Raw genomic sequence first — 144,179 nt, forward strand, 5'->3', positions numbered from 1 at the left:
TTCACCAGTGTGTACAACTAGATTTATATTATTTTAAGCCACAAAGTTTTTTTTTTTTTTTTTTTTTAATGTACTGGGGATTTGAACCCAGGAGCATCTAACCACTTGCCATATCCTTAGCCCTTTTTAAAATATTTTATTTAGAGACAGGATCTTGCTGAGTTGCTTAGGGCTTCCCTAAGTTTCTGAGGCTGGCTTTGAACTTGCAGTTCTCCTGCCTCAGCCTTCTGAGCAGCTGGGAATACAGGTGTGTCCCATTGCGATTGGCCAATCCTAAAGCTTTTGGCATTTGAAAACTAACTTTCTGGGCATTGAGGCAGCTCCTGGGATTTTGTGGGTTGTGAGTAGGCCCTGGGTGAGGTTTGTGAGCAGGAAGCCAGAGCAGGCTACCGTCAGCTGTGTCACTTTGCTTGCCAAAGCACTAATGGCACGGTGTCAGACGTCAGTGGCCATCAGTGTGATTCCAGGTGAACCATGCCGATGACGCTGTTGAGCCTGAGCACATCCCCTGAGCCACACGCTCTGCCAGCTTCCTTTCGCAGCTCATCGTCTCTGTGCCAAGGAATATTTGGCTCAGGAACCATGAAAACTGCTCTGTCCTCAAAGGCCAGAAGTGTGTGGCTGGTAGTTTTCCCTAGAAATAGCCTCAGTCTTGCACATCAGGGTTGGTGGATCCAGCCCCAGCTCCCTTGGCCCTCAGGCCGGATACTTCTGGGCATGTAATTTGTACCATTTCCCAGAATTTTCTGCAAGAGTTAAGCACCCACCTATGCCCACTCCGAGAGTTGCGAGTGGACTGGCTTCCCCCTGCCCTCAGCTGTGCTCCTCCATGAGCACCTCAGTGCACGATTTCTGCCCTCCTCTCCAGATAAGCACACCCCAAGTTCCACTAAAAGACCAGGATGGCAGGGCTGGGGTGTAGCCCAGAGGTAGAATGCTAGCCTAGCATGTGTGAGACCCTGGATTCAACCCTCATTATTGCAAAAAGCAAATTAAAAAAACACAAAAAATCATATTGTGGGGTGGGGATATAGTTCAGTGGTAGAGTGCTTGCCTAGCATGCTCAAGGTTCTGGGTTTGATCCCCCAAACAAAAAAACAACATAAAAAAATAATGGCAAAATATTTGTCTTGAGTTTACATGTCGAGTTTACATGTCATAGATCCAGCTACCCCAAAGCGCTTTCTTTTTGTTCCAATTAAAAATACCTAAGGGGGAAAAAAAAAAGAAAAAGAAAAACCTAATGCTACAATGAGTTAAAAAAAATATCCAAGAAAGGGTCCAACCAGCTGCAACTAGAGGGAAGAGGATGGCAACACAAATGTGACAGCTGTAAACCCTTGTGGGTGGGAGTGGCAGGAAGGAGAGACTTGTAGCAATTTGCAGAGAGCAGAGTGGGAGCCAGGCGGAAACGGCAATAGGCATTACCCCCCACTGAATGGGCATGAAAACGCAGCTTCAGGCAGCTCAGATTTATGCTGCTCAGGTTGTCTGACAGGAGGAGGGCTGCACTTTGTGGGTGATGCCCCGACATGCTTCCTTCGGGCAGCTCAGTGTTTTTCAGTGTGGGACACATGCTGAAGACATTGTATGAGATGATTTTAGGTGGTCATGCAAAAGGGCATTTTTATTTTATTTATTTATTTATTTACTTACTTTTTAGTGTTTAGCATTTTATTTTTATTTATTTTTTAATTTTTATTGTTGGTTGTTCAAAACATTACATAGTTCTTGATATATCATATTTCACACTTTGATTCAAGTGGGTTATGAACTTATTAGAAAGCTAATAAAAACCAAATGAAGTCCATAATGTAGATCCTCGAAGAAGGAGCAAAGGCAATACAATAGAGAGCAGGGGGTCCATTTAACAGATAGTGCTGGAACAGTGCATAGCCACATGTGAAAAATGACACACAACTTAGACCCCTCACAAAAGTGAATTGAAAATGAAATAGGTAAATGTGAAAATGCAAACTAAAAAATTCCTAGAAGAGAACATAGGATATGACCCAGATGACCTTGGGTTTGACCATAATTGTTTAGATACAACACCAAAGACAATCCAAGGAAGAAAGGATTGAAAAGCTAAGCTTCATTAAAATTAAAAATCAGCCCTAATGTAAACTATGGATTCTGTCTGAGGGGGACAGAAGCAGCTGGTGAAGATCTGACGTTCCAGTTCTTCCTCTCCTGGGGCTCACCTGCCCTCCTGGTCCCAGGGATAACTCCAGAGATCTACAGAGGCAGCTACAGACTTTTGGAGAAGTTTGTGAAATACCATAATAAAGTTATTGGCAAAAATAAGGGTATACATTTGCACCTCAGCCAGTGACTCAAACCAAACATGGAAGCATGATTTTCTGAGATTTTCTTGGGGTTCTTACCTATTGGGTGAAATTGGCTGGGATTCTCACTTCAACCCAATATATTTCTTCAAATTTTCATTTATTAAGTGATATATAACTTTGAGGATTTTTTCTCCAGAAATCTTTCTGGCTCTTTCTGTAAAATGGCCCCCAGAACTCTGCAAACTTCAAAATGTTTAAAAGGAAAATATGAACATTTTGATGATCTTAATTCTACTGATCCATTAACATGGTAGGCCTTTTCATATTTTAAGGTCTTTTCTAATTTCTTCAGGGTTTTATAATTTTCGTTATAGAGGTCTTTCACTTCTTTACTTAGATCTATTTCTAAAGATGTTTTTGAGGTTATTGTAAATGGAGTAATTTTCTTAATTTTTTTCTTGGAAGTATAGCAAAGATATTGATTTTTTATATTGATTTTGTATCCTGCTACTTTGCTGAATTTATTCAGTGCAATTCCCATCAAAATGCCAATGACATCTTTCACAGAACTAGAAAAAACAGTCTGAAAATTTTTATGAAATACTAAAAGTCTCAAGATGGTCAAAGCAACCCTAAGCAACAAGAGCAAGGCTAGGTGAATTACAATACCTGATCTCAAATTGTACCTCAGACCTGTAGTAAAAAAGACAGCATGATATTGTCATCAAAACAAACATGAAGGCCAATGGAACAGATGAGAAGACACAGAGACAAGTCCACATAAATATAGTCATCTGATCTTTAACAAAGTTGCTAAAAATATAGGATGGAGAAAGAGAGTCTTTTTTAAATAAAATTTTAAAATTTGTTTTAATTAGTTATACATGACAATAGAATACATTTATATACTTTGATATATCATTCATAGATTGGACATAATTTCTCATTTTTCTGAGTGTACATGTTGCAGAATCATATTGGTCATGCAGTCACATGTATACATACAGTAATCATGTCTGTTTCATTCTACTATCTCTCTTATCCCCACATCCCCTCCCCTCCCCTCCCCTCCCATCACTTCCCTCTACCTAATCTAAGGTAACGCTGTTCTTCCCTAATGCCCCCTGCCTTATTGTGAATTAGCCTCTGCATATTATAGAAAACATTGGCCTTTGGTTTTGTGGGATTGGCTTATTTCGCTTAGCATGATATTCTCCAACTCCAACCATTTACTGACAAATGCCATAATTTCACTCTTCTTTAAAGCTGAGTAATATTCCATTGAGTATGTATACTACATTTTCTTTATCCAATCATCTATTGAGGGACATCGAGGTTGGTTCCATAGTCTAGCTATTGTGAATTGAGGTGCTATAAACATTGATGTGGCTGCGTCACCGCAGTATGCTGATTTTAAGTCCTCTGGATATAAACCAAGGAGTGAGATAGCTGGCTCAAATCATGGTTCCATTCCCAATTTTCTTAGGGATCTCCATACTACTTTCCATAGTGTTGCACCACTTTGCAGTCCCACTAGCAATGTATGATTATACCCTTTTCACCACATCCTCGCCAATACTTATTGTTGCCTGTATTCTTGATGATTGCCATTCTGACAGGAGTGAGGTGAAATCTTAGAGTAGTTTTGATTTGCATTTCTCTAATTGCTAGAGATGGTGAACACTTTTTCATATATTTGTTGATCAATTGTAGTTCTTCTGTGAAGTGTCTGTTCAGGTTCTTCGCCTATTTACTGATTGGATTATTTGGTTTTTTGGTGTTAAGTTTTTTGAGTTCTTTATGTACCCTAGAGCTTAATGCTTTATCAGAGGTGCATGTGGTAAAGATTTTCTCCCAAACTGTAGGCTCCCTCTTTATGTTAGTAATTGTTTCTTTTGCTGAGAAGAAGCTTTTTAATTTAAATCCATCTCATTTATTGATTCTTGATTTTATTTCTTGTGCTTTAGGAGTCTAGTTAAGGAAGTCAGATCCTAGGCTGAAGCGGTGAAGATTTGGGCCTATTTTTTCTTCTATTAGGGGCAGTGTCTCTGTTCTAGTGCCTAAGCCTTTGATCCACTTTGAGTTGATTTTTGTGCAGGGTGAGAGAGAGAGATTTCATTTCATTTGCTACCTATGGATTTCCAGTTTTGCCAGCACCGTTTGTTGAAGAGGCTGTCTTTTCTCCAGTGAATGTTTTTAGCACCCTTGTCTAGTATGATAACCATATTTATGTGCGTTTGTCTCTGTGTCCTCTACTCTGTATCATTGTTCTACAAGTCTATTTTGATGACAATACCATGCCATTTTTATTACTATAGTAATAATAACTGTAGTATAGTTTAAGGTCTGGTGTTGTGATACCTCTTCTTCACTTTTCTTGCTAAGGATTGCTTTAGCTTTTCTGGATCTCTTATTTTTCCAAACAAATTTTATGATGGCTTTTTCTATTTCTACGAAGAATGTCATTGGTATTTTGATAGGAATTGCATTAAATCTGTATAACGCTTTTGGCTCTATGGCCATTTTGACAATAACAATTCAGCCTCTCCAGGAGCATGGGAGATCTTTCCATCTTCTGAGGTTCTCTTCAATTTATTTTTTTTAGTGTTCTGCAGTTTTCATTGTAGAGGTTTTTCAAATCTTTTTTTAGATTGATTCCCGGTGATTCTGGGAAAAATTGATATCCATATTTAGAAGAATGAAACTAGATCCCTATCCTTCATCCTACACAAAAATCAACTCAAAGTGGATCAAAGACTTAGGACTTAGACCAGAAACACTGAAACTGCTAGAAGAAAGTAAAGGGGGAAATTCCAGCACATTGGCATGGGCACCAATTTCCTTAATAAAAATCCTAAAGCTCAAGAAGTACAGTTAATAATCAGGAAGTGGGACAGCATCAAGTTAAAAAGTTTCTGCACAGCAAAGGAAAGAATTAAGAGCATGAAGGGAGAGCCTACAGAATGGGAGAAGATCTTTGCCCACTGTTCTCTGACAGGGAATCAATAACTAGAATTTATAAAGAGCTAAAAGAAACTTTAACATCAAAAACCTGATAATCTACTCAATAAATGGGTGAAAGATTTGAAGAGACACTTCTCAAGAAAAGAAATATAAATGGCCAATAAATATATGAAAAAAACTTCAACATCCTCAGCAATCATGAAAAAAATGCAAACCCTAATTATACTGAGAATTCATTCACTCCAGTTAGAATGGCAGTCATCAAGATTTCAGATAATGATGATTTTTGATGAGGATGTAGGGGAAAAGGTTCATTCATACTTCATTAGTGGGACTGCAAATTAGAGCAATCAATTTGGAAAACAGTATAGAGATTATTTAACAGACTAGAAATGGCCAGCCAGATGTTGTGGTGCACACCTGTAATCCCAGCCACTTGGGAGGCTGAGGCAGGAGGATCACAAGTTGCCTCAACAACTTAGTGATGGGGCTGGGGATGTGGCTCAAGTGGTAGTGCGCTCGCCTGGCATGCGTGCGGCCCGGGTTCGATCCTCAGCACCACATACAAACAAAGATGTTGTGTCTGCCGAAAAAAAAAAAACTAAAAAATAAATATTAAAATTAAAAAAAAAAAAACAACTTAGTGAGACTCATCTCAAATTTGAAATAAAAAATGTTGGAGTAGAATGCCCTTGGGTTCAATCCCCAGAAAATAATTCAATTTTTAAAAATAACTAGGAATGGAACCACCACATGGCCCAGCTATACCTATTCCTTGCTATTTATCTAAAAGAATCGAAATCAGCATATCATAGCAATGTATGCATTCCAATGCTTATAGCAGCCAAACTCACAATAGCCCAGTTATGAGACCAGCCGAGGTGCCCATCAATAGACGTATGGATAAAGAAAATGGTATGTATACATAATGTAGTTTATTCAGCCATAAAGAAGGATGAAATTATGTTGTTTTCAGGTAGATGGAACCGGAAAACATCATGCTAAGTAAAACCAGACTCAGAAAGTCAGGGTTGAATGTTTTCTCTCATATGTGGAAGCTAGAGAGAAAAAGGCATGAGAAAAGGAAATTTTTGTAAAAGTAGAAGGGAGAGCAGTAGCATAGAAGCAGGGGACCAAGTGGGAGGAGGAGAGGGAAAGAGAAAGAGCTGGGGAATGAAGTTGGCCAGATTCTAGTAGGTGCTAGTGTGAATCAGACGATGCTGGTGATATCACATATTGCACCAACTGAGAATACATAGAAGGAAGACAAATACCATAGGAGACGGGGCTCAGGGGGAGGGAGGAGGAGAGTGGGATAGTACTCAGGATTAAATGGAGAAATCTATCTTATATGCCTTTATGAATGTGCTAAAATGAAATATGTTATGTACAACTGTAATGCATTAAATTTTTTTTTAAAAAAATAGACACGGGCAAATTAACAAAAAGGCGGGGAATGTAGGTGGGCGGGGTGCAGGGACCTTGTTAAATTTGATGAAAATCCATCTACAGAAACTCCAGAGATGGCTGATCGATTTGCCAAAAGGCCTTTCTCAAGTCATCATTGTCCTGATGAGCCCAAGGCTGATTCTAGTGATTGGTCAGTTCACAGCAGGGGGTGATGGGGGCCCTTCGACAGCTTCTTTCTTGGAAACTTGGTCGGTCGGTTCCCATTTCTTCTCAGGCCTGTGTTCCCAACAGTCACCGTCCTAAGCTCTGTCGGACAGCGGTTCAGTCTGCTCGGGAGCTGTTCCTGCTTCTTATGGTGTTTGACATGTTGGCCCTTTTGACATCCAGCTTTAGCTTCTAAATAGATCTTTAACAACTTGATGAGTATAAATAAAAGGGGGTCCTGAACTAGATTGAGATTCACCAATCCAAGCTGCAATGACAACATGTGCCCCACATGGGTCTAACCCCAGCAGGGTCCTATTTTGGAGAGAGTATTGCTTTACTTAGAACTGGGTGACCATCAACTGTTTTTGTTTTTAATAAGAGTATCGCTTCAGTTAGGTCCATTCATTTTGTAAAAGTAGCTCAAGTATGTACTTGGCCTTCAGAAAAGAACATAACCAGATGGTTTGTCTTCTGTGTTGTAGCTAAGTGCACACTCCCTGGCCTTCAGACCCTTGACCCTGTGGAGGGGTGGGCCAATTTCCTGGAAAGCCCGAAGCCAGGTAGTCATGTAAAACATCTCCTCCTCTGCAGCCTGCTGCAGGCATTGCTCATCAGCTGCAGAGTCCTTCCCTGCTAGCTCCAGAGTGACCTATCAAACCTTGCTCAAGGCTTTGTTTCAGATGGTGAAGACCAAAGGAGAACTTCGGGATGGGCTAGAATCTTCCTGCTGTCTCAGCCTGGTTCTGCTGCCTTGTCTTTCACCAGCCTGCTTGTATTTTGTTGATCTTCTTCTAGACTGTTCCATACTCCATTTTTTTCCTTTGCTGTAAAGGGTGCTTTGGTGCATAAGAATATATATATATCTATGGCAGAGAATGATCCATCATCTTTCCAATCTTCACTCATGTTTCTCAATTTACCTGCAGAGCCTGACAGTTCCATTTTCCCTTCTTCCTAACTTGCTCCTGAAGAAGCAGAGACCAGTGTGGGAGCGGCCTCAGACAGCTTGCCTCCATTTGTTTTATGACACATGACATCACCCCTGTGTCTTAGCAACAACAAACACTGTGAGTCTCAGGACACTGCCAGGCATTTCCGTGGCCACAGCCTGCACCTGGGATTCCACGGTGCTCCAGGCTGTGTGGACCTTTGGTCTTTCCATTTACTGAGAAAGCTGATGCCGCAGAAATAATGTGACCCTCTGTCCAAAGAGCCCCTTGGGGATAAACAGTTTTAGGAGACAGGAATTTATTTGCCTGGTCCTGCAGAACTGCCCACCTGCTCCGGGCAGTCGTCCTTTTGAAAGTCATGAAAGTCTCTAGAGCTATAGGCAAGGTTATTTCTAAAATCCTAACGCTTTGTACATACTTCTGTTTGGTTCCTTTTGCATTCTATTTTAGTTAAATGTGTGAGTGTCTTATCTCCCTGTTCCCACACAGATTGGGAGGTCTTTTAGAGCAGGGACAGATCTTTTCATCTCTAGGTCCTGAGGTCCCCAGTGCCTACCACGCCAAAGCATACAGGAAAGAGCCCAGGCATAAGCCTAAAATGGTTCCAGGGTCAAATCCCATGCTTGCAAATTGAGTGGTAGTATGTGAATTGGCTATGCTTTCTACCAACTTGAACAGGTTGCATGGCTGTTAAAAACTAAATACAATGAAACATTTTTATGATGAGGACAGAAGCCACAGTCTGGGGCTCTGGACTCTGTGATTCTTTTCTTACTACTCAGAGAAGACCTGTGCACCTCTATTCTGGGAAATGTGCTTGCATTTTTTTTTTCCTGTAATAATGGCTCCTCCCCTCCCCTCCCCTCCTCCCTCCTGCCTCTCAGGTGCAGCCACCTTTAACTCTGAACTATTTCTTCTGGAGGTGCCTCTCTGCATCTAGATATGGCCCTGCTGCTGCTCTTCCCGGTCCACACATTTGGGTCATCTCTACTGACACACTGCTACAGTTAACAGGGCTTCATGTCTTTACCAACTGTTCCTTTTAAATGTCCCCACATTCTTCCAACAAATCTATATCTCAACCTTTAACTTTTTAAACAGCGTTCTTAGTATTGTGACTCAAGTTGGCTCTAGAGTTACTGTGATTTTATTTCCTTTCTTATATGGTTTTTTTAAAATCATGTTTCAATTTTCCTAAAGCTTCTGGTTACTATTACTTTTTTATTGCAGTATCTTCTTTATAGTTCTTTATAGTTTTCCTTCATTTTTTCCCTCCAGAGCTGCAGACAGTCAGATCTTCTGAGGAGCATCCATGTGAAAGTCCTCCCTCCAGGCTGACGGGATGCCACTGTGCTGCTTGCCCTCGCCTGGGTGGGACCTGGGTTTCCAGTTTTCCACAGGTGCTCTTTCTTGGGCCACTCCAGTGTTTTCGCAGAGCAGACCCTTCTTGGGTCCCTAAAAGGCAGGCCTATTTTTAGAGCCCCACAGGTCTGAACATGAGGCCATTTCCTAGTTGAGCTAGAAGGATCTGGGAATGGTTTGACTCTCGTGTATGGAACATACTGCCTGGTGCTCATGGCAAGACTTCTGCCATGTCCTTTTCCCTACTTCTTCCTTAGGGGACCTTTATGGGTTGAATCATGTTGCCCCAAAAGATATGATGGAGTTCTCCAGGCTAGTACCTCCAAATGGGACCTTATTTGGGAATGGAGTCATTGCAGATATAATTAGTTAAGAGGAAGTCATACTGGACTTGGTATATTAATCTAATATAATCGACATCTTTCTAAGAAGAGAGAAGTGTGGACACACACAGATTCACAGGGGGAAGAAGGTCACGTGAAGATGGTGGCAGAAGGTGACGGTCACAGCCAGGGAATGTCTGGGGCACCAGATGCCAGAAGAGAAAATCAAATAAACAAACCCATTAAAACCATAAAAATCAAAGCCCTCAAACTCCCCAATTTTACATACTGGTGTTTGAGGAAGCAGAGTCTTGTCAACACCCTGATTTTGGACTTAGAGCCTCCAGAAATCTGAGAGAATAAATTTCTGTTGTTTTAAGTCAGGAAGTTTGCAGTATTTTGTTATGGCTGCCCAAGGCAACTTAACTTTTTTTTTTTTTTCTTTTGGTCTTCTGGAAGCTTTTGTTATCTGAAAAAATGTACTGTTGGAAGTGAAGTATCGCAAATAGGCAGTTTTAAAAGTCAAATAGTCCTCAACTGAAGTCGTTTCCTAGAACTTTTTAGAAGCAGAGCCTAGAAATGGATTCTTATACTGAGAAAGGGACCTCAAGAAAAACCATGCAGGAGGGGAGGGAGGCTGGAGGGGCAGTGGCCAGAGCCAGCAGTGGTGTCTGCCGCTTGGTCTCCCCCATTTCATCCTATGCATAGCTGGACAGTGTGCTTTCCTAGGAGGCCAGCATCTTTGCACCCCACAGTCCTCGACTGGGGCCAGCCCCTCAATGTGGGGAGACAGGCATAAACCCCAGTATTCCTAGGTGAAGCTGCTCTGGCCATCCAAAGGCAATCTTCTCCAGGAGGATGCAGCTGAGCGGTCAGTAGTTGGGACAGGGATGTGCTGGCCAGGGCCGAGGGTCTGGGCAGAGCACTGCAGCACCTTCAGTAGCCCGCCCTTCCTTTGCCTGGATATCTTATTGACTCTTACTTCATCCACACATAGTCTTTCCCAAATTTGGATGCTCAGGCCATCTGGGGACATTTGATAAGGAGGAGCCATGGGATAAACAACTGTTTCCCCACAGGAACTGGACCCAGTCTAGATCTCGTACTCACTACATCTCCTCTCCCCCTTCCAGAATCTCCTTCAGGTGGCTCTTCTGCTGGGCTAAGTGACTTTGTGGGTGTGTTGACTCAGACCCTCATTGTCCAAGGCCCGAACCCCTGGTCAACAGAACTTATCAGACCATGATATTGCCCATTCACAGTTAAAGCTGGACCTAGGTCAGGTGAGTGGATCCTACAAGTGCCTTCACATTCACCCCTGCCCCATCCTCAGCCACTGGATACCTTCTCCTCTTGATGGTCAGGGCTGGTGACCCTGCTAGTATGTCAAAGCCACACTCTCCAGTGATCCGCTCCTATAAAATGTCCAAACTGACCAGGTGACAGCATAACTTTAGAGGGCACTAGTCTGTCCTCAGCTAGGTGCACCCCTCCTTCCCTTTAGGGTTAGTATCTTGAGCCCCACAGAGCCCAAGGTAGCAGGGACAGGAAGTTCACATTCCCCAAGGGGGTCATTGAGAGCCGTGCTGGGTGGGACCATTCTACTGTCTCCACTTGGCTTCCAGACTCACCCAGTTGAACTACTAGGGGAACATGGCATTTGATGGCTACTGGTTTAAGTGTGTCACCTCATCTTTCTCGAGTGTCCTCTCCAACTGAGATCCTTAGCTTGCTCTTTCAGCAGGCCATTCTTGGGCCATTCGGGCCTGCAGCTTCTGGACGGTGTGGTACATGGTGCCTTGTATGTCTAGTGGGTTCTGTGTCATGTGGGTCCTGTATCATGGGAGCGCCCTCCTTCCCTGCCATGTGGTGTGCCCGTTGCTCTGAAGCGGTGGTATGCAGGGGCCCCAGGTCAGCACGTTCTGGAGCTGAGACCCTGAAGCAGGAAAAGCAATCTCACATGGTCCAAACTGCCATTGGCCCAAATTAGACCAAGTCTGGTCTTCTCCTAGAGCCTCCTGGTGGCTCTGCCCACTGTGCACCAGCTGGCACCTTGGGCTCTCAGCACACCCTGCAGCAGGTCCTCTGCTGTGGGCTTTGCCTCCCTGTTTTGTGGGAATCCTCCCCCCTCTCCAGGAGCTTCCTGAGAAAGGGTGAAATGATGGGAAACTGTCTATTAGAGACTCTGTGTTAAAAGAAATGTTTGCTTTATGCTTACAGTTGATTTACGATCCGGGTGGCTATAGACACCTAAGGTGTACCTTATTTCCCCTTAGAGTGTTGAAGTGATTGTTCTGTTTTCTTTGCTTCCTGTTGAGAACACCAGCACCTTCCATATCCCCACGCCTTTTCACATCACTTGTCCCTACAGAAGTGGTTAGCATCCTTCTTCCTTCTGAAATCTCACAGTGGGGAACTTCAGTCTGGGGCTGTGGACTCTGTGACTCTTTTCTGACTACTCAGAGAAGACTGTGCACCTCTATTCTGGGAAATGTGCTTACATTTTTTTTTCCTGTAATAATATCCTCCCCTCTATTTTCTCTGATTTCTCAGGAAACTCTGATTAGTAGGATGTTCACCCTCTTGGCTTGATCTTCTAATTTCCTTGTCTTTCCTCTGCTATTGTTCATTGCTTATCATTTTATTCTGCTTTCAGGGAAAATTTTTTGACTTTATCGTTAAGCAGTCATTTTGAATTTCTTTTAAGTTTGAGTCATCATATTTTTTTTAATTTCCAAGAACACTCCCTTGTTCTCTGCGTGCATTTTTTACGAACGCATTTTTCTTGTTTTATGGGTTAGAGCACCTCCTTTTATTTCTCCGAGGATATTAATTACAATTTCTTTGAAGTTTTTCATGCCTCCTGCATTAGTTCTGTTGCCTCTGTATTCTTTGCTCTTTGTTCAGGTCTCTCTTAACAAGTAGAACAATTTCTCCAATTTCAATAATCCCCTGTGGTCTCTTCATACTAACGAGTCAGATGCATCAAGACAGATGTAAGCTCTTGAGTGTATTGGGTGGGTGGGTGGGCTTGTCTCTCAGCCGTGGGGGGACAGTAATACTTTAATTAGGGACTTGTGGGTCTTTTCCTGGTGTAGTTGTAGTGCTTTCTAGAAAGACCCTCAAATCCTGAGGCTGTAGACCCCTCCCCACTTACATGTACACACCTTTACTTTTACCCTGTTTTGGCAAGGTATGGACTTAATACTCAACTTGGCCCTGCAGAAGAATAAACCTGTGTTGCTCTGGGTCAAGATGGGGACCTGGTCATCTAAGCTGTGATCGTTCCAACTTCTCATCCACTCTTCTGGGCTCAGCTTCTCCTTGCTACTGTGCCCTCCATGGTACCCAGTATGCTCAGACTATTCTTGGTTCCTGGAGGGGCACATGGGGCTGAGTCCCCTCCTTACAGGCACTTGGGGTTGGGGCAATCTCTCTTTTAAGTCATTTAGGCAATCTCTCACTAATCTGTCTTCCATCTTCCCATGGGCTGTAAAGATGCCTCTTGGTTTTATTGAAGATAAAATGCATAGCCTTTTTTTCCTCCAAGTTCTTTTTGCTATTGGAGGGTGTTTTTGGAAGAGGAAGGTGGCAGAAATGTGTTTACTCTGGCATCTTAAAGTCTTCTCTGGAAGCTTTTAGGAAGTTTCTCCTTAGAAACTTTTCTTTATTATGGTGTCTCAAAATGTGAAGACTGGCTCACAAGATGTTTCTTTTTTCTTTTCCAGCTCTTCATGTTTTCAGCTTTTGTGCTTAAGGAATACTAAATTCCCAATGCAGGTCCTTTGGGAAGTACGTCAGTACCTGCAGTGAAGAGGCCCACTCCAGCTGCTGTACCTGCCTCGGGGGTGTGGGTTGGGAAGGCAGGTCTCACACCTGGCCCACTGTGCTCTGCTCACTGCGGGTGTAGACAGGGAAGAAAGACAACTGTTTGGGGACCAGTTTAACAGCCATTCTCCTGGTCCAGACCCCTGTATTTGGGTTTCTCTTGATTCCCTCCAACAATTCCAAGTCCTGGACTTTTCTGGTGCAAGACAAAACACCTTACTCTGCTAACACAGCACAGAGGCTCCGCTACCAGGTGACATCATTTACTCTTTTTTGCTCTGCTTTCTAGAACTTTGGTGAAGTCCTTCAGCAGCCAGTGGATTTTCTGTAGGTACTAGCTCCATTGTGAGTCTAAATAATTTTTATCCCTTCCCAATTACAGGAGTTGAAAGCACGGGTTCTGAAGATGCAGTGCCCAGGAAGTACCACTACTGACTAGCTGTAGATCTTTGGGCAAGATGCCTAGCATCTCTTGGCCTCAGTCTTTCGTCTATAGAATAGGAATAGTAGGAATAGTGGTAAGACTTCCCTTGTACTGGAATTACTGCATGCATCAAGCCAGATGTAGGGATTTTGAGAACATTAACTGAGGTCATTCAGGCAACAAAATGAAAATAGACATTAGCTGACCTTTCAGAGATGTCATTCATTGTTATTATTAGGATGGAGAGAAGAGAAAGCCTTGTTTCTGCTCTCTTGTGGTTAAGTGGGAGCTGCGTGCTTTCCTGGGATCTATGTATTTCATGCAGTTGCTTGAAGAATAAATGTGATAATGCCTGGAGAATGAGCAGCTCATGGCAGGCCCGGTTCGTTAGTGGTGAACACTGACTAGGTGGTTGCTGGACGACTGTAGAAGAATTTTATACACAAAAAGATCCCAGGCCTGGATGTTAGATGGCTGCATTTAGCTCTGATTGCCTTTCTCTCTTTCTGTGACCCAGACAAGTCAAGGAACCTCTCTGCCTCAGTTTCGTCACCTGGGAATAGGGACAATAATGACAGATTGAATGCTACAGTGTTGGTGCCAGTGATGAGCTTTATACAGACTGTAAAGTGCTTCATAGATAACAAGTCTGTGTATTCTATGTGCCTGCCCACAGTCTGCTAGGTAGGTAGCCCAAAAGATGAAAGAGAAGGGGGACACTCACCTGATGTCACCCAGAGATGCCAGGAAATTCCACTCGTTCCGAGACATGTTGCACACTCCAGATGGGGTCACCCAGAACCTCATGCCCAAGAGCACGAGCCAGAGCTAGGGTCTCCAGACTGGCTGTTAGGACCTTGGCTCTGCCAGGGGCACTTAGTGAGCCTAGTCTGCAGAGACTGGAGGGGCGGGCAGGAAGTGCTGTTGGTTGGGAGTACGCCCATCCCTCCTTACAGAGGGGGAACTGTCACTTCCCTCCCAGCAGCTTCTTCACTGAAATACTCTGAGTGGAACTTTGGTGAAAAGGAAAAGACGGCAGGCCACCTGTCTTTTCTGATCTTTGCATAGGGACCCAGAAGGACCAAAGTCATGCCTCTGAACCAAGAGAATTTCTGCATTTGGAGGGGCTCTCAAAAGTGAGTGTGACTTTGCAATTTTTTTCAATCAGCACTTACAATGTTCAGAAATGACCAGAGAAAGTTTAAGAGAATGAGCAGGAACCCTCTCTCATCCTTCCAAGCAGCTCCCACCTAACTCCCTTGAACTGCTGCTCCCTCCAGGTCCTCCCTGTGCCCGCACCAGCCAGCCCCCCTGCTCCCTGACAAACCGATGCATGACTTCCTCCTCCAGCCTGCTCACAGGAAAGCCAAACACTGTTTCTTGGGCAGACGTCCAGTGACAACTCTGCAGCTGTGTTCACCCTCCTGGATGAAAACAGATCTGCCTCTCAGTGTTCCTGACCATACATCACTGGCCTAAAAATACTCCCAAGTTGGTCTTCACTTTCTTGACCAGCCTGGGTCCCAGTAGAAAACAAACTCTTCTGAGACTTCTGACGGACAATTCCTTCTGGAGGATGGCATCATCTATAAATAGCAGCACCCTCCAGGTTGGGAGTGGCTGACTAGCAAAGCCCTGTGCTTGCTTATTCCAGCTGCTGGAGACTTCTGGAAGCCTGAAAGCTGGTCTGGGGTTCCAGGGCTTGAAGAAAGTGGCTCTGAGTGGAAGCCTACTGAGCTGGGCCCTGGGGAAACACATTTACATCAGAGGAGCTAGGGTGTCAAGGAGCCACGGGGAGAGCAGCACTGTCCAACAGAAAGATGGGGCAAGGAATTGGATGGAATTTTAAATTTTTTGGCAGGCACATTAAAAAGATTAAAAGAAATAGAAAAATAAATTTTAATCATGTATGTTATTAACTCACTAAATGCAAAATATTACTACTTCAACATGTAGTAAGTATAAAAATATGATAAATTTTACATTGCTTTTTTATGTTACATCTTTGAAATCTGGTATCTATTTTATGTGTTTCTCACATCTCTATTTAGGTTCTAACTTTTCATTGGAATTACTTGATTTTTTTTAACTTAAATGTCATAAAATTGATGGTGGAAAAAGATTCACAACAACTTAGGTTGCTTTGAATGTTATTTAAAATTTTCCAATAACTGAGTTGAGTATTGGTGTTACAGTTTATATTTAAAATAATTAAAATTTAAAATGTAACTCCTCAGCTATATCAGCCTCATTTTAAGTGCTCAGTAGCCCCATGTGACCAGTGGTTACTATACTGTACAATGAGAGTATGAAGTTAAGAGTTCAGGGGTGGCTCTATGCCTGGATAGGTCTCTGGTACACAACTTGCAGACTGATGGTCTTGGGATAAGTCTCTTAACTTCTCTGTGTATCAATCATATCATCTTTAATAGAGGGGACTCTAATAATGCCTATTTCTGAGGTTCCTGTGTCCATTAAACACATTCACAATATAGAAGTGTTTGGTACGTAGCAAGTATTGAAAACGTCAGCTATAATAACTATGTTGAGTATGGAAGATAGTAGCAAACACAATTTTGGTACATGATATGTGACATGGGACTATCTGACTCATGAAGAGGAGGTGGCTTCTCAGAGGAAGTGGCTGGATCTTGAGTGATTGCCAGAGTTTGCCAAACAGAGGGTGAGCAGCTGGAGTAGGGCAGCATCAAGGAAAGGGCATGAGGACAGGAGAGTGGGGTGCTCGGGCAGAGGAGAGGTGCTTGCTGTGACTCGGGGAGGGCCAAGAGTTCAGGGTGGGATGAGCCCAGGTGGGCTCCACTGTCACCCACCCACAGGGCTCGCAGTGTTGCTTGGTCTTTGAAGCTGGGCAGCATCCTTGTGTCCTCAGTGGGTCTGCCAGAGCTGTCTATTGGTCCCTTCATGGTCCACAGCATCAGAATCTCCAAGTGGGTCAGCAGTTGGCTGATTGGACCACTCACTTGGACAAGCTTCTGGCTGATTTGGACCACTCACTTGTTTGAGGATCTTTCCCAGGACAAGGGAGGTAAAGAGGGCTGGGAGCTGGGCAGTGCCCTTATTGGAGAGGTGCTGTAGAAAGGATGTGGGGGGTGCAGGGCCACTGGAGTGTTTGGAGTAGATAAATTTACTGTTGAGTAAATTGATTATATATCCCCACTAGCCTGTCAACTGCATAAAGGGTGTGTATGAACCTACCTCATTGGACGTTTTTATCCAGTCTTAGGGTTAGGTGAAATAATAATAATAATAATAATAATAATAGAATACCTGCTCAATATATAGAGCTGGTAGCGTTTAAACCCTGAAACACTCTCTGAGTGTGAGGAGCTGTGGCTGGCCCAGGTCTACAGAGATCCCCATGGCTGTGGGTCAGGTGACGGGGGCAGCTGCCTGCTGTGTGGCTGGGCTGGATATGCAGCCTCTGCATGGCAGGAAGGACCAGATCAACCTGAAGCTACTGAGATGGGCAAGAGTGATGGGCCCAGCCTGCCACTAGGGGAATGGACTTATTTCCTCCCCGGAGCCTGTGGGGCAGGCAGCCTAGTGGGAAGCTGCAGTCCCAGCAATGGGATTAAGTCCCAGCTCTGCCATTTCCGACCCATGTGGCTGGGCTGAGTTACCTCACCTCTCTGAGCTCCACTTCCTTTCTCTGTAGAAAGGGGCCGGTGCTGGTTTCAAAAGGCGACTGTCAGGGGAGCTTTTACGGGAGCTAAAGGAACAGTGCTGGAGTTGCTGGGTGCTGGACGCAGCCTGGGCAGCTGCTCGGGTCCTTTCAGCCTCTCCTCTTTTCCTGCCAGTGCTCTGTAGGAGCTCTCTCTAGCTTTGGCCCCAGAGCTACAGGCCGACAGCACCTGGCCTTGGGCGTGGGCTCCTGCCTGTTGCTTTCTGTCCTGAGCATCTCTGGGGTGTCCACAGTGTCCTGCTCACACTCATTCGCTAGCCGCCCACCAGTGCAGGGGGGGTGCTATCTCACGAGGCCATCCACCAGGAAGGAGGTGCAGACCCATGGAGAGTACGTGCCACCGCCTCCAGTTGTGGCCAGTTTGATACTGTGACCTTTATCAGCTCTCCCTCCCCTGAGGGAAAATGAACTTCATCCCCTGCCCTGGCTTTCTAGGGCTGCTGAAAAGAAGTCCCACAAATACCACCACTTAAAACAACAGAGATGATTCCCCCTCAGCCCTGGAGGCGAAGTCTCCATTACTGTCTCTTATANGGGGGTGGGGGTGGGGGTGTTCCCTGCAGGCTCCACAAGAGTGCTTTTTCTCTCTCAGACTCTGGTGGCTCCTGTGTCCCCTGACTTGTGGAGTAGTCTCTGCTCTGTCCTGCTGGGTTTTTGCACATCTCTGTCTGGTGCCATAGGCCCCTCTCCTTTCTCTTATATGGAAACCAGCCGTTGGATTTAGGGCCACCCTAAGTCCTGTATGGTCTCGCCAAAGGTCCTTAACTAATTATATCAGTCAAGAGCCTATTTGTAAATAAGCCCATGTTTATGGGCTCTGGGGCCAGAGACACATCTTTTAGAAGGTTACAATTTGGCCTGCTACCCCAATCCCTTCTGCTCCCAGTGGTTTCCCCCAACACACATAGCCTCTGTTTGGGGGAGCCAGGATATGACCTTTAGGCTGGAAGATACCTAGCTATTCTCAAATGGGACATGGAGTGCAGATCGATCACACTTGTTTTGGTGTGGTCTTAAGGACAAATGGGTGACACTCATAGTAATAGTTTTCTTTCATTCATTCATTCAATAGGCGATTGCTGAGCTGTCAACGTATATCACTTGCCGTTCTAAGTTCCAGGGATGTATTGGCAGATAAGAAAGGACCTTGCTATCTTAGAGCTTGTACTTAGCACTTCTAAGAGTAGGGTAAGGGCTGACGGGAAATGGGTAGACCTCCACAGGAGGCAGGGGATCCCCTCTCTGCGTTACCAGGAGGTAATTTGGCATAAGCAGCTGACGGTTTGATTAGATTTTTTCCTCACATCTTTGTTTCTATTTCCTAGTTTTAGATGACTCCAGGAGTTGGGCAGGTGAGTGAGTGTCTGGGAAGGAATCCCCCAAGTGCATTCTTTGTTTAAATGTAACCCTCATTTCTTTGCTAACTTTCCAGAAACACCAGAATTATTGCATTTTTCTCTGAGGACTAGGAGGCTCTGGGTCCTTAGCAGGACTTCCTAGAAGGCAGATACTTCCAGTGCTATTGGCGGGGCCAAGGAACAGAGGTCTTGGAACTTGCTGCCCCTGAGTTAGTATGGTGATAGAGGACCTTCTCTCCCTGGTTCTCTCCCTAACGTGTCAAGCCCAGGAAATGCTCCTGGGGAGGTTCAGTGACGACTTTGAGCCTGTCTTGGAGCTGGACTGGAAAGACAGAAGGGGAGTCTGGTTCCTCTCCCTCCCTCCCTTTGGCAGAGGGCCAGAGGTCATTGAGAGTGCCAGCTCCTGCTCTTTCCTCTGGGCACCTTCCAGGGCCAGGGATGCTGCCTGAGGCAGCCCTCTTACAGCACCCAAACCCAGGAGAGTCCCTGTCTTGGGCATTCTATAGTGGCCCCGTTTGCCCATAAGAAAGCCACCAGCCTGCTCCCAGGCCATGCCCATTATGTCTCTCTGAGCCACCTGTCAGCATAGGCACAAGCCCTGGGAATGACAGGCCTTGTGCCAAGATGCTGACCTTGAAACCTGGCAGGCCTTTCCTCGGGGACAGTAGAGCTGGACCTTCACCTCTGGACTGAAGGTGCTGGACTAAGTGCTTCCTATTGCTCCTGGCATCCAGGATTGTTGGTGGGCACAGGACAGTTTAAGGACACATCAGTGCACCAGATCCAAGAGCCGGAGGAAACCTCACACATGGAAACCGAGTCCTAGACCAAAAAGTGGCTTCACTAGGGCTGTGAGCACTGGGCACCCGGGTCTCCTGGTTCTCAGGCCAGGGTCCTTCTGCGTCTCTGGATTCTCTCTTGGAATCCCCATGGCTGTTGGGCAGTCTGAAGAGAAGGACCAGGCACATCTGTGCCTCCCCAGATCCAGAGTGCAGGAGGAGCCTGCTCCTTTCTACCTCAGTTCCTCCCTCTGCCCCATCAGCCGGGAGGGGGAATCTGGGAACGGTGTGCTCTCACCTTATTTCCAGGTGACTCCACGTGAAAGGGAAGCCCAGGAAGGACAGGGGAGCTTCTGATTCAATTTCTTTCTATATGTTCTCGTAAACAGGCCAATTAGAGTCGGTCCAGTGATAGACTGCTCTTAAAACTTCTTCCCTAAGTTAAAAAGGAAAGGAAGGAAGGAAAGAAGCAGGAAGGAGCAAAGAAGGAAGAGGCATTATTTAAGGAGCACACTGGTGAAGTACTCCCCAGGCCTCCCATTAAAGTTTGCCCAAAGGACCTATAAGGACCCACAGTGGGAGCAAGACCCCTGAGGGGTGGACCACCTACTTAGTGAATGTCTGCCATCAGTAGGGCTTGGGCCTTCTGGGAACCTACAGGGTGGGTGAAAGAGCAAGGCCCGGAGCTGTTGTCCAGGGTGAGTCCAGCAAACCTTGCTCACAGCAGGTGGAGGTGGTGGGGGAAGGAGGCCCTGAGAATGACTCACTGGTTACACACCAGAGGACACTGTGCCCTTCTGCCGGCCCAGGCGTTTAATATAGAACCACTGGGACACGTCTGACCTCTCAGTCCTCTGGAAGCCTCCGGATTCTGTGGGAGGCCTCAGTACTCTTGGGCTCAGATATCTCCAACACTCCCACTGTCCCTCCCTCCTTTGTTCTTTCTCTCTCATTCTTATTTGCATCCACCCGAGGCGGGTGCCTTGCTGATGGCCTTTCACTGCCCCCACACTGTTGCCAGGAGTTTACGTGTTTATCTGTTCTGACAGGGACTGCACAGCAGGGCCGAGGACCAGAGGTCTTGGAACTAGCTGCCACCTGAGTTAGAATCCTGACCCCCTCATTTACATCGGGCAAGTTATTCAGCAATAATCAAAACACAGACAAGACCTTGGGGGCTCTGCTCCCTTCTCTCATTGCCCTAATCCCTTTCTTAAAAGTCTGAGGGACTTAGGGGGCGTCATCTCACCTAGCAGCAATGCCAGCTCACAGGGCAGGAAGGCCAGCTGGCAGGAGGTGGAGGCAGATGAGGGAAGGAGGAGGAGGATGGTCAAACCGTCTGGGGGAGCTGATTCTCAGGGGTGGGTGAAGCTTGGCCAAGAAACTCTCAGCAGATGTCCCAAAATGGCAAGTCCCTTCTTGTACCGCCCCCAAGACATGGCGCAGTGCTGGGAGGACCGCATATGGAATCCCAGTCATTCAGAGAAGAGAAAGGGCAGGGAGCTGCAAAGACAGCTGGGCTGCCTCAGAACTGCCACACGGAGCCCACTCGCACATGTGCGCCTGGAGCGCTACCCCGGAGCCTGAGCCTGCCTTCAGATGGGAGGGCCCCCCGAGCCCCACTGGAGTCCCTTTCAAGGACAACTGCACATCACAAAATTGAAGTGAGAGCTGTTATCTGTCAAGAGCTTCAGGGACTTCATAGGTCTCGATTGCATTTATTTTTGTCTTTGCAATAAACCCGAGGCAGAATTTATTATTTGCATTTTACCAATAAGGACATTGAGGGTCAGAGAAATGCAAGGTCCCTTGGTTGGCCAGGTTTGGATCCAGGTCTGTTTTACTCCAAAGTGTGTGCTTTGTCTTTCAATCCTCACATTCATTCATTCATTTACTCCCAGAATCGAGGAAGACAAATTTCCTGCTTACACGGAGCTTTCTTTATGATAGGAGGAGTCTACAGACATTGAACAGGAAACAAACATAGTATTTCATTTTATGTGATCAATTTTATGAAACCAAAAGTAACTAGGGGATGGTGTGGGATAGTTTAGATTGGGTTATTTGAGAAAGTTTCTCTAGGGATTTGGCATTTGAGCTAACACGTAAATGAGAAGTAGAAGGTAGGAAGATCATATCCCACCCTATCTCATCTATCCTACTTCAGCCCACCCCACCCCACCCATCCCACCCCACCCATCCCACCATCCCATCCTACCCTATCCCACCCACCCCATCACATCCATCCTACTCTATACCCCATCCCATCCTACCCTATCCCACCCCACCCCACCCCACCCATCTCATCCCTCCCATCCCACTCTATCCATCCCATCCTACCCTATCCCTCCCCACCCTACCCCAACATATCCTACCCACTCCACCCCACTTCCTCCCACCCCAACCCATGCCACTTCATTTCCCGGATCCCATTCTATCTCTTCCCATACTTGACAGCCTGAAATTCACAATCCAAAGAATCAAATGCTCTCTTCACAATCTGATCATCTAGTTCTCACACAATCATGGAAATCTAGATGTCAGAAGTGGGAGGAGACATAGCTGGCATTTCATTCTATAAACTATCAGATTTTTCTGTAAGACTTTGCAATGTATAATTGTCCTATAATGTTAAAAAAGAGTTTGTGATGAAAAAAACACATAATTTTTTCTCCATTTTCCCTTCAGCAAAGAACCAGAAACAGAGAGGTTCTCCTCCAGCCACTGCTCTTTTGGGGCGACTCTCTGCTCTTATAATTACTTATCCATTGGGTGCGTTATCTACCTCCTGAGGGTGCACTGTGCTTAGAGTTGTGTTTCTATACTTTCCTTCACCAAAATTAACTGATTTGTGCTCTTTCTTTAAGGTGTGAACTGACACCTTAAATGATCCTATTTATTTATTTACTTATTCATTTATTTCATTCCAAGCCCTTTCCTCCTCCCCTCAAAAGCATCTTAGGTGGTTTAAAATGAAACCTTCTTTCACAATAATGATACCACAAGAAACTACAGAAAAGGCACTCTTGGGCAAAGTAAAAGCAAAAGACTATGGGCTCATCCAGAGGAATCCTCTCTCTGCCTCCTCTTCTACTCTGTGGACCACAAATCCATGATCAGCCTTATGTGAGGCTAGTCTCCACTTTTGTTCAGCGGATGCTCCCTTATAAATTCAAGGAATTATTTCACACATTCTCCTCTCCTAAGTCATCAGTCTCCCTCCTTTAATTGGATCATTTCCAACACAGTGTAAATAAACTGTAATTTTGGTTATGTTAAAAAAATTAAAAATCCTCTTAAACTTATGCTCTCCTTCAGCCACTGATACTTTTCCTGCTTTTGAAAAAACTCTGTCAGTGCATACACATTTAGGATTTAACCATTTATCATTACATATTGTCCATCTTTATCACCTTGTTTCTCATTTTGAAGTCATCTGCTATTTGTTAGATATTTTTCTGGTATTTGAAGTTCACAAAATCACTCTAGTCTTTTTGGTATTTGTATGGTATATAATTTTTCATCCTTTTTCTTTTAACATTTTCATTTTTAAAGTGAGTTTCTTAAGGAGAGTATCATGTTGGGTTTTGCTGTTAAAATCAGTCTAACAATATCTGTCTTTTAATTTGTATGCTTAAACTATTTAGGTTTAATATAATTATTTATATGGTTAGATTTAAATCTTATACTTGTTTTATATTAGTTCCATTTATTCCTTCCTTCTTTCTTTCTTTCTTTCTACTTCTTCTTCTGTCTTCTTTTGTATGACTTGAAGATTTTTCATGCTTTCATTTTATGGCTATTATTGGCTTATTTAAACCCGTTTAAAAATGTTTTAGTCATTGCCCAGGGTTTAAAATATGTATCTTCAACTTGTAATGGTATGCTTCAAATAATATCATATTATTGTTCTTGTACTGTCTACTCTTAACATGTTATATTTCTAATTTCTTTCTTTCCTATTTTGTGCTGTTTTGTATTTATTTTACTATGGATTGTGCCATAAACATGCAATATATTACTACTAATTTGCTTTAGAGTCAGTCACTTTTGAAACAATTCAACCTTGAAAATAATCTTTTAAACTTACCTTCATTTTAACAACTTCTAAAGCTCTTAATTTCTTTGTGTATATCCAAATTTATGTTTGCTACCATCTTCCTTCTATTTGATTAATTCCCTTTAAACTTTATTGCAGCATACATCTTTAGTAATGAATTCTTTTAGTTTTTATTCTTATGAAGAACTCTTATTTCACTTTCATTTTGTTATTGGGTTCTGAGTTAACAGGTTTTGTGCCTCACCTTTAGTACTTTATTGTCTTCTGGATTGCAGAGATTCTGGTGAGAGTTTTGCTGTAATTCACATCTGTTCCTGTTTGTAAAGTTCATCTTTTTTTTTTTTTTTAATCTTTGGTTTTCAGCAGCTTGTATGTGGTATGTATGGTTTAAAAATACTTATATTGGAGGAGTTTTCTGAAATTGTTAGATCTATGGTTTGATGTCTTTCATTATTTTGGGAAAATTCTTCATGATTACCTCTCTATTTTAAATATTCTGTGTTTTCAATCTTTTTTTTTAGGAATTTTATTAAAGACAGTGTAGACTATTTGATATTGTCACAAGGCTTTTAGACAAACTATTGTGATTTGATGTGTTGCTTTTATTGTGATTTGATGTGTTGCTTTTTTCTTTTCTTTGTGTTTCTGTTTAGGTGATTTTTATTGAAATCAAGTTCACTGCTTTTTCCCCCCTTTGCTATGTTGATGTACTGATGTGTCTATCGGAGCAATTCTACACGTGTGTTACTGTTTTCTTCTTACCTCTAACATTTCAATTAGACTTTTTTTGTATATTTTCATTCTCTTTACTGCAGTTCTCCATTCTATCATGGATATCATTCCAGTTTTCTACTAGAGCCTTTGACATATTAATTAATTTTAAATTTCTGTTTGACAGTTATGACATCTGATACCTCTGAGCTACCTGAGTCAAGTTTTGGTCATTGATTCCTGTTCTTACAGAGGGCTTTGCTTGTGTTCTTTGTATGTGTCTCTTTCTGACTGACTATGCCTGTCTGTTTAGCAGAGCGGAGGCAGAGGTGCACGTATCCATGCCCACAGGCAGGTGTGCCTCTTCTGCTCAGCTCTGGTGTGTGGGTCTGGGTCCCTCTAGTCAGGTGTGGCTGCGCAGGCGTCTGCAGTGCCCCGGTGCTTCCCGGTCCTCTAGTCCTTCCTTACGCTTGGATGGCCGCTGAGCTGCTGGAGGGAGGGTCTTCCTCAGTGTTCTTGTTGGGTTCTCAGAAGTCTGTGCCACAGAGGGGTCTCCTTCCATTCTCTTGTCTTTCCATAGTGCTGGAATGCACTGGCTGGTGCTCAGAGCTCACTAGCCTGCTGGGGGTTGGTGGTGGGTTGTCTCCTGTTTAGGTCCAGTCTCAACGTTAGGCCCTGTGCCCTGGATTTCAGGATTTGGGCTTTCGTGTTGGTTCTGCTCTTCTTCTCCATGGCCGACAGATTCTGTCTTAGTGGTTTCCTTGTGTAAGAAAGTTTTCTGCTCCCTGCTCTGTGGTTAGTGACCTCTGATGGCATTTGTAGGGGACCTAGGCCCAGGACTGTGTTCTGCCCCTTCCTCGAAGGGAATGGGTTGATCTTACTGTTCTCTTGGCAGCAAGCAGTCTTCACAGTGCGCTAGGGCCACAGGGCCTTGCTGTCCACCCTCCCCCAGCACCTTAGGCTTTCCTCAGCAGGGAGCGGAGGCTGGGTGGTGTTCTGCCTCTCCCATAAGGCGGCTTCCCCTTTCCTACAGGATGGCACCCTGAGAGGAGGCCCTCTCCCATCTCCTGTCTTTCCTGTGTCCAGAGGAGGTGCAGGGAGAAAATCCTTATAGTGCGTGTAAACTCCTCTTGTGTTTGTGGCCCTGGCACTCTGTACTCCGGGGCCAGCCACAGTTGGCTGTAGTGATTTCTCACATTTTATAGCTGCTCTTATGGTGCCCAGCATCCCCTCTGCCCTGGGGTCTGCTGCAGGTGCGCCCAGGTCTGTCTTCCCTTGGATTTTAACACTGAGGACACTGTGGTTGCTCTTGGTTATCAGCTGGGTTCCAGGAAAGTTGTCATTGGTGGCTGATCTATAGCTGTGGCTTTTTATTTTTATCAGGTTTAGGTGACACCCGTTGTACCCTTTTGCACATCAGGCTGGGATTCAGCTTTTTTATGGCACAACACTTGGAAAGCGATGTCGACTCACAATTTCTCTCCATCCTCTCCGGGATCCACCAGAGCAGGGCTGCACCCTCCTCTGCTACGAAGTTGTATCTCTTTCAAGGTCTCCAGGGAGTTCTGCCTTGTTGGATTCTGAGTCCTCACCTTACTTCTCCATGGGCGTGGCCTTCCTGAGGTGGTCCCTCACTCCCTCTTCATGGAAAGGCTTTCTGTACTTGTGTCCCAGGATGTTACACTTGCTTGATTTCCCCCTTCCTCAGAGGCCGCTTCTGTGGTGTGTGTGTGTGTGTGTGTGTGTGTGTGTGAGAGAGAGAGAGAGAGAGAGAGAGAGAGAGAGAGAGAGAGAGAGATTGGGGATTGAACCCCAAAGGGCACTCTACCACTGAGCTACATCTCCAGCCCTTTTCATTTTGAGACAAGGTCTTGCTAAATTGCCAAGGCTGGCCTCACACTCAGCTTCCCAAGTTGGTGGGCTCTGAGAGATGAGCGGCTATACCAACCTGGCTGCTCCTTCCTGATGGACTTCTTGGTTCCTTCTCTTTTCCTGACTTCTAAATGTTGACTGCTCAGAACTCAGTTTCTGGGTCCTTTTTCTTCTTTGACTACAGTCACATTATTTTTTAATGGTTTTATTAGTGCATTATAGCTATACACAATAGCAGGGTTTGTTTTGACATAATCATACATATATCTAAAATAATTTGCTCCACTTCAGTTCCCCACACTTCCCCTTTCTCTCCTCCTCCCCTGCTTATCTTCCTCTACTCTATTGGTCTTCCTTCTATTTGTGTGTGTGTGTGTGTGTGTGTGTGTGTGTGTGTATATATATATTAAGTTGTGCTTTATAAATATAAAGGTGAAATTCACTGTGGTATAATTATGTTCTTTTTGTCATCTCAGTTGGTTTCAGGGTTTTAGAAAGCACCTGTCCACTGACAACCTCCTCTGGACTTATATTTCTATACTACTAGACATCTCATTTGAATGCCTAAGAGACATCTTAATTTAACTTGTCTAAAACCAGCTCTTCCCCCAGCAAACCTGTTCATCCTCCAGAGTTCCCAAACTTAGTAAATGTGTTCTCAGTACAAGTCCTTGTGCTTGCTCAAACCTTGGAGTCATGCTTGGCACCTCCTCTCAGACACACCTAACCCACCCGCAAACCCTGTGGACTACTCGTCAGAACACCCAGAACCCGCTGCTTCCCGCAGCCTCCCCCACTCTCACTCTCAGTCGAGCCACGGTCTCTTTGGCTCATGCTATGGTAATGGAGTTCTTACTGGTTTATGTTTTTCTGCCTTATTTCCCTATCCAGTCTATTCTCAATGCTACAGTCAAACACAAAGCAATAGGAATCACAATTATCAATGTGGTTTTTCAATCAAACATTAACCAAGTTATTGTCTTAAAGGGGTTTTGGATGGTAACCAACATGCCGAATTAATTGACCTTAAGACATAGGTATTAATGGGGTGGGCCTTATCTAATCAGGGAGCCCTTTAAATGCAGAATTTTCTCCAGCTGGTGTTAAAGAGTGATTCTGAGATTTGAAGCATGAGGCAGGTAATAGTACCATTGCTGGTTTGGAGATGGAGGGGGGTCACTTGTCAGGGAATGTGAATGGCTTAGAGGAGCTAAGAGGGGGCCCAGGTGATTGCTAGCAAGGAAACGAGGATCTAAGTCCCCCAGCCACCAGGAACTGAACTCAGCCAACAGCCTAAAGGAACTTGTCAGTAAATGCTTCCTTGAGGCTTCCAAGGAAGAGCCCAGCCTGGCCCAGCCTACAGTTCAGTCTTGTGAGACCCTAAGCAGACAGCCTTATGAGCCTGCCTATGAGTCTGGCTTACAGAAGTGCAAGATAATAAAAGTGTCTTGTTTTCAGCAACTAACTTTGTGGGAATTGAACAACAACAGAAAACTATGTGGGGAATAGTGATGACTTGTGGCCCCTCCATCTTCAAAGCCAGCAATGGTGCTAGGAAAGTGGTTCCTTTGATGGAAACTGCTCATTTAAAAAAGTAATTCAGATTGTATCTTTCTTCTTTTTTTGAGAGAATGGTTAATGAATGGAAAAAAAAGAGCAAATAGCCTTTTGCATTAAGAGTAAATGTGATTGATATTTATGTATTTATTTATTTTGGTGTTGGAGGTAAAAGAGACAATGTGATGGGTTGAACTGTTCCCATTACCTGGTAGAAGAAAGGTCAGCAGTTGCTGAGGGAGCACAACTTGATTCTTGCACGATGTTCTTAAGGAACGCCTTATCTGGTACTGTATGTAAGATGCATTTCTTGCCATGTTTCATAATATATTAAATAACACTTTCATAGTAGATGTAAAAGTTATAGTACATGATTTTGGGGTTTGATTCTTAATAAAAATTGAGAAAATAATCGAAGCCAGGGAAAATCCCAAGGTGACTAAATGGTAATATTTGTATTTCTATTGTGAATTCCCAGAAACGTGATGACTGGATCCAGTAGCGCTAGCAACATAAGCAACCACACGAAGGACAGGTTACTGGGAAAGTGCAGGTTTCTTCTCTAAGCCCCTGTTTTCTTTTTTGCAAAAGAGCGATAGGGTCCTAACCCTTCCCAGAAATGCTGTAGGTACAAAGATACAATTTAAAATGCTGGCTAACTGCTGAATCAATCCGCCCCTTTACAAAATGATCTTAGGTGCGTTTTCACCAATGGTTCTGTGATGCGAAGATTATCACCACTCTATCAGATGAGGCAACCAATCAAAAGATCCGCCAGAGCTAGCAGGGGAGATAGCCAGCATCTCTTTGGAGAGTTCTTCTTCCTGCCCAGGAGGATGCAAGCCACCCTAAAACTTAGAGTCTCAAATAATTAGTGAATAACAAAACACAAATAGCCAGAAATATATTTACAAAAGCAAAGTCCCTGATAGATCTAGTCCACATGGGGCGCTGGAACTAGATAAAAGAAAGATGGCTTTGGTGGTTTATTTAGGGGGTACATGAAAGGCAGGGATAAGGTTTCAAGGGCGGAGTCTTGCTTCGTGATGACTAGTAGTCAGCAGGTTGATTGGCATCTTCTCAAGTCACACCCATCTCAGGTGTTGTGTGGGATCTTTGGCAGAGTTTGAGGGGGAAGTTCACCTGCATCAGGTGGTCAATCCCTGTGAGAGTTTGGGCGTGCCACGGGAAGTTCCCAATGTCAGACTCTCCCCTCACTAGACTACAGTGTGCCACAATACGCCACATAGTCCACACACAGCCATGGACTGGACGGCTGGTGACACAGAGCTATGACTTATTCCTCTGTCTCTTCCTGCATTCTGTCCCCCAAACCATGCACTCTCTGGAGAGGAAGACTCTCAGGTGGTGCAAACTCAGACACCAGGACAGATGCTGGTGGTTCCGGTGGCCTTTCAGATGCTCTGTTGTCCCTCCACCTAGACCCAGACCCTCTGCTGCTGCAGATGTGGACTGAAGTAACAATCCCGAGGACCAGAACTGGTCCAAACTCCACTCCAAACCCAAGTTCTTAGGATCAGATGAATTCCCCCCAGGTCAGGAGAATTCTACACAAATTGCTATTTTTTCATAGGTAAAGGGCAAAATATTTCATTTTTTTTCCCTCAAAAGCCAATATTTGATCTTTATCTGGAGCTGAATGTAAAGCCCCTCCTAATGTCTAGTTCAATAAATTGACTTCGTTCTTCAAATTTGGCCGTGGCCTCGGGCTGCCAGGGTGTGAGAAATGCCTTACAAATATCAAAGGCCAGCGAGTGCACTTCCTTCAGTGTTAAGCCTAAAACAGTCAGGACTCAGGGGATGGGCCTCCTTGTCCTCCTGGCCGCCTTACTGGAGGATGGGGTGCAACCTTGGGGAATGGAGGTCATGTAGCCTGGGGCTTCCAGAAGCACTGCAGCTGGGGCCCAAGATGGTACAAATTCAGGGTCTTCTGAGGGCTCCAGACATCAGCCTCTGGATTTTATCTCTACTCATAAGGTCTAAGCAACTGGGAGCAGATGAAGCATTTGTTTCCCGGTCTAACAGATTGGCCAGTTGCTCAGACAAGCCAATTCTTTAGGAAAAAATATGCCAAGAAAATGCAATTACATTTAGCTGCAACCAAGAGCCACACACAATACAATAATGATGCCATCATTTATTTTTCATCATCCTTCGTGCCGAATACCATATGTGCACTTTGTGTCATTTATTTCACTATGCGTCAGGGACGCCTGTCGGAGAAGCTATGAGATAGCCAGGAGGACCTGACCGGCAGCAGCCCCATGAGGGAGATGGAAGCAGGCCCTGCCAGAGTCCAGACTTGAGTTGACCATAGCCACAGCTGGCACCCTGACTGCGGTCTGGGGAAGACCCTGAGCCAAGTCCACACAGCTGAGGACTTTTCGATTCCTGACCTTCAGAAACCAAGATAACAAGTGTGGGCTATTTCCAGCTGCTCCGTTTTGGGGTAATTTGTTCTGGCGATAGGTAACATGCAACACTATTCTGACGAGAGCTGATAGTTTCTAATATTTTACAATAAAGAGCATGTTCTAAATGCTTCCCATGCAGTACCTCGTGTTAGCTTTGGACAACACAGTTCGGTGTCTGCATTTTAGAGATGAAGAGCAGAAACAGAGAAGGCAGGGTCCTGGCCCACAGCCTCGAACTTGTGAGTTACATGTTTGAAAATGAGATCTTCCCCGTGTCGTTTGCCTTCAGGAAAGGCCACAATGAGGGAATCGAAGTGTGCACCAGAAGCTACTTGACCGTGCTTGTCCGGGCTGGCTGGTGCTGCGCTCAGGTGTGAGGTGGCAGGTGACTCTGGGACTTTGTCCTCCTCGGAGCAGTGGAAGACGGGTTTCCCCTCTGTGTCTCATTCTGAGACCACACAGAGAGGGTGGTGGCTGTCTGGGGCATGTACTTCCAAGGGGGCAGATTGAAGCTCCCTGAAAGTTAAAAGGTAACTGTGAGACAGTCTCATAACCTCTGGCCTTGGCACTGGTCCACCACCTTTTCTGCTCATATTCCGTCAGACGGAGGGAGATACACAACCCACTCCCACATCAATGGGGCAGTAGTGCTGATCCATAATCCAAGCTCTACCTCTAGTTCAACAGCGGAGAAATCACAGGGCCCACGTGTGACAGGGTCAGAGCTTAGGTGCAACTCTCTGTGGCTTTAAATCCTGTGCTTTTCCTTGAAGGCAATCTCCCTCAGTCTTAATATTGTAGGGTTTTGGGATTCTCTATGCAATAGCAACAAAAATTGAGCGAGCAACAAAGTACTCTAAGCAAAGCACCTTGCATCCAAGGTAAGACTAGTTAGAAAAGGAACCTCCCCTGGGAGCAATCAGAGGCCTGGTAGAGTAAACGAAAGGAATAGGGGGCTGAGCATGGTGGGCTCAGGAATTGAGAGGGGCCCAGGCCAACAGGGAAGGAAGGCGAAGGCTGGTGAATGCGAGGGTGGCGTGAGCTTTCTAGGAAGCCGAGAGGGCAGGCACTGAGCAGGAACTCCATGGGTTGTTCTGGGGGCTTGTGGCAGAGGGGCATGTGTGTGAGGCATGGTGGGAAATTCTGCAAGGGAGCTGACAACTCACTTGAAAGATTATGCCAAGTCCCCTTTCCTTCCCCTCCACCACTCCTGCAATCCAGGAATCCAAAAGTCTTAGAGGAACCAATTTTAAAAATAATATCTATGTCCCAGCAGCTGGGCAGGCTGAGGCAGGAGAATGTTAGGATCCAGCTTCAGCAACCTAGCGAGGCCCTAAGCAACTTAGTGAGACCAACTGTGTCTCACACAAAAAGGCCAGGCAAGACTCAGTGGTTAAGAGCCTATTGCTCAGGATGTGGGTGTTTCCCCCAGAAAACCAACCCCTCGGCACTCAGGAGAAACACGTCAAAGGCACGGTGGCAGGTCTTGTGAGGACCAGGTGAGCACAAGGGCTCTTCAGAAGCCAAGGACCCGGGGATGGTGACCAGGCTCACCTGAGAGGTGAGGAGGGCAGGGCCAGGTGGAGGCTGGACAGGGAAGGAGAGTGGTGTGCAGGCTGGTTCAGTGTGGTGGGGATGCAGGGTCCTGGCCCGAGGAGCCCGGTGAGAATCCACCGAAGTGGGTAGGAGGGATGGCGTCAGGCTGCTTCCTCTGGCTCGGCTCCACCCACTTCCTGGGGTTGCCATTCCTCTTCCCTCTGCTCCAGCTTTCTTGGTGATGGTCCCAGCGGTTTTCCAGGCCAGTTACTGCTGGTGGTCATCTTTGGCCAAAGGTTCCTTCCTATGCCTGGAAGCAGCTATGAGACCCACCAAAGCCCTCTCACTGGGTCAAGGAGCCAGTTCCCTTCATTTTATTAGAAAAATTAATGAAAAATATAGATTTTTTAAAATGCAAAAGTCCTCTTCCCCGGGCCCTGTGACTTTTAGGACTTTGAGATTTTATTCCTGTCTCCAGCTTGTGAGGTCTGCCTGAGGGGGTGTCTGGGGACTTCACTGAATGAATCAGGGGACTAGAAGGTCATCTTTAGACTCTGCGGGGAATGTGGGATTTTCTCTAATCCTCTTAGCATCTCTAAAGGGGAAGCCTCACACCCCTCAGGTTGCAGGCAAACAAATCAGACCCAGGGAGGTTTAAAAAGTTGCCCAAGGCCACATAGCTGGGAACAGGTAGCATTGGGGACAGGAGCTCTGTCTGCCTGGGCCCAGGGTCAGGGTCTCGCCTGCCCTGCTACCTCCCCTTCCTTTATTCCATGAAGGCTGAGGCACCTGCAAGTTGCCACTCCCCAAGGGTCATCAAATCTGGGCCAACTGATTGCCCCACAGCAATCCCAGCGACAGCAGAAACACAACTGCCTGGTCCCCTGGTCATTGCAACATAGTTTCTTTTCACAGATGCCCACCCCAAAACACTGTTTTTTATTTATTTTATTTTATTTTTTTAAGATGCCTCAACCTTCTGCAAGAATATCACATCTGTGATTGTTAAAGCTGTTGGGATATCAGGACATTGGACTTGGTATTTAGTGTCCCCCCCACTCCTGGCATGGTCTGATAACTTCTGTGGTCACAGGATCTGCAGGAGGTACCCTACTCAAGGCATTTTGGACAAGGAACAACAGAAGCCGAGGAAACTCTGGAGTTGTGTGACTTGTCTCTTTGATGCTCAAATGCTACATCTCGTGAAATGACCATAAACAGTAGCTTCTACTTTGCCTTGTGTCACTTTAACAATGGATTCGTGAATGGCAACGTGGGGCAGGAGCAAGAACACCTTTTTTTCAGGGAACTCCATGCACATCTACCTCGCCTTTCCTCAAACTCTGAAAACAAAAGTAAAGAAATAAACACAAATCAACAGAACAAACAGCATAGGTGCTGATGTGGATGACAGGTGACAACACACGTCTAGATGTGTGCAACTTGAAAGCAAAGCCAGGCCAGTCCTGAGGGTCAGGGGACGAAGTCCAGGCTGCTCTGCCTCCTCTGAAACTCAGGCGTGCTCTAGAATTAGAGACCCGGGCACAGAACATGGTGACACTGAAAACAGGGGACTTGTAAGTCTGCGTGAGGACAGGGTGTCGCTCCCCAGATGCCATCCTCACCCCACGCAGGAGTGTTCCCTGCTTCCTGGAAAGAGACAGTTTGCTCTGCACAGAGAGCAGGGAAACCAATAAGAGAACCCGACTCTCCCACCTCTTAAGAAGGTTCCAGAGATGGAGCAGCTGCCGAAAAAATACCTGTGATACCCTCATCTCCCATTTCCCAAGAAACTTCTGGAACTCTGCCAGTCATCCCACAATGAGTGAAACAGCCGTGGACAAGGCCTGCCAGACCCAGGAGCCCTCTCGGGTGTTTTGGTGGCTTCCTCTTAGACATGTTCAGACACAGTAGAATCACTTGAAGAAAACCCCCACCAGGACAGGGGGCAGGGCAGGTGGCCCAAGGGCTGAAGGGGGCTCAGGGCAGAGCCTGTGCTGAGTCAGGCACTGGCTCAGTCCCCTGCATCCTGTGACCTGACCAGCGAGGCTTTCCCTCCCTGAACATTCGGCTCTCTCACTCTTCTGAAATTTTAAAATCTGCCTCCACCCGAAATGTCCACACTGACTCNCCCCCCACCCCCACCCCCCATGTAACTCAGAAGGAGTAGGAACAATGAGAGTCACAAGAAAACTTCAAAATAAGCATTCATATTCCCAAAGAGAAAAAAAGAATAGTGCAAATAGTGCATCTATGATACAGGAATGGACAGCGGTAGAATTTAGGAAATGTTGTAAATGAAAGGCATGATGGCATTCAGGAGAAGAGTCACGAGATTAAACGGGAAATTAGAAAGTTCACGGAAAGATAATACATATGGGGAATAGAAGAAGAAAGGCAGTAGGTTGAGAGATCAATCTAAGAAGCCTGACACCTGATGGAGAGCCAGGTAAAGAGGAGAGGAATTTTTTAAAAAGTGAGTATGTCTCCCTCCAGGGAGATGGAGCAGAAGTGCCCCTGTTCCTTCACTGGGAGCAACTGAGACCCTGGGCAGCGTGTGTGAGGCCAACCTATGAAGCTTGCAAGGTGGAGAGGGAGGTGCAGATCACCAGCGACTCGGGACCTAGCAGAGCCATGGTAGGGAGCTCCCAAGTTTGCCTGCTGCCTTGTACAGCCCAGACTCAAAAAGACTGACAACTCCAAAACCCCAGGGAGTGTGGATAAAGAACCCCCCTTCTCCAAAAATGTCTGCTCTCCTAGCAAGGGATCAGAGAGAGGCAGCCTGGAAAGACACAGATGTTCAGACATGAGCACCCCCCTCTAGCTAGGCACCACAGAAAAAGCCATGGCCCATGACCCCCATGCTACAAGGGCTTAGTGGGACCCCAGACTCCACCTCGTGAGCCTGTGGTGGTCGAAGTGGGGCTTACATCCCTACTGGGCAGTAACACACCTCCTGTGTCCCCCAAGGTGCCAATGGACATCAGGTGGGCAGCCCAGACGCCCCCTCCCAGACAGCAGTAATGAAGCCCTCTCCTCTTTCCTGGGAGGAGAGACAGTGCCCAAGGAAGCTGGGACTCGCACCATTGCCAGCAGCGAGGAGGTGACCACTTGGTAGTGTCAGTTGAGGTCTTGTGGGGAGCTGGAGCCCCATGCCTGACCAGCACACTTCTAACTCCACTGGCAGGAATGGGGTGGCAGCCCCTCTGTCCCCTGCTAGAGCAATGTCTAAAAAGGCCAGCTAAAACAGAAGGTTTAAATCAGATCCAAACTCGTAAAACATAATGCGAAAATGTCCAGGGATCAATGAAAAATCAGTCATCTTACTGAGACATAAGGATTTATTGGTTCTGTCTTGTGAATCTGAAGAATGAGATCCACAGACAGGAAGGGTGAGAGCAAAGTAACAAAAGTATTAAACAGAAAGAAAGTGGAGCTCCCAGTAACTAAGAACAGAGTAGGGACGAAGAGCATGAGAAGAAGATTAACATTAAACAGGGATGAGAGGTGGGAGGGAAAGGGAGAGAGAAGGGAAATTGCATGGAAATGGAAGGAGACCCTCAGGGTTATACAAAATTACATACAAGAGGAAGTGAGGGGAAAGGGAAAAATAATACAAGGGGGACAAATGAATGACAGTAGAGGGGGTAGAGAGAGAAGAGGGGAGGGGAGGGGGGATAGTAGAGGATAGGAAAGGCAGCAGAACACAACAGACACTAGTATGGCAATATGTAAATCAATGGATGTGTAACTGATGTGATTCTGCAATCTGTATATGGGGTAAAAATGGGAGTTCATAACCCACTTGAATCAAAGTGTGAAATATGATATATCAAGAACTATGTAATGTTTTGAACAACCAACAATAAAAAAAAAAAAGAAAGTGGAGCTCCCACAGGGAGAGGGGTCCCGAGACAGGGTTGCCCTGGGTATCTGTTGTCCAGGGGTTTGTGTGATATTGTTAGAGGGGAGTTGGGTGACTGTGAAGTCCATAGGCTGGAGGTTTTCAGGGAGTGGTCTTTGAGTCCAGTCACACCAGGACACCGGGTGTTCATGAGCCCCTGTTCAACCAGGGTTTGATCGTGTGCTGCTTTGCTCCAGGGACTGGCTCAGGATTCTGGGGCAGACCTTTAGGCTCAGTGGAGTCACAGGTCACCAGCTGTCTACTCCATTTGTAAACTCCCAGGCTGGGGTGGGGGACTTAACCCTGTCTGCCGAACATGTTTCCATCTCTGCTCTCAATACCCAGAGCCAGGAAAGTCTCAAACAAAATGAAATACAAGACAGATGTCAACAATATGATAATGATATGACAGATGTTAGAATTACCTGATAAAGATTTTTAAAGCAGCCACGATATAAAAAAGTGTCAACAAATAATGAGAGACACTCTAGTAATGAATGAAGAGGTAGGAAGCCTCGTGAATTTTTAAAATTAGAAATATATAGAAGCTATAATGAGGAACCAAATGGAAATTTAGAACTTTTAGGACTGATAAAAATAAATAAATAAGAAAGGATCAGTGGATGAGCTCCACAGCAGGATGGAAGAGACAGATTCAGAGGCTTAGAAGACAGAACCACAGAACCCGCCCCATCAGAACAGTGGAGAGGAAGAGGACCCATGAGAAGGAAAAGTGAAGCAGGAGGCCCTGTAGCCAAGGAGAGATCCGACATTCCTGAGTCACGTCCCAGAAGGAGGGGCAGAACAATCCTCGAGGGTTAATGGCTGTGAACTTCCCGAATTCTGCAAGAGAAATAAACCTAAAAACCAAGAAGGCGAGGGAACCACCAACAGAATAAACCCCAAATTCAAAATTCCTCTCCAACACTCAGCACGATGAGCTTCTAAAATCTAAAGACAAAGGAAAGGGTCTTCAAAGCAGACGCCTTATTCAGAATGAGAAGTAATTCACGTGACAGTGGATTTCTCACCAGAAACCACGGAGACATAGAAGAAGTGTCCCCATTTTCAAAAACTGAAAGATTCCTTACCCAGAATGCCAGTTGAACCCAAGGAGGTCCAACCATGCCAAGGAGTATTCGTCAGCAGTAAGGGAATGAACACCGATGTGCCAAGTACCCTACAGAATCTCCACAGAATTATGCCCAATAAAAAAAAGCCAATTCCAAAGGACAAATTATACAGTTCTGCTTAGAGAGCATTCTTGAAAAAAAAATTATAGGAATGGAGAACAGATCAGTGGCTACCAGGAGTTAAGAACATAGAGAACTAAGCAAAGTCCTGTACCAACAGCTAAAATTGATGTGATTTATAACTTCCTGGGGAAATAAAAAAAGTATATATTGAAAAAAATCCTGCATTCTAAGTTCATGACTTGGCTCAGCTCTGAACATACTTAGATCATCAGAGCATAACACAGAATACTGATTTAATTAATACTTGTGATAGAAATATAATGAAGGGAGGGGAGAATCCAAGTAAGAGGTTATGTAGGGGCAGTGTAACAATGATAACTTGCATTTTATCTAATAGGTTTAGGTAATATACTGAGATATTAAGAATGATAGTATAAACATTTTGGGTAAAAATTTAATATGTGGAGTGAATGCAGAGCATATGGCTAAGAAAGTGAAATTGGTTACTTTCTGTGGACAGAGCAGTCGACTGCTGATTTGATTGTAAATCTTCTGGTAACTTTAGACTCTGAGAGCCATCATATGAATTACAGTGATGACAAAAAGACTTTAAAATTGGGAACGAACAATCTGGATGCAGTTTTCTGGGTGGGTCAGGCACATTATCAGGCCCATATTCATCCAGGGATATTTTAGATGATATTTTCACACCTTCCAGAGAATTCTTCAGCTCTCTGAGTACATGACTGGGTGCTCCAGCAGCTGGGTCAATGGAGGTAAGGAAAGATGGTGGACGTGCATTGATACTTGTCTTCTTGGCTCTTGCCTTGGGCTCCTTCTGCTCCTACTCTGTGTGGAGACAGATGATTTGGGGCTGTAGTAATAGAGCAGATCCATGCACAACCCTGATGATCTTCTTTTACTCCTTTATGAGCTGCTGAGGGCAGAATGACTGAAAAACAGTTGTGTTAAAATGCAGCTGCATGCACAGCTGTACCAACAAAGAGGAACAGGACAAAGAACCAGCCCCAGAGATGATTTTTCAATGGGATAAAAGGAAGAGTCATTTGTTGCTGCCCCTACTGTATTATAGGCTAAGTTTTCTGGTTTGCACCATGTTGTTCTCATATTTGAAAATTTCTGCCAATAGGTAGTTGATCCTTTATGTGTCATGAAGCTGAGAGTTCACAAAGCACCAGCTGCCTGTCTACATGGAAGGAAACAACACCACCATTTTATAGAAGTGAGATATGCATTCATTTATCCATCTAGATAAAGAATTAGTAAGTGCCTACTGAGGTGGGCATGTTCCTGGGCACCAGGATTTAGAGATGGAAGTTGGGATCCTTGAGTTTGGGGGTTCAGTATCTTAGGGAGAAGATTGAGGTAAAAGTATTATAGAGAAGGCTGAGTACACACTCCCACCAGTGCACCAAAAAGGGATGCCGCCCACTCATCATTCATTCATAGTACAGTAAACACTAACTTAGTACTCAGTGCTCAGTACTGACTAGATGTTGGACATACATCTAGGGATAATCTAAACTTAGTCCTTGTTTTCATAGACTTGGAGTTGAGTCCAGTGGTTCTTGATAGGCACTGGAATCACCTGCAGGGAGGGAGGTTTGTCATCCCCAGATCCACTGTATCTTGGGGCAAGAGAGGGGTATCAGGGCTATCTAAACTGTCCCAGGGACACTAACATGCAGACAAGGCATGAGATATAATGTCCTGAAGGATCAGATGGACAGGAAACAGTCCATGGTGACAGGACTGCTGGGGTAATGAGGAGCTCAGGCTGCAGCGATGGAGAGCCGAGGGGGAAGGGCTCCGCACCAGCCACCTGGCCACAGGCGCATAGTCTGGGAGGTGCAGAGGCTGCTTTACATAAAGATGCAAGCAATTTGTGCTGATGAGAAGGGAAGAGAAGAAAGATGAGGGAGGGTCAGGGAAGGAAGGAATATGAGGCAGAGGAGCCACAGTGCGGGGATCTGAATTTTGAATTGAGGGTAAGTGGGGGCACCTTTTCTCCCTCCCTCCCCTCCCCTCTTTTCTCCTCTGTCTCTCCCTTTCTTGCTTGCTAAGCATTCAGCATGTGGAATGCTAGTTCTGGGAGGATGTGGTGCTGTGATGCAGACTGCTCTGTCTCCACAAACCTCCAGACATGGGAGCATTTCCAGTGTAGAAACTCAGGGCCAGATGCCAAGGCCTAAGGTGGGCTCCTGGCTGTGTGGCAGAGGCAGCCGGAGTGCATTAGCCCACTGGGAACATAGGATTTGGGGCACAGAATTTACCAAAGTTGGGGAGCTCCTCTCTCTCGGTACCCCAATATTCTGGCTTCTTCCCTCTGGTATCGGCTCACATTCTGTCTTTAACTAGGGATGAGAAGAAGCTTTTGGAAATACAAACACAATCAGCAAAATAAAATAAATAAATAAACACAAGCACCCTTTCAAGACTTCTCCTTACAGGTAGGATTTAGCCTCCTCCCTGGCCAACAAGCCCACGTGGTGGGGTGCCCCTGCAGCACCCTTGCCCCTCTCCTCTGCTCTCATCCTTTGCAGGCCCTACAGAGGCCCCTTGGGAAGCAGAGGTGCAGTGAGTGGGAGGGTATGGTCTCAAGCTAAAGCCTGCTGGTGTTTCAGTCTCCTCTGCACAGTGGCCATGGCCGTGGCCCTTACCTTGAGCTGTTGTGACACTCCACTGGCATAGCACCTGGTCACAGCATAGTCCCCTGTGCAGGTCAGAGTGCTCCAGGAGGGGCAGGTGCAATTGGGGTGGTGATATTGAAGCCAGATTTAAAGTTAGGTAGTCAGTGTAGTTAGGTAAATCGGGTCTAATATCGAGTAAGATCTAAAATGGAGGCCATGCTAACAATGAAACCAGGACAACTCATGGATGTTAATGAAGTCCCGGAAAGGCCCTAGGCCAAAGTCCACCCCAAAGAAATGTTAATGAAACCTAGGAAACCACCCCCAACAGATTTGGAGATAGCCCATCCCAAGAAGTGATAATGAAGTCCTTCCTGCCCAGATTACTTCTTTGGCCCACCTGTGTCCTAACCCTTCCCCCTTACATTCCATCACCAAAACTATAAAAAGGGGAGACAACCACACTTCCACCGATTCCACCTCTTGGGTCCCCTTCTTCCTCCGGGAGAAGTCTTTTCTGCTGTCCTTTAATAAATTTCTAATTTCTACTCTGACCTTGCCTAGGCGTGCTCTCTGGTGTTATTCTTCAACATTGGGGAAGCAAGGACTCGTCACCGGTCAACAGCAGTAACAATATCAGGTACCTGGAGCTTTCCTCAGCTCGTCCATAAAGTCCTGACGCACTGCCTCTGCCCACAGGGAAGCCACACGGGGTCATGAAGTTAGGTCCTAGGCAAGCTCCCCACTTCAGAGAGGAAGGAAGGGTGTAGCAATTCTTGAAGATAAAATTTGGTTTAATTCATTATAAAAACCTTATTAATTTGTTTAACATATTTTTTAAGTCAAGGAAGAAGACACACACACACACACACACACACACAACATATATGCCGCAGTCTGGCTGGGCACAAAGTAACCGAGCTCCACACAGCCTTGAAGGTTCAAAACAGGAACTCCTTTATTCTCTGCACTCCCCCGAACGCCAAGCATGCGGCCTTCTCTCTGGACACACCACACACCAACTGGAAATCCCTCCTCCGGAAATCCCTCCTCCGGCACTTCCCCAACCAATGGGAACTCTCCGGGAATCCCCGGGAGAACTCCAAAGTAGCAGGCCTAGGCGGACAGCAGGGGTCTAATATGCAATTGAATACACAGCTTAACATAACCATTATCATCTCAATGGCTTGCTGGCGTCACCTCTCAACCACTCTGGCAAAAATGCCATGCTCATTCCGACTGGGCTATGGCTCTCAGCACATATACACAAAAACATTGCTTGGATGTGGGCTTTATTATTTCTAGTTGCTTTGTTAATGCTTAGGCTTTTATTTTCCTGTTTTCTTTGTTAGCTTTCTCTTAATAATCAAGGTATCTAAAATATGTTAACCTTGGTTTTGCTTCATTTAACATTGTAAGTAAGCATTTTTTTATGTTGCACAGTGATTCCTGATATTTATAGGGTGCTCACTACTTTCCAGGAACTGCCTTAAGAATATTTCTGGGGTGCTGCTACCTGCATCTTGGAGTGGATGAAGCCATGGTCTAGTGGGTTCAGCTGGCTGCCCACGGTGATGAAGCATGAAATGGCAGAGCTGGGTTTGAGGAGAGGTTTGTCTTATGGAGACCCTAAGTGTCGGGTGCCCACCCAGCCCTCCTGCCAAGGACCTTTGCATGAGGGGGCAGGTAGAAAGTGCAGGAAGCCAGCTGTGCCAGCATTCCAGAGCAGCCTGGCTCCACTTGGGGCCCTGGGCAGCAGTCCTCAGTGGGGAATTCCAGGAGGGAGCATCACTCTCAGTACCCATTTTTGTTCTGCTTACATTGAAATTACAGCTGGATTTATGCTGGGGACTGCTTCTGATTCAACAGTACACAGACTCTCATATTTATTTCTTCCTGAGAGTTCCTCCTAAAGTTTAATTATAGCAATGTTTAAAGAGATGGTTTAGATCTCTCATGGCCTAGCTGGGTCTATGCCGCCTGCTGGTGTCTGCGGTTCCTGGTCTTTAAATGATGTCTGGCCCTTCCCACTGCCTTGTATAGGACCCACGAGGCAAAGTCACCTGGAAGAAAAACATATGTCCCAGGTGTTCAGGATGGTCCCCAAAGTTGCTCACCTGTTCTCTAATGACCTTGACTTAAACCTAGCCCCTCAAATTGGTTATTAGTCAAGAGGCTTTTCATTGTTGTTGTTGAAAGTGACAGAAAACCAACCAGCTCCAAAATACTTCAGCCTACAGAAGACACATTAGCTCTTCTGGCAGTACAGTATGATGGTTAGCTTCAAGCACAGCTGGATCTAGGATCTCAGATTATGTTGATAGCCTATATTTCTCTTTCTCCTCATTCTGCCCTCTTCTCTGTGTTGGCTTCAACCCACAGAACAGGGTAGTTTAAATCTCTCCAGCTCAGAATTTAGCAGAAAAGAGAGAAAAAGTATTTTAGTTTTTTTCCAAAATCAAGGTCAACTCTTCCTCTCTCTCTCTCTCCTGCTTTTGCTGGTAACAGTGTGTAACAAGAGCTGACTGTAACCTGAGTCACTGCCCTGATATTATTTTGGGGAAGTTCTAGAATTCACTGTCATCTATAGCCAGGGAATTTCCCCCCAATATCCAGGACTTTCCAGATGTGGTAGCACTCAATTTGAGATTTCAAGGGACTTTCTCATTTGATCTTTTTCCTCGGAGGGAGCTGGGAAGGAGGGAGGAAGAGAGAGGAGATGGAGCATTCTTGGTGGCGGGCTCTGCCCCGCCTGTCCCTCTCCTGCCTTTCCTCCAACCTTCCAGTAACCCTGAGAGGGGAGCATTATTATTTGCATTTTACAGTTGAAGAAACTGGCTCAGCCACTAGGCAGAAGGGCCTGGGGTGAAGCCCACATGTGCTGGCAGGAGCCTGTGCCCTGGCTGGCAGCCCAGCTGCCTCAGGGAGAGGATCAGTCCTGTAGAAAGTGAGCACATGGAGGAGCAGGCCCTGGTGGGCCAACCATATAATTTACTACCCTCCCTGGGGGACCACTGATACTGAAAGGGGTGCTGTTAATCATTTACAGGGCTTACGGGATCCGCTGGGGGCTCTCCTGAGCTGAACAGGGTGCAGATCACTCTAAACAAAGGCTCCTGTGTGAAGGCCACGAGAAGACGTTCCTGGGTTCATCTTGCTGATGAAGAGGTGGAGGCGTCGAATTTGGTGCTGGTGCTTGGGGAGCTGCCTTCTCACCAGAGCTGTGCCATCCCCAAGCTCATGCCTCTGTCCACCACATCTGTCCACCACAGTGTCCTGCCTTCTAAAGCCCTTGACTTCCTCTTCTCTGAAGTTCAGCTCCCCTGGGAGGCTCCCTCTGGGTCCAGCCCAGGGACTGGTGGGGAGGGAGGTACTTTCCTGGTGCGGAGTGCAGGAAGCTGGGCAAGTCCCGGATTTTCCTTTCCATCTTGTCCATTCCTTCAGCCAGGTCCCTCCTCATACCACGTGTTCATCTCCTCAGTTTACAGTTTCCTAATCATGGCTTCAAGTCATGCACATTTATTGAGAGAGAAAAACAAAGATAAAAAACAACCAACCAACCAACCAACCAAACAAAAACCCTCTAGGCCAGAACCTCTGTTAAGTGTTGGGACTGAGAAGAATAAGGCCCAAGTTCTGAGTCCCCAGAACCTCATAAACCAGGGCAGGAGGAGGACATCTCAGTAACCCAAACAGGAGGTGTTGGGCAGGAGAGAGGGCATGATCTCGGGCACAGGGGCCTGGGGGTCAGTGGCATTTTAGAAGAGGTAGCAGCACCGGGCAGTTCTACTTACCTGTCCATCCAACTGCTGTGTTTAATACATTTGTGTCTAAGAGTCCTGAGATCTCAGAGGGTGATTTCCCAGGTACGGCCAGCCTCTGTGCCAGGCACTAGGTATAGAAGTGAGCGTGTCTGCAGGGAGCAGAGTCTCCTGAACTCAGGTTCCTGATTGTACTGAGCACAACAGCCACTTGGGGAATCCATCAGCACTGCAGATTTCTAACCTTGGTTTCACAAACTCTGGGTTACTGACTGAGGAGATGCTCAGAATCGTCCCTCATGTGACACCTCCCTGGTGAAGGGAGGGCGCTCACATCTTAGGGGCATTGCTCCCACCGATGTGCAGTGGCTTGGAGAGGTGGAAAGAGCTGAGAGTCAGTGTGGACATTTCGGGTGGAGGCAGATTTTAAAATTTCAGAAGAGTGAGAGAGCCGAGTGTTCAGGGAGGGAAAGCCTCGCTGGTCAGGTCACAGGATGCAGGGGACTGAGACACGTGGTGGGGCATGAGTTAAAAATGACTGGAAGGTAGAAAGAAGCTGAGTCGTGATGCAGGCCTCAGACTCACGCTGCCAAGTGGCTTTTCTGATAGGCAATTGGAAGTGAGAAGGTGTTTAAGGAGTCACTCAATAACAAGTTGCCCATGAAGTTCTACCATCTGGGCCTCAGACATTTACTGACCCTTTATGAGCATCAGTGTTGCCGTGCAGCAATTCGCTTAAGATGGGAAGAGCAATGTCTGCCTCTGGGTAATTGTAGACATTTGACCAGATTAAGTGGCACACAGGCTCAGCTAATAGTAGTCCCCATGTCTGCATGTGGTTTTGGGGATTCCAAGAGGGGTACAGGAAGTGAGTCAGCTCTCACTGAACAGCGAAGCTCATGGGCCCTGACAGCATGGAGGCTCCTTAGAGTGAAGGGATCACAGGGAAGGAAAGCAGGGACACCTAGGTCCCAAGTCTAGTCTGCACAAAGAAGATCAAATAAAGGAAAAGAAGAAAAAACAGAGGGCCTCCCATGAGCAAGGCTGGGAGGAGCCTGTATTCGTGATCACTGCAGCCCGGTATGGGTAAGATGTGCCCACCACCAGGCCTGCACCCTCTCCTCCGTGTTCCCTGCTTTCCCCTCCTGAGCTCCTCCTGCTCCTCCTGCACCTTCCCAGTCTCTGCTCAGATGCCTCCTCTGGCAGCCGGCTCACTACAGCCAAGGCTCCATGGTAGGCAGCAGGGGCTGCATCTCCAAGCTCCCTGGGTGCCTGGAGGGCAGGCTCTGGGCACCTCCCCTGTCACCTGGTTTCCAGAAATCCTGCCTTTTCCAACCTTTGTTGCTTTTTCATGGCAAATGTTCAGCTTCACGTCTTCGCTGTCAGCTGGGTGTAGAGTTCTGGGAATAATACCCTCGATTACAGGGTCTGCTTCTCTCACTAATGAAGGAGCTGGTTGGATGCCTAGAAGTCTATTAAAGTTGTTGATTCATTAATTTTTTTCTTCTCTCTCTCTTGGCCTAAAGATGCCAACATCATCATGTTATGATTTGGTGGCTGCTCCTGGGTGATTCAGCTAGATGGGAGAAACCTGCAGAGGAGGGGTGCAGGGCCTTCAGCAAGTCTCCACCCTGACCTTCCTTCCCAGTTGGGGGGGCAACCTGTGGTGGGCTCAGCAAAGCAGGTGCAGTGGTGAGAGAGACGTGGTCCTTGTTCCAACAGAATGCACAGTTGTTTTAGTAAGATTTTTGGTTGTTGTGACCAAAAGGCCTGATAAGAACAGTTAGGGGAGAAGAAGTTCATTTGGGGCTCACAGTTTCAGAGGTCTCAGTCCATAGATGGCCAACTTCATTGCTCTGAGGGGAAGCAGAGCATCATGGCGGAAGGGTGTGGAGGAGGAGAGCAGTTCAGGACATGGCCATCAGGAAGCAGAGAGTTCAACTTACCAGAGACAAAATTCAAACTCCAAGGGCTGGCCCCAGTGACCCAACTCCTCCAGCCACTGCCTGCAGTTACTACTCATGTAATCCATATCAGGGGATTAATGCACTGAATAGATCAAAGCTCTCATAACTCAATCATTTCATCACTGAACATATGTTTTGGGGGACACCTCATATCTAAGTGTCCAGGGGGAGACTCGTGAATGAATGCATGACCCTAGACACATGAGCCTCCATTCACATGGCCAGAGCAGGTGCTGTCTGTGTCCCCCTGATGCCCTGGGATCTTCTCCATCATGCATGCCCCCTTGCTAGCTAGGATCTGCCACTCTGCTTTGGAAAACAGCCCATGGTCCATGTGAGCCTCTCTGCCCCCCTGGGCTCAGGAATCAAGAAGGGCTTGAGGACTTAGTGTCCCTGAGTCTATGACTGACAGCCTCCTTATCGTGGGTTGGGACAATTCCAAATCTGCTTCATAGAACTTTGCCTGTAGTTGCACCTGTGCTCGGCTTTTTCCCTGTTCTGTTTTCCTTTCTCCTTGTCAGTTTCTCCCGAGGGCACATCCAGAAATGACCTCCTGCCCATGAGTCCTCGTCTCAGGGTCTGCTGATACACCCTGTAAACAGAGCCACATAAGAAGAAGAGAAAAAAATGTCAAAAGAGCTGAAACTGTAGCCACATCCTGGGGAATGACTAATGTCAGCAGGAAGAGAGACTAGGGAACATAGATACAGCCCATGTAGATTTTCAGGATTCCCACAACTTGAGTCCCACTTTCTCGAGGTCAACATCAGAGGTCACCTTCCAAGGCTCCCTTGAAATCTGGCCCCAGGCTTATGACCTAGATGTGGACAATCTGACCCGCCCCTGCTGAACTCTCACCCTGGAGCTGGAAGCACAAGATGGCACAGGGTCTCCTTATCGAGCTAGGTGCAGCAGGCGTAATCTCTTCATCAGGCCAGTCTGAGGCTGGAATGGGGTTGCTCCTGCAAGTCAAGCTGGGTTGTTGTGACCCTCCCTGAGATGTGTTTGAATGTGCTCCTCTTCCCTGTTCTTCAGCTTCCATTGCCTGCAACCAGGTGTGAGGGAGGGTGGGAAGGAGGGAGTGTGAGGCAGCAGAACCCTGTGCAGAGGAGGGAGCCCTGCAGGGACCAGAGCCAGCTGGCTGTCCAAGGACTAATGGCCATTCTCATCTGTACACGTCCCCATTCAGACATCCACTCCCTCTATGATCTGGGACAAGTCACTTCTCCTCTGCAGGCCTCAACCACGTGCTCCTCCTTCAGAGCAGCCGCGTCCTGGGCTGAGCAGTAAACACTGGCCCTCCTCTGTGTCCTTTCTGGAAGGGCAGGACCTCTGTGGCCAGAAGGCAAACTCATCGGCAGGCCATCAGGTGCTGGGTCCACAGGAGGCTGCCAGACATTTTCACCCTCGGGCTGCTTCTCCACCTGGGTTGTGCGCTGGTAACAGGAATCTTTTGGCAGGCATCAATCTTTTCGTTTGATTCCTCCGATCTTGCCAGGGTCCAGCTTCTTCACCTCTCTCTCTGCATCCTGCATCCATCCATCAGTTCCCTCTAGTTTTCTTCTCAGTACAACTGGAGGCTGGTGAGTCGCAGGAGAAGTTCAAGTTCTTATCTCCTTCCTAGCAGAAAGGTTTATTGGTCAGCACTGGGTCCAGTGGTCCCCTGAGAAACCCAAGAGCCTGGTGGCTCCAGCCAGACAGGAGCTCACTCCTGAGGACCGCAGAAGGCGTGACAGGGTCCTGTGCAGCTCCTGGCACCAGGAACTCTGGCTTCTGCCAAGCCTGAGTGGCCACATGTCCCAGGAGAGTTGTTGGGGCTCCAGCCACCATGTCTGTATTCTAGTCAGAAGAAAGGAGAGGGACCTAGATGGGCATGACCTCTACCTTTGAGGATGTTTCTGGAAAGTTCCAAAGAGCATCTGTATCTTCAGAAATCAATCATGTGACTGTATGTCAAAAGGGCCTAGGAAGTACAGTCCTAATTTCGAGCAGCCTGCGCCCCCTAAAAATCAGAGATGAACCCCTAAGGCAGAAAGAGAAAGCAAGTGGTAGGGGCCACTTCCAGTCTCTGCCACAGTGAAGAGGAAGGAAAAGTGGCCCTTGCCGGGCCAGCTTCAGAGAAAAACATGGACCCACAGGAGGCATCTTCCTGCTTTCCCTGACCACCTTCTACTGTGGCAGCCTGATGGGAAGCTTCTGTCTGTCCTCCTGACTTATGAGAGACCATATTCCATCAGCCTGGTCTGTGTCTCTCAGATCCCCTGGGTGGTGGGGCATATGGGTTGGGGGAGGGTTGGGAAGGAGACAGGAAGGCCTCCCACCATCTCGAGAACCCAGCAACTCCAGAGCTTGTACACACCAAGCCTAGTCTGCCCTCGGTGGAGTTCCAGCACATGGTTCCCATATAAGCCCCCGAGTCCTCCCCTCCCCAGCTCCCATCCCACAGAATGTGTGGCTGCGTCTATACTCTCATCATGAGCTGGTTTTCTGTGGCTTCCTGACAAAGTACCAAAAGCAAGTGGCTTAAAACCACAGAAAGTTTTCTCATAGCTCTGGAGGCCAGGCTGACTCCTTCCAGAGGGCTGAGAGGGAAGATCCACCCATTTCTCCTTCCTGGCTTCTGGTGGCTGCCAACTGTCCCGGAAGTCCTTGGCTAGCAATGCACCACTCCTGTCTCTACCTTCCTCTTCCCAAGGTGTTCTTCCCCAGGAGTGGCCTTCTTTTAAGGACACCAGCCACTGGATTTAAGGTCTACCTTAACCCAGTATGACCAACCCTAACTTAACTAGTCACAACTGCAAAAACCCTATTTCCTAAAACAAGTCATACCCAAGGAATTCATGATAGGACTTCAATCAATATAGCTTTTGGGGAGGACATGGTTCAACCTGTAATGTGTTGAAATGATGAGCTGTGACCTCTCTGCTCTTCTCCTCTGTCTTTTGTTTGTTATCTGACCCAGACAATTCCATCCTCCACCCAGTCACCTGCTCAAACTTCCAGAAAAATGCATGTGACTGTGAAGTCTTCTGCTTAAAACCTATGGTTTTCAGAATAAAGTTCAGATGCATCAGCATGAAATAAATGCCCTCCCTGGTGACCAGACCTCAACTGGGCTTCTCAGTCAAGCACCCTCCTGGAAGACCCATGTCAGGTTTCCTTACTTGTCATTAGATTTCCCGCCATTTCTGGCCATCCCCATGTGCAGATATATTCCCATCCCTTCCTGGTTTCCCTCCATATTAAGTGTGTTCCTCTCTTCTCCAACCGACCAACTCTTCTCAAGTACTAGAGCCCAGTTTTAGTCTCACCTGCCCTGTGAATCTTCCATGTTCTCATCTCTTGCCCTTATCTAGCCCCAAATAAGGCAAAACATAATTTGCACATTTCCTAAACTCCTGCAGTTCATGCATTTTGCTGACTAAGCTCCTGTCACTGTGTACCATGGGAAAGGTTGCCTGTTTCTGGCAGAGTATGAGCTTCTTTTTTGGGGGGGCTAAATCCCACTCAGTCCTGAACCCCCAATACCATCTCAGAATTTTACACAGAACATGCACTATAGTTGCTGGAGGGTGGATGGACGGATGGGTGGGTTGATGGATGGATGGGTGGATGTAAAGATAGACAGAAGAATGGGTGGGGGGAATGGATGGGTGAATAGATGGGTGGGTATAGGGATATGAGGGTGGGTGGGTGTGTGGAGGGTGGTCAGGCTAATGGATGGATGGGTGGATAGGTGGATGAATGAATGGATGGATAGATGGCAGGGTGGATGGATGAATAGATGAATGGGTAGGTGGATACATAGATGGGTGAATGGGTGGATGGATGGGAAGACGGATGACTGGATGGTAAGTGGATGCATGGCTCCTCCTGGGACATTGGTGCAGCAGCAAGTGACCCTTGGGCACAGGGTGAGTTTCGAAATGACGCTTGTGGTGGCAGCAGCTGCAGTGTCCTCTGAAGGGGAATCTGACTGTTGTATGGTGTCAATCTAGCTTCAGCAGCTGCTCTTACTTTTCATCCTCCACTGCATTTGGTGAACTTGATTATCCTTCTTAGGAACTCCCTTTGGGGTTAAACAGGTCCCTGTTGATTTCTGTTGTCACCAAGAAACCCTTGGTCATTACAGGTCCAGGGTGTATGTGTGGAAGGGGTGCGGCCAGGAACTCACCAGGATATTGTGGACATTTCAAGCTGGAACCTTATCTCTCAGGGTAAGAGTGCTGTCCATGGTCCTGGACTACTACCTGATTGATCAGTGCTTCTTCCTGCACGCTGGATGGATATTGGCAGACTGGGTGCTGCCTGGGTACTGATGCATGGATAGATGAAAGAGTATGGGTGGACGGGTGGATAAATAAACACATGAGGGGAACTCTGATCAGCTTTCCTACTGGTCAGGTTTTCAGCTGTGAGTATCAGGAACTTTGACTCTCTGAAATCTTAAATTTACAACATAGGTTCTGACCTATAATACACAATATTGGGATACTTTGTTATTACTTCCATTATTTTACTCAATACACAATTATTAGACACAGATCCAGTAGATAGCAAAGTGAAACTATTAAATTCATACCTTTAAAATACATGAGGTCGGTGTCTAACTACAACTAAAAAGTAAATATTAAAAAAAATACATGAAGTCACATTCGGATGTGGCTCTGTGAGAGAAAGGATGGGTTTGAAGTTCCAGCTGGCTCGTGTTCACTGACAGTATGGACGGGCCCCCCTAGCCAGGGAGATTTGGAAGCTCCTGGGATTTGTTGGTGAGATGTTCGGGAAACCTCCCAGGATGAGCAGTGCAGACCGAGCACTCTCCACACCTCGTGGAGTTAATTGATTCAAAGTCCTAGAAACCTCGGGAGGCTAATTGCTGGCAAGAACTGTGCTCAATTGCAGGCTTCAGGTCCGATAAGCCAGAGAAATATGCATGAGCGAAAGCATTCACGGGAGAACTAATGGGTGCACCGAGGGGAAGGCAAGGTAATTAGGGGCTTGGAGCCTTCATCAGTAAAAGGCTGGAAATGAAGCCGGGGGAGGCCAAGGAACGGGGAGAACACAGACACGTCTCTCCAGCCCACGTGCAGGAGCAGAGGTTCCCGTTGGGGTCCAGGAGAGGAAGTCGGAGTGCTTTAAGGGGGAATTTGTCAACCTCATGAGCCCTCAGTGAACCCCCAGGACAGAATACTTCAAATTGAAATTACATCTTCCCCTAGGAACATGGCTTCTCTCTAATAGTCCTCCTCCTCTGCGAACTTTCATTTTGGTTTCTCTGAAGGTGTTCACAGATATTTTTAGACATTTTCCCCCTGGAGAAGCCAAGGTGTGGGGTGGAGTAACTGACCAGGGCCACACAGCCAGTATATGACCAGACTGGGGCAAGGAATTCTGTTGACGAGTGACTCTCTTTCATGAATGTCTAGTCATGCTCAGAGGTTTGTCCCACACGCTGTATGTCTAGTTTATAATGTTTTATTGGAGTAGGGTCTGCACACGGATAAGTGCACATCCCGAGTACACCAGGCAGATGTGTCATTGCAACCAAAGACATAAATGATCCAGAAACTGAACAGGAGGCCCAGGGAAGCCCTGGCGCCCCCTGCCAGGCACAGATCCCCCACTCCCACACTCCTTCCTGCAGTCTGCTGGTTTTCCCTGGTTTTGTGCCCTACACAGAGGGAGGCAGAGCCTCAGGTCTGGTTTCTTTCACTCCCTGTTCTGTTTGGGAGAGTCTTTCTGGCTCCCATATGGGCTTGTGGGTTGTCGGTTCTCACTTTCACTAGTGTGCTATTAGGTGAAAATGCCACGATTTATTTATTAATCTCCCGTTGAGGAGCATGGGGGCTGTCCCCACTGTAGGTCACCGTGGACAGTGCAACTACAAACATGTTATTATGTCTCTGGGTAAAGACAGGTGTGCTGTTCCCAGGGGTCCGCCCTCAGGGGTGGAGCTGCTGGGCCATGGGTGTGCCCGTGTCACTGTTTATTGGGAACTGCCAAACAGACCTCCCAAGCCGCAATGCATGACCACCCCTGCTGCCTGCCGCCACCCCCGTTCCCCAGTACTTGCTCTTTTCCATAGTTACAGTTTTTGACACTGTAGGCTGTGGTGCTATTTCATTGTAATTTTAACTTGAACTCTGCTGGTGACTGATGAAGCTGAGCACATTCACATACTTATTAAGTAAAAATGGCCAGTGTCTTGGTCAGCTGGGGTTGCTATAACAAACTGCCACAGACTGGGTGGCTTGATCAACAAACTTTATTTTTCTCACTGTGATGTAAACTAGGACATCCAAGATCAAGGTGCTGGCAGATTTGGGGTCTGGTGAGAGCCTGAGGCCTGGCTTGCAGATGGCTTCCTTGTTGGTGTTCCCACAGGTGATGGGGAGGGACAGAGTAAATGAGGGAGCTGGTATCTTTCTCTTCTTGTAAGAACATTTACCCCATCAGGGGGGTTCTATCCTCATGGCCTTAGATAAAAATTAATCGCCTTTAATTTCCTGATATGATCACTTTGGAGATTTGGGTTTCAAAGAATTTGGGGAGGAGACATTGAACTTTTAAGTAAGGAACAGGCTTGTCTACTCTCTCCTGGCATCAAAATCTTGACTGCAGTTGCTAGTGGGAACCCACTTGGTCCAGGCTCAATCATAACTTTAACTCCAGAATAGTAAGCACTATTAAAATAATTCATCTAGTTACCGTCATCAAAATTAAATCCATCAGACTTACTTAACTCAATTGGTTAACATTTATCGATTAATCTTTAACCTACTTTATTATAATCATCCTAGGAAAAGAACTCGGGTGAATTTGTTAACAATGAAATTGGACGATGTCTGTGTGTGTGCAGGTTGAGTGCACACGCCACGTGCCCTCACGGTGCTTCCTGCCCCTGGCTTCCTGTCTCCCCATCCTGCCTTCCCAGCCCCAACTGCAGGAGAATTTGCAGAGCCCTAGTGTAGACCCAGCCAAGGAAAACATTTCCTCCCAGACCCACCTCTGTCTCCCCTTCATTCATTTAGTGTCTGCTTACTGGGGCTCTTCAGTGCCCTGTACCTTCCACGCACAGCATCCAGCCTTGAGAGCCACCCTGGCTGAGTTTGCAGTCTTTGTCTCTGTAAACTGTAAGGAAAACAGAAGTGATCACAGCAACCAAGCCCCAGCCCAATGCATCAGGGCTTTCGGTGAAATACCAAACTGTAAACTATGTTTCCCAAATGAATCCAGATTCAGGCTTATTGTCCAGGCTTGGGAGGTGGTTTAGCTCCCTCCCTCCTCCTTCCCTCTCCACTAAGCCAGGGCTCCACTCTGTGGGAGAAACCGAGACAGGACATCGGTGACTCTAATTCATGTCCTTTTCATCATAGAAACCAAGTAAATGCTGGAGTGAAGTACTGTTGAGAAATCAAGTTGTGTTTGCAGAAAGACCAGCTTCAGGAAAGGAAAATGACTCATGATGGCAGGGCTCCAGGGATCTGAGTGGACTCGGAGGACATTGCAGGAAATTATCTATGGAATTCTTGAGAATCTTGCTTCACCAATGAAAGATGTCAATAGGCAGCTCACATAGCTCATCTCCAATGCAAGGTGACGTCACATTCTCCCAATCAAATTCTTAGAAGCAATAGCTTACTTTCACTTTTCAGGGACTGAGGGGTTTCAGAGGAGGGGAACTCACTCTAATCTGGACGGAGGGTGAGATGGAGGTAAACACCATCCTAGGGCCCATCTTTGTTATAATCTATAAAGAGGGGGTAATATCCTCTCCTGAGTTCCTTTTGGACATTGTGCAATGTATAACCAGAAGAATAGCCTCTTAGTTGACCAGTCTCTTTTCTGACTTGCTCATTGAGGTTTTTCATTAAAAGAATCTCACTGTGATACCAATTTAAATTTCCACCAGCAGAAGCTGGCCACATCACATCTTCCAGTTCTTAGGCTCAGCAGGGCCACTCTCATTCAAAGACCATCCGTGAATCCACGTGGTACAGGAAGGTCAAGGGCTAACTTGTATTTGAGGCCCTCAACGTCTGGCCTCCACTCTCCTGCCATAGCCTCCTGCCTCCACCTGAGTTGTGGGCAGATCAGAAAGGATGTTGGTTTTCTTGGTTGAAAAATGCCTTTGGCCTCATCTCATTGTGGGGGACCCTCTCCTCTGTGAACAGCCTCCCTGGTCTGTGGCCCCTTTGCTTTTCCTGCTGTACTTTGGGAGTTTTCCTGTGTGTTGTTTTTCTGGCTCTCAAACTGACTGTAAACGTTTCCAGAGTGGCCTTTCCTGACCACAGGCCCTGAGAACCATACCCACCCCCGTACACCAGGCCTTCAGGTGGGAGTGCATGAAAGCACCATAGAGCCAGAGCCAGCAGGGCCCTAATTAGATTTTTGACCTTCAGAAATGTCTTTTCAGTTTCCTCATCCTTAACGGGAGTGTGATCATGCCTGTAGCATTCTTGTGAGTAAGAAATCCAGAGTATTTATCATGTGCCTGGCATGTTCAGAGTGACAACAAGTGTCAGTGCCTGTGGCCTTCTCCAACAGGTCTCCTGTAGACATGGACTGCTGCCCCTGGGCCTAGTGATTTACTAATAACACAGTATCCAGAACTAACACAGCTATTTACTTATCATTGTAGTTTGCAGAGAGGGAAATGACGACATCACAGAAGGTGGAGGTGGGGCGCATAGCATGGTGCAAGTTTGGGCAAAGACAGAGCCCAGCTCAGAAGGAGCAAGTGCCCAGGAGCCTGATGGCAGAGGGCACCAAATGAAGCTGGGCACTGCGCGGGGGAAGTCACCCCCTGGCTCTTCTCAGGCCAAGTCTGGAAGTGCCACCTTGCAGACACTGGGAGCCCCACTGGCACTTTGAAGGGGTTTCAGAGCATCCCCACCTGCTGTGAGGGGGAGGTGAGCAAAAAAGCCAGCCAGCGCATCAAAAGCCCTACTGCTGTGACAGGCAGCCATGAGTCTCCGTCTGGCTGGACACGTCCTCCTAATCTACAGCAAGAACTCTGCCCATTTTTCTGGATCAGGAAAATTTGTCCTAGACTCTGGCTGATTTCCCTGCTAACTTAGAATCAGTCGTCATCAGAGTATTGGTCTAGAATGCTCTTCCTTCAAGGCGGTTTTATTTCAGAGCCTGCTTTGCCCTTTTATCTCAGATGAATTTAATGCAGTCAACTGATGTCCTTAATTTTGAATTTTGGAATGATGAAGTAGAGGTCTTCATAGACTCTCTCCAGGAGGCCTCTGGATATATTATGCAAATCGACTCCCCTCTCCTCTAAACTGCGTGCAGGGGAGGGCTGTGCTTGGCCAATCCAGGAGCTTGCTTGCCCACCCGCCCCCCTCTCTCTCTTTCTCTCTCTCTCTCTCTCTCACACACACACACACACACACAGGCACAGGCACTTTCTCCTGAAATTCATGCTAAAATGGATGTCTTGGGCTCTTCCTTGTTGAGGTCAGAGGCTGTTTAGAAGGAGATTGGGAGAGTTATGGAAAAGGGACAGAAGTGTCAGGAAAAGGGAAAGAAGAGACCCTGTCCCCAGCCTCTTCTGACTTCAGTTGCCGGGATGCGAGGACTGTAGGCAGTGCGAGTGGGTGATGGGCAGCTCTGGGCAGCCTGTGTTCCCTCTGCTCCTGTCTGTGTGCCCTTGCCATCCCCACGCCCTCCCGCTGGGGCTCCTGGTCATTATGTTTATGGTAACTGCTGCAGGAGGACATGGAGCTTGACCCTGGCTGGAGAAGCTATAAAGTCTGATGCTCCCTCTGAGAAAACTCCCCACGCAGCTGCTGCTCGAAGCTTTCTGACCTCTCTAACAGACCCAGGCAGCTGGGGAGAGTGGGTCCTGAGGGCTCCATGAAGGGAGAGGGGCCTGATGACCATTAAATTGGAACATGCACTAGGACATCGGAAACAAGGGGGAAAAATGTCACAATGTCGTTGGGGTAGGGTAGTGGGGACCTCATCCTGGAAGGAAGAAGGACCCAGGTAGTGGCAGGACCTGGGATGAGTCCTTCTGTCCCTCTGGGCTGGATTTCCTTCTCTGTAAAATATGGAGATTGGTCCTCATGAGTACAAAGTACTCTTCGCCCCGGGGAGAGGGCTGTGAAACAGTACACTGTTCCCAGAGCTTCTTGAACATTCTCCTCTGAACTTTGTGCAGAGCCTGTGAGCTGGCCATCCTGCTTGGTCATGAAGCACAAAGTGCTCCAGAGACTTATAAGAGAAAGCTCAAAGAAGGCCTGGCCGTCCTGTGAGTCCAGCCCTGCTCCCCAGAGGCAGCCGTCCTGCCTCTCGCACTGCCCTTGGCTAAGCCCCATCACCACGCCAAAGTGCAGCCCGGCAGGAGTCACTGGGAGGTCAAGATGGTGGAGGTGATTTGCAGACTTCATTTCTTGGTTATCCAGGAGCCATGAAGAAGGCGAAGGAGAGAAGGAGGGGAAGGGGCATGAGGAAGAGGACTGGGGCAGGAGGGAGGGAAGGGGGAAGAGGAGGAGGGGAGGGGAAGCAGGAGAGGCTCAGGAGAGATGATGTCATGTAGCTGGAGAAGCAAGACATACAGGAGCCCGAGCTCAGCTTCCAGGCACTGGGCGGGGGTGGGTCAGTTGGCCGAGGTTCCGAAGCCCTTCAGGACTGGGGGCTACTGTTGAACCAGGGCTGTGCTGCCCTCTGGATGCTCCTGACACTCTCTGAATGCCTCTCCACGCTGTCAACATCTCCTACCGTAACTGCTGGTTGACCTGACTGTCTCCTCATCCAAACTCTGAATGAAACAAGGAGGGAGAGTGGAAGAGGCACATTTCCAGATCTTAAACAGTGACATCGTCTGTCCTGCTTCCAGTGCTTGAGCCTCCTCTGCTATGTTTCTGAGAGGCTACCTTCTCTTCTTCTGAGGCAGGAGTGACCACCTCTCCTGCTGTCTCAGGCAGGTAAAATGACAGGCCTCTAGAGATGTCCGTGTCTAAGCCCTGGATCCTGCAGGTTAGGCTACCTGGTAGGCTACCTGGTAACAAGGAATTAGCTTGCAGAAGGGATTAAGTTTGCTGATCAAGTGACTTCATGGTTTGGGTGGGCCTAATGTCTCACAAGGCCGCTGAAGGTGGTAAAGTACATGGTAGTGATGCAGTGTGAGACGCACTTGCCCACCATTGCTGACTGAGGGTGGAGGAGGAGGCCAGTAGCCAACCCATGTGGGCACCCTCTAGCAGCTGGAAAGGTAAGGCATGTATTTTCCCTTCAAACTGCCCAGAAGGAGTGTAGCCCTGCCAGCACCTTGATTCTAGCCCACAGAGACCCACTTTGGGTTTTTAAACTACGAGGCGATTGTCTTAGTCTACTTCTACTCCTCTTACCAAACACCTCAGACCGGGTAACTCATAAACAACAGAAATTCCTTATAGTTCTGCAGGCTGGAAGTACAAGATCAAGGTGCTGGCATGTGGGGTCTTGATGCATCCTCTCATAGTGGAAGAGACCCAGGAATAAAGGACCCACCTATCTTCTCAACCCCAACGGTAAGGTACTGATTCCACCCATATCCTAACTATCACTCAAAGGCCCCCACTCTTAATGCTGTTACATGGGGGAGTAAGTGTCAACATAAATTTTGTAGGGGCAAAAAACACCCAAACCATATGAATGAAAGACTTGTAGCATTTAAAGCTGCTGTATCTGTGGCAATTTGTTACAGCAGCAAGAGGAAACCAATACTTTCCCAGCTGGGATCTTTCATATGGGGCCCTGTCCCTCTCCTCTCCATGGCCCCTCACCATGGAGTGATACCCAGCAGAACCTTCTGGGCTGGCACTGGCATGGCTACCTTTGATCCTGTCCTCTCAAAGCTGGGAGAGAAATGGCTCCATCAGTCTGGCTCGTCAGATTCACTTTCCTTTCGATCTCACTTGACCGTTCCTGGCACCACAGCTATCACCATGGAATCTCTCACTACTCCTGAGTCCTGACCTGGGCAGCCTCTACTTCAATGAAGGAAAGCTATTGGCAGTGCCTCCCAGTATCCTCCTTTCTCTTGGTAAAGCTTCTCCAAGCTCCTCCTGAAGCACCCCTCCCTCGTCCAGGCTTGGTGCATGAAGCTTGTCATGAATAGACTCTGTCTCTGGCTGCAAGAATGGGCATGTGGCCTCATCTGGTAAATTTCAGCCCCACCTTCCATTGGCCAGAAGTATTGGTTCAAAGTGCCCTTTGGCGGATTCAGGCCTAACAGTCTGCAGAGGGACACTTGCTGGAGATGCTGGGAAACAGGTGTGTACCCTTTCCCTCTCAGCATGGGCAAAGAATGAGAGAAGACAGGTCTGATCATAACCACCGTGAGAGGCCTGAGGGTAAATCCAACATTGAAGACCAAGTCCAGACATGAAGGGCACAGTCCCAATGACACCACGTGAACTCCTGGATTCTGCACTTTCTGAAGCCAGACTTCCCTCTGGGCCTTTCAGTTCTTATGTTCATATTTTTCAATAAATACTTAACTCAGTTTGAGTTGGCTTTCTGCTAGTTTCCATGAAACATCCCGAGAATTTCATCTTGTATTACATGGAACTGCCCTGTTTATGAGTTGATGCCTTTCTGTTTCTTGAGTAGGTTTTTTTTTTTTTTTGGAGAGAGAAGAAATGAATGTATGCAGTAGTTACTTTCACCTGACAGGCTGTATTATATTTTAAAGACCTAAACAATACTTTAGTGGCATTTCCCTCTTACCCTCCAGATCCTGTGGGGATGTATGCACCTGATATGAGCAATATTGGTAGAAAAGTTGAGAAACAATGGAGAGATATTGCACAGAGGATAGCCAACTTATCACTTTTATTTTTTATTTTTTTCTGATAAAGATAAATATTTGGCTAACGTGATTGACAAATTGAATTCTTCCTCTGTTTCTTCATTTTCACCTCCTGAAGCCAAGAACCCTTAGAAAGATGATCATGCCTTGGTCAGGTATACTTTTTAAGGGGGAAAGTCAATTAATTTAAATGTCAGTGTCAACTTAATGTCAATTTGTAAAGTTGGAATTTTACTTCATTCAAAATGTCAACCACTCTTTCTCTATGATTGATAGGAAATTGAAAATGACTTATCTAGATAAACATACATCCAAGGTAGACTCCTAGAGAATCAAAGAATGGGGATAAAGAGCCCTTTAATTGGAACTATGACAGCCAGTGGGTATAAAGTCAGCTTATAAAAGTCATGGTGATGGTGTCTGTTTAACTCTCAAAGCACAGTGGCCACCGTTACAGGACATGAACAACTGAATCTCAGGCATTAGGCCAAGAGGTATCTGGGTCCTCTTACCAGTTGTAGCAGTGAGCAACTACTCACTGGGGCTATCTTGCTGGATGGGGGGACTGGATCCCAGAAGTAGCTGGATGGAGTCTCTCCAGAGCTATGATTGTGGTGAGGGACAAGCACACAAAGGCTGAGGGCTGCCATGGACAGGAGAAGCCCTGGTCCAGGTGATTCCTGAGCCCAGGGTGGAGAGAGGCCATAGGAACTGAGTGGGTTCAATTCAGAACTGAGGATGTGAGAAATCAGCAAGCACCGAGACCTTCTTGGGGACTGCTGGCCATTTAACCAAGTCTAATTCAGTCTGTCAATGAAGCAATCCCAGACTGGATGATCAGGAAGAAAGTTCAAAGAAGAAGGCAGGTGTTTGAGACCGAAGTGTCCTAGAGCATGGACTTCCATAGCATCACTGGGAGAAACAATGGGCTTGAGAGTGTAAGTGTGGAAAGAACTAATATCTTGTTTGATCCCAAAATTGCAACATCCTGGTCTTTAAGATGCTCACTGATGAAGAGGCTTATCAAGTAACCAACACTACCATATTTCACCCAGAGTCTTTCTCTCCTTCCCTCCCTCTTGTTTCTTTCTCTACCCCCTTTCTCCCTCTCAATCTCTGGTGTCTCTGGGTCTCTATCTCTTCTGCACTTGTTCCCTTCTGAGTCTTCATGCTTCTCTCTCAGCATTTCTGTCCTGATATCTCTCTTTGTGTTTGTCTGGGTTTCACTCTGTGGCTCTTCTTCCCCTCTCCTCTCCGTGTCTCTCTCTCTGCCTTTTCTGTGTCTGTGTGCCTGTCTGTCATTCTCTTTCTCTGTATGTCTTTCTCTCACTCTGATTCCTTGTATTGAGGTTTATGAAAGAGCAAACAACTTTGCCTGCAGCCTCCAATTCTTTTGTTAAATGCAGGAGGTGAATTCATGTCTTTCTTTAAGTATGAATGGAAGTGCCCCACCCCCCATGTTTCATGACCTTTTGCGAAGAATAACACCAAAAACAAAAACAAACGAGAGAGAGAGAGAGAGAGAGAGAGAGAGAGAGAGAGAGAGAGAGAGAGAAATTGTTCAAAATAGTAAGGCTCCGAAGTGGATGTACGTGATCTGATCCTGGCAACGGACTCTAGGACTGACTTGCCTAATCACAGTACTATGCTGATAGACAGAATTAGATTATGCAAGGTTTCTGCCTTCTAAGCTGTGAGAGGTGGTATCAGACTCAAACATCCTGGCAGAAATGACCGTGACAATGTCCTCAGGTAAATTCAACACAGATGCTTTCTATTTGAATCTAAATTTTAATTTCTGTATGTACATTCTTATCATTTGTGTCCCGACTATCGTGAAAAGGATGGGAGATACCTTAAAACAGTCATCTCTAACAATTATCAAGTACCTACTGGGCGCCATTTATAGTTTATCTCATTCTCAGAACACTCCTTTACAGAGAGGAGTTGTCCTGCCCATTTTGGAGATCAAGAAACTAAGGCTCATTGAAAGCTGATCTACCAAAGCCAATACAACTAATAAGTAACCAACGCAAGGTGAATTTTTTTAAACCCTCTTTATTTCATTGATGGAAAACCAGAAAGAGAAAGGTTAAGAAACTTGTCCCGTGTGACAGAGTTAATTAGGGCTGATGCAAACCTCAGTTCATCTGCTGCCAAAACCCATGATCTTCATGCCACACCCAGTGACTTCTCTCTCCAAGCAGGCCCCCGAATACTGCAGCCAAAAGTGATTTTCCTAGAAAGCCCTGCCTGGGCCACTCAGGATGATGACTCTGCCAAGTGACCACTGAAGGGCCAACTGCAATTTTTCAGTTTCGAGGGCTCTCTCCTAACCTCCTGCCACTTGTTCCTTATCTACAAAGTCCACGCCACATCTTTCTCCAAAATACTCGCCTTTTTTTGCTAAGATCAGCAACAGGTTAAAAGTAACATCAAAAGAATGAGTTTGGCTTCTGAATTGTGGTTACATCTGATCTTCTGTAACTCCCCTCTGGGGACCGGGCTAGGTGGGTGAGGTATATCACCGAAATGCAGGATTCACCTTGTGTATAAAGCTACAGCCAGCTTTTGCCAGATCCATACACGACCCAATATGACTGCCTTGACAGGTGAGATATGGATGAGGTGCTCCAGTTATTGGTGANTGCCGCAGTCTGGCTGGGCACAATCAGGAGCCACTTGTCAAAAGAAACTAACTTTATTTTTAGAACCACACACGCCAAACAAAACAGCCTCTCAGGAAAAATCCTCAGAGCCTCAACTGCCACCACCGGCTTTCCACAAGCCTCTCTCTCCCACACAAGCCTCTCTCCACCTCCCACAATCCTCCTGCTCTTGAGGCCGATTGGCTGGGTCACGTGGGCGGAGCCAAAAAAAGTCCCCCAATGAGCAGCTCCGTGGTCTGAAAGGGCAGGGAAACAGTCCAATGAGCATCACCGCAGAGGAGCCAATCAGCTAGATGTTGCTGGGGCCGAGGAGCCAATCAGCTAGATGTTGCTGGGGCCACTGTGAGCCAATCATCAGCCGGCAGCTGGAAGTTTGCTGGGGCCCCTTCGGCTGTGGCTCTCAACACATGATTCTAATTACTTGTCTAATACACTCTTCATCATCCACCAAGCCTGTGAGCCTGTGCTCATTTAAAAAATATTTCTCTCTTTCTCTAGTTTTTTAGACTGGATGAGTTTTGTATCTGTTAATTGTGTTTGATCTCGCAGATGGCTATCATTTTCAGTGTGTATGTCCAGAACTTGGATTGTATTCTGGAGTGATACAGCATAGACAATCAAGTTTTCTGCACTCTTCCAAAGAGTCTTTTTTCTTTCCCCTCTTTCCTTCCCTCCTTTCTTTCTTCTTTCCCTCCTATTTTCCTTCCTTGAGGTTAGCTGAAACTCAAAATTCTATTTCCCCTTCAGTGATAGCGGTTAAATACTACTGCATTTTTCAGCCTTAACTGGGACACTTGACACTTGCTCCATGCACATGTACTTGGGGTACCAGCCAGAGATTAGGGCAAGAATTTACATACAGAATTTAGGACTTTGCTTTCCTGAAGATCTCCTTTCTGTAATTTCTCCTGTTTCAGTTGGTGAACTTAGTGTGGAGCCTTGAACTTTAGCCTCTGCCTCTTCAACAAGACTCTGGGTTTCCATCTGAGTTCTAAACTCAAATGGAGGAACTGACAGATTCTGTCCCCATGCGGAAATCCAGAGAAATGGAAAAGTCATTCAGTGTCATTCTCTTTTTCTACAAGTACAGTCCAATTTCTGCCCACTCTTGGTCTTCTCCAATACTTCTGTATGTGTATAACATAACCACTCTTCCCCCAATTTGTGTGTGTGTGTGTATTCCATTACTATAAACAATGTTGTAAGATTCAATTTTACTAGACAGAAAAATGTTCTGTCTAAGCCTAGGAAGGATGAATCATGGCTGTGCACATTTTTTACTTATTGTTTATGGCTGCTTTCAAGCAACAACAGCAGAGTTGAGTACTCACAACAGAGATGTGCCAAACTAATGGCCTGCAAAATCTAAAATATGTACCATCGGACCCTTTACAGACCATTTGTCCTTCCCTCAATCTTCAGGAATTCATACATTATCTAAACCGTATCCTAGGCAATTCTACATAATGATCACATGTTGTGATTAGGAGTTTGAAGAGAATTAGATAGTGTATAATGTTACACTTTCTGGCAAGAATTTGGCTAGAAGCAGTGAGTGGATATTAAATAAGATCAACATGCCTGGTAAATGGAGAGAGAACCAGGGATTAAAACCCTTACCAAACTCACACAGGTGTGAACCCAGACACGAGCATGGCCTACGCCATATTCCCCTGCACCACAGAACTGAGTGGATCTTAGAGAGAAAAGTCTTTTGTGAAGCTTTGTGGACAGAGCAATGAACCATCTGACTTGAACTACTCAACACTCTTCTGAATGCCTTTCGGGTTCAGAGCCTTCTGAGGTCAGGCCCAGGGCCTCGGCCCTCCCTCTACTCTTTCTTCATGCACTTTCTTCCCAGGTCTCTTTTAAGACAGGGACACTGGCTCTTATGCCTCAGCTTATCAATTTCTACTGCAGCCAAGGCTACAGGAAAAGACCCAGGTATTCCTGAGGTGTGTTTCACATGGTATTTGCCAAGTCATAACCCTGCTTGTCTTCTTCCTAAAACATTTTCTGTTTGTCGGTTCAATTGGGTAGATGAGAGCCCCCTTTAAGATTAGCAGTTTTGTGCAAATGTCCTTGTTCTTACAAAGCAAAGAAACATTTCTCAGGCTAGAAGGCAAACGGTCAAAATTAGCATCCCATCTCTTGATACTCTTAATTCTTTCCCCCCAAATGCGTTTCTGCACATGAAAGCATCATTTGTAATTTATTCCTAATATGCTCCTTGGTGAGGGGCAATGGGAAGCAGAGAGAGCAAGAGGGTGAGTAGGTGAAGTGCCATGATCGGGACTTCTGTGGAGGCTCATGAAGCCAGAGGACTCACAAACAGCAGAGTTGAGTCAGGATACAGGACACTGAGAGACAGGGATGTTGGCATTTGAGAGGTACATAGTTATTGAATTTTCCTCTGTTCTGGTTACATGTCAAATTTATATCAGTCACTGGGAACTCTGCTATAAATTTCCATTTTATGCTTACAACTACTTACCTACCAATTCTACTCACAGATCCCAGACACATCTCAAACTTAAAATGTCAAAATAAAGAAGGCAGGAATATAGGGAAGGAGGGAAGAAGGGATGGAGAGAGAGAGAGAGAGAGAGAGAGAGAGAGAGAGAGAGAGAGAGAAATATTCATTCATTCCCTTCTATAAAACCTGCTTCACTCTTTTGACCTGCCTGTCCCCAGGGTTCTGCTCTTCCCATTGCAGATGATGCTTTGTCCTCCTGGGGAGCTGGACTTGGAAGCAAACACTTTCAATGTAAAGTCACAGTAGATGTGTTTGCAGTTGCTTTGTAATCACAGGGAGGAGACCACCTAACTTTACGTGGGAAATCAAAATAAGGCCTTGTGTGAAACTGTTTTTCCTTTAAGGCAACAGGGATGTTTTGCTTTGGTCCAGTTTTACCTGGGAACGCAGGTGGAGGAGGGAGGGGAAACGAGGATGAATTAGTTCAAGCCTCTCCTTAAAGGAAAAATCTCCATCAAGCCCCCAGTGAGCTTGTAATCCCTCTTCTCTCATTACCAGGGAGGCAATTTTTTCTGCTTCTGTTTCTGTCCTCCTCCAATGGTTCATTAACTACTGAGCAGTTCTCCTCCCTGGGGTCTGCTATGAGATGTCTACATAAGGATTAGGCCGGGGTCTGACTCCTGGAAATGGCCACCTGGGAATATGGGTAATCAGTGGGACCAGGGGCCTTTTACCTGCCAGCACATTGGGGCAGGGCATAGCTCAATTCTGGAGAAGATTGTGTGTGTAAGTGTGTGTGTGTGTGTGTGTGTGTGTGTGAGTGATGTAATGGGAAAAGACAGAGTGGTGGAGACAATACAGTTGTTTTTAAAATCCCTTTTGTTTACCTCTGCTTTGGTGCACAGAGGACTATGTTTCTGATTCCACTGAAATTAAATTAGAATCATGTGATTGCATTTTGTCGAATGAAATGTATAGAAATGATATAACTTCTTCCAGGCTGGACTTTTATTAAAAAGTACCTGATCCATTACTCCTGTTCTTTCTCCTCTTGCTGCACAGCCCTACGCACCATCCTGAAATGATGACATCACAAAATAGGGGAACTTGAACTACATATATGAAATTTATAATAAGAATCCACTGGCCCATTGGACTTCATGCGTACTAAGATAAGTTGTGAAATTTTGAGTTTTTTCTGTTGCAGCAGCAAGAGCTTACCTACCCTGACTGACACACATAACTGTAACATACTTCATCTCACACCTGTAATCACAAACAACCCTGCAACATATTTGTACGCACAAACATGAATAGAAAATCTCATGTTCATAGATTGACACACTCTTTACACAAATACAAACAAAAGCTCAATTCATGCTCACATATTTTGCTCCAGCATAATGGAACACCATTGACAGGCTATGGATAGACAAATACGGCTACATAGAGTGATCCAGTTCCTAATCAGCTGCATTTCCTGTAATGCAAGGCTTAAACTGCTTAAACCACCACAACTTTAGTCCACATCAAAACTCTGCTAATCCGCCTTAATGGCTAAAGTCCCCCAGGGCCTTTCTAGAGTGTATTTTTCTTTGGAAATAAATGCCCTATGATACCACGACTTACTCTGTATGAAGTCAGCCAGACTGATGACAGAGGCTGCAGGGTATCCCTGACAGACAGCATGGCAATTGAAGGGCTTAGAGTCTGAGTCAAAAGACCTGGACTAAATCTCTGGCTCTATTAGCAAATGGTTCTGGGTGATGCACCAGCTCTCTGAGCTTCAGGGCGCTCATGGGAGGTGCTTGGAGGTGCGTGGTGTAAAAGCTCCTGGCAGCACTACCCTGTAATGAGCCTGGCTGGAGAGGTGGCATTATAGAGGTGGGTGGGCCTGGTCTTGGAGCTCATGGGACTTTCTGTTTTGGAAAGAATCTACACGTAGCTTCTCCAAGGCCTGCTCTGTGCCTTGTCAGTGCTATTCTCCAGGGATGATTAGGTGCTCACCACAGGGACACAGAAAGAGATGGTAGGCGGAGGACCCAGCACTCACAGAGACCTGGGGTGAACAACTGGCCTGCTCTGTGGGTCTTGGAGGACAATTGACCTTATTTCCTCAATTTCAAATGCATAGTTCCATATCTTAGTATTTTAAAATTCTATATGAGTCTTGAAACCAAGGAAATACAATATAATACATGAATTGGCCCTCAAAGACCTATATGCCCAAACATAAATATAAGATTTTTTGAAAATGTGACTTAAAAGAATAAGAAACAAGGATCAATGATCCATAGAATAGAAATCCCAAGTCATTTTAAATAGCCTATTTTTTTTGTGTGTGTTTTTGTTGCTAAATTTACAGGCTGGGATGCTTCTAATTCATACATTTATATTGGACTAGGGAATAGAGAAATAATTTCTGAACTACTCTATCACCTAACTTAAAATTCAGGTCTACTTTTTCGTGAGATCAAGAGTTTAAGTTTCAATAGCTCTGGCTTGTGAGTTCCCCCTCTTGGGAATAATTCACGAAAAAAGATATCAGGGAGTTTGCAAAACAGTAGCTCAATTATTTTGATTTCATAAATAAAAGCATGGTTTCACTTTGGTTTTGATGTGGACAATTATTTCCTGTGACAGTGTGAGGGCCATATTCTCATGACTTCCACACATCAAGCTGTTTCTCAGCTCACTTTCCAGATCAAGGATCCAAGTTGCTCTGCATATCTGGGACCTTAGTGGGACCTCAAAGGCAGAGGTAGAACCGCCAAGGTGTAAAATAAAAAGCACGTCAGTCATCAGCATTAGGAGCAGGACCAGCATGGCGGGGCCGGAGGATGGGCAGAGAGGAAGTCACAGGAAAGCCAGAAAAAGTTTCAACATTTTATTGAAATTTAAGAATATAAAATGGCTGAAAAAATTAACAAATAAATGTTATTAATAGTATAGGTTCATTAGAACAAATACAAGAAATGTCATTACCGTGTGTTTTATTCTTGTGAAGATGACATGCCTGCTAGTTAGGGTTCTCACAGGCGCACCCTCCCTCAAACACTCCCTGAGACACTCCCTTCCCCTTGGGAGCACTTTCTTGGCCTGTGAATCCTCTTACACCTCAGTGTGATTCCAAAAATTTACCTTTATGGCCAGAAAGGGTTGATGTCATTCCTCATTTCTGTTCAGTAGTGAAAAACAAAATTCCTTCTTGGCGTTCCTTACCCTCACCCTGCAAATTCTGTTGTGTCTCTGTTCTCCTTTATCCCCCAGAACGTGGGCATGGTCGAAATTTGTTTAAGAGCTTTTATAAAACCGTAGCCTGCTCTTCTAAGTGCCGAGGCCAGCTTGCTTGCACTCCTTCCCATCACATGGGTCTGCTTTGCTTTTGGAAACGGGACATCATCTCTCCAAGGGGGGCTATCCTTGTTCCCCTGGTTCTTCACACCCTCCAGCTGTGGGCAACCTGCTTGGATTTTGTCTCACTTTCAAGCAATGACATGGGTCTGAACACACCTGCTTTGTGTTTGACATGCGTCTTCTCTGGGGAACTTTGCTTTGTGACAGTCATTGTAATAGTATTTGTTTAAAAGAAGAAGTTCTTGGCATTGCTGCCGGAACTCCCTGTGGGCTGGTGGAGTCTGAACATTGAAAATCATCTTTTTATTTGGATTCAGATAGCCTGAATAGCCTGATGGTATATATTATTGTGGATTTTTTTTTTCTTTTAAGCTCTGAAGTAAAAGGCTGGAGTGAACGTGTCCAGTGAACGAGAGAGTTTACAAACATGCTTCAGGTATTGCTCGCAGTAACAATTTTGGCAGTGGATGTAGTAATAGTTACTTATTTTTATAAATGAGAAACTAAGGGTCTGAGAACTTGGAGAGCTGTCCAGCCCTCTGTTAGGAGCTTCTGATAAAAGCATCAGCAACTGAAGGAAGGGTTTAGCTCTATGGCTTTGGAAAGCATTCCACAAGTCAATATGACACAGATATTATAATTTTCATGTCTATGTGTTAATGATTCTTACTTCTTGTTTCTCCTGTTACATTATTATAGTAAAAAAGCTACGATGAATTAACAATAAGAAAAAAAAAATTACATGTCCTAAAGAACAAAGATGTTTACATCTTTCTCATGTAACAGATGAAAGCATTCTACCCAACAGTACCTTTGAGGTAGCATTCAGGGATCCAAGTTCCATCTACCTGTGGCTTCTGGGACAGCACATCCTCAACTGCAGAGGCAAGACGGGTTACTGCAGGTCTCAAGTCCTACCAGTGGGGAGGAAGGGGAGAGGAAGGGGCAGCACCTGTCTTAAGGCACCAGCTTGGTAATGGCCCATGTCAGTTCCCCATGGGAAGTATGGGAAGGTACTTAACATTCTCCACAAAAACATCATCCTAAAATTTCTATATCCTAGCAATATCTGACTGCTCTGTTCATTTCTTCAGAGTAGGCTGACGGGGGGATTCAATTTCTTAAATGAGTTGCTTCAATGAAGGTGGGGACCATGCATTCCACCTCCAGGACCCGGCATGATTGATGTCCTGCATTTTTTGGAACAAGAAAAGCAGACATTCAATCATTAGACGATGACCTTTATGACTGAGGAGGAAAAGCCAGCATTAGGTTTTCAGTGGAACAGTGAAGGTGCCTTCCCCTTCTCCTTCAGTTCTCGGTGAGTCAGGGCAGGTATGGAGGCTGAGTGGTTCCCTTCTGCTGCCCGCCCCCCTGTGCTGGACTTAAAAGGAGACCTTTGGGCCAGTTAGTCCAGGGACACTCAGCTAATTGAGCAGAAAATGTGAGGAAAGGGTCTTTCTTTGATATACAAAAGGGGAGGACAAGCAGAAGGTCACAGACATGGAAATGTGTATTAATTATAAGTGCCTGAGATTCTGCCCCAAGTGACATCTCAGCTGTGCCGGCTTCACGGCCCATTGATCTCCTTAGAAAGTCCGTCCTCACCTCACAGCCAGAGATCACGCTGTCTCTGCAGGGGAGAGCTCCGTGGGTGCCCTGAGTCAGAAAGACACAACTGGATGGTTCTGACCTTGCCGTCCCTGGAGATCATCAGTTCAACCACAGACTCACAAGTTCTTTTATTCACAGAAAATTCTTGCATTTTGGTCACAAGAGGCGACATCTCTGCTTTGCAGCCCACTTCTGTTGCAAAAGTCTCTGGACTCTGGAGAGCACCAACCTGTTTCTGGATGTCTTCTCCCTGCACCTGTGTGCTGGAGGACAGAGGCTGAATGACAGCCACTCACTGAACTGACCGAGTGGTCCCTGTGAGGATGTGACAGGATAGAGCACGGCAGAGCTGAGGGGCACACTACCCTCTCCTCTCGCTTTGTGGACCACCCAAATGAGGCCCTTGGTGAGTGGACTAGCCTAGGACCCAGCTTCTCTGGGTTCCCAGCCCCAACTCCATCCCTTTGATGGTTGTGATCTGCCAGGAGGGTTTGCTCTGTGGAAAGGATTTTCACACCTGATCTGTTATCACTTACAGTGTAGTTTCTTCTAGAATGTTCTTTCCTCACTGTTGGCTCCAGGAGGCAGCTTAACCTGGCCAAGGGACACTTGACCCTGTGCACTGCCACATCCTAGATCCCCTCTTCTCCTCGACTCAGAGGTCTTGTTCTCTGTTTCCTTCTATTTGCTCCTCAGGGTTACATGCCTGTTCCCCTTCTCTCTCATCACCCTTAATTGTTGGTGGTCTCTCTCTCTCTCTCTCTCTCTCTCTCTCTCTCTCTCTCTCTTTTCAGCAAGAATGTTTTAATCAGATTTTTAATTCTATGACCATAGTACCTGATAGGAAGGACTTAGGTGAGAGAATGTTTATTTGGGGCTCACAGTTTGAGAGGCCTGTCCATAGATCACAGATGGCCGACTTCATCGCTCTGGGCCCAAGGTGAGGTGGCGTATCTCAGGGGAAGGGACCAGCCCAGGAAACCTGTTCAGCTCATGGCACAGTCAGGAAACAGAGAGAAAGGAAGGGATCATTGGGACGATGAGCCCTCCCAGGGCCTGCCCACAGGGACCCCCACCTCCAGCCGTGCCCCTCCTAGCCAGCGTTTACCACCAAGTTAGTCCATTCGATCTAGGATGGGCCGATGAGGTCTCAGCTCTCAGTCCAATCACCTTCCTCTGACTATCCCTGCACCGACACAGGAGCTTTGGGGGACACCACAGATCCAAACCATATGGGGATTCTTGAAATGAATGGATGGGGAGTGAAAAAAAATGACCAATCAAATAATTTGTATTTTCACCAGCTTTTGTGTCTGCTCTCACAATCTGAGTGTCAGCAACTCAGGGACAGGGACCCTTAGCACTGGACTGAGGTCCTATTAACACTGTGATGGTTTGTTGAAAACATGGCTAGAGGATGTGACTTGGAATTCTGTAAGTGCCTGCCCTTCTCCGTCCTGCGAGTTCTTTCTCTCATTTTGCTTTCCCTGTCTAACACCACGGAGATGGAGACAGACCTGTGTGCAGAGGTCTACCTGAGCCCAAGGCCTGGCTGGCTCCCTGCCCCCTTATCAGCAAGAATGGATGGAGGAACAGAGACAAAGAGGCCCCGTCTCCCTCTTCTTGACAGGCAGACCTTAGGATCCAAGGGGAGAGACTGGGGAAGGGGTGAGCACAGAGGGACCCAGGACTGGAGACCCCACCCCTGCCCCTCAGAGCCCCAGTCTCCCATCCCTTTTGATGGAGTCCTTCGAGGTGGGGCAGAAACACGTTGAAAGCCAAGACGGTCCGATCTCCCACATCCCATCTCCTCCTGCAGAGGAGAGGAGAGGAGGAGCAGAGCATCACTGAGTCTGCAGTCTGGGCTTCAGAACTGGACATGTGACAACTGGTCAGTGAAAATCTCTGCTTCTCATCTACAAAAGGGGTTGCCATGTCTGCCTTTCAGGGCTGCGGTTAGAGGCCGTGAACATGACATTCCTGGCCGAGCAGCTGGCTCAGAGCAAGCGGCAGGTCCTAGAGCGTGCTGCTGTCGCTGCCCCATCTTTCGCATTCTCCGGGGCTTTCCAGGGGGTGTGCTTGGTGTGCAATAATATGCACACACCTGAGTACAACTCAAAGGCTTGCCGGCTGGCTGGGTACTCTGGTTCTTAGAGGGACAGTCACCTTGCAAAAGTTGATTTACAGAGGGAGTCTGGGTTAGCCTCTCTCCGCCGCCCCCTTCCTCCTTCCCTACCTTCCTTCTTCCTGCCTTTTCCCCTCGCTCCCTCCCTCCCTTCCTTTTCCACTTTCTCCCTTTAAAATCCTTCATGTTTTGTCTTCTATTTATTCAAACATCACATTCACTTAGAATTTACACACTGAGTGAAATGAGCCAGACTTAGAAAGTCAAGCGTCCAGTGCTTCCTCCCATACGTGGAAGCAAGAGAAAAGAAAGGGGGAGTGTGCTGTGGGTGTGGGGGTTCAGGGAAAGCAGAAAGCAGATTAGTGGGGCAGGGATGGGAAAGGGGGTCTGCAAAGCACCAGTTTAAAAAGACAATAAACAAATAGACCAGCTGAGCAGAGGAGGAGAGAGGCGGGAAGGGAAAGAGGAAGCACTGAGGACTGAACGGAGCGGACTATGTCCTATTCATCCATGATTTTGTCCAAACCAACCCCACTCTTACATATAACGATAATGCACTAATAGAAACATTTTTAAAAACTTGTATTTTAAAGTTTTAAAAACTTGAGGCAGCTTGCACCATAAAAACAAGTCTTTGGTTACATTGTTTACACAGGCCAGAGGACTTAGAAATGTTCTAAAAGAAAGAACTGGGTTAGGAACATGGATGGAGATCCATTCTATCAAGACTTTCAACATTTGTAGGTCATTTTATTAATATTAAAAGACGCAGGGAGAAGTCAGATAGTCTCTACTTCCCAGGAAGCTACTGACTAAGAAAGACAGAAAGTCATTGAAAAATATCCATTGCATAATAACATAGGCAGAATCCAATCTCAGGATTATAATTGAGCACTAAATTTAGCTGTGCTTCCTGGCAGCCAAGGCAAAAGTATAAAATGCACAGAATATGGTAAATTCAAGCCTCCCTTTATCAGAGGAAAGGGTGCATGAAAACCCAGGCAAGAAAGCTAGACCTGGAGTCCTGCTGTTAGTGACCAACATCACAGTGACGCGAGGCCACTCATAAGCAATCCCGAACTCGGAAGTGGTGTTTACAGCACGTTCTCTCATCACGGAGCTATAATGCCATCATGTGTGTTTGGGGTGGGGGAGGGTGCCACACCATCCATTAAAAGTTGCAGGAATCATCATGTAATAAAATGTTTGATTTTGCTGTAGGAGTACCTTGACCCTCTTTTTCTGACCTCTCTTGGCCTTGATTTTGTTTCTGACTTCCTGCAAGGTCCCTTCTCACCTGGGGTGCCCTCTGACTTTCCAGGACTGTGCACTCTGCTGCCATTAGGGGCTGCCCACTCCTCAATTACACTGATGGCCACAGGCTCCTTGATCTCTGTGGGGCCCACCTGGGGAACCCACCTGTTCTCTGGGGTCTGATCTGTAGGGGCTGCTCTGAGAACAGAACAGCTCATGAGTGGGTCTGGGCAGCTTTCTCTCCAGGACCAACTGCTCATCTCGGGCTTCGGCTGACCCTGACCATCCTATCACAGTTGGACAATTCTCGACCCATGCAGGAGGCCATGCAAGGAACAAAGCACACTCATCTCCTTCATACCAACTTGGTGAGATGATGTGTTTTTCTTCTGCCTTTCCCCATTTTACTTTATATAGTGAAAATTTCTCCATTTTTATCACTGTTGTTTTTGAGCATGATAGTCTAGCCTAGATATACAGTAAAAAATTCTCTCTTGAAGGATAGTTAGGGTGTTTCCAATCTTTATAAAGCTACATTGTGAGTTTTTATGTAGAAACCTGGGTTTCACATTGTTGTGGTGTCAATTGATAAATAGAATCATTAAGAGTGTAAGTTATTGGTTATAGGTTATTAAAAATATAGATTATATATATGATCTTGATAGGTGAGATAAGACAATTATAAAACAAGAACTGTCATAGACCTGCCTAAGACTCCATTTTGCTACCTTTTATAAAAAAACTGTTAAAAGAGCTATTTCTGAGAAACTGAAATGAAAGCTGTTTTCTTATAACATATTGTTTTCTGTACTTTGTACCCCACAAAATGTACTCAACCCAGAATGTGGTGGTCTTGGTGACCCAAGGCTTTGAAGTGGATTCTTGCCGCCCCCCCCCCCCCCAACCACCTGCTTGAACTCAGGATACAGTTGTCTAACACCTGCTGGGACCCAAGATGCAGTTAACTGAGTTGCAAACCAGCTAACTATTGTTGTAGCTTCTGTGATCGGCTTACTCGCCTGATGCCAGGAAAAGCCCCTGAGCTGTGGTTTTCGTCCTTCAATTCTCGAGACACAGGCCCTGAAATTGCTGTCCTCCCACAGAGCTTCAGTCTCTACGGGTGGGCGGCAGTCCCTGGCCAGGTAAATAAAGCTCTCTTTGTTTTGAATTCAGACTTAGAGTGTTTTCTGAATTGGTTCCTCATAACAACATCTCACATTGTTGTCCAAAATTGGAAATCCCCTAGAAAGGGGATTTCTGAGTTCAAGTTTATAAATCATTAGGAGAAGTTTGAGAAGTTTTGATCTTCACCTTACTGGTTTTATTTTGAAGTGGGTCCCTTTACAGAGATACCTTTAAAAATGCAAGGGGTCCCTCTCACTGGATCCATGAAGGGATTCAGTCTGAATAAACAATGCAGTCTACACACACACACACACACACACACACACCCCACACACCACTGCTGACTATAACTCTTTCTCTTTGAGGAATTGGTAAAAATCCTAGTTATGTATGAACAGAACCCTTTCTTCTACTTGTTCTGCCTTTGTGGTGGATATTAATCTTCATCTTGGTTCTGTCTGTCTCACATTTCAGGACAGCCAAGTTCTATTTACATAGTTCCGCCTTGGGTCAGGGCTTTTATGCCCTTTGTAGAAAATTTTTCCCATCTGCAGAGCATGCAGACTCTCCACCCACCATCCCTAGTGACGTTCATTCCTATCTGGCTACTGCACGCATATGTGCAATGATGGAACATGAGGAGGCCTGCCCCCTTCAAGGAGGGCTCTGGTGAGCAGTTAATTCGGCTGATTGTGACAGTGAACAATTACTGTGCCAGTATTCCTTGACTCTGTGCCTGCTCTGTGTCACTCTCCATTGATCCAAGTAGTTCATAGATCCACCTGTGAGCATATTTCCCATGAACCTCTGCTCCTCCCAAATATGCCCTCCAATCCACTCACCTAGTTGAGACCTGTTTGTTGCTAAGCCATTCAGACTTTCATCAGGGCTTTGCTGCTCTCTGAGCAGGCTTTTAATTTTAATTATTTGTCAAGCTTTGGCATGTAGCAGCTTCTGTACTTTCAAAGTGACATTGTATCATAGTGGTTTTTGTGACTCTGAGAACTGAGGAATGGTTGGCTTTTCTTCGCCTTCTGGTGTTTCTTAGTCGTGAATGTGCCTGGGTCTGCAAAGTCCAGAGCCGAGTGGGGGCGGGAATGGAGAGACGCGGAGACGGTCTACAGGTAATAAAGACATCATGGCAGACCTCGTATTTCACAGGCAAAGAAACGCAGCATGTTGGAAACTGAGGGGAAAATTTAGCGCATATGTTTGGAATCTATAACAACCTAATTTGCTCCCCAAAGACAGTTCTGCAAGATGGAAAGTCGGTTTGGTCATACAAAGCCAATTTTAAGGAGCTGGAGCTCTTAGCTCAAGTGAAATTGTTTGGGAAGAAACCTCTAGTGGAAACCAGCAAATTCCTGCTTTGTAAACACGGCCTCAAGCTGGTTGCTTGCTGGGAGCCAATGGGGACACACCCGGGCCGCCAAATGCTTGTGCCACTCAGCATAGAGGAAAGGGTTAGTCTAATTGAGACTTCCCTGGTTCTGTGGGGAAGCTGAAGGGAAAGCCACACAGAGACTCATGAGCCTTCATGAAAGTTTAATTCAGTTTTGTGGAAGGGGAAAACCTTTTATCTGGGCTTGCTGTGTTTAATATTAAAGTGAGGCTGAGTTCCAGAGACAGGGACCAGCTGGGGAAACCATAACCCCACAGTTTGATTCTGTGTGTGCGTGTGTGTGCGTGCGTGCGTGTGTGTGTGTGTGTGTATGTGTGTGTTTATGGGGGGGATCCAAGAGAGGGTCATCAGGGTATCAGACCCAGAGTCTAGGGTGTGGGGGCCTCATGTTCCCTAAAGGCCTCCAATTAGTCTTTTCTCCACCACCTGGTGCTTAAGGAGCAATCACAGAGATGGAGTACAGCGTGGGCAAAAGTCCATCTTCTTAATAAACTTGGAAAAGTGTAACCAGGCCTTGGAGTTTGACGTGTACTCCAAATTCACATTTTAAAATAAATTGTTTAGTTATCTTATGTAAACCACATTTTATTGCTTTGCATTTTTTGCCACTAAAAGTGTTAATTTATGAAAAGGAAACACTAAAACCAGGTCACAACTTTTATAAGCCTGTTTTGGCATTTCCCCACATTTTTAGTAGAATAGAAATTTAAGTGAGAAGTGTCTGGGCTGCTAAGAGGCCCTGTTTGAACTTGAACCCACACAGCATCCACAGCAAGAACAGTGACTGCTGATGGTGACCACGACTAGTCCGTGAGCCCTCTCAGCCCGGCGCTACTGTGGGCTCCATAACGTCACTCCCAGGTGTGAAATGTGCCCTCTGAAGCCACTGCACCTGAGCGGTGGGCAGGGCAGAAGGCCATTTTCAGCCCTGCACTGTCATTTGTTCCCTACCAGGTATGTTTTGCATCACTGAATCGGCTGTGTTTGTTCCCAAACGAGTTTGTGCCACTTGTCCTCAGGATCAAAAGTTGAATTAGGGAACATGATGAAATATTCTAGCAGAAAAAAAAAACATTGCTAGTGCTATAAACAACAAGGTGAAAGCTTGGGAAAGGATTCATTGGGCACCTACTATGATCTGGGCTTGCACATTATCTCCTTTTCTCCTTATAAAACGACTCCAAAACTTGAATGTTCTTACCCTTACTGCAATGATCTTCGAAATGATGCTCAGAGGTTGAGGTAACAGACTCGAGTTTACACAACTGATAGGTAGTGTAAGCACCCAAATATGAACACAGGCTGTCAGACTCCAAAGTCCATGTGTGCCGTCCCACAGTGCATACGCAGCCCTGTCCACACTTGGCATTGCCCTGGCCCGTGGAGCAGGGCTGGAGAAGTCAAAAGCCTTTGCCCTGTAGCAGCCCCGAGGCCTAGAGGACAGGTATACAAGTAAGTAGACCATGAAAACTACCTTCCGGTCAACACTGGGAGATGGGAGCGGCCCCCACGGGGATCCTCACCCAGGGCATCTGACGGAGCAGCAGCCAGTTTCCTCAGAGCCTTTCCCTGGTGACTGCAGCAGGGGATGCTCCCCTTCCCCAGGCCTGTGGGTCTGGATGACACTGCTTCTCCAAGGCTTCCCTAAATTCTCTTTTAATTTTCTGCAGGGTAAATGGAGTTCTGTCAAAAGGCTAGAAATCGCTGACCTTGCCTCATACTGCAGAGCAACAGTCCTGGCATGAGCGCAGCAGGGTGGGCAGGGGCTCCAGGGATGCTCGCAGGATCGTTTGAAGTGAGAAATGCTAAGCCTGCCATATTTAACGGCCGGTCTGGGAGTATGGCTGGAACGGAAAGCGGCACTTCCCCTTGACTCTCGCGTGCCCTATAACACTGCCTCGGGCCTTGCTAAGTGGTGACTTCATTCTCGCTGAGGATGGGGCCAAGGAACCAGCAGAGATTCTCAGAAGACCCTGGCCTGCTGAGCCTGAGGATTTCTTTCTTTCCCCCTCTTACTTTTAAAGACATTGGCCTTTCTTCATGGGGGTCTCTAAGGTTCTTGGGTGCTATGAACAGCAACAGAAAGTGTTCAAATAGCCCTAGTGAGAGGACAGGAGGAAGGGGCAGTCTCTAATGGAACCTGGTGCCCTGGTAAAAGCCTGGGTCCCGGGACCTCTTTCCCCTGTTGCTAGCTGCCTTTTTAGAGTCGAATCTCTCTGACTGGCCTAGGCGGCTAATTGGAAGTTCTGCTTCTACACGGTGCTCTTGGATGAAAGGCTCTCTCAGTTCCTGGGGATGGTGGTGGGCAGGGATGTCAATCAGATCCTGTGATTACATTTGAGCTTGGCTCCAGGTCTTTTGGGAGCTGCGCCTCTCCCACCCTCTGCGGCCCTGCAACTGCGGGATCTGGATCCACAGTGAAGATGTTCCCTTCCCCACCTGCTGACATCAAAGTCTCTCCCATCAATTATGAAAAAATAAAAATAAAAAATAAAATAAAAGCTGCAGAATCAACACTTTAAAAAGCCTTCTTCTTGCCTTTTCAGGATGTCTAATTAGTGATGTGAGTGGGCAATTTGCTGTAGCCCTCACTGATTAATTTATCAAGTGCGGAAGCCTTTCTAGTTTGTCTCTCATTTCAATTAGCTGAGTGTGGGGTATGACAGGCGAGGCAGTATCTGGGGAACCCCTTGCCTCTGCATAGCATGTGTTGCCCTGGCCCATGGCTCCTCCACCTCCCCACGCCAGAGTGAATTACCCAGGGCCAGTCCCTAGGTACTCCTCTCATCCCACCTTCCCTGGCATGACTGGCCCAAGGCAGACTGTGGCTCAAGACAAAGCCACAGAGTCATTAGCTACCCCAGAAGAGTCACAGCCACTGATATATTGTCCTAGCTCCCCAGCCTGCTACTTGATTAGAATCAATTTGGTTCTTGACCACAGATCCACTTGCACCGTTTTCTAATGAGTACAAGCCTGAGCTTACATGGGCCTCGAGTGCCATCATTGCAAGGTGGCTTTTTTTCTAATGTGATGAAGGGTAAAGGAAAAAAAAAAATTGCACCAGAAACTTGTTAAGACGGCAAGACAGATTTTATTTGAGCTACTGCAGTAAGGGAAAAAGAACCTGGGACTCAGTGTTCATTGTACAGTATAGAACTAATTCCAAATATAGCAGGTATTTCATAGCCAGGGAGCAGAGTGAGGGGGTCAGTGGATGGAAGAGTACTCAAGAGTTTGATTGGAAATCAAGCAATTGGAAGTTAGCAACTGAATTCTTACTGAATTCATTGGACGGGAGTTTTGCTAAAGGCAGGTCAAGGACTTGGATGTCAAGGGGGGGGGGGATGAGGAACTTCATCAGATATCAAAAGTTGGGGATCTTTCACTGACTAAACCCGCAGTCATCAGGCCACGGGCAGGATGGCAGGCTGACATCCAGTCAAGGTCAAGAAGGGAGCTCAGGGGAGCTGATTGGTTATCATTTTCAAGATGATTACAAGAAGATAACAATAGAAATAGAGTAGTTAGAAGTTTGCTTTGCTAGCCCAGGTGAGAGGTATTAGTAACTTACCAGGAGATGTTTAGTGAAAATGGACAAAAATGTTTCGATCAGAAAGTGTTTAGAAGGGAGGATGTGGGAATCTTTCAAATGGTTGAATGTAAAGGTGAGGATATTAGTCACCTGCTTTCAGGGAATGAGGAGAAAGTCAGTAGTATTTAAATCATCCCACATATGGTAAAAGTGGAGTCCAATTGATATTAAAGAATACAGTGTTTAATAAAGATATTAGGGAAATTGGTTCCATATGCTAAGAGCAAGGAGAGCCTGCCTGGAGGTGGTGCTTGAGCTGAGGTTTGTAGGTTGTATGAAAATCCAACAGGCAGAGAGGGATGAGCAGAATCAGAAGGCAAGGGGTCAGAGAAACAGGATCTGCAAATATACGAATAGAAGTGACTGCTAATGAAGACTCTGTCAATGAAATGCCAGCTACCAGTGCCCCACACGATGCTCTAAGGCCTAGTCAGATTTATGTGGTTGACTCCCAGACACAGCCATCTGTAATAACGGAAAGACCAGGGTCAAGGCTCTAATTACTAGGAGGTAGTGTCCTGAGACAGAGCTGGTGACCCAGTCACCACCTTCTAGGACAACAGGAAGGCAAGAATTCCACGGTATAACTTGAGAGATGTTTATAACTCTCCCAAATCCCAACAAGGTACCTAACTCTTCCCTTATTAGCAAGGACCTCAGTTAAATGCAAGAGATAATAGGAATAGAAGGCGTGGATTGAGATCAAAGTCTGACCTTGAGATCTATACTAATGAAAAGGAAGACTCTATAGGACAAGATCCACAGCTGCTGGGGACTCCAGGAACTTGGGAGGAAGGAACTGAGATGAGGAGCGAAGGGGCATCTAAAACACGTTCTGAGTGTCCTTGAGTAATAGACCTTTATGACCTTTAGATTCCTTGTTTATTCATTTCTCAAGCCATCTGTTCATTTATCAGGTATTTATTGAACACTTTTTGTGTTGCAGGCAGTTTTCAGGACACCTTGACCCTGACCACATAAAGCTAGTGGGGAAAGCAGATAAGAATTGGACCCCTGCCACAATAGAACAAATGCCTGAGAGTGTGTGCATGGTATGTGATTAGGCTGAGAGGCCATCTGATATGTGATTGGACTGAGAGGTCGTCATCGGAGAGTGTGTAATGGGAAGTTCAATATAGGGGTGACTTAGAAGGGTCCCATGAGAATGTGATGATTGAGCTGAGAGCTATGGCATGGGAAGGAATAGATTAGGTAGAAGGTGATGGGAAAGAACCTTCAGAAGGTACAAGCATGCACAGAGACACTGGGGCTGGAGGGCACTGGACTGTCTAGGAACAGAAATAAGACCAGGATGGCTCAAGAGAGTATGTAAAGGAAAGGACTGTGAGAGATGTACAGAAGAGAAAGGCACCAAGACCCATGGGCACTGTAGGCCATGCTAGGTACACTGGCACTTTCCCCAAGCACAATGAGAGGCCATGGAAATATTTTAAGCAGAGAGGTGATATAAGCAGGTGTGCATTTTGCAATGACCCCTCTGGTCTCTTTGTGGAAAGCAGTTTGGAGGAGGACATCCTGGGAGTCAGGTGAAGGGAGTGTTGCAAATTCCAGATGATAATCACCACGATTTGAACTGGAATGGGAGTTAATAATGGTCAATAATGGAGTGAATTGCCTTAGTGTGAGAAACACTTAAAAGATAAAATTGTCAGGACTTGGAGATGAGTTAGTGTTGGGGAGAGAGGTATGGGTTGGGTAATTGTGAAGAATAGGGGCTAATTTAGCTCACGGTTCTGGAGCTGGGAAGTCCAATAGCATGGAGCCATCACCTGCCCAGCATCTGCTGAGGGCCTTCCTGTTGGGGATGCCATGGTGGAGGGCCACTCTTGCCATAACCATGAATCAATCCATCAGTGCATGAATGGATTCGTCTATTCAGAGGGTGCTTATGACCAAGTGACCTCCTAAAGGTCCCATGACGCAAATACCATTAATGTAAGACCTTGGGGAGTAAGTTTTGAATGCAAACTTAGGGGAAAGGTTCTGCCAATACGTCTCCAGGAGGACACTTAGATGTTGCCTTGCCCAACCAGGTGAGGGGGTCATTACCTGAACCAGGGTCTAAGATGTGATACAGTTATCTGTAAACAGGGGCAATCTTGTCAATCCTGCTTCCCTTGCAGACTTGCTACCAAGCCCCAGTGAGATAAACGCTGGCAGCACTTCGTAAGTCATGTGGCGCCACGATGCACAAGCGTTTCATGATTTCCCATCTGCTGTTGTTAGTGGCTGGATGGTGCTCTGCAACCGAATTCTTTTAGGAAATCTAAATTCTCACGGAGGAACAAACAAAACAAGTTCATCCCATCTTGGCAACAGTCAGGAAAATCAGTCATAATAACATCCTTGGGGCAGAAAAAATTCTTTGGCCAACAAACATTACAGCCCACTCAGAAACTTCAAGTTCCAATTCAGCTGAAATGTTTCACATTTGTAGTTCTTCTTATGGTTGGCAAAAGATAATATGGAGAGGGGAGGAAGCTTCCCTGATAATTAGACTTTTTTGCTCTTTCAAAATATTATTTTGAATGATAATACCCATGTGATTCAGAACTTGAGAGACTCAACTTGGTTAGAGGTACTGACAATGTTGCAGCTATTTGTACCACAGTCTCAGTCTCTGTCTGTCTGTCTCTCCGGTGCTGAGATTGAACCAAGGGCCTCACACAAGCTTTTCTTTTCTCTAAGGAGACATGTTTTAGTTTTTTCAGCCTTAGAATATAGGACAACTTATGGGTTTTATTTTCATGGTGTCCTCCAAGGAAACTCTAGGGCATGGAGTTATCACTAGGACATGAGCTTCAAATTTCCATCAAGGCTTATTATTCGCATGGAAATGTCCTTGATTCTCCAACCCATCCCAGGATCCTCCTCTGTTAACATTTCTGAGAACAAAATCCATCCTCTACAGCATCACACTAATGGGCTATTGGGATATGACCCTTTTGGTGTTCTTTCACCACTTCCCACAGTGTCGTCTGACCCTACAAGATCCTCCTCACCATACACAGGCACAATGTGCCTTACCAGCAGTTAGCTGCTGGCTAACTTCATTTTATGCTTCCAGAAGAGCCTACCCCAATCCCTCCTTGAGCTCTCTCAGTAGTTGAGTGGGCTTCTTCAGCCACCCATGAGGCTTGGTGTTGGCAGGAAGGTAAGACCCCACGTGGGATCTCTGATTTTGCCATGCTTATTAGCTCTATAACCTTGGCTCAGCTGCTGTTTCTGACTGTTGTGTTAACAGACCTCCATCAAATCACACCTTCTGGTATTCATACCTGTGTATAATCCTACCCTGCCTCTGGGCTTGACCCTGTGAACTTGCTCTGATCAGTGGGTCGTCAGTAAACTGAACCTGAACAGAGGCATAATAAGTGCACTGGACCTTGTGAAGGAGACCACACAGAGGAGACCTGAGGGTTTGGCCCCCACCCACTGCCGGGTGGGAGTGAAACTTCAGCCCCAGCTGAGCCTTCAAAGGAATGCAGCCACATGAATGGCCTGGGTGAGACCAGCCTGCCCAGGTGAGCCCATTCCAAAGTACATCATTGTGAATAACTAACAGTGGTTTCAAGCCAATGAGTTTAGAGAATTTGACAAACGGCAACGGAGAACTGAAATATGTGTAAGCTGGTTCAGCTCACCAGAGCACAGGCCACAGACCACAGAAGCCGGATCTCTAGTGAGACAATGTGATTTTGAACTCCTCATTCTGCCACACTCACTCATTGTGTGACCCACCAACTACTCCTGAAGACTTTATCCCCACAAAGCCCTCTGTCTTAGCAGAATCCTGCTCATTTCAGATGGCTGGCCCAAGACAAGGGGATCCAGGAAACTCAATCCCACACAGAAGAGCCTTCCTTCTACTGCTCCAACCCCTTGCTCTTCTGTGTTGGATTTAGCTTCCAGGTCTCTTAGTCTTTCTTGGTTTATTCATGTATTTTTCTTAATGGTGCCATCATGTATGAAATGTCATATGTCCTTCAATGCCCTCTTTGTTTCCTTTCTCATTTCTTTTTGTTTTTTTCTATTTTAGCCTGCATTTATTCTACTTTATCTTCTATCCATTTGTTGGGTTTTTATTCTATTGGCAAATGTTTTACTTCCAAGAGTTCTTTCTACTGTCCCGAATGTTATTCTGATATATCTTTGTTTCTTTGACGCATATATCGTGTCTCTGAGGATATTGATTGAAGAAAAGAATAGATTTACGGGAACAGTTCCTAAAAATGAATCAGGAAGCTGTAGATTCCTTTCTAAACTTCGAAACACTGGAAATTAGGGTGCTCTCTGCTCACTAAAGGCTTGGGAGATTTCACTTCAAAAATCATCAGAACCCAGTATCTTCTTTTTAATTTTTATTTTACATTTTCCAAGTTTTAGCTTTGATGGTTGGTCTATCAGGACTTTCTTTTCCTTCCATAGCCAATATTAGTAATTTTCAGAAAATGATGAATTCAATGCAGAGTTCTGCGTACTCCAGCGCTACTCTTCTCACCTCCTTGGTGTGTCTCTGTGTCTGATGCTCTGCTCCTGAAGGAGAGATGTGTTCAGGAATAACATGGATTTGCTTCCAGGCCCCAGACTTCCCACTCATGGTTCTGAGATCTTGAGTAATTTACTCGAGCTCTTGAGCTTCATCATAATTCTGCCTCAGTGTGAGAATTAAACATATAATCCATTAGAAAGTATTTAGCAATGGTTAGTAAGTCTTCATGGAATGTTCTCTAGTAAACTAGAGCCTGAGATTTTCCTACACACACCCACAAGCTCAGAAGGGGAATGAACGGCTGAACTGTACCAGACAGAGTGCACTCCAAAGCCAGAGACAGACGGCAAGCTTTGAACACCCACCGTGTGCAGGGACCACACTAGGGGCGGCAGACACAGTGGTGAACAGGAGAGACGTGGCCCCTGTGGTGTTCACAGCAGAGTGGGGATCCTTGGAAAACACCCCAAAATCATAGCTTCTTCCACTGGCAACCCCCCGCATTCTCGTCACACCTGAAATTCCAGATCTCCCCCTGGCCTAGAACACCCCTGTCTGTCCCTTGCCACCTTTCCTACGCCACTGCACTCTACATTTCCTGTCAGTGAGTATCCTCTGATCCTTTCGTCTTCCTTAAGTTTCTTTGAACAAGCGAAGCTCATCCCGGCTTTGCGCCCTGGCACTAACTCTACCCACTGCTTGGAATGTCTCCGCACACGTTTTCACAAGGCTGACTCCTTCTCAGGCAGATTTTAACACACATTTCCTTTCCCAGGAAGCCCTTCCCAGGACTGTCGCCTCCAGCTGTCCCTGTTGTACACATCACAACTCCACGGGGCTTCACCCCCACCAAGTTTATGCCAATCAGAGACATGCTGGGGGGTCCTTGTCTTCTCTAACTTGCACTTTAATAATCCCCTACCCAACCCCAGTCATTGGATCATTTCCAGCCTTTAAAATTTATTTCACTGTACTAGACACCATGTAGAGTAATTTGATTATTTATTTACTTGCTTGTCATGTACCTGCTCACACCAGCAAGTAGGCTCCACAAGAGCAGGACCTGTGACTTTCTGGTCAATACTGTGACCCCAGTTCCTGTAAGAACACCTAGAATATCACAAATACTAAATAAATATGTATCCACTCCAAGGGCTGAAATGAAGTGAGGCCTCAGAGAGGAACTGGAACCAGGAGATGAAAGGTCCCGTGCACCTGGTGACAAAGCTCATCTGCCTCTTCTAGTCTTGGTTTCCCCATCTCTGGTTCACTTTGTGCTCTGCAGATCAGCCCCCAGCATGGTAGCCTGCTTGTCAGATGGATGATAGCTTCTGCCACATTTCCACGGTACCAGTCCAGCACCACAGAGGCCACAGTCAGATCCCTCCTGGGTCTGATGCCAACATTCAGAAGGAGGAATGCGCTGATTTCAGGATAGCCAGGGGTGTGACAGGCCAGTTGGCTCTGTTCAGGACAGGAGGCACATGATAACAGTGGCTCAAGTGAGGCGAACGAGGGCACCTTCTCAAGAGAGATCTGTGACCCGGACTGGTCTCAGCTGTTTCTGACACAGGGGGTAGTGCAGCCTTGGCTGTAGCTAGGAGCTGAGCCCTGTACTCAGCAGAACTGGTCATGTGGTAAGAATCCAGGTTGGTGTAGCTTTTGGTAATCAGGCGTGTGATGTCAAGATAACTTTCCGATTTACTTTTCTTATCTGAGAAGGGAAGGCACTGGCTTCAATGTTCCTGTGGTCCTTTACAGCACCGCCATTCCAGCAGCCTGCTGCCCCCTCAGGTGGACCTGTGCTCCCATGGGCGCCACCTGCCTTCAGCTCATTCTCCAGCCACCATCCAGCTCATCCCGCTGGCCCTGGCAATGTCAATGCTCGACTTTCACACTGTCCACCAGAGGCTGCAGCACGCAGAGAAATGTCAGAACTAAGGCAAAAACAAAAACCAAATCATGCTACTTCTCAGAAAAAGAGATTGCTGTATTCTAGAATATAACAAACACCACAGAAGAAGACTACTGTAAGGAGAAGTTCAGACATATAGAAAAAAACAAAGGAAGTATGTTTGAGCAGAAATGGAGAGGGTGCAAGAAAAGGTGAACTCAGCCGAGAAAATGATCAGGATGCTCATCTTGAGAGTCCAGGGCTCCCAGATAAAGACACTGACAAACGGATTGGCGCAGTCCACTCTGCCAAGTTGAGATGCACTGAGACTTTACAGAACAAGTTCTAGATCCTCCAAACATCTCCGAGATTACCCCATTAGTGCCTTTCTGTGTGAGAGTGCTTTGAGCTGTCTTTTCAGTTAAAAGATCATTGAAAGCAGAGAGCTCTGTGCAAGTGGGGGATCCAAGAAGACTCAAGTGCTTAAGTGGTTCTGGCTGCTATCAGCAACTGCTGAGATGCCTGGAATCAGACAAAATTAATTGAACAATAGAGAATTGGCAGGTAATGGAAAGGAGACACAAGACAGGTGACCTGGAGAAATGCTGACGCTTCGATGAACTTTCTCTGTTTCCTCGCTATGGCAGAGACTACTTTGAATGTGTGTCACTTTCCGTCCTAAAGCTGGCATGGTGCCAGGCACAAAGGAGGCATGACTTGCTGTGGAGGGAACATCCATGTTGGAAGTAATGATGCTTGATGTGCCCACAGACTCTGCAGAGACTTCCTTTGTAACTTTTTGGTCTGATGTTCCTCTTTAGCCAACCTGGATTCTCCAGGGTTCTCTCACACTGAGAAAAATTCATGTGTGCTTTTAAAGTCTTGACATCTCAGATTTAAAAAAAAAAAGAAAAAAAAAACTGCCAATGAAGCTTCTTTTAACAACAATGACCTTAGAAACTCTTTCAACTCTCCTTGGAAATGCTTTAAATAGAGTTTGATCATTTTCAGGAAATAGTACAACTATCTCAGCTTGGTGATCAATGTCCATCACACTCTGGTCTCTGGCAACCGCCAGCTCAACACTGGGCACTTTTCCATCTCACACCCCGAAGTTACCTGGGCCTGCCATATTTCCACTAGCTTCTGCACCTTGTACATTCTATTCACTGCTTCCCAGGGTTGCTCATTCTCCTCCCCCATGAATCCTTGCTTTTTCATCCCATTAGGGGTCCATGTAGATGCATGTCACTGTTGGTCCTCTTAGAAGCCCCCTATCACACAGTTCATGATAGAACTCTAGGCTGTGTGTCATTCCTTCTTTCTTCAACTCTAGTTTAGAAGCTGCTTGAGGTTAACATTCTGTCTTTGTCATCACTCTACCCTCAGTTTGTGTGGCCAGGTTTTATATATTCTAGGTCATCCAATGAATGAATGAGGTGAAAGGCTAAAGATCACTCCAGTAAGATCAGGATGTTTTTATGCTTAAGGATCTATCTTGTCATTTCTGCACTGTTGTACTCCCCTGGAGCACACAATTGGAGTCCCACTCTGTATCTGAGGTACACAGTCATTAGCTTGTCTAAGAAAAAAATCAGAATCAACTTAATAGCACCATGTGGAGAGGCTACAGGGAAGCCATGTGAGGAAATAGAAGTTATTCTGTCAGGATTTCCTTCTTGACCCTGGATTCAGGCTACGATATTAATGATACTGAGAAAGAATTCAAAATAAATGCAAAATTAGCTGATCTTGTGCCACCTGTCAGTGCTCGCCATTAATAATGTAAGCAAAGACTTCAAACACTGCAGCTTTTCTCCTCTAGGGGCAAGGGGAAAGTTGGGAAGAAGCCTATCCTAGCTCCAATGAAAATCATTTTTTTTTTCTAGTTTGAAGTTCAAGTCAAACATTGATATCCAGAGTCTCACAGCTTGTTATGGAAGAGGTCAGAAAGGATGAGTGTGTGGATGAGGAGATGGATGGTCTGGTGGACAGATGGATGATTGGATTGATAGTTGGATGGATTGATGGATGAGAAGGATGGGGATGGGAGGGAAGGACATTGACCCAGAAGAATTGATTGAACTTGGTAATTCATTATATAATGGGGACAGAGAAGACAATGAAACCAAATGTAAGTAACAGTTTCTAGCCTAGGAGAATGGAGGAGGAAACTAGGGAGGAAGAAAGGTCAACTGCTTTAAGAGTAGGTCTGTGCTTAGGCTCAGAGGAGAAGCGATTTTTCTCTTCCTAAAACTAGGAATTTATTCTGATTGTAGAAGAAATTTTACCAGAAAAGGTTTCCATGTGTTTCCAGTGCTGCCGGAGGAACCTAATATTTGTTTTCCACAACATTCTACTCACAGGGTGAATGGCTGAGTTAATAGAACATAGGCACAAGGATGTACAGGTGTGTAACCTGAAAGTGTCTCAGGTGTTCAGGAAAACCAGAGGTTCAGGTATGTGACTTAGTCAGTCTTTCTGGATCCTGAGCCATGGCTATTTAGGGTTGCCGATACAAGTGTTGAAAGTGGGTAAAATACATTAGGAGAATCTTATTGCATTCCACAATTAGTAGTTATTGCTCTAGACAGAAACAAGCAATGCAAAGCCCACACTGAAGAGAACAGCAAGGCGAGGTGTTAATTTTGGCCATGGAGAGAGGAATGTGAGGGCCAAGTCTTGTCATCCTGCCATCCTCCCCCTCAACCACCTCCAGCATTTGGCAGGGCTCCACTGTGACTCAGGAGTGTGGCGGAGCAGGGTGATGAGTGTGAGGAGTATGAAGTCACCAGCCTTTGCACTCACCAGACTCACAGGGATGCCTCAGGGAATGAATGCACCCCGCCAACCTCCTAAGGGAATGGCTTAAGGGCACATTAATACTAAGTCTAGATTGGAGGCTGGAACCGTGCCAAGAGAGAAATTAGCTGTAATCAAAGCCACTTGTCAAGTAAGATGGCCCAGAGTGTAGAGAAGCGCATAGACTCCATGGTCAGTGGGGCACTCTGACTGCAGGATCCAGGCAGCTAGTGGTCACCTCCTGAATCACAACCTCAGGGAGGGTGGGGATGCTTGGTGCTGCTCTTGCTTGGGTTTCCCTCAAGAGAATTCCTGCCATCAGCTCAACTGCCTGCCAGCCCAGAAAGTGGCTCAAAAGTACCTGTCAACCACAGGGAGAGACATTGGTTGCCCTCCGCCTTGCCTTTCTTTTCCTGGAGAAGTGGAAACAGAGGAAAGCAATATAATAGAAACTAAGGACATCTGCTTTGGTTCTTAGACAAAAACAATTTTGTGACCCCAGAAAATGATGGGACTTTATATTTCAAAATTCTAACTCCAGACCTAGGGAAAGGCTTGGAGTGAGGAGTGAGTCCCCTAGACAGACGGAGAGCCAGAGGGGGTTTCATCAGAGAGCAAACTCAGGAGAGACTCCCGAGGCTCACTGGAGCGCTCTTCTTTATGCCTGCAGAAGAGGTGCTGAAGAGAGCACTCTCCAGCTAAGAAATTCTTGGGAAGCCTCATGCGGGAGTGAAAGCCTCAGATTTGGAGTCAGCTGAGCTCTGGGTTCAACTCCCTGCCAGACCACTCTCTAAAAGGAGGGTGGGAATCATTGATTCTGCCTCTGAGCCTCAGTTTCCTCATCTGCCATCTATGTCCTCTCTGTGGAGCCTGAAAGCAGCATCTGGTGAATGTACAATGCCCATTAGGTACAGGAAAGGGGACTGGGAGGCTGCAGCAGGCAGAGCCGAGCTTCAGGGAGATTGGAGGCTCTGGAGGACTGTAGGTCACAATTGTGGACGTTTCTCCTGAGTCCCTGTCACTGAGCCTGTCTGAGACTATGTGAGCAGACTGACCCCTCATCCCCGGCAGGAGCTTCTGAGACTGAGTTTTCAAGGGTGAAAGTCAGCCCTTCTGTCTCAAAGCTGCTTTTCCCCAATAGAGCAGGCAAGCGCGCTGCCTGGGGTCTTTACATAATATGTGGTCAGGTGTGAGCCATTTTCCACATGCCTGGCCCCCACCCCCTATCTCTGATAGGTAACCTTGGACCTTCTGAGTGGGCTCAGGACTCTGACTTGGCAGCCTGTCTGTACACTGGGAATACTCAGTGGAAATGGCTGGACCAGGACAGCTGAGACAGACCTGTTCGAAAGAGAAAAACATCAGGTTCTACAGGCTGTGACCTTCACCCAACCAGGGGGAGCCCGTGGGTGAGAACGGCTCAGTGTGGAGGTCACTCCAGGCAGCACGCTTGCTACTGGACACCCTCTGCACCGGCAAGGTATGCCCACCTTTGTCCGAGTGTCATGGTGGACCCCTGACAGGGGCTGAGCACTGGGCTGGGCTCTGGAGCAGTGAAGGAGGATGCTCTACCTCCATCTCCAGGGTTCAGACATCCATGGAGTAGACAGCCACAGAAATGTGTAAGCATAACATGGCGTTTTTTCAGTGAGCAGCGAGAACACCTGCTGGATGCTCAAGTCGGAAGTCCTGTGTCCTCTTGAATGCCTTCCTGGCTGGAGGGAACATCATCAGCCCAGCACGGATCTTGTATGAAGGGGCCCTACAGGACAAGGTGCAGGAGATGGTACAGGACACTAATGCCCTCTTGACCATGTGGATGTAAGAGTGAGGTCTTTGTTCTTAACGTCCTCAGGGAAGTTTATTTGTACATGAAAGATAACTCACAAGTTACCTTGATTTTAAAATTTAATATCATATATATTAAATTGACACAATAAAATATGTTCTTTCCTAAGCTTTGACACTCAGCCTCCAAATTTTATTCTTCTATTTGCAAAATAGCAAGAATTGATAATTGGTTCTAAGAAGAACTGATTATTGCTTAGTCCCATTTACAAACTTAAGGATTTTCAACCATATTTGTAATTTTGATACAGTCTATTTTTTTGTACTTTGATTTTTAAACCAAATTCCCTGAGTACTCAAGTCTTATAAAGCTAATATATCATATTCATAAACATCAGGTGATTCTTATGGTATTATAAATGTTCAAGTGCTGCATATAAATCTAGTAAAAATTCAGCTTAAAACAACAAGTCTAAATCAATTACTAAAGTACAAATTTTAATTGTAATCACAAAGTTTAACTGCTATCCCAATTAAACAAATTCTCTGAAGTATAAAAATTTCAATGTAAATCATACATTTCTATTATAGTAATAATCAATAAAAACTGCTCATATTATTTTTCTCGGTGGTAAAAATGTGTTAAAAATTATACAAGTGCATATATTAAAATATTAACAGTTGTTAATTTTGGGTAGTGGGATTTTGGCTTAATTTCATTTTCTTATTCAAAGCTTTCTCCATTTTCTAATGAATATGCACCACTTTTTAGAAAGGGACAGACATAATTTTAAAACATTTGGTCAGTACCTGTCCTAGGATGGGCCTTACGCTTGTCTCAAGGGGGTCTTTGATGGCTAGATCCTTTGTACTCTCTTCAGGGGCTGCTAGAGCTAAGGCCTGCTCAGTTGCAAGCAGGTATCATGGGGAATGAATTTTATCAATTTATTTGTGTGAAGGTACTTTTTATATCAGGCATCGGGGCTTATTTTTATTATTATTTTAAAAAGAGTACATTGATGCTATAGCCACACCCCCCAGGCTGTGCCTTTCAGGTTATTATGCAAATTCAAGTTTAACTGAAGAAAGCACAGATTAGAATCTGTTCCCTTGAGGCTTGGTGGACAAGTTCACTATGAGTGAGTAACTGATTGCCTGACAGGCTGGCTGGCTGAAAGACTGATGAATAAATGAATAAATATAGCAGTGAAAAAATGAGTCAGTGACTAGCCCTGCATGTTGGAATAAATGAGTGAGTGAATGAGTAAAATAATTACGTAATGACTGATTGACAGATGGGAGGACTGACTGCATAAGTGAAGGAGTGAGTGAGAGAGGAGAGAGGGAAAGGATTGCCCGTGACCGAATGTGTGTGAATCGTTAACTGATTGGTGCATAAAAGATACAATTGAATAGATGAAACTAAAATGATTGACAATATGTCTCACTAATTTGTTGATGGAGACACTTGATAAAAGAATAAGGGAAAGAGAGATTGAATAGCCAAGAGGGTGGAGGATTAGAGGATTGTGTTGCTGACACTGGGTGTGTGAATTAGTTGACTAAGTGAGGTTTATCTAAAAGAACACAACTATTAAGTGACTACCTGTGTGAAAACCTGCCTGCCTGCCTGGCTTGGCTGGAAGGGGAGAGGCTCTCTCTGGAGCATCTTGAGGATGTCATGCCTCCATTCCACCACCTGAGTAGATTCAGCCCAGCTGTGTAGGTCTCCTCATACAATACACCCAGGAGCCTCAGTGTCATGGGCCTGTTTCCCAGGACCCTCCCTGCCACTCTCCCCATTTGTCCTCTTTTCATTTTGTGGGTGGAACCTTACCTGGGTTTGAACCTATTCTTGTTTTCAACCAATCTTCATTTCTTTGAATTCCTCTGGTATCTAAAAACACTGAATCCAACTTGACTCTTGACTCCCTGGGAAGAATCCAGGCCCTGGAATGTGAACTGGCTGGGGTCCTCGCCAGCCCTGGTAGAAGCAGTTCAGACCCTAGATCTCAAGTCTGCCTGCTGGGCAAAGTTTGCACTGCACTATGAGGGGTGCAGACACCTCAGCTGCTCCTTATCAGCGCATGGTTCTACTGTCTGAGCATGTCTGTTCTCAGGCCGTCAGGCACTGGGGCTTTGGGGCCTGGCACCCACTTGAGCAGTGCCCAGCACACATCTATAGAAGAGTCCCAACTCCACTGGCTTACCTTTTTTGTTTAGGGCCTGCCTGGGTTTGTCCTCATTTTCCTAGTTTACAGGAAGCAGACTGACCCTTTAAGTGAGTGAGTTTTTTGAAGCAAACTCCTCTTCAGTGATCCATTCAGACCCAGCACCTGGGGATGCAACCTTGTACACCCTTCTCCTCTCTGGCCAGCTCCAAGCCACCTCCAAGGACAGGGAGATTTTGCTGAGGGAGGCTCTGTGTCTTATCAAAAGATTCGTTAATTGGGAGCTCACTGTACCCTTCTTGTTCATCAGTCTCAAATCACACAGTGGATCTGTTGTCTATTTACATTCACCCAGGGAGCATTTCAGAGGGTATTTATTCTTAGAGGAAAGCTCGGAGGTTAGCCCTGCATTTCAGAGCAAAGATCTGCCAAAATCCATGGCAAAGAGGCTGAAAATAGATGCAGTGTTTATTCATCAGCAGCCTCTGGGTGTGTTATTAGCTGTTGGCATGGAATTAGAACATCACCTGAGAGCTTCAGGCTGGGAAAAGGTGGGGCTGACATGACCGCGGAGACAGGGCCCGAAGATGGTGTGAGAGATCCTCCCGCCTGCTGCAAGCCTAATAAACAAGAAATTCTCATTAGATGTCAATGCCCCCCTCAGGGCTTGTGGGGTGGGCCAGACTTCTCAAAGGATTTTTGCACGTGGGAACACTCACTCTGGTCCTGAGAGTAGGGAGGGTGGGATGGAAACAAGTTTATTCCTCCGTCTCGCACCCTCTGTTTCTCCCCCTCTGGATTTCTATGATCTGGATTGGCACTCTGCATCTACGTTCTTCACCCTATATGTCATCTGGGTTGTGACTGATATTGGTTACATATTTATTGATGAAGTCGATAAGCAAATAAATGTCAGATCCAATTCCCCCTCTAAGCTTAACTCAAATTTTCATCATTACTTAATCTTCCCTGACCCTGCTTACAAGATAGCTCAAAAGAAACCCCAGGAGCCTTGGAGTCAGGCCCACTGGGTGTGAGCCCCAGTTCTTGTACTGATCTCATGTGTGTTGACTCCTCACAGCCTGTTTCTTCTTCATGATCAGCACTGCGGTCACCACCATCATTACAATAATGGAGACTCCAGGGTGTTCGCGCATGCCCCTATGCACATGTGTGCACCATCCTTTTAGTCTCCACGAAACTCCTTATGCAGCTTCTATTACCTTCCATGTACAGGTGGAGAAACTGAGGCACAGGGGTGTTCAAGAATAGTAGTAGCTACTTTTTGGGAGAACTTGCCTTTTTCTAAGCCCTGTTCTTAGGATGTTTAAAGCCCTTTAATCATAGAATGACCAATATGGGGAGGTTGTTCTAGAACCATCCTGAATCTAGTACTGAAGGTCCCACATCCTGGGAAAGCCCTTGGTCCTGGTCAGAGCTGAGGGCACAAGTAACTTGCCCAAATCTTTGCAGCTAGTGAATGGCACAGCCAGATGTCCTGCCCCAGAGCTTAGCCACAGTGCTGTGCTTTCCTCTCAGGAAAAAGCAGGGCATACTTCTCCTTCATTGGATTGTGGGGAACGATTACTCTTTCCATCTTGTAGGAGTGGAGATGATCGCTTACTTCTCCACCCCTCCCATTCAAAACCTTCAGAATATCTTCCTCCCTTTACATCCAGGGTTTCAAAGAGTCATACAGGTACCTCTGCATTCCAGCCTTCCACTCACGCCCAACATGGTCTTGACTTGCTTCTGCCCCCATCACTTACCTGAGAAGAACTCCAGCCAATGGTCAGTAAATGACCTGAGTGGATTGCTCTATCCTTGGGTCTCTCCATGGCCTGCATCTACTTCTCAGGAGTCTCTGAGGTAGTCTATCTGTGTTTGTTATTCTAAGGCAGATGGACATGAACTGAATCGGGATGCATTGGGGGATGTATTACAAGGTGGGTATACCTCTGGCCTCCTCCTCTTGTCCTTGGAATTCCTTTCTGTCTTGGTTCCCGTGTTTCTCTAGTCATCCTGCATCTCTGAATGCTCCTTCTCAGACTTCAGAGATCCTCTTTATCTTTCTTCTTTTTAAATATTGCTGTTTCTCAGAGCCCTTTCCTCCTGCCCCCTTTACCATCACTATGCAATCTCTCACCAAGTCATCACATTCGTTTCCTAAGCTTCATTGCCACATTTATACTGATAAATTCTTTTTTCCCTGAATTTCAGACACATATATCCAGATGGATTAGTTAGGATAGCATAAGTTATACTGCAATAACAAATAGATCCTCAAATCTCATGTCTTTATGTATCAAGTCCATATTTCTCACTGATGTTACACATTCAACACAAGTTGTTGGCAAGCGATTATACAGTCATTCAGAGACCCAGGATCATGGGGATCTGCCACCTCTGAGCACATGACTTCCTTAGTCCTGGTAGTGATAAAATAGTGAGCTGGTGGGTTATGCAATGACTCCTAAATGTTTTGACCCAGAAGAGATACAGATCACCCCTGCCTCTAGTCCATGAGTAAGAAGGAGTCATATGAATCTGAATAATAGCAAGGGTGCTCAGAAATGTGAGGGAGCTCAGGAACATTTAGTGATTGGCACATGTCTCTTCTACTTCAGCTGGCAACTGGGCATCTCCACCTCGCTTTCCAAATCAGTAGATTTCTCTTAGGAGTCTTGGGTTCTTCTCCTTTTCTCACATTTCACATCTTATCCATGAGAAAATATTGTTCATTTTGCAGTTGATCCCCCCTATCTGTGGGTTCTATATATGCATATTCAACCAATTATGAATAAAATGTTTTCAAAAAGTTGCATCTGCACTGAACATGTGCAGGCTTTTTCTTGTCATTATTCTCTTAAAATGCAGTATACCAATTATTTACATAGCATTTGCATTGTATTAGGTATGATAACTAATCTAGAGATGAGTTAAACCATATGGGAGGATGTGTGTAGGTTATATGCAAATACTACAGCATTTAGGACAAGGGACTTGAGCATCTGTACAATTCCATAAGGGGTCCTGAAGCCATCCTTCTGCAGATACTGAGGGTCAACTGTCCTTTCACAATGTACCCAGAAGCCAGTCAGTTCTCAACAGTCCTTCCTCCCACTCGACACAAGCCCCCAACATACTTCACCTGAATTAATACCCGGGCCTTCTAATCTGTCATCCCAGTGTCTGCCTCTGCCCCCTTCCCTCAGTTTCATGCCCATCATGAAGTGAAGTCCCTTCACAGGCAAGTCGGTCTCATCAGCCCTGTGCGGACACTCCTTTGGGGACCTCTCCTCCCAGGGCTGCACCCAGGATCACTCTGCGGGGGTGAGCCAATCGCCTTCCCTTCACGGACATGCTAGAATTCTCTGCTTTTGTTTTGTTTTGCTTTGCTCTTTCCCTTTCTCTCCTGCTTGCATCAAAACTCTCCCCTTTGTCCCTCCCTGCCACATTTTTCATCCCTGGTGCTGGACGCTTTGCCCCATTGTCCCTCCCTAACTTGTGTCGTGTCTGCTCTCCAAAGAGGAGCCAAACTGCCTGGCGGCAGAGACTGTGCCCACTGTTCACTGATGGATCCTCGGTGTCTTGAAGAGTGCCTGGACATGGTGGTAATCAACATAAACTTGTGAATTGTCCCCAAGGTCAGGGCTGACTCTCTTGGTCTAGCCTCCACCTACTTCCACGACCTCGTGGCTTGCCGTTCTACCTTCTCGGTTCTCACCCAGCATTGCCCAAATTACAATCTTGACAATACCAACCCTACTAGCATGTGCCTTCAAAAACCTGACCAGGAAGTACTTCATGTTCCTGACCTGCCTGCCACCCCTCCAGATAGGCTAGCGTTCATGATACGTAGAGCACACTGTAAAATCAAGGAGCACTGCAAGAGCTGAGCTGTGTTTCTGAGCTAACCCACTCAAGCAGTTCTCCAGATGGCTGATGTCACCACCTTGTGCAAACACAGTTCCACTTTGTGGATTTTCTGTGTTGGATGTCTTACAGTTCCCAGAATGCAAAGATCATCTCTTTTGTTCCATTGTGTGGTGCTCTCCTTCTTTTCGTACCAAGTGCTTTCCCTACACCTCCCCACACACTGTCCAGAGCAAACAACATCTTCCTGCCTCTGTCCAAGAAATCACCTCCTCTGTGAAGCCCACTCTGATACCTCACCCTCTGAAATGCTTTCTTTGTTTGTGCCCCCATCATGACCTGGACAGATGTTTATCAGAGCATTCTATTTCGTTAATGTATGTTCCTCTGATTAGTTGTCACTTTCCGAAGGCCCATGTTGTGACATTTCATTCTTATATACCCAACATGGAGCCCTCTGCCTCACACATGATCTTCATTAGTGGAAGTGGCCTTCCAAGACTCTGGGGTTAGGTCACAAGAATCCATGAAACTTCTGCCTGGCTTTCTTGGAACTCTTGCTCTCACCACACTCCTATTCTCAGCTCAACTACCACTTTGAGAAGGCCCAGGTACAGAGAGCTGCCACTTGTAGGTACTGTGACCAAGAGTCATGACTGAGGTCTCAGTGGACAGCCAGCATCCCCTGCAGGCTTGGGAGTGAGCCAAATGGTCATTTAATAGAGTTGACTCGTGAAGACTGTGGTTCCAGCTGCTCTGATTGCCACATGAGAGATGCCAAATGAGAACCATCTTGTTGAGCCCAGTCAACTCGTAGAATCAACTAGGAATGGATCCACCATATGACCCTCCAATTCCACTCCCTGGTATTTATCCAAAGAACTGAAATGAGCATATCCTAGCGACACACACACATTCCAATGTTTTCAGCAGCGCAATTCACAATAGTCAAGTTAAGGAACCAGGCTAGGTGCCTGTCAACAGATGAATGGATAAAGAAAATGTGGTGTATTTAAAAGATAGTTTTAGTGAGACATAAATAAGTATGAAGTTGTGTCATTTGTTGATAAATGGATGGAACCAGAGAACATCATGTTGAGTGAAATAAGCCAGAGTCAGAAAGTCACAGGTCAAATGTTTTCTCTCATATGCAGAAGTGAGAGAGGAAGAAGAGAATTAAAAGAGGGGAGAATCTCATAAAAGTTGAACCCAGATCGGTAGAGGAGTGGTAGGAATTTGGGGCAGGATGGGAGAGGGGAAGAACTGGGCATAAATCAACAAATCATTCTATATACAAGTATAAATACACCACAGTGAATCCCATTTTTATTTATGATTATAATGTACTAATGAAAAAATATACATGTAAATAGACAGAAGATCAAAAGAGTGGAGGAAGGGGAGCAAAGGGAGGAAGAGGAGAGGAGTGGGGAAGAGTAGGAAATTAATTGGTGAAAATTATGGGCGTATATGAATGGCACATGAATCCCATCACTAGGCACAATTATAATGCACTGATAAAACTTTATAAAAAGAAAGATGTAATAACAAGTTGTCATATTGCTTTTGCTATTGGTAGTAACTTGTTATACACTAATAGCTAAATGTAATAGTTCCTTTATCCTGCAACTCCATGTAAATTATAAACAAGTCTAGTCTAAAAATCCTCTTTCCAGGCAACCCTGCTGTTCCTAAAGAAGTTACATCCCTTCCATTCAAAAAGTCCTACATCTGTTGATTAGTGATAATCCCCCTTCCTCCAATTATGAAGAGACCGGGATGCACCACTAGCCAGAGTCTACAGAAAAAGACCTGCTTCGTCCTTCCTTTTCCTGTACCAGGCTCTAACCAGCAGAGGAGAGGGATGTCCATTTAGAAACCCCTTCTGTGACTCCATCTACTCTTAGCAGCATTTACTCCTTGGGCCAGTGCTAGTACAAATAAGTTGGGAGGATCCATTATCCTTCGTCTGCAGTCCACAAAACACAGGAATTTGCTCTCCATAAGCTCATTTGAAAACTTCTATATGGCACATTCTCACTTAGGAATATTCCCAAATGCTTCCAGAGTTTACTTCTCTATGGACATTTGTGCACCAGCCCCTTTCCCTGGTAAGGCTCCCAAGGGGCTGGAACTGTGCTGTGTGTTCTACTGTTGCTCTCCTGTTTGCAGAGCTCTTTTACCTTAGGGTGGCATTTAGTTTTCATGGTGAAGTGGTTTTCGATGGTCTTACAATTTCATCCAGAGAGGTCAGCCTTATTTTTCCTAAATTACAAATAATAGGTAGGGTAGAGTGCGCTACTCACTACCCCCACCTGCTACTTCCTAAAATACCCCTCAGATTCAGGGCAAGGATAGGCTTTGTCATAGGATTTAGGTTCTGAAGAAGGAGCTGTGGAGTTCTGGGCTTCCTTGGTGTGTGAAAATAGATAGCTGATAAACCCTCTGAACTTTAATCCCCTCATCTTAAAATAGTCAAAATGGGAGTCTTACCTCCCTAAGTCCTTGGGATTATCAAATGAGATAACAGATTTAAAGGCATTTGCCAGCTCACTAGATAAATTCCCTTTTAAAAAACCCATCCAGGTGGGCCCACCCCCACCTTGGTGCAGGGGTCGACGTGTTCTGCTAGTGACCAAGAAGCAGAGGTGGGTGAGCTGGTGGCTCTCACCTTCCTTCTCCAGTGAAGCTGGTGACTTCTTAGTTCCCTCTCCATGGAGGTCCCAGGACAAGGTCTCTTCTCAACGGAAACTGAGAGATGGAACTGGAAGTCAGTGAACCTCAAATTCACCCTTGTGCTCTTCTTCTCATGACTTTTCTACTAGGTTTGGAGCACCAGGAGGGCAGGGGCATATCTGATTCATGTGGAGCCCCTTATTCCACAGTACCAAAGTTGACAATGAGCATTTGAAAATCTGGCAGGGATGGTGGCCCTTCAGGGAAATGGGATAAGACATGGGGTACTGGATATTTCAAGAAGGACACTTAAGGAATAAAAGAGTACCTCAGCACAGCTGGTCATGTTGTCTGGACTTATCACATCCACGAGTTGTCAAATATACCACCAGAGACATCACCCCTGTCTGGGAACTCAATCGCCAAGTTCAAACACAATCCAGAAATGGCCAATCATTAAAGAATAACTACTAATATAGACATTAAAATGGGTAACTCATATTTAACAATGAAACTAACTCATCTGCTTTTCCCCACTGGCCCTGGTCCTACCCACTGGAGATACTGGGGCAAGTTCTTGCTTTACAGATACCAGCCCTTCAGACATTCCAGGCTTCCCCACTCCATCTCCTCTGGTTCAACACCCCAGCTTCTTCATCTGTCCTCATGTGATTGTCTCAAGTCTTGCTACCATCCTGGAATCCATTCTCTGGGCACATTTATCTCTGTTAATCTTTTTAAAAATTTTTTAAAGTAGAATGCATTCATGCACTTTGCTATATTATACATAGATGGGATATAATTTCTCCTTTTCCTGAGTGTGCATGTTGGAGAATCACATTGGTCATGCAGTCACATATACACATACAGTAATAATGTCTGTTTCATTCTACTGTCTTTCCTATCCCCACATCCCCTCCCCTCCCCTCCCATCACTTCCCTCTACCTCTTCTAAGGTAACGCTATTCTTCCCTAGTGGCCCCCACCTTATTGTGATTAGCATCCACATATTAGAGAAAACATTCAGCCTTTGGTTAATCTTAAAGCACATCTTCCTCAGCAGCTTAAATCCAAGAAAAGGACTGAAGCCAAAATAAATACAGGGGTATTCTCACCTAGAGCTGTGGGGCAGATGTACCCAAGTCCCGGTGAGGTTTTCTGGGTGCTTCTACATCCAGAGTGATACCATATTTCAATCTCAGCTGTAGTCAGACCCACAGCCCCGTGTGGGGAGGTGTACTTACAGCCAGAACCACCTGAAGTTTACACAGGGCTTGCATGAGCCCCATAGAGAGAGGCCTCCAGCTCTCACTTGGATTGTAGCACAGAGAGGAAAACCAGAGAGTAAGAGGTGAGGACTGGGGAAAGAAAAAAAGTGTGGGGGTCGGGGATGAAGGAAATGAGCATAAAGTTGCCTTACTCCACCTGGTTTCATCTTTCCCTTTGTAAATATCAACCCCTGTCCCTCCATATATTAACCCTCCATGCCAAGGGGTTGCTCTCTCTGCCTGAGATGGCCGGCATTCTTCCATGAATGTATATCCCGTGCTTTACTCCAAGAGCTTCTCACCCTCAAGATGGCCTGAACTCTCCCATGAGTGTGTATTTTTTACTTTTGCCCCAAAGACATCTTTTTTTTTTTTTGAGATAGACCCTGTTCTCCCTGGAATGTGTCTCTGCTCTCCTAAATAAATCTGTCTGTGCCCATGAAAATAAAGAAGGTGGCAGGGAGTTTGATGTTGGCTCTTTCAGAAACTGTACTCATAAATTTTCTCCTGTGGACATTTATCATCCAGTGACTTGGAGTCCCCAACTATCAGTGCTGGCTGGTACATATGCCACACTTGGTGGCACGAGCCATAGTGCGTGGACTCATCCTTGTTCTCTTGGCACGAGTGTCTCTCCCGAGTGTCTTTCTGGCTGAGGAGAAGGCCATGATTTATCTGCCATGAGCAGGTGTGGGGAAGCTCAATCACCATCATGTGCCTTCATCACAAAGAAACACAACACAGGATGGCATCCTAAGACAAAAAGAAACATACAGTGTCATCAGGAAGAACAAACAGAAACATCCACACAAAACCAAATGAAAAACCTTCAGGCTGTTTCAGAAAATGTCATCCCCAGATAAAGGGGACAAAGGAGAAAGCAACCCCAGAACCAGTGAAGCAGGTGTGAGACATCCAGTGTCCTGGTCAGGAGAGGAGGATGTCATGGCGGATGTCGCCACTGTGACGATGTTGTCCAAGGGGCAGAGAGGAAAAGTCACTGCCGCAGAGAAGATGACTGTGTCCTCCCTGTGTCTGCCCGTCTTGAGGAATCCATGTCCCACAGCCCTGGTCGCCCTGTCTACACTGGAAATTACTCTTAATTGCTATGGCTGGATGGATCAAAGATTGACAAATGACTCCAGACAAAGTAAGTCACAGGCCACATTAAGCTGGTCTCTCTTCTCCTCCCATTTCTTTCCCTGTTTTTGCTTTTATTTTTTTCTCAGTAATCTGAACTATGCCACAGAGTATTAGATGCTTGGATTGTGAGATCATGAGGAGTTAGGGTGACCATTTCTATTCTCTGCTACTTCAACCCTAAAAGTCAGACACAAGACAGTGTCGTGTCCCATACTGATGACATAACTCATATTTTGGTTCCTGTCCCTTGTGAGGCTGAGCTGTGTCTTCAGCTTGCACCATTTTTAAAAATATGCGTTAGCTTGCTGTTTATATGTTCCTGTTTCTTGCAACCAAGAACTCCTTAACGAGTAAAAGACAGAGTAAAGCAGCTTGGAAATGTCAAATAGTTACAGTTCTCAACCCTGTGAATCACTTTACTCCCATTCCATTGGTGGGTTCCGTGTTTAGGCTTCCCCAGTAGTCTCCAGGAATGTACCAACTCCTCCTCCTAAGGACAAGGTAGAATGGAAACCATTGTCTCCAGCAGGCTGATCCTTCTTGCCAAGTCTGGAGTCCAGAACAGCTGTAGAGGTCTGTCCTCACCTGAGTTCTGCTCTAGGGAACGTCTGCTTTCCAAAGGCAGGCGTGGGAAGACTGTCATTTTGGCCAGTGTAGGAGTGAAGATTGGGAGCTTGGTATGACCAATATTAAGTCACTATGTGACAGGAGCAGATAATCTGCACGAGGGACATAAAACAAAGGGACTGGATCCAACCATCACTTCGAAGATTGTTGTTGTTTGTTGGCTAAGAATCCTTACCAGTTACTTATTGAGAAAAGCAGAGATCAGAACTCATCAGGTGCCCCCTGTATAAAGAAAAAAAGCAAATCCTATGTAGTTCCATTCTACAATGTGGCTTTGGTCGGCCTCCATGCATCATTTATCTCCATGAATTTTGAGTTAAGACTCTCTCTGGGCTGTGACTCGGGGCAGGTATTGCACATGTTGAATAGCTGGGCACAACTGTGTTATTACTGAGTCCCAGAGCGGGAAACTGGAGGCCTCACAGTGGGCGGCCTTGGTTTTGCTGTTCATGTGGCTAACCATACGGGGTGGAGATAGACTGAACGTGGGATTAGATCCCTTCTTTCCAGTGGAGCATGTCGCAAATGTGTGGATAGAAATTCACAGTTCTATTTGCCCTCCTTATTTCCACAGAATGCTCCCATGCACACAGGCTAGTTTGTTTTTGTTATCTCCTAAGTAAAATGGCATGGGATGGCTGATGGGGTTTTCTGCCGGTTGTCTTGCTGCCGCCCCACAGATCCTGTGTGGTAGGTGGAGCAGAACGCGTCAGAGCTCAGGCTCTGGAGCTAGCCTGTCTGGGTTAAATCCCAGCCCTAGTGCCTCTTAGCCGCTCTCCCTGGAGTCACTTGAATCTCTGTGCCTTTCCCCATGTCTATGAAATGGGGACAATATCACCTACCTCATGTGGGTTAAGCACAAGGCGCAGCACATCTGCTCACAGGTGGTACTTGAGCCCCCTCCTTGGTCTCCATGAAAAGCGAAGACCTCATGCTCATAGACAGTTCTGTCTGGTGGTTCTACTGAAGATTCTGGGAGTCAGGGACAAATACACATACAGACTCCCGGGTCCTCAGAAGTCCTCTGACTGTCACCCTGAAGCCCAGCTTCTGTTTGTCTCAGAGTGCTCTTTCTATGTCTCCATTGATGTTACACCAGGGATGAAGGAAAATGCACTTGCCAGGAGACATTTTTCTGCATTCAGGGAAAGTTCTGGATGTTTCTGTGACCTATAGTTTTGGGGCTATAGGGGTAAGGGGGGGGTCACCTCTGTGCCTCCTTGGGGATTTCCAGGAAAGACGTAGGATCTTCAGTTAGGGTGAATTTCAGATGAACAACAAATAATCTTTTAAGTGTTAAGTTTGCCCTAAATATTGCATGAACATACTTAGACGAAAAATATATTTTTGTTTATGTAAAATTAAAATTTAAGTAGACTTACTCCAATTTTCTTTGCTCTCTCTGGCTGCCTTATCCTGCAGGCCCCTCTACGTTGCCCTTCATGTGTCATTTGTTGATTGGACTTTCCTCCTCTCTCTCCCAGTCCCATGAAGGCAGAGACAACATCTAATTCAATTTGTGTCCCCAGCATCTAAACAGTCCCCAGCACTTAGTAGGTGCTGAGTAGGTGTTTTCTGGACAGATGGTGCCAGGGGTATCATGTGCTGCTCCCTGTCCCCAACGCTCCTTGGTGCCCACACTCACAGGCATACAGCAGCTTTCCAAGTTTATGGGTTTTCTTCCATTTCTCAGGAAACCACATGGTGTTTTAATACTGGGAACCCCCAGCCGCTCCCTGCCATGGCTTCAAGTCACCCCAACAGCTCTGCAAGGTCTTCAGATCATGAAAGGTCAGAGCCCTGGGATCTGTTTGCTGATTTGGGTCACCATTTCCTTGAGACTTCCTCTGCCTCTTCTTTGATTAAAGCCCTGTTTGCTTCGCCTCTCGCTTTTTTAGCAATTACACTAATTAAGCTAATTTTTCTTTGTTCTCTCTTTACAATTTGCATAAATGGCAAATTTATATATAGTGTCCCTAATTCTCCTGTAACTGCTCTGTAATTAACAGGATGCTCAGGCTAAATATAAATAAGTGCAGAAGGAAAAACAGCCTTCTGCTAAAATACCGATAAAGGCTGGGATTAAAAAAAAAAAGGCAGAGAGAAGAAAACAATTCTGAGCCCTGTTCTAAACTCATTGTGTTTGATTGGGTCACAGTTGGAGGATGCTAGCTAAAGGTCAGCTCCTGCATGAGTGTCTTGTGGAGAGCCCTGCCTCCCGGAGCAATTGCAGGACAGAATGTGGCCATTCGCTTGCAATCGTAATACCATACAATTTCTCAAGGGGTGGAGCAGCATGGTATGGGAGTGATATAGCAGTCAGGGGGCTGGAGCTATAGTTCTATTTCTGACTAGCTGGGTCACCTTGAGCCAAGGAACAGCAAAACCAAGTACCTGAGCTCCAGTGCTTTCTGGTCACCACATTCTGGAACACTTGGTTGCCCATCATCCCATTATTTCCCAAGTGTGAGAGTGTCCTTGTGATGGAGATGTGCTTAAAGACAGCACTTCATCAAAATTAAGACCTCCTTCCACAAATATAAATTCATAAGTTGTCACACAGCTAATACAAGGGTCCTTTGCCAATTCCTTTGGAGTAGTGACTACAGAGGTGACCCTTGGATCATGGTCTTAGCTCTGCCCCTTTATCCGTGACCTTGGGAAAATTGCTTTATGTGTCTAAGTTCCTTTTTCCTTGGAGTGGAAGGTATCAGCATCATGAAGCGTGGGTAGGATTAAAGATGCAGCATTAAAACCCTCAGCAGTGACTATCGCCAGCCAGCCCCCAAGGTGATTATATTCAAGGCTTCCCAAGGCTCTGCTTCAGTCTTCTCTGGCTTCAGGGGAGCCAACGAAACTGTTTCCAGCTTGTGGCTCCAGACCCCAAACCCTGGGTGCTTTCACCAAGGAACCCTGGGAGGGTCTGTCCAGGAAAACTTTCCCCAAATCCCAGCACTGTAATCATAATCACCCTAGAAACAATATCAATGCTTCATTTTGTCACTATTTCCAGAAAATCCTACGGAGAGTCTCCTATGTGCCAGGTAGTGCCACAATCACTGGGCACAGGGAGGTGAAGGAGGCTGACCTCCAGTGGAGAGATACAGGTGAGCAGAGAACCCCAAAAGGTGAGTCCGGGCGAGGCTAGTCTCAGCTGCTCAGGGGAGCTGGGGCCCTCCTGGGGACCAGAGATCTCCAAAGGCTGTTGGGTTCACACCACATGTAGGTGGTCCATTTTGATATGGGATGATCGCTTAGGACTTTTCTCCTGTTTTTTTTTTTTTTTTTTTTTTTTTTTTTTTTTCCNGAAAACTGAGGAATTTTTTTGAAGTTTTTTTTTTTTTTTTTTTTTTTTTATTTTATCCATGCCTTTAAAAAATTGTGTTTTGGTGTATGCTTTATATTATGCATTATATACTAGAATATGCATAACTTATAAATAAATAATACATATGCACAGGAGTGCCTGATCACGAGGTTTTTATTAATAGTGGAGCGAGATGAAAGGATACAGAAGATAGTCAGCAAAGTGAAGATCAAAGAACACAGGGTAGAGGAGGAAGGTTCCCCTGAAGAGATCTGGCAGCTGTGACTCTCTGAAGGGAGGGGCTGCTTCCCTCTTCTTCCTTGCCAACCCCCTGCTGAGCAGAACTGTCATCTAGGAAAGGAGTGAGTGTGGAAGGGGAGAAGAGGTGCCTCCTAAACTGTCCACGTATTAAACACGGGGTGTATCCCGTCCAAATTCATGGCTGAAGCTCTTACCCCCCTGTGTTGGCACTTGGAGATGGGGCCTTTGGCGGGTAATCCGGCCTCAATGAGGTCCTGAGGGTGGGACCGTGACGTGACTAGGGCCTTATAAGAAGAGGAAGACACCGTGCTCCCTCTCCGTGTGCACACACCCAGGGTATTTGTCAGCTTTGTGTTGCTGTAACCAAAATACCTGCAAGAGGTGGAAGAGTTTATTTGGGCTCACGTTTCAGAGGCTCCGCCCATGGTGAGCCAGCTCCATTGCTCTGGGTCTGAGGCAGGGCAGAACATCATGGTGGAAGGGCTCGGTGGAGGAAAGCTGCTCACCTTGGGGCAGCCAGGAGGCAGAGAGAGGAGGGGGGAAGTCAGGGACCAGATGTAATCCCCATGGGCACACCCCAGCACCTACTTCCTCCAGACTCACTCTCCCTGCCTATAGTTACTACCCAGAGCAGGAGTCCTTTCAAACTCTCCGTTCATCAGATGGGTTAAACCACTGACCAGGTATAGTTCTCACAATCAAATCACTTCTCCTTCTGCATTCACACAGGCGTTTTTTTGGACACCTCGTATTACACCATAACACCAATCAAAACCCACGAGAGCACATGATGAGAAGGTGGCCATTTGCAATCAGGACAAGAGTCCTCACCAGAACCCGACATGCTGGCACTCTGACCCCAGACTTCTAGCCTCCAGAACTGTGAGAAACAAATGCTGTTGTTTAAGACACTCAGTCTATTTTGTCCTGGCCGCCTGAGTGAAACTAGACACCACAGTTTCATGACACCCCATGGCTGCCAACTGAGCAATTTTCTTAGAGAAGGGGAGGCATACCCCAGGATGAGGGAGGGACATGAGCTAAAGGGCACAGGCTGAGGCAGCTGTGTGTTTACAGGACCACCGCAGCTTGCCATAGAGTGGAATTTGAAGTAAGGTTGAAGGTGCGACAGGGTCAGGTGACAGATGCCCCCTTGCTCAGGCTGATGTGCTTGGCCTTCAGTGGGCAGTGGAGTCACTGCAGGGCACACACAGAGCTGGAGCTCAAGCCTTTGGGTGGACCTCTGTCTATCAGAGTGGAAGGTGGAACACACTCACACTCACACACTCACACTCACACGAACACACGTCTTACTCAGAATCTCAGGGGAACTCGCTTCATTTCCTCCAAATGCATGACTGGAGGTTGGGCTGAGGGTCTATTGTCTGAGATGTTAAGAAAGTGACTTCTAGGGGGTCCCCAAGGCCACTCCAGGTTTGATGATTCCCCAGGAGGAGTCACACACGGGTCTCAGCAGATGGTCATATGATTTATGACAGTAAAAGACACAAAGCAATGTGAGCAAAGGGAAAGGTGGATGACAGGAGTCCAGGGAAAACCGAGGACTTGGTTTTCCAAGGGTCCCCTACAGGAGAGTCACATGGAGAGGGCACAATTCCTCTACAACGAGTGGCGATGATGGGCACGAGGTACATATCATTGGAGATGTGCCCAGAGTTCTCCCTGAGGCTGGTCACACTGGCGCCCCCTGCCTGGCATGGGGAGGAGGTCCCGGCAGGAGAGCAGGAGCTTGGCATGAACCACATTGTCTGTACAAAGGTCTGAGGAACAACGAGTCACCCTTATCATAGGAAATGGTGGGAGCACTCCAGATTTCAAGTTCCTGGGCACTTGGTGAAGGGCCACTTTGGAAGCAGGACTTTCTAAGGATGAGCTGTCCCAGGCTGCTGTGTTAACTGTTCTCTGCAGAGTGGCCCTGGACATCAATACAATGATGTACTGGAGTAAGAAGATACAAAGCAGAATATACCAATGGGGTGGCGCGAATCCCCATGTGACTTCAGCAGGCAACTTGGACCCTGAACGTCATAATGTTCAGGTCCTTGATGAGAGATTGACACCATGTCACAGTATTTATGGGAGTTAAAGGAGATGGTGTCGGAAAGTGATGGAGTGAGCACTGGATGCCCAGCATGGTGTTTGGCACAGGAGAGGCTGCCAAGACTCTCATTGATTGACTGAGACCCTGTAAAGCTGTGGCCAGCAGAAATGATCTCCCAAGAGGTGGTTCCAAGGGTCATTGAGAGTCTCAGAGTCATTTCCTTACTTTTTCTGTTTGATGGAATTCAAAGATCCTTCATTTCATCTTTGCATCACTGGGGAAGTATCCTAAAAAATATGTTCTAAAAAATCCAAGAATTTTTTTTTCTTTTTGCATTTTGGTTGGAAGCAATATTTGCAATGTTTTTGGGAGCATGAGGGTAGTTGTTTTTACTAATTATCTTGTAGTCCATATTTTAATGGTGTCAGAGTGAGTGCCTTTTGTTTAACTATAGAAGCTCCTTCTAGCCTCATTATCCTTTAAAAACAGGATTAAAAACACTTCCTGGATTTTTTTTTAAAAGAAAGCAAGATAGAATAATTATGAAAAGCTTCTTCAAGGCAAAAGTACCCAATGCCATTTCTCTCCCTGAAAGTAAATATTGATTATTTAAGATCCCAACTTAAGCAATAGTTTTCCCCCAAATCCAGCTAATTCCAAGAGACTCCTCAAGTTAATACTTTTTGATATTTGGCTTAAATTCCTAATCATTTTTGTTTCACTCTTAAAAGATGAGGTGCTCTCTTTGCATTAGCCCCTGGACCTCAGCTGCAACAGGAAGAACGTATTTCTGGATCACAGGGCATGTTGGCTGCTGCGGTTCGGTTTGGCTCTGACCACATGTCTTCTCATTCTGGGATCTACACTGAAGGTGCAGCCCCTACGTGGGGCACTCTCATCTTTAAAACTTAGGAGAACAGAGACGGCCAGGCCAGGCCAGCAATCACACTGAAGTCTGCTCAGACGTGGCCCTGACGCTTTTGCTCACGTTGCCTCTACCAACGCCTGATGTCCATGGAGCAAAGCAGCATGGCCCTGGTCTGTAGGAGGGGGGGGTCCCTACCACCAATGGCAACACAGACTGCCGTTCAGACTCTTAGCAATTCCTCATGGGCCTCTGTTCTCCATTAGTGATGTCTATAAATTTGCTTTCAAGTGAAGAGAGCTTGGATATTTTTTTCTTTTGTGACTTCAGAGCAGCTCTTACAGGGCTCTCGAATGCTGGGCACTGTCTCATAGACAGCATTTTCCTAGGTATGAAGTGGGATGTTATTAGTGTTCTTCAGCTTATTGGATCACAAGGTAATGTGGGAATGTTTTTTTTGGTCAGCAACACAAAGTTGACTAGAACGTAGCATGTGAGTACATTTTTAAAGGAACTCATGAGGTTCTAACTCCCCCATTAAGTAGCTATTAAAGCCAAGTAACTGATCAGGGGAAGAGTCACAGGGCCCCAGTGAATGTAAATATGAGAAATTTTTTTTGAGCACAACTCAAGCCAACCCCAGAGTGCAGAGTATTTAATGCCCCCCAGATCAGCTCCCAGTCAACAGGGCAGCAGATCCACAGATAAATGCCACAGGTTTGCCGACCTTCCGTGGCTCAGTTCTGCAGTTTGTTCTGCAAGGTTCTAAAATGGTCCCAGGAGGACAGGACTCCAGCTACTAGCATACGCACCGACCCACCTTTCCCCCTCACTGTCACTTTTCCTGTTCCTTGAGTCCAGTTCCAGGGGTCACCTGATTTAGTCTGCTTTTTCATTTGTCAGCCACAAACGAACGGATGAGCAGAGGAAGGACAATAAAGGTGACTTAAAACACAGGGAGCTCCACCTGCAAGAGGGAGGCCTGAATGTTAAAACCTTCCCCAAACAAGGACATGTCACATCCCCCTCCCTCCCCGTGGCCTGGACCCTCCCTTATCACTGAAACCTGTGTTGCATCCCCCAATCACCCTGGCAACCAAAACATCCAGAACTTGCAAAGCTCACTGAGTGCTATTCAAAGGGTAACAGACTGGTTATGGGGAAGGAAATGGAGGCAAAAACAGGGGTACTCAATTTCCTTAAAAACCAGCTCTGTGAGCTCCGTGCCATCTTCCCTTGGAGGCTCTTCAAATAGTTCCTGTGCTGTCTGTCAAAAGTCAGAAGACTGCTTTCCCGAGCAACATGTCTGGCATTTTTCTGGCCCGATTGCAGGAACTGGGGTGAAGAGGGGCCTCTGTGGTTGCTCAGTTCATGGCAGGCCTCTGCCCTGTAACTTGTGGACCCAGTGTGGCAGCAGTGGCTTGGAAACAGGCACCTAGAATGATGGGCAGGAGAAGAAGGGGCGGCCCCAGGGGGAAGGTGAGGAGGGCTTCCTGAAGGTCAAGTCCACACTTTGCTCATAAATACTCTTCTTTCTCAAGACTGAACAGTCTTGGACCTTGAAAGCAGGAACTCCCCCAACCCCACGTCCTCTCCGCCTTTGTGGGGAGAGATGCTGGTGGGAGCCCATTCGCAATCCCTCACCCCTCCTGCTGCTGTGGAAGGTTCTGATAGGAGGTGGAGATATTCTCTCTGGGGATCTCTTGCCCTTTCACGATTTGCCAGACACCTCCTCAGCCAGCTCCCCCAAACCCACTGCAGCCAACTGAGACTCAAAGAGAAAGCAGATCTAAATGGAGGGTCAGAGAGAAAGGACCACTGCTCTCGGGCTCCTTGGCCATCCACCAGAGGCTTGGAGGCAAGCCGCCTGCCACACAGGACAGCCCCTCTCATGGCTGTGGCAGACACATCTGGACTCTATGAGGTTTTACATATACTTCATTTTAATTTTTGTATAGTTCTTAATAGCCTAATCAAATAATATGAACATTCTTATTATTTTATTTTTTTTCAGTGCCTGACGCATGCTAAGCCAGTGCTGTACTTCTGAGCTATAGCCCAACCCTTCAGACCTATTCTTTTTTTAAAAAAACTTATGATTATTAACATACATTATTGTACAAATTAATGGGCTTCACTGCAGCGTTTACGTAATGCATATCTCATGCCTCGGTCACGTCCACCTTCCCTTCTGCCTTCTCCTTTCCTCTCCTTCCCCTTCCTGGATAAGCCATCTTCTACTTCGTTTTTTATTTTAGTTTCCATGTATGAGAGAAAACACGCCCTACTTGTCTTTCTGTGTCTGCTGATTTTACTCAACACATCTGCTTTAACAGGGAAGAGGTTGCGATGGGGAATGGTAGCTATTCGATGCACCTGAAGGCAACTGCCCTATAAGTGGTGGATTTCTGGTCTCCAGAGGCCTCAGGCATTCCCCCAGACTCTGGCACCCTCAAATGTAGAGATCCCCTTGTCCCATCTTGTAAAAATTAATTTCCCTGTGCACTCACTGAGCTCCAGTTAGGAGCCTGGCTCTGCTACACACTGGACATGAAAGATGTAAAATGCTAAAACAAAATAGAAATGGAAGAAATTGGATTTGCCCTCAAGCACTCACAAACTGGTAGAGACACAGACCTGTGAAAAATCATTTATTGCAAATCACGGAAAAGCCCAAATATCAATGTCAGTACCTACTCAGAAAGGAAGAGGAACTGAGGATTGTCACAGTCTCACATCATTAAAATTCCACTCCACCCGGAACCTCAGAGTGTGACCCTGTTGGAAATGTAATGGGTTACATGAGATCCTATTGGATTAGCCTAGGCTGTATATCCAGTGCCTGATGACCCTATATGATCATATGAAGACCAGAGGGACAGGAAACACCAGGACTTGTGGCAACTCCCAGAGTTAGGGATATGCATGGCCTTCAGAAGGAGCATGGCCCTGCTGACACTTGATTTCCAACCTTCATCCTTCAGAATGGTGAGACTACATCTCTGATCTTTTAAACTACCCAGCCAGCCGGTGGCATTTTGTTATGTCAGCCCTGGGAATCTGAGACGGTCATCCAGCAGAGGAGCTTGGTTTCATCCTACAGGGTGTGGCGAGTTGCTGAAGGGCAGATTCTGTCTTTAACATGAGGCTTTTTCATATTTGTATGCCTTCTTTCTGCCTGGCCACCACTGGAGCTCAAGGAAGCCAGTTCCATCCCCTACAGAGACCGCACCCTGTCTGCACTCCTCCTGGCCTGTCCACCATGCACAGCCCACTCGTCCACTCCGACAGGGCACCAATATATTAAACAGCTGCATCTCACGTAATTCAGTCTATTCACTGAGATGTGGACACTTTAATCTGCCCATTCTAGGGGGATGATGTGTCAGCTCCATCTTCCCTGGACCTCAGGGAAGTGTCCTCTTGGCTCTCAGGAGTCTCCTCTTGGCTCCCTCAGCCAGTATCTGATAATCCATCAATGAATTCGCTCCAGATGGGAAAAGCTAGCTATCCCTTAGTTGTGCCTGTTCCAAATGATATTTGCCTTCTATCAGGAGAATTTAGAAAGCAGATACCTCAACCCATTGGTTCTCAGTTCCAGTTACAAGATTAGAAAAAGAAGATGGGTTTCCTGGGAGACTCTGCTTTAGGAGGCCTGGGTTGGCTCCATCAACTCTCCTTTTGGGAAAGTGCTGTAAGAATTCTAGTGCACAACTGTGAAGTGTCTCTGCCTCAGTGGGTTCAAGCACTGGGGCAGGCTGAGTTCGGGGTTGGACATTTTTAATGTAGATGGGCTCAGGTACATTTGAAACCACACCATCCCATTGAGCCACACCATGGCAGTCACGGTAATAACCACAACATGCCAATCATCAACTCCCACCAGGGCTAGGCACCGAGTTCAGTTCCTTAAAAATGTGATCTCAATTCCTTCCAACAACCATGTGGGACAGTTTGCTTCCATTTGATGAAGAAGAAATTGAGGTTCAGTGGTAAAGCTGCCCTGCTACCAGCCAAGCCTCCTCTCCTTACAATAGGGCCCTGTTCCACCTCCTGCGTGTCTCCTGCTGACCTCAGCGTGGGGTTTCCCGCCACCCATAGCATCTAGCATGAACTCTAGCGCCATTCATTGTCTCCTGCCCCCTCTAGAGACAAAGCTGCTTAGTAATGTGCTCAAAACCAGGGCAGACAAGTCGGTAGCTCCCCAGCCCTATTAGGAAGCGTTGTATAAATGGCAGTTCCCTTGTCTGGAAACCCTTCTGGGCTTTTCTCCAACATGACCGTCTTTCTTCTTTCCTACAAAATTACTCACAACTCTCCTCTTCAGTAGGTTCTTCCCAGACCCTTGATCCCTGTCATTAGGCCCTCACCTCCATTCATCAGACTGCACTGAACATCTGCCAAGCCTAGTTTAATGATTTATACCAAATTCACCAGGGGCAACACGCTTGCCCGATTTTAGCTCATGGAACAGCTCTCAATAACTCTCAAAGATGTTATATCACTCCTGTTTTTCTGAGGTTTAGAGAAGCTGAATTATGGCTTGTCCAAAGTCCTACAGCTAGTAATGGGCAGAAGGAGCTCAGGACATGGCTTCTCTCCCCCCAGATTATGCTGTCCATGAGCCACACTTGGGAACTGTCAACACAAAGTATAAAATCACCTCACTTCTATGTGCTGGGAACTTTTCTTACTCTTCTAGTTATTTTGAAATCTATCCTAAGTCATTGTGGTCTATGAACTAGGAAACACTTAGAACTAGGAAACACTACAACTCTACCTATCTATGTATATTTTGGTAGCAATTCTCTAACCTCTTCCTTGTCCTCCTGCAACCTTCCTAGTCTTGATGATAATTTCCCTGACTAGATCATTACAATTATATACATGTGTAAAATCATCATACTGTGTCCACACACACACACACACACACACACATTGATGGCATGCATCAATTAAAAGTAAAAAAAAAAATAACAAGAAAGAATTTTGTCACATTCTTCAGGAAAAATGTATATCCCATGGCACTTACACACTGAATGATCTTCTCCTGTTGTCCACATGCAGGGGCTTCACTTATCAATCAAGAAGAGCTAATGAATGCCCATCAGGTCCCCTGTTTGGTTCTAGATGCTAATAACAGGAGGGCAAAAGGGACCCATTTGCGGCACTCGGGGATTGGCAGTTTGTTGGGTGACCACAGAAGGGCAACAGGGGGATCAGGCAGGCATGTGAGAGTGTAGCAACAGAGACCGGGAAATGTTTTGGAAACCAAGAGGAGCAAAGTCCTTGGAGACCAAGGGAGGCTGCTCTTAAAGGATGCTTAGGAATTACTCTCAGAGAGGGAGATGGAGTCCACGAAGAGGGGACCGCATGGACCAGGTCTGGAGTCAAGAAGGAGGGCTTGAGTGTGCCGGTGGTGTGCATGTGTGTACATGCACATGTGCTCGTGACCCCTGTGTTTATGTGTGGGACAGCACTGAGCAGTTCCTCTCAGCCTGAGGACTGGAGACAAAGGGAGAGGGGTCAATATGCAGAGGCCTCTGTGGTCTTCTATCTCTCACTATGTTGCTTGGACTTCATGGGAGTGGTAATTCAAAGTACAAACAGGTATTTTATGATATTACGTTTTTATTATAGAAAATTTCCAAAATTCAGAAAATTATAGAATGCATTGACATGATAACTCAGCACCCAGAATTAGCACAGTTTAATAGTTTGTCCTATCTGTCTTCGAACTTTTAAAAAATACAAAAACATCAAGGGTGAAGCTGAGGCCCTCCTTCTATTAAAAGCTTTTATTTTAAATTGCTGTGATGCTGGAGTTAGAACCTAGAGACCTTCTTCTTAATGTTATAATCCCATTTTTCCTTCCTGGAACAAATACTTCGGTTAACATGCAAACATTATGCTCCAAGTGCACTCCATAGAGTTTGCCTTGTGGGCTTTTTGAAAATCAATTAAATACAATATTCTTTGTGTTACATTTGACAGCAAATATTTTTACAAGATGTTATGTTTTGCATATATCCACCAATGTTGATATGTGTAAACCTTATTCCTTCATTTTAACGAAGACCTTGTGTTTCATGAGCACAAATAGAACAAAGTGAAAACATTCTCCTATCGGCCGGAATTTAGGTTTTGTTATAAGCAGAGTTTTCCTAAGTATCCGCAGATGTATCCACATCTCACCTGTAAGAGTTTCACTGTGGAATAGTCCCATAAATAGAGATTTGTCAACTAGTCATTTGCATTTTCAATTCTACTACTTATTACGTAGTGCTTACACCAGTTCACCACACGCTATATCCCTGCTGCTTGCTGCACCTCACCACCAACACCTGGTAAAATGACAGTGACTCTCACTGCATTCTAGTTTTGTTTCTCGTGTAAATGGCAATATTGGCATCTTTTCAATGTTTAATGAACACTGGATTTATTTTTCAAAGACTTGCCTATTGTATTTTTGTACTCAGTTGTTTTTTCCCTTGTGATTTGTAAATTATTCATCCATTCTGGAAATTAACCATTTGTCTGTTACATTCGGCAATTTATTTTTTATGGTCTTTTAATCTTTGTTATGGTGTTTTTTATCATCTAGATACTTTTACCTGTGACAAAAATGTATTCATTGCTATTTTATAAGCTGTGCTTTTTGCCTTATTAAAGAAATCCTGTATGACCTAGATGTTACAATATAGTTTTATCATTTTTACAAGTTTTAAATATTGTTTCAATTCATCTTAAAGTTGCTTTTGTGTGAGGACAGTTCTATTGAGGTGAAATTCTGATTTTATTATTTTACATATGGTTAATTAATTGCTCAACACCATTACTTAATGTTTTCTTGTTCACTAATTTGTAGTTCCAACTTGTTTTCAAAGTTGATATGTATGGGTGGATTTTCTTTTAGGATCTCCTCTATCTTCCATTTTGTTCTCTGTGAGAGTGTGTGTGTGTGTGTGTGTGTGTGTGTGTGTGTGTGTTGCGCACGTGTACGCACGCTCTAATACATTACTGGATGTCATTGGCTAATATTAGGATGTTTGCATCTTAATTCAAGGTGTTATTGTCAAAAAGTTTTCTCTTCTACTATAACTCTCACCTGTTTGGCCTGATGGCTCAGGTCTTGCAATACCCTCTGCAGTGGTGTTAGTTTGAACTAGACATTGGGTTCTAGGTCTGGGGAGGTCAAGCCTGGCACACGGTTACACTGCAGGGGGAAGGGCATCCCATTTTGGTAATCATCTTTACAACAGCTTATCCAGCAGTCTGTTGACTGACCTCTATCTCCCAATGACACAGCTCAGGAGCCAAGAAAAGAGCATATAAGTGGATTTAGAATTGGATTATACGTGCCACACTAAAATAAGAACCAGTATAGTTATAACAGCTCTGCAGGCCCAGCTTCCAAGTCCCCATCAGAGATATGACCAATTATAGGGTGACTGCATGCAGGAAGCCAAAATTTTAGCTTCCCATCAGGTAAGTAAGGGTGGCCCAAGGTCCTCCTGGGAATGACACCTTTCACCAATCACGGGCTTTTCCATCTTTTCCCACCCATAAGTTTCATTGCTGGACAGAGCTGGTATCCCACCTCTATCACATCCCAGGTTTAACCATGGTCAGATTTGTCTGTCTAGAAAGAGAAGGTCTTGTATGTTTCTTTCACTCTTTACCCACAGTGACTTTTCTGAGTTTAGAAGAAGTTGTATAAGAGAGGAATTTATTTCACAGATAAAATTTACCTGTGAAATTATTTCATGCTGCACATGTTTAGGGTGGGGAAGGGAGGAAGGCATGTTGTTGACCACTGACTTAATTTTCTGAGTGACCAATTCAGGGTTCCTATTTGTTGTTGAGTCTGTTTTGTCAATTTATTCTGAAAATACGGATTTCATCAAAATTATCAGAATTATTGTCATAATGTTATTCTCAGTACTGTTGAACGACTGCTAAAATTTCTCCTAAAATGGCAGTTATGTTTTCTTTGTTATTCTTACTGATGTTCATTATTATTATTCTGTGTGTGTGTGTGTGTGCACGCGCGCACACTGGGGATCAAACTCAGGGCCTCATGCACACCAGCAAGCTCTCTACCACTCAGCCACATACCAAGCCTGACTCTTCTTTTTCTTGAACAATCTTATTAGAGAGATTTTTATTAATCAATATTTCAGTTAATTGCTTTTTTAAAAATAACCATTTTTACAATGTCCTTATTTTTCTATTTAATTTTTTGAATCTTTGTATTTTTATGTTTCTTTCAGCTTCTTCTGTAGGTTTTTCTTAACTTTTAAGCAAAATGTGTACCTTCTGATGGTTTAATTTTTTCCAATATATACATGTAAGACAATATAGTTTCCTCTAAGTTCCCTTTAAATTGCATTACTTAAGCTTTAATGTATAATCTTTTTATTATCATTCATGTCTAAATTCCCATTATGATTTCTATTTTAACTCATGAATTATTAATTATGGCTTTTTCAATTTCTAAACATATGTTTTATTTGTCTCTTTATATTATTTCACTCAAATAAGCGAGTAGCAGCCTATTCTCTTTTTTTGGCAATAAAGCAGAAGGCTTTTCCCAAAATTATGGTGGAGGTAACCAGTGTATCTAGTTTATTTTACAGAAAAGAAATTACTTTATTTTGTAGATCAAGTGCACAACTACACAGAGTGGTGTTTAGTTACCACTAAATCAATCTTATTTTTATGGGCATGCAATAATGCCACCAACATTTTGTCATATACGAAAGGAATACAGTTGGTACTGAGGATGCTTTTATCAAACTAAGAAATATAAGAAATACATGAATGATTCTGTGAGAGGGGCCAGGAGAGGGTATACAGGGTGGGTGGGGAAGGAGCACCTGACCCAGAGAGGTGGTAGGGAGTGAGGAGACTCCTCAAGATTCCCACCAGAAGATGGCTGGAATTGGCCAAAGAGTGGAGAACAGTCCCCAGGAAAGAGGACCTGCTTGAGCACATGTGTGAGTAGCAAGAAGAAGTGGACTTTGTGTGCTGCAAGAAAGGCTGAGTCCTGAGCTGTTAGTAGTCTGCAGAAGTCAGATGAACAACAGATTCCCACTAGGGGAGGCTTCCAGGTGAGGCTTGGTAAGTGGCTCCCCATGTCTGTGCTCAGCTCTTCAGCTTCTGCAAGGCTCACACCTCCCTTCCTGATGGGCGCAGGGAGTTCTCCCTACCTTCCTCTAAGGGACGACCAGAGCTGGCAAGTCTCAGAGCCACCCCAAATTGTCCAGCTCAGCTCCTACACACAAATAAAATCACACAGGGATCAGCTCTCCCCGCCAGGTGCGTGCCAAGAGGCTTACACTTGACCTTGCTTAATTCCCCAGCAAGCCAGGGGCACATCCACAGTGGTGCTCCACACTGCAGATGAGGAAGCTGAGGGTTGGGGTGTTAAGCACTTGCCCAACTAAGTCGCTCTCAACTACGTTGTCCACAGAAAATTTTCTCCTACTTTGGGGGGCAGGATTGTCCGTTAAACTTCATACATTGCAGCCTTAATCCCAGTGCTGTGGTATTTGGAGATGGGCCTTTGGGGGGTAAATAGGCTTAAATGAGTCATGAGAGTGGGGCCCTCATGATGGTGTTAGTGCCCTTCGACCATGTGCTCTCTCTCCCTGTCTTCCTCTCCCTCTACGCTTTTGAGGGTATGTGAGACTATGGCAAGAAGACAGCCATCTACCTACAAATCAGAAAGAGTCCCCAATTAGCCTGCATTTTGATCTTAGACTTTCCAGCCTCAAGACTGTGAGAAATCAACTCCTGTTGTTATGTGACCCAGTCTAGGGGATTTGCTATGGCAGCCTGAGCTAATCCACATTTACAGCCAGAATGTGGCTGAGATAGGATTTGTTTCCTTTAGGCCCCAGCACAGAAGCCCATGCCTACTCCTTTGTCTCTGTAAAAATTGAGAGCCTCAGTCTGTCTCATGAACTCCCGGGTGGCAAAGGTGCCCATGCCCAGTCAACATTGCTAAGAGTTCTGTAGCAGCTGCACATGGGCAAGGCCTCACAGGTGAGTCAAAGCCACTTAACTCACTCACAGGTGACTTAAGACAGGATGCTCTTAGCTAGAAATGACAGAATATTCAACTAAACATGACCTAAACCATAGGGATTTTCCCCCAATAATAAGACGTCAGAGGTGGGTGGCCCCGGCACTGACTCAGCCAGCGCTGAGGGAGCAGGTAGATGACATCACCAAGGGCCCACGGGTTTCCCTCTTTCTGAGCTGCCTTTCTCAAGGTATCAGCCTCATCGCTATGCATGGTCCCACGGGACAGTGCCAAAAACATAAGGGAAGTGCAGCTGTTTTTCTCTTTTCCCTCAATCTATTATTTCTGTGAATTTGGGAGGAACATTTTTTAGTTTCTCCCTCAATACAAGAAACTTCTTTTTATGCCCCATTGACTTAAACTGTCCCACACTGATTCACACAGGCAAGCTGCAGAGGAGGACCCAGCATGTTTGACCCCAGGACGGGGACCAGGCTCAGCTGGAGATGGGAAGAGGGAGGACAGGTGCCGCTGGTCTTGAACCAGCAGTGTCTGCCACAGAAGCTCAGTTAAGAGAGTCTTGTTGTTGGCTGCTGTTCTGTGCTTACTCTCCTACGGTTTATAAACCTCTAAGACTAAATGGGGAAACAATTACTTTATTAGCTATGAAAATCCATTTGGTAGAAACACTTTCAACACCAAGAATCAATTATTTATTCAGTTTATGCAAGAAATATTCACTGAGAAACTACTTCTTGCTGAGCTAAGTACTGTAGACAGAAAATAAAAATAATTTGTCATATAGATAATCATAATGATGGATTCCTTTGTGGTAGAAAAGTCTAAGAAAAAGTCTAACATGTGACTGTTATTAGCCCTCCTTACCTCTAGGGGTGACAGATTCCCACTTCTTCTAAAGCAAATTTTCCATTCTGACTCAAATAAGGAATAAGCTGAAGAGACTAAAATGTGGGTCGTTACATGCAGGATTTATCCCTGGGAACTTATAAGTCAAAGCAGACAAATGCCATGAGGTTATAATTCTGGGAAAATCAAACTTGCAAACCCAAACTTTATAGGTTGTAGCATCCTAGGTTTTCCATTAGAGGATCTAAATAAGTTAAGGCTTCCCACCATCCTTCTAGGATCTACAGTCCCTGCAGGAAGCAGAGCCCTACATCTGTGACCCCAGGACAACAATCCAGGTGCCTGGCGCTGTGAGGGATGTGGGCAGAGAAGGAGGCAGCAGCTCTGCCCAGCCTGGGGAGGGCAGAGCAGGGGGCAGGCCCTTCCAGCTGAGAGGAGGTCTGCATAGGAGGCTGGGGGTGGGGCAAGCAATGACAGTGACAGTGAGAGCTGCTGTGTAGGGTACTCAGACACTAAATCATCAACTCTTTACTTCCTAAGGCAGCTGACATACAGAAAGGTTAAAAAAATATGCTAAAAAGCAGAATAAATGGGTTTCAAACCAAGCTTTATTTTTCCAACCAAATTGTAATCACATTGAAGTAACTGGGGTACACCTGTTAGCCAGAATGGACTATTCACACAGGTTGAGGGAAGACCTATCAGGAAAGGAGAATGGGGGTGGACAGGGAGGACCAAGCGCTTCTTGAGAGCAGACTCTGTGCTTCATTCATTTAGTCATACCACCTGGTCTACAGCCGGTGTCAAGGGATGCTTGTTTAATAAGTGGATGGAGTGATACATGTGATGTTGGTATTATATTCACAAACTATGGAGTTCTTGGACTTTAATCTGTGGTTATTTATTTGGGAGTTAGGAATATACACAGAGCAGACATACTGATAGAAGAATGAAACTGTCTGGATTGATTTGGAAGAAATGTGCAGAATCTCTGTTCCCAAGTGCCGAGGACAGAGTTTGTCCAATGGCACCCAACACGGGGAGTCCTTTGCGCCCCAGGCAGCTCTACCTAGGCTGGTGATCTAGGCTGTAAGTCCAACTAGGTGGAGGATGCACAACCAGGAAATTGGGAGCTGGGGTCTGACCAAACTCATTACCCTCCCACAGACATCTTCCTGCCTGTTCACTCCTGGGTGAGGCCACCCAGAGCCACCAGAGCCCTCAGGACTCTCCCCAGTTCCACCTCCCTCTTGTCTCTAGGGTCCAGTGACTTCACTGTAAATGCTTCTTCTCAGGTCTAGCTCAGGCCGCTCTGCCCACCCCCTTGGGCATGGCATTTTAAACTCATTCTTGTTGTCAAACCGTGTTAGCATCTTTTTCTGGGGTATTTCTCTTTGTAACATTCCCCAGAGGTGTAGAAAAGAGGCCTTCTCTTTTACTCTCACTGAGATGTCAATATCTCACCCTCCAGCTTACTGAGGACCACAGTCAGAGCAAGAGGAATAAAGAGGCAGTAACAGAGGGAAGATCCCCAGCAGGCCCCTGTCTGTAGGAACCAAGAGTGTGGAGGTAGCATGGGGATTACAAAACCAGGAAGGAAGAGTTATTTGGAGGCACACCTGACTTGCCAAAGGATGAAGATCATAAGAAAACATGTCAGGAGGAGACAACAGGTATGTGCATGTGTGCATGTGTGTGTGTGTGCAAACGCACACACCTGGGGTTGGGTGTCCTAGGCAACTGTGTCAAATCTAGAGCATATGATCAAGGCTAAGTTTGGCTAGGTATCAATTGCTTTTGGATAGTGCACTAACTAAAGAAGATAGAATTGATTGACAGCAGTTCCTTAGAGAAAGATGCATCATGAACACATCAAGAAGAGAACTGCTGTTGATTAGGAATGCCTGCCAGGCGTACATGATAGGAGGGACACAACCTGTGTGCCATGTATCTGCTACCTCACAGGGAGTCATAGGCTCAGCAATGCTCAAAGATGGTATGGACTAGAGTGTCAAGTCCACATTTTTGCACTGGGTGAAAGGGGCTTTTACTGCCCCTTAAAGCGTTATTAGGTAATGAGGTTCAGCTCATTTTCTCACGATGTGATGCAGTTAGGTTTAGCTGTCCAAAAGCTCTTCCCTAGATTGGTCTGAACTCTGCCCTCTTCCTTATACTGTGTTGGTCATCGTTCTGCCTCTTGAGCTGTAAGGATAAGTGAGTGTTCTCTTTCTTTCTCATGTAGCATTTGTGCTCTTTGGAGCATTCTTTCCCCTGTATCCCAGCTATTTGGTGGCTTTGAGAACCTCGGTGCTCACCTCTGTCCTCTCTCCTCAGTCCTGTGGACTGCACCTGCAGCAGGTGCCCACCTCCCCAGCCGCTGCAGCAACAACTCCAACGTTTCCAGCACCCCGCTTCCCAACCCCCTCACCCATCCATGGCTGAGCTGCTGACTTTCAGGAGGTTATCTCCTCCGTGGAGCCTTACTGTTCTCCACTCTCCTCTAGAGCATCTCCATTTTGTTCCTGCTTCTACCTCTGGGGCCACGGTGAACTAATTTGCCAAGAAGACCAGAGTTAGAGGGGATCTGTTCCATTTGCTCTTTTCATCTCAGGGTCTCCACACATGTGAAGGCTTCTTTCACAAGATCTGGAAATAGTCCTTCTGCAGTTTCAGCCTAGCTGGTCAGTACCAGAAGGCGGTTACAAGGGACAAGGACACTCAGGAAAGGACAAGTCTGTGTCCCAGAAGGCAGCAGGAGTTAAAGCAACTAAGCCAGATTGGAGCTCATGACAACCCCACCCACCATCCAGGTGCACCGGGGATTGCCTGAGACATTTCCGTGGGCAGCGGCAGGAGCAGCTGCTGGGATGTGGGCTAAAGGGTGGGCCTTCACTTGACTGATGGAGGTGCAGGTTATGTAAGCAGATGGGATGGGAGTGGGAGGGGGTGCAGCCAATGAAGATGGAAGAGGGAGAAGACCGCTGCTTTAGAACAGAAAAAAATGCTTAAAGAAGAGCTCTAGAAGGTGTGGTTGTTGTTATAGGTGATGTATTTCTTTCTTTGTAACCTTAAATAACCTTCTTCTTAAATAATAATTTTTAAAAAATCTACCTCTTTCTCACCCAGGTTTGATGAGCTAATTTGTGATGTGGCAGAAGAGGAGACAGTTTGAGGGTGTGTACTTGACTGTGTTGTTCTGTTCTTTGATGTTTATACGTTGAGAAAAGAATTAAAAGCAGACAGAGGCAACCTGAGAGGTCTCAGCTAAATCCAGGTTGCAGCAGATGTCAGAGCTTAGGGCCCTTTGGCATGGCCCAGGGTGAAGGCAGGCCTTGGGTGGCTGTAAATATGATGTCCTCAACCTGCTGTGCCCATTTGCAAGGCCTGTTCTCCTGAAAATCACAGACTGACAAACTAAAGATCCTATCAGGACAGTATGAGAGTTGGTGACTATAAAGATTTTGACAAATATCTCTCATATTTCTTTTAAAATGGGGGACAGGTCTCCAGATCAGGAAAACACAAAGGATGTTTTATACATCCTAAGTAGATGTCAAGGGATATTGTACAATTGGTATCCATTTACCTACCGGTTCTTATTTCTAAGTAATTTTGAAGTATCTTTTTTCCCTGCAGCTTCAAAGAGATGCAAGAGTATCTTTAACAAAATGCAGGTTGAGATGCACAGCTTGAAAACCAATTAAAACACCCCTTTCCGCCTATCACCATTTTACAATTTATGCATTGGGGCCATCTTCGCCTGCCCCTAAATAAAAGCAAGACAAGTCCCCGGCTCTTCTAGTAACTTGCAAGTAACTGGCAGTTCTACGGCCATTTTAAGTCTCACCATTGTCTCAATTTAGTAACTGAGTGCTGGCTCCAAGATCAGCCAAAAACTGCAAAAGGTCTGGTCATAAGTCTTCCTCCTTCCTCAGTTCAGGTGTGGAAGCCTGTGGAATTCCAGGAAGGGGAGCTTTGGGATTGACTTCTTGATTTCTCAGAATTGTGCTTCATCAGTTTCCTGAATGTAAGCTTCTCAGAAGCTTCTATCCCCTCTGGGGCTGGAAGGGAGGGAACAAGCATAAGAGAATAGGAAAAGTCCTCCTTAGATGACACCATCATTAACCACCCTAGCACCCCAGGACCTGGCAGAAGCCTGTGCGTTCAGGGGCACTTCAGAAGTCTGACCACTTAGGAACTTCCCGGAAGTTTCCCCAACCTATAGGGAAGATACTCTATGGGGTGAACATTGCACCTCTTTCCTCACACCTAGAAATCCAGGTTCTTGATTTTTGGGGTCTCACTACCACTACTGTTAATCGGAATGTCCCTACTCTGGTCCTCTCTCAACACACAAAGTTCCACGCTGACGCCTGCAAATATTCCCATGTCCCTCCATTCAAGAAACACTGGGTCTCCAAGCAGTAAGATTCCTCAGGTTCCATCCACGAAGCAGGGCCTTAGCCCTCTCCCTCTGCATTTCCTGGCAAGGAGTCGAATCTCAACCTCCAGGAACATTCCAAAGCCCTTGGGATGATCTCACTCAAGTCTCTCTCCCCAACCCTGAGGTGACACCCCAAATCCAAGAGCATCTTGGAAAAAATCCTTCAATTTTCCTTCTTTCATCCTTTTTAACTCTCTTTGGAGCAACAATGGAGAAGAGGAGCCTGGACAGGCCCTGATATTCTCTTGTGCCCTCTCCCTTGTGGCTCTGGACTCCTCACCTGTTATCTCAGGACACTCATCAGAGGCTGTGGTTTCAACATCGTGCAACAAATTTGTTCTGAGATAATTTACATGCCAGGAGGAACTTTTATTCTTTCTCTCTTTGGTCTCCCATCCAAATGTTCCGTGCCTTTGTGGATCTGTGACTCAGAAGCTAAGACACACTCTAAGTCACAAGATGGAATGACTCATGCCTGTTTTGTACTCTTCTAAATCCTGAGATGCAGGATAACTATATTAAAGTCAGCTGGAATATTCTATAATTCCAGGTAAGGGGGCAAAGAATTCCAGGTAAGGAGGACTCCAAAGTTGGGGAAAGAATTTTGTGTGCTAATAATTAAAGGGAGAGAGCTTTGTAGTTTGCTTTATTCTGGTAGGACGATAGCTAGACCTGAAATGATAAGATATAGCATTTAGTATTGAGGACCTCCTGTGTCAGAAAGCAGCTTGCATTGCTTCATTATAACATCTCAGTCTGCAAAACAAGTCCCCTAGCCAGCATGTATACTTTGATTAGCTGTTACTTCCTCTAGAAACCCTGTCCTGACCTCAGACTATATTGAATGCCCCGTTCCATTCTCTCAGAGCAAGCTGTAGTTGAGTGCTTGTCACATGGCGTGGTATTCATCTGTGAGGTTATGCTGTAGCAACAAATAACCCCCAATCTGGGATGTTTAAAGAGCAAAGGCAGAGCACATTGTCACGCAAACCCCCAGAGACTCTCCCTTCATTGCAGGGACTCAGCCTGCCCAGTTCCTGGGACCTTGTCTCCAGTTCAGCAAAGGTTGTTGCAGTGGAGAAAGAAACAACAGGAAGGATCCATGTCAGTTGTCCCAGGCTGCAGCCTGGGCATGTATGAGTCACCTCTCCCGTGGCCCTGGGGTCAGGACTGGTCCTGTGGTCTTGCTTCCCTGTGAGGAGCATGGCAGTGGTAGGAGGATGAGGGGATGCAGTTGGCAAGCTGGAGTTGCTCACCTGGTCCTCCAGACCTCCCTGTCATCCCTTCAGAGCCCAGTGTGCTGAGCCCCGCACAGGCCAGATTTGACAAGAGCTCAGAATGAGCTGAGGGTGGGATTCTGGGAGTTGTGGGAGGCCCAGCACGTGAAACTCTCAGTCTTGGCAGAGGAGTCTCAATTGTTCTTTTAAACAATATGAGCGACCATTTATTGGATGACCTCCTGCTGCCTTAACTACATTATTTCTGTTCTTTGCAGCAAATCTATCAGGCAAAGACTGCAATAGTCACGTGGCTGAGTCGGGATTTGGGCCTGAGTCTATAAAGCCTACACTGTTTTGCACTATGCAAGTATTTGAGGCAAGTACAGAATGTTCAAATCTGTGTGGGAAAGAAAAACCCAGGCAAGCTATGAAAGGGAGAAGAGTTAGGAGGCTGCTAAAGGGGTCCAGTGGGAAGCTGTGGATTGCTGAACCAGGCTTGGGACAGTGGGCGTGGGGAGAATGACCTCTGAAGTTGGTGGAAACCTCTAAACCTGACCCCATCCCTGAGGATATTTCAAAGAATTAAGGCCAGGTTGTCAGAGTTCAATGTCTTTCCTGTTCTTCTGATGGCCAGAGCAGATCACTCATCCTGCAGAAGAGTGCAGAAGCCCGTGTGGAAGTCCATACAGAAGTCAAATTTCCTTTGCTGTATTTTATTTTGGCAACTCTATTGAGTGCCTGAAATGCCCCATGGGAGCTGGGGACAGGAGGGCTTACAGATGGGGACGAGACCAAGAGCCTCCCTCCAGGCGCTGGCAGTAGAAGGGGATTGGGCAATGTTCAGATGGGTCCTTCAGACCACTGCAAGCCAAGGCCCTTAGGAGTGTGGCAACAGGGAGCAATGTGAGTCCAAAGAAGCCACTCTGTAGAGTCTGGAAGGGAGGCTGTCAGGACATTTGTAGTGGAGGAGAGGTTGGGTTAGAATCAAGGACTGTTGGACCCTGGGGTTCTGAGCTCACCTCCCCGTGCTTCCTGAACTGGCTGATGGCCCAGAGAGCCCTGCTGTGCAAACACAACTCAGGGAGCTGGCACTGGTGTGGCACGAGGGAGGACCACCAAGCTTCGGGACTCCTCAGTCATGGCTGCCATTCAGCTGCCAATCTGTTTTATGATCTCGGACATCACTTTGTCCACTCTGAGCCTCAGTCTTCCCTTGATCTCCCAGCAACCTATTAGGTAGAGGTAGGCATGGCAGAATGTCGCTCTTCTATCAAAAACAAAGCTGTGTGTCCGGGGAGGTGATCCTTGCAGTTGCCTGGGAGGTAGATTATCGTCACCACATCACTTCACAAAAGGGCAACACCAGGGAGACCATTCCCCAACCCCATGCAGCTGGCTGGTGGAAAGCAGGTGTTCCAAGCTGTGCTGAGCTGTCGACAGCTGTGTCTTTCCAGTTCTGCTCACACGCGGGGAGCACGTAAGCCTGGGTGTGATTTCCTGAAAATGTGAAACGTCACCTTCACCAGAGGGAAGACTTTTTAAGCTTTGAAAAATTTGCAAAACATTCTGCCTCCAGTAGCTATTTGGTGGCTCTGAAGGCATTTGTAAGTGGAATATTGCAGAGAAGATCACAAACCTCTGCACCCCATGACTCGAAGGAACCAAGATTTCCCCCCTTCTCTAAAGCAAATTAAATGTTGCATAATGAGATCAAGGTAAGATAGAGTTAAATAACAAAACTGTGGAAATGAAGCTCTGTCCTCATTAAACTGGAAGACAAGCTTTGCCTTTTTGCCTGTCATCTGGGATCATACCCCATCACCTCCTGGATTCTGAATCACCCCAAAGCCTGCAGTCAAAGCCATCTCACACTATTAGTCTTCTAGACTCTCTCTTCTTTAAATGTTATTAAATTTATGAAATCCTGAGCAGAATGACTTTGATCTAGTATTCCAATTTAGAAAACTTTAGCTTAGGTGTCACAAGTCAGACAATGTGGAATCTGGGCTGTAGGCAGACTGTAATTTACTTTTTGCTTTGTATTTTTCTAAAAACCCAATGCTTGCAGTTGGAAGAACCCATTTCACTTCCATTAAGTCTTTTTACTTTTATTTCCAATCTCCTTCAAACCGACTACTCTTATTTACATCTTTATTGCTTCCTCGAGAGTCTTGGCCACCATCTCAGTCCAATTGCTCCAGCCTCCAGTTTTGCTAGGTACAGATCAATTCTACGGTGCAGCTGGGGGATTTATCACAAGTCCAAACCTGCTCTGTCACTCACCTTGGAGAACCTCGACTTCTCCACCCTCTCCACTGCCCATAGGATGAAGTCCAGTCTCCCTGGACAGGCCAGCCAGACCCTCTGCATGCTACACACCTCCTTCTCCGGCCTCCCCCTCTCCACCGTTCTCCTTTCTCTGAGCTCCACTCGAGGCCTGTTGGCCACCAGCCTCTCCAGCAACGCTCCTCTTGCTGGTTTTCCTGAGGCTCTGCTCCTCCCGCCCTCTGCTAATTTTCCTGGCTGACTCTTGTTCATCTTTGGGTCCAAACTCAGACCAAACCCTAAAGTACTCTAAAACGATGGGCCTGACTCCTTAGTATTGAATAGGGTTGGTTCCTTTGTGTTCTCAGGGGCCCTAATACTTCTCCCATTTGGGGTGACCAATTACCCCAAACCGTTAATCCCATTAATTTATCTATATCCCTTACGAGAGCATCATTTCCTACAAGGTTGGAATCATCAGAAAGCGTCATCAGAAAAACACCTGCTGCCGAGTAGCTCTCAGTCTTGTCTGAACGAATAAATGTTAAGACTTATTCTTAAGTGAGACTGAGAACCCTGGCAGTGAGCTCTGTGTAAGGAGACCGCAGCTCACAGGTTTTAGTGATCTCACCCCCAAGTGAGAGCTTTCCCCGATCCTCCTCTGAGTCTCCCAGAGCACGAACGTTGAGCCTTGCACACACGAGTGCTCCACACGTTTCCATAAGAATAAGAGAGCGGAGCCTGCCGGGTCTGTCTGCTATGAACATGGTGTGAACCCGTGTGCCTCACGGAGGGCTCCATGGCTCCAATGGCCTCAGAGACCCCACTGTCCTCGTGTCTGTCCTCTCTACAGTCACCTCAAGAGAGATCAGGAGAAAGTCAAGACAGCTGGATGATCCCATTAACAACCAATAATCTGGGAATGTTGCTAAATTCATTTGAAACTGAGCTACCTGCAATTCCCCGTGGGTCCTTCCTGGGAGGAAGACTGGCACCTGGACGCACCCTCATAACCTGAAGGATGGAGGAACTGAGGAGACCGTATGGGGGCACTGGAGAGAACCACCCCACCTGGCAGAGAGAGTGAAGAATGGCGCCTCAAAGAGATGCCACCTGAGCAGAGCCAGGAAGAAGAAGCAGGTATAAGTGGAGTAGGTGGCAGGACACAGTCCTTGTCCTGGAGATCGTCTGGGCTCTCACAATTGAAAAATACAGGAAAGGCTATTCAGCACACTGGTCAGAACTCCGGGGGTAGGGGGGGTGCTCCTCAAACGGGCAGGAGAAGGAGCTATGGTCAAGTGCCTGGGCTGGAGGGACGATGGCCCCACGACGCAGCTTGGCTGGCTGAGGCAAACATCTGAGTCCAGAAGAGATGCTAGTTGCCTGGTCAGTCACCCAGCACTCCTCAGAGCCCTACACCTCTAAACAAGTGCTGTGAAAATATTTAAAGATTGTCCCTTGGAAAGAGTGTCAAATGATTAGTCTGTGAAAAAGACTGGGGCCTCCAGAGCCCGTCACAGGTACCCCACTTGGAGATGGTGGCTGCTCCCACAGGGCCCAGGACAGCCGCCTGCTCTTACTGCAGGCTCCTCCACAGCCAGGCACCCCAACTCCTCCAACCACCGGCTGCCCTTCCTCACTGCTCCCTCTCAACGCCAGGTTGTCAGGTCCTCCCAGAGGGCAGCGAGAACAGACCGCAGCCACCTCAGAGGACATGCAGCCTAGAAGACCCTGGGGAAGCTCCTCTCCTGTGGAAGCCGAGCCCTCTTCCTGAGCCTGAGTCCGTCGCTCTCCGCAGCACCCACACTCAGTAGCCAGGGTGCAGGGAGGGGAAATGGTGGGTGTTAGGAGAAGAGACAGTCTGTGGCTTAGCAAATCAGTGTGACCTGGGGTGGGACACAGAGCCTTTCTCAGTCTCAGCCTGTAAATTTTACTTACCTGCCCAACAGGAGTTGTGGTATGTGACAGAAGGCTGAGAGTGTGGCACCCTGCCCGACAAGCCACCGCGCACCTCCATCAATGCTGGGTTTCTCCCCTCCCCCCTTCCGTCCTTCCTTCCTCCCTTCCTCTTCCCAAGCTCCTTCCTCTCCTCCTACTAACATCCCCGTATGTCCTCTCGCCCTGTCCTCGTTGAAGCCCGAGGACAACATCAGTGATCACACGCTCAGGTTCAGAGTGAACCAGACCTTCCTGTTCTGCTTCCTGATGGCGCCAGTTCCTCCTGAGGACAGAGCTGTCTCTGTTCCTCTGTGCCGTGGGCAGATGGCGGGGAGTGTGTGTTCCTGCAGAAGAGCCTGCTGTCCCTGCTCCCCAGCCTCCCGCGGGCCCCTTCCTGGAAGACATCCAGAAGGACCGGCAACACGGCATCAGCTTCTCCAACCACAGGAGCACTCATGACCTTGGAAAGCGCCAGGTTGAGAGGAATGACGTGGAGGGCCCCATGCTGGGATGGTCCAAAGCACCAGGGACCGAGGGCCTGAGGACTGCATGTGGCTGGTGAGACAGGGTCCCTCACAGGTGGCTCTCCAGTTGATGGAGGCAGCAGGAGCCGCTGTCATTGTCTCTATAGCTTAGGAAACCCAGGTGAGATGGGCTTGGTCACTCTCCCCAAATTACAGTGAATATGAAATAGATATGGTAACGTGCCTGGTCTTGAGAGGCCGAATCAGCGTTCTTTCACTATGGTAATTGCCTCCATATATTTAATAAGTATCTGGATTTTCAACCAAGTGTAGATAAATAACCCAGAAGTTTAATTTTTCTTCATGGGTTGACTTTTTGTTTTTCACTTTTATGGTCAGCTTTGGTTAAGGGCAAGAATCAACCTTTTCCCTATTGAATCTGTCCCTTCTGTCATTCTGCCTCTTCTGCTGGGGTTTCACGTCACCCATCATCCATGCAAAACCCAGTAACCATCTTAAACCCTTGCTACTTCTCACACCCTCCTGACTCCCCCCAGTCAACCCAGGCCCCGTAACTGCCTGTACAGGTACCTCTTGCACCTGTCCTTCTACCCCACCCCATCAGCATGCTACCCCAGGCTGTTTCCTGCCAGGGAGGAGCACTGACCTCCATCTGGTGGCCCTTCTGAGGAGCCTCCTCCCAGTCGATGCTGCATACCTCAGTGAGGTGGTCCTCCATGACCTCACTTCCTAAAGGAAGCACCGCGTAACCAGGGAGGGTCTCACAGCCAGGCACAGCCTCTACACACCATGTCCCTCACCCTCAAATACCTCCACAACTAACACATCCACCCAGTTCAGCAGAGCGCAGCCTCCAACACCAGCCTACCTGCACCACGTGTGCTCCTCACTGGACCCTCCTCCTCCCAGATGTGGACCAGTCCACCTAGCATCAAGGTAGCCTCCCCTGCCGCCCTCAGACACTCTCCGACCCTCTGCAGAAGTGCCCCTTCCTGAGGTTCACCAGTCCCCTCACGGCCTGCATCGTCTGGCTCCAGTGCCCCTCCCTGTGTCCAGGATGCCTCCTCCTGTGACTGTCCTCCCAAGGCCCACACAGCCAGGAACCAAGGTTAGAACCCAGGGCTCTCCCTCTCCATCTGTCCTCCTTCCCTCTGCAGAGCCCCGTCTCCAGCACGGCGATTTCATCCCATTCTGGGTTACTCCACTGTAATTGGCAGGGACGAGGTTGGGCAAGGCCGCTGGGGAGTGCTTCAATTGGTGGTTAATGTAAAGGGATAGGTCCCTGATGGCTTCTTGGGGGAAATTATTTCAAGATTTATTTCCAAAATGTAGAGGAAACAGGCCTTGATTCTGGGCAGCTAATTACTGCTCTGACTGCTAAGTCGTGCTGATGAGATGACTTCAGAAGAACAAGTGCTCTGCTGAGCCCAGGGCGGGGCACTTCAGGCTGCTCTCAGGGGGTCACTGCTGGCTGCAGCCTGCTGAGGGAGGAAACTCTCAACAGGACTCCTTGGTACTGTGCATGGAGAGAGGGTCTTATTCCTCAGCAGGGAACATCAGAGTGAGACAGGATGTCTGTGGGGTACATGCCCCAGGTTGTGAAGCTCTGCAGTGTTAGCCTTGAGGGGGAAGACAGAAAAAATGAAATTAAAAAAAAAAGGATTTGTCTTTTGAAGTTACTAAGTGTAAAATTGCTGGTCTCTGACCAAGGCTCCCATGAACTTAGGTCCCAAGGTGCTCCTGGCTGTGTGATGGAGAAGGACCCTGTGTGCGATTCCTGAGGTCTATACCTCCTGATGGTGTGGATTGTGAAACTGATCAGAGCCAGGGGACACAGTCCTCATTAAGGTCTGCAGATGAGCCACTGGGGACCTTCAGATGTCCCTTAGCTCTTGGGACTCACATTCATGCTTTGTAAAATGAGGAGATAGAACTACTGCTCTATCTTCCAAATTGTAACATTCTGGGTATTCACCCACTGCTTGTTCTCTTATTTAATATTTTTCTTTCGGTTTACATTGTCAATCCTGTTTTAAAACTTTGCCATTTTTTAAGGAATGATATCTATAAAATTGTGGGTTTGATATGCTGATTACATATTTTCTAATTCAGTCATTCAGACATTGCATCTTTCAGAGTGTCCTTGGCTGAAAGCAATTGGAAATCATTGCAGCCATCTTAAACAGAGAGAGATTTGGGGGAAGGAGATTGGGGTCTCATGGGGCTTTTGGAAGCTTGAAGGCCATTCTGGTTGGTCAGGCTGCAAAGCACTGCTGTGGTCCTGCAGCATAAACATGCCAGTGTCTGCAAAGCCCCACATCACAGCACTGCCACCACCGTGAGCTATCCCCAAGTCACCATGCCATTTGTTCAGAATACAAAACCATGAGGCCTAGACCAAGTCACATTTGTCTACCTTGGGACAGAATTGGGGAAGATAACTGTCTGGTTCTTTGGACTTTATTAGTAGCCTAGATCCCCGGGATCACACAAAATGGGAGATTCCCAAAGGGGAGAACCAAGCACTAAATGAAAGACAAACTGAATATTGGATAGCAAAAGATCAAAACAAATAAAAACTCCCCCAAAATGGAAAACAACTGACTAAAATATATACATAATTATGAAAATATACTTCATTCATGTCCCATAGCAATGTAAGCTTGTGCATTGATGATCACTGCATGCACCACCCTTTAGGAAAAATTGACCCTTTAGCCTTTTTTCAACTTTTAGGTTGACCTTGTATTTTTATCTCATTTTTGGTGCATTCAGACTGCCATGCTCACATGCATGTCGCCAGGAGAAGTAGCAAGCAGATGAAAATAAGGAAGAGCCCAAATCTCCTAGTGACCTTGAGATCTCACTATCCTTTGATCTGAGTGTAACTTCCTGGAATTATCTGGGACATTCAATGGTCAAGACGTCATCTCATGCCAGGGCTGCAGAGATGCCATGTTCAGACAGGATGTTAGAGATACCCAGCTAAGTCGTAGTGTATTCTACTTTTCTTACACCTCTATTTGGTAATTCCTATTAAAATATTAGCTTTGGAAGGGACCTTACCAGCAATCCCATTCATTATTGAAGACAAAATCCAGAAGTGGGTTATTCAAAATTACCTCCAAGAATGGTACACTGGCCTGGAATATTCTCGAACCCTTTCTGAAGCCCACGATAAACATTCTAGTTCAAGTATTAGGGCATTGTTTCTGTCTTAAACTGGCCCCATTTCCTTGTTAAAGAAAATCATTCCACAGTTACCTGATACAGAAAAGTAAAATAATTTTTTTCTGGCTCCACAGACATTAAATACATGTTAATGCACAGTCCCTTATTAATAAACGATGAATGGTTCCCACTTATGCGTGCATGTGCAAACACATGGCAAAGGGAGAAATTAAACAACTTCAAATATTTGTATGTTTTGGTACAGATGTGCAAATTAGATATTAAAGTCAAAATCCAGGAAGAAAAGGGTGAGAAGTTGTCGGGTAACCATCATTTTTAAACTGAGGGATCTCAAAGAAACAAAAATAAAAAGAAAAGAAAGGAAACAATAAGCTGGTCAAATCTTGGAAAATTTTGATTCAAACTCCGGATGGTTTTTACTGGTGGGATGACAGCAAGAGCGCACTTACCAACAATTCAGTGGCCTCGCCATGTGACATGCCTTGGATGTTAGCCATTGTGACACAAGAAAGAGCTGAAAAGCACTGGCTGTCAGTTATTTTCTCTTGCTTCTGCTTAAATCCTGCCACGTGAGTGAGCCTGGGGGAGCTGGTTGGAGGATGAGATTTTCTGTGGACAAGAGACAAGATATTCTAGTTGAGTCCTCTTTGATCAACCAGTCCTGACAGCCAGTGGGACTTGGCAGCAGATGACAAAAGTCTAAAGGAGTAAGCCCTGCTGAGCTTAGTCCCATTGCCTCCTTACAGAACCATAAGCTAAATAAGTGGTTGCTCTGAGTTACTACAAAGAAAAAGCTGACACCGTATGTGTTAGTCAGCCTTACCTTACTACAACAAAATATTTGAGGCAGCTACTTTATAAACAGAAAAAGGTCATTTAACTCACAGTTTTGGAGGCTGAAAGTTCTCAAAGTATGGACTTGGTGCCTGCCCCCTGGCTGCACCACCTCACGCACAGATGGCAATAATGGGAACATGTGCAGGAGCAAGTGACTGATCGCATACTGAACCAGGAGCAGAGAGGCAGGAAGGCTCCTCCCAGGACATGTCCCCAGTGACCTGAGGACCTCGAAGAGGCCCCCACCTCTGCACAGTCTTCAAAATCCAACCTCCAATGCCCCATGTTCTGTGGAACCTGTGTGTCCTTGCTAAGCCTGGTGCCCTTCCTCGGGCTCCGTAAGACATTGCACATGACTCCACTACAGCCTTAGTAGCACACCCACTGTCACTACTGTTTAAAAATGACCTGAGCAGCTGTAAGGTGACCTCCTTGAACACAGGACTGTTCGTTTCTGTTTTTCGTCCTTTGGGGATGGCATGCAGCAAGGCCCTGATACCCATGATGAATTAAGGAATCAACTAGCTAGACATGCTGGATGAACTTCAGAGAATAAATTTAATGCAATTTGTACTTTGTGTAAAGCCAAATTTATGATTCTCCACGTTTGGCCTGTTCTCTGAAGACTGCTTTATCATCACCCACATTCTGTTGTGTTTCTAAGGAGCCTCTTTTGGTTTCAGGGCAACCAGCTCATAAAGGAAATAAAAAAAAAAGTTGGTTAAAGTATAAGAAAAGCTGAGTCAAGTCTGTTTGAAGAAATGAGCTTAGAGGAAGCAAGAGGCTCTGAGCAGCTGAGCCGTCAGGACGACCCCTTTCCTGCTGACTGACAAGAACCCCGAATCCCGGGATCCAGACAGGACAGGCTAGAGTGCACCTGGGCAGCTACCCCCAAGTCCAGGGGCATAACAGCAAACAGTACTCTTTGCTTTTGCTGCATGAACCGTGTGGGTGGGCAGGGTGGTCTAGTCAACCTGGTCCCTCTGGGAGCTGGACCCACAGAAGCTCCATCTCAACTCCTACAGCCATGATCTGAGGGTAAAGAGAAACTGTGACCCCTGCACTGGCTGTCAGAGATGCTATCTGGGAGGGACACAGCATTGATGCCCCATTTAGTTGGTTAAAAGAGGTCGTGTTGCCGGGCCTCCCTCCAATGCCAATGACTGTGAGGATAGTGATCTTTTCAGAGGACCTTCAGTTCTCCAAATGTACCTGACCATGACCTTCAACAGGGGATTGAAAATAGGTCTCAGCTTCTTTCAGCCGGGTACAGGGCTTTTCCACAGTTGTTTCAAAAAGCAAGAAAAAGTTTTAACTGCCACAAGTAACAGAAAATGAAAGGGTGGCCCAGGCACACCTGAACCCTGGACTCTCTCTCCGATAGGTCAGTGGGCTGTGGCGATAGAGTGTGCCAGGTTGCGGTGGGGGAATACTGGGTGCTGTGCAGGCAGAAGGAGGGACACTGATCTTGGCACCGGGCACCTGGGGAGCAGGTGTGGTCATCACCAAGAGTCTCGGAGGATCTACTGGTGTTGCCCCTCAAAAGGACAGGGAAGATAAGTGTCCTCAGGGGAGGGACAGAGACAAAGCCCCTGTGGTCATGAATCTGGTCCATTCTGCTTTAGCCTGTCCTTAGAAAGAATTGTGGACAACTCATTTACACATCTGTGACCTGGAGTAAGCACCTTCCTTTCTCTATTCCCTATGTCACCCTTTACAAAACGAAGAATTGCCATCAAATCCCATTTGAAGAAAGAAGCTTGACCATCGGATGCTGAAATTCACCCAGGACAGCAAATTAGTAAGAACAACTCACAGTATTTTGAATAAGAAATACAGTCAGACCAAACTCATCTTATAAAAATACAATCCGACTTGAGGGATATAGGAATTAAATTTGCTTAAAACATGGCAGTGTCCAAAGACCTGCCAAGTCCATTTAAAGAGCAGAAAAGAGAGTCCAGACCCAGCCCAGGTATTTCAGAACTTGTGAGAAGAGTTTCATTTCTAATCAGCAGGCAAAGGAGTGAGGATTCAAGAAACAGTGCTAAGACGGTTGAATAACTACTGAAAAACTTGTTCTCTTTCAAGTCACGTCATAGGTAAAAATAATATCCCTATAGTGTTAAAGATATGTTTTTAAAGTAAAATTTGAAAATTTTACAATAAATTTTGAAGAGCAGTTTTTATTAACATAGGTTGGGAGCATTGTCCCAGAGAAGATTTAAAACTTTTGACACCATGAAGAAAAGACTGACATATTTGATATAAATGTTTTTTTAAATTCCTTTTTTTGTGAGAAACAACATAACAAATTTAAAAGTGACAAAGTAAGAAAAATATTTCAATATACATTATAAATGATTAATAATAAGAATATATACAAAGAGCTCCTTGCAATCAATTATTAAAAATCTTCATAGAAAAATAGGCATAAATAGGCATAAATATAAAAGAACAATTAATACAAGATTTTTAAAACACCAATAAACATCTGAAAAAGTTCCCAATCCCAGAAAATATATCAAGCCCGTGTACACTGAAGTAAAAAGATACAATTTGCATTAAGATGGTAAAAAATAAAATAAATCTAGCCAATTGAATCCAGGGTTATTGCGTGAAAATGGATATTCTCATTAGGTGATAGAAAAATTCACCTGGTTAGGAACATGGGCTGTGACGCTAGATTACCGGGGATGATGTCTTGTTCTGTGTGACTTTAAGTCAATTGCCTAACTTCACAGCTCTATTTTTCTTATTTTTAGCATTGCCTAGGCCATAGAGTTATTGTGATGTTAAATATGATAATCCAGGGAGAATGTGAGAACAATTACCTCCGACACAAGGTGAGTGCTCACAGATGATTAGCTTTTTCACTGTCAGTCAGAGTCTCAAAACTAGGAATGCATAAACAATATCATGAAGAAGCAGGCAAGACCAGTGGAGTAGGAAAAGGAGACCAAGAAGGAGGGGGGAAATGTTGAATGGATTTAACAAAATCACACTATGTGCATGTATAAATACACCACGGAAATTCCACTTTTATGTACACGTAGAAAGCACCAATGAAAACTAAATGAATAAGTGAGTGAAAGGAAGATGGGTGGAGTATAACAAGGAGAATAGAAAGAGGGAGGAGGGGAGGGAAGGGGGAGAACAGGGACTGAAATGGAGTAAATCAAATTCCATGCATGGATGATTTTGTCAAAATGAACCCGAGAGAATGTATAACTATAATGCTCTAATAAAAGGAAAAAGAAAAAAAACACTTGTGTAATTTAATTTATAGGAATTCGTCTCATAGAAATAACCACCTAAGGGCATAAATTTATTTTTACAAGAACATCTAGGTCAATATTTTAATGGTAAAACATATAGGACAACTTAAGTATTAGTTAAAAGAAGAGGAGTGACATAGAGTGTGGTCATGTCCTCTTTATAGAAGGCTATGCAACTGCTTACAAAGAACAAGCTTTACTTATTGAGATAGATGAATCACTGTATATAAAAACAAAAGGACAATTTGGAAAGTCTTTTTAAAATGTAATATTGGTAAACATATGAACAACTTTCTAGAATCTTGCCTGATTGTCAACAGTAGTTAATTTTAAGGACAAGAGTGGGTTGGAAGATGCAAAGACAGATTATAACTCTTGCCCTCCATAGTATTTTTATTTTTCCACAACAATATGTATTTCTTTTGTTATTTATTTATTTATTCATTCATTCATTCATTCTTTTTAGTTATACCTGACAGTAGGGTGTATTTTGACATAGCCTACATACCTGGAGCACAGCTTCCCATTCTTGTGGTTGAACATGCTGTGGAGTTACACTGGTTGTGTATTCATATATGAAAGTAGGAAACTCCTGTCTGATTCATTCTACTGTCCTTCCCATTCCCAGCCCCTCTATTTCCCCCCACTTTCCCTATCCAATCCAGTGAACTAACAATATGGATTTCTTTATTCACTTAAAACAAGATTATTAAATTAAATGATACATGTTCTGCAAATAGAAATTCTTCTCTCTCAGTGTTCTAAGTCTTTGATTTTATTCCCAGGTAATGGGGAGCCTTGGGTGGCTTTTGAGGGGGAAACTGACCTGGTCAGGACTACGGGGATTCTTGAATGCAGGGCTCTGGTCTCTCACTTCCCTTACCTCCTCTCTGCACTGTCTGCATGTCTCCTTTATCTTTGCCACCTGGCAGTGGCTTTTCTGGGACGTTTTTTTCTCTGCCAAGCTTTCAATGCTCAAGTTTATTTCTCTCCTAAGATCTTTATTGTTTTCCTCTTTTCTAGTGAAACTGGCTTCTGAAACCACTTCTGTCTTACTGCTTATTGAGCTTCCTGAGAGGTTGCTTACAGCCGGAGAGTTTATTTGCAGCCAAGAGGCTGAGGGGCGGAGGGAGGAGGGAGGCCCTGTGAGGAGTGCTGGGGGCCAGGTACCAGGTACCCTGCTTACCACCAGCCTGGGGACTCACGGTCCCTGGGGCTCAGATTCCACACGGACTGTACAGGGTGTCAGAGCAGGTGGACTAAGGCCCCGTCCAGTGGTGACTGTTACAGGGCAGAGGCCTTAATGTAGGTCCCCTTCCCTAGTTCTTGTGATCACACCAGAAGAGTTTCAGACATGTCACTCCATATAGCAGGCGTGAGTTTATTAGGAGTAGGAAAGGGGAAAGGGGACAGACACTCTCAAGGCAGAGACTGGGTTCTCTCAGGAGGATGGAGCACCTCTCCTGCTCTCCTGCCCACAGTTTTATTGGGGGCCCCAGGGAAGTTTTAACAAAGACCTACCCAGGTCCACCTCTTGACCTTTGACAGCAGGGTGACATCAGGCTTTTAAGGGCCCACTGTCATGACCACTCTAGGTCATTTGGGCCCATGTTGACCTGTTCTATTGGAACCCATTCCTACAGATTTTATGATTAGGGTGAGTCACCCTTATCTCCCTGCATTCTGGTCCATGTAAGGGCCCTAGAAGTCCCCTCTTCTGTGTAGATAACTGCATTTTGTGGCCTGCATTTCTCCTGCAGCTGGAGATAGTTTGCTGAGAAATGTAACATGTCCTCTGGACTTCAGCCCAGGCAGGGTTTTTTTTTTAAACTGCTTTTAAAAAAATAAAGTCTGTGGGGGTCGCAGAGTGGGCTAGGTTTACCGAATTATTCCCCTAACCCCATGTTCCCACCACTCATGTCTGTCTGTGTCCTATCAGTGGCCATCTCTGATCCCAAGGCAATCAGGGGACAACAGAGCTCAAAAACATGGCTCAAGAGAAGGAAATGAGTCCTGAGGAGCAGCTCCTAATTCTCAGGTAAGGAGCTCCAGACGTCCTGAGAGAGCTCCCTGGCCACTGTCCTAGGCTGGTGTCAACCAGCCATGACCAGGATCTCCAGTGACATGGAGGCTGCTGGGCTGAGTGTGAAGCCACTGTGGGCTCCCAGAGGTCAAAGGCCACCTTTCCTGCTGGAAAGAAATTAAGTACTTTGGCAGGAGGCCTGGGCTGGAGGCTGGGGTGTGCAATCAGAAGCTCCAAAGAGGTGGACTCCCACATCCTCCAGCTAGCCCAGGGCCCTCCCTCCACCTGCACCTGTCCAGGGGGGAGTCTTCTAAAGAGCTGGTTTGGGAGTTAAAGGGATCTGGGCTCAGAGCTTTGGTGCGTCCCTGGCTGTGGCTGCCTTTGTGACAGTTCTAATAGGACAGCTCATACCTTCACAGGAGCAGCCCAGCTACTCACGTTCTTTTCCTTCTTCCTGGCTGGGCCCACCCTGCCCTGGCCCTTTCAAAGCCCTTCCCTGGTCCTGGTCCTCCCCCTTTCAGGGCGTCCTGCTCTGCCACTGAGGCTAGTGCACCCCTCCTGCGCTCCTGCCCCTTCCTCCATTTCCTCTCATGAGGGACCTGTGTTCTTTTTCCTTCTCTATCTCCCATGGGAACCTGAGTGACAGGGAGGATGCAGCCCTGCCTGTGTGTCTCCACAGAGACGGGCACTGAGGACACAGTTGTGGACTAGGAAATCCAGCGCGCCCTAGAGAGACTGTACCCAGGGCACGCTCCCTCTGGCTGTCAGTTCCTTGGGGCTGTGGAATTTGCCCGAGTCAGGCAGCAGGCACTAGTCCTTGCTCTGCAAAGATTAATGCTCCAACAGTAAAGGAAATCTTCAGAGATACGCTGTTCCTATCAGTCATTTACATCTTAGTGTGAAGTTGGCTGCACGATTTCTCTCTTGTTTCTCCTCTTGTACAAGCTTGCTCAGGTCAAGCATCAGTGTGCGGTAGAGAGGAGAAGAAAGGAAGAGTATAAGGAGAAGATGGCTTTTCTGCAAAGACCAGTTTAGCGCCTGGGTCCACACCTCAGATGGGCTTCTCCTCCAGCTCAGAGCTTCTCTTCTGAGCCTTCTGCTCTCCTCTGGCTCCTGGAGGGTAGCGCCAAGCAGGCCCTCTCCTGCACGGACTCTGCGTGGGGACTTCCAGCGGCAGTGCCTTTTCCTGTTTACATGCCAGGAGACAGAGCCCTTATTTGGAGGAAAGTGTGAACAAACAGACCCGAGGCAGTTCCTTTCTTCCTTTCTTCGCTGCTCCCCCTGCAAGACTGTCACTCCTGCCCCCTCCCACCCCTTCCTCAACACAGTTCACTGCAAGGACAAGCGCAGGGATCACAGTTGCCATCTGAGTGTGGCTTCACTACTGGCAGCTCTGGTTTCTCTCTGTGTGAAATCACCCCTCCCTCACCCTCCGCTAGGCAGCCCTTTCGAATAATGCCATGAATTCAGTTAGAGGCTTCATACTTTTTTTCAATGAACAATGATGTTTATTTTTATTGAAAATATTATTAGATCTACCCCAAAAAAGTAGATTGCAGGTAGATTCAATATGAACATGTAAAGAAACATAGAACATTGTTTTAGAACTAAATCAGAGAATATGGGGTTGCATTCAAGACTAGAAAAGATTTCTTGAAAAGGCTGAAATTATAAGAAAAACCTGAAAGTCAACTATTTTAAAGCCTGAAACTTCTATGCTACAAAAGGGACCCTGACAAGAAGAAAGACAACTTGAACCAGAGAAATGTTTGCAAGGTATAAGAGTGACAGAGTATTAGAACACAGGCTATGTAAAGAGCTCCTCAAAATCAACATTAAAAAGGTGCCTCCTAATTGGAAAACAGGCAAAGAATACCAGGTGATTCACCAATGGGAAATATGAATGAAAAATAAACACACAAAATACTGTTTGTGCCCGGCATGGTGATGCACGCCTATAATCCCATTGGCTCTGGAGGCTGAGGCAGGAGGATTGCAAGTTCAAAGCCAGCCTCAGCAAAAGCAAGGTGCTAAGCAACTCAGTGAGACCCTGTCTCTAAATAAAATACAAAGTAGGGCTGGGGATATGGCTCAGTGTTTGAGTGCCGCTGAATTCAATCCCTGGTGTGTGTGTGTGTGTGTGTGTGTATAATTTGTATGTGCTCGACTGTGAACCCAGAACTAAGCACATGCTCCACTGCTGAGCTATATTCCCAGCTCTGGGTTTCCTATTTTTTCAGGAAATGCAGATTTAAATGACAATGAGCCAGCATACCAGACTGATAGTGCTAACACACCTAGTGACAAATATGGGAAAAGGAATTCCTTACATTCTGATAGTGGGATTTTAAAATTCTACAGCCACATCACAGTAATTTGACAATATTTGACAGATACAATGCAGCCCACTTTGTTGACAGTGGGCACAGTAGCTGCAGAAACCCTAAGACCAGGCTCTGGAAGCACTGCAGGAGGCCGTGTGGATTGGCCACCCAGTGTGGAGCTTTATTTCAGAGCACATCCTGTCCCCACCCTCCTGATCCCTGGAGAGCTTCCAGGGGGGCACCTGGAGTGGAGATCCCCATGAGGCAGATGGGCCTCTCTTCCCTGGACCCTGTGGCAGACATCACAAGTCAAACCCAGATGTCACTTCAGGACTCTCCTCCTCACAGTGCACCTGGAGCAATGACCCTCTGCCAGGAGCAGAAACCTATGTCACAATATGAGAAGAAAAAGGCTCAGCTTTGGGGCCAAGCCATTGTGTTCTGAATCGTGGTTCCTCTGACGTACTGAGCAAGCTTGACGATCGACTATCTCCTTAAATCAAAGTATCCCTCCACACCTGCAGAGAGTCCATTTCTACCTGCTTCCTAAGTTCATTGTGAGCATTAAGGTTACACATTATGGAAGCCTGTGTACTGAGTGGGCGCTTAATCCTGTCTCTCTCCTCCTCTTCTGGTTGTGAGCCTGCTCCCGCTCTGACCCTCTGTTCTTGTAAGGGTAAAAGAAATTGAAGTTAAAGCGTAAAAGTTAAAGGGTAAAAGACCGGGTGTTGTAAAGTTTCTAAGCTGCAAGGTCTGAGTTAAATTTCTGTAGCTGTTAAGACAATGCTTGGAACTGCCCAGTAATAAGGGCTCTGTGTGGTCCCACATAGGCATTGCAGGGCCTGGACCAATCAGTTTAAATGTAACCCCCTCCTTAGGAATGACCTATCACTCCAGCCTGACCTGTTCCCGCCAATGAATGAACCAATCATGTTTAGGAGTTGTTATTCAATTTTCCCACGCCTCATGATGATTTGTTCTGATGTATACAAAGCCCTCCGCCCTCCCCAAAAAGTGTACTTAAGCAGTGCTCAGCCCCTGCTTGGGGCTCTGGGCTGCTTTCCCTTCTTGAGTGGGCACGGAGCCCCAGCATGCTGGTTCAATAAATCCCCCTTCTGCCAATTGCATGAGTGGTCACTTGGTGGACTCTTTCTCTGACATTTCGTGGGATCCTTACATTCTCACTGTCTGTGAAACAGGATCACTACCATCATTCTTACAAGAGCATTTTGGAGACTCAAAGTTCTGACACCCGTATCATAAGAGATAAGCGATCTAAGGTCAAAACTATCATTGTGACCCCTGCCTTCCTTGCTTTCCTCTGCCCACAGTGACACTCAAGCGGCCCCTGTCCCGTGGTCCACCTTGCCTCGGTTCCCCTTCCATCCTCTGGCTCATTTTGAGAATCAGTCAGGGTAATCTGGGGAAAGGGGTTTATCCTGAAGCAGACCAAAATGCTCCATGTACGTGTGGACCTGAGAAGAGGACAGGCGCGCTCCTCCATGAAGCAGAGGCCCAGCCACCCGTCCTCTTGGCTGGCTTCGGCATGGACATTTGGGAGTGGAGGCCAGAGCCCAGGCGTCCTGGTACAGCTCCTCGAAGTCTGGGCTTCCCTCAGCCCCTCAGCTCCTTTGGAACCCCAGGGGACACACGTCCCCTCTGCATCCTCTAGGGAAGGAGCAGAGCAGACGAGGCCAGCCTGCCCCGAGTCTCACCAGTGACATCTTCCTCCCCAGTGGACGCCATCAGCCCAACGGGGTGAAGCAGGAGGGAGCCCAAGGCCTCGAATCTGAGGATCCCCCTCTCAGGACGGAGGGTGCGTCTTGCACTAGAGGACAAAGGCCTCCCTAAGTGCCTTCAGCTGTTGGTCCTCTTCGGCCTTGCCCCATCTGTACCAGAGAGTAGAGAAGAAATTTAACAAAGGTCTAAAACAACCGGTTAGAAACACTCAGGGAGGACTCTGGCGTCCAGTCTCCCAGGTCCACAGTTCAGTGTCAGCCCTGGGTGGAGGGACTTAACATTATTCAACTATAATATTTCTTCTCATTTGTAAATTGGGGATAACAGTGCTGTGAGGATGTGATTAGGGACTGCATTCATATAATCGAGGCAGCGTTATGAAGACTAAAAGCACAATTTGTATTGCTATGTGCAATATTGGAAATAATAGGGACCTGGGGGAAGAGAAAGAATAAATGCTTCCAGGTGCCAGGTCCCAGGCTAGATGCCTTATATGTTTTCCATGTTATGTCTCAGAACTATTTTCTATAGCACTGTGAACCCTTTTTCATGGTAGATATTAAAGTCACAGGAGATGAAGAACTTTCCCCAAGATGATCAGTTGGTATGAAGTCACACACATTAAATTGCAATATCTTTGCCCTTTCCTTCCCCTCAGGAGGGTCTGATTGGAAACCCCACAGTCTGTCTGTTACAGTCACCCCAGGGCTTCTTAAACACACACTTTCTGGGATCCTGGTTGGATTAGAGTGGATCGTGACCCTGTGTTTTTAGCAGGCAGCCTTGGGGCAAGCATGAGCCTCCAGGTTTGGGCAGCAAGGCAGGTGGGGTGACCTCTAAGCTCCCTCTACCCCCAAATTTCTAAGTATAGCCTCTTGAGAAAGGAGAGTGAAGGCTATTACCAAATTACGAGAATAAAGTGCCTGGCTAAGAAAAGGCTGGCACTTTTTAAGGGATGTATAATTAAAGCCCAGTAGATTAGAATTCCTTTAAGAAATGAGTAATACAGAGAGGAAGGCACAGCCGATACAGCTTCCTGAATGGCTGCTCAAAGATTTCTGGGCAAAGGATAAATCAGCCCTGATGAGAGGGAAGATGCGTCTTATTGCTCCCATCTTGCAGAGGAAGGCAAGGTGTGCAGAGGAGGAGGGCTGGCTAGGCGGCAACATGCCGGGCACCAGAGGCTCTTCTTAGAGACAAAGAAGATGCTCTCTAAGGGAGTGGGCAAGACCTGGTTGTCGTCAGAAGCCCAAGGACTTGGCATGCCAAATTCCTTATAGGGCCAGGCAGGGTTTTCTTTATTCTCTTCCCTTCTTCCTTCCTTTCCCTCTCTCTCTCTCTCTCTCTCTCTCTCTCTCTCTCTTTCTTTTTCTTTATCACACACAGAAAATGAGCAAAGGAACTTAGAGTAATTAGGAGGTAATGAAGTTGTCAGAATAAGCTATTGACCAAAGAGCAGACAAGGGAGTAGATGAAAAATTTAAACGTTTCTAATTTAGCCGACGTGGAAGCCGCACATCCTTGGGCCATCTGGGAATTGTCCTCAGCGCCTAACGAATGAGCTTTTCTGGGCAAAGCAGGGAACGTCATAGTCGGCAAAGGACGGAGGAATGGAAGCAAAGTCCAAAATAGTAGTAATAGAAATAGCAATAGAAATTAACTAGTAATAGAAATTAAAATTAATCCCTTACATTTTTATCCATCTTGGCAAAGCTCTTCAACATGCCTTGTTCAATTTGCACAGAAACTTAAGAGGGGAAATACATCTGCAGCTCTAAGTGTGGTACCTGGAAGTCAAGTAGAGGCAAGGTGGCATTCAGGGCCACTGTGCCTGCTGTATGGAAGATGGCAAGTCACACCTATTTAAAGACAACACCTGCTCCTTTTGTCACCAGGAAAAAACATCTCAGTCAATTTGTATTGCTAACTTTAGAGCAAGGCAGGAGGAGGAACTGGGTAAGAGTGCCAATCCCCAATGACCGGGCCTTGGAGAGCCATGTGTTCGTGGGCTCCTAAGACCTGGACATTCTCATCTCACCATTTTCAGCCCTGTATTCCAAGCGCCATCACAGCTGACCCAGTTCTCATGCATCTCACAAGCTTCCTGCAGCCTCAGCCCTTCACTCTCCCTCCCCACCCTCAAGGCTCACTGTGTTGCTACCTTGTACCCAGGAAAGCTCTGGTGGCTTCTGCCAGGTTAGAGCAGAGCGGGTGAGAGTATCTCACGGAAAGGGCTGAGGACCTCGGAGAGCACCCAGCAGGCCCAGCTCCTAGGGAAGCGAGGAGATGTGAGGGGGCAGGAGGAGAGCTGGGCATGCACGTGGCCCAGTTCCTGAGCTCCAGGGCAGTTCCACCTGAACCACTTGCCCTGAGAGTGCAGCTGGCCTCATTTCAGCAGGGGGAAGGAGGCTGAGATGACCGAAGGAGGAAAGAGAGCCAATGGTGTCTAAGAGAAGTGGGCTTAGAAATTCACCCAGCATGCACTCTGCTCCTCCTCTCAGCTCCTGTGAGGCTCACCCGGAAGAACTCCACTCACCCCAGAGCTCGGTGTCATGTGTCCCAGCCCCTGGCCACCTGGCAGCTGCTCCTCTTCCTGAACCATCGTC

Source organism: Marmota marmota, unplaced genomic scaffold (assembly GCF_001458135.2).
Source record: "Marmota marmota marmota unplaced genomic scaffold, marMar, whole genome shotgun sequence".
In the NCBI taxonomy this organism is placed as follows: domain Eukaryota; kingdom Metazoa; phylum Chordata; class Mammalia; order Rodentia; family Sciuridae; genus Marmota; species Marmota marmota.